A 135,000-nucleotide genomic window follows, 5' to 3' on the forward strand; every position below is an offset into this window, starting at 1 on the left:
CTCTGTTTTGGTAAATGCTTTTTTTGGCAGGGTTCCTATTGCAGGCTGAACTCCCCATTGAGAAAATATGCAGGCTCCTCCGTCGTCAAGCATGGCACTCATCTTTCTGCTTGACTAACAGCAAGTGCTAAGATGCCTCGGTTGCCTTGGTTTTAGGTCCTGTTTTTCTTCAGGAAAGTAGTCTTAAATATATTTTTCAGGCCTGGTCATTTGTCTTGTTGTGTTCAAAAGGAAACTTGTCCATGGAGTGCAAACACAAATGAATGAATCCACATTGATTGAGGTTCTTTTAGGCTTTCCCCTCAGGTTGATGGATACTGTGAAGTAAGTTGTAATAGCTGTTTACAACACATTTTATGGTTAAATCAATGGTTGTTTTATTATTTATTTGTATAAGCAAAGACATTTTATTGTGGGGAAATGAATGCCGGTCTGAATGTTTGGGGTGTACCACTTCCTGTTTCAACTGTTGTTGAGTATTATTATTTGTTTTGAAAAGATATGTCAACTCTATTTGAGGGTAAACAGAAAAGATCAATGTCCGACTGAAGATTAATTCCATGAACACACAAACCTCTTATCAGTCTGACCGTGTACTTTTTAAGACTCAACAATTACTTTATGCACATAAACCCTTGACAAAAAGGAGTTAGCATGACTAGCCACAGTCCAGGGCCACGACATCTTGGCACATTTTGACATTAGCTGTCTGTCATCAGCGGCAACATTACACATGACAAAGTGCTGAGCCACCCGGCTGGCAGCCTTAGCTAGCATACATCCCCTCTACAATACATGTCATAATTATCCCCTTCATACTCATCTCCCCTGGCAACAGCTAATTCATTACTCGCGGAGGAAGTTGGCTGTGAGTAATGACACCTAAATGCTGTAATAAGACCTCTCAGTACACTAGTGAGGAAATGGCTGCAATTGAAGCTCTTCCACTTCCTCTCAACCGGGGCTTGGGCATACAAATTGGGGCAAATGCTTTACATTACCTGTACCCTACAGCCTGAAGACTAGCCTAATGAAGGCAAAATTATACGAATTAAGCGAACGAGAGGCCGCACGGAAAGTGGAAGCATGTGTGTCAAATGGGTTTCTTGTTAATTTGGGTCCGGGAATGGGCTAGATTAGAATGAGACCGGAATTTGCATTGGTCGTGCAATCAGGAAAGACCCAGGGGAAACGAATACAAACTGTCCATTCAGTCAACTGGCAAGAAACATGTTTCTGCTGCTGCTCCATTAGACATTATAGTATAGTTAGTATAACTAACACACAAACTATCTAGCATATATGCACCTCTATGTAAGTATAGTATAATTGGTATGCAACTCATGTCAAAATGATTATACAGATCAACGTATTTGGCAATAGTAGGAATAGCAATAGTCTATTTGGCCATAGTGTGAATATTTTGATAGGACAGTTTCACAAAATAATAATGATTTGAAAATCTTTGAGAAGGTTACGTGATGTTCAGGCTGTCCAAGGGCCAGTAGAATGAATAATGGCAATATCCCCCTCCAAGCAACCACTCAAACAGCACAGCCCTAGGTTAGCCCACCACAGGATTGGATCATCTCTATGACTTTTGATTGGTTGGCTTTTAATAAAAGCAATCTCTCCTCCAGCAGCCTCTTGGAAAGCCCACCTGTGGGATGAGGTAGGGATCCAAGCCTTTGATTAGTCAGCAGATAATGTTATCTGGCTGATCTTCAATCAGAAAGGACAGGGCCAAAAGCACGATGGAGCCAGATATTTTTTCTACAAGTGGACTGGTGTGCAGATGTAGCCTAGCTGTGTACAGTGCATTCGGAAAGTATTCAGACCTCTTGACTTTTCCCACATTTTGTTATGTTACAGCCTTATTCTAAAATGGATTCAATAAATAAAAATCCTTATCAATCTACACATAATACCCCCATAATGATAAAATAATGACAAAAAAAATTAAATACCTTATTTACATAAGTTTTCAGACCCATTGCTATGAGATTCGAAATTGAGGTCAGGTGCATGCTTGAGAAGTTTCTGCAACTTGATTGGAGTCCACCTGTGGAAAATTCAATTGATTGGACATGATTTGGAAAGGCACACACCTGTCTGTATGATGTCCAACAGTACATGAGGTCAAAGGAATTGTGTCAAAGCACAGATCTGGGGATGGGTACCAAAACCTTTCTGCAGCATTGAAGGTCCCAAAGAACACAGTAGCCTCCATCATTCTTCAATTGAAGACTCTGGCTACCCGCACAAACTGAGCAATCGGGGAGAAGGGCCTTGGTCAGGGAGGTGACCAAGAACCCAATGGTCTCTCTGACAGAGCTCCAGAGTTCCTCTGTGTAGATGGGAGAACCTTCCAGAAAGACACCATCCCTATGGTGAAGCATGGTGGTGGCAGCATCATGCTGTGGGGATGTTTTTCACCAGCAGGGACTGGGAGACTAGTCAGGATCGAGGGAAAGATGAACGGAGCAAAGTACAGAGAGATCCTTGATGAAAACCTACTCCAGAGTGCTCAGGACCTCAGACTGGGGCGAAGGTTAACCTTGCAACAGGACAACAACCCTTAGTACACAGCCAAGACAACGCTGGAGTGGCTTCGGGACAAGTCTCTGAATGTCCTTGAGTGGCCCAGCTAGAACCCGGACTTGAACCCGATCAAACATCTCTGGAGAGACCTGAAAATAGCTGTCCAGCAACACTCCCCATCCAACCTGACAGAGCTTGAGAGGAATGGGATAAACTGGGGCGGCAGGTAGCCTAGTGGTTAGAGCATTGGGCCAGTAACTGAAAGGTTAGATCGAATCCCGAGCTGGCAAGGTAAAAAATAGTTTGTTCTGCCCCTGAACAAGGCAGTTAACCCACTGTTCCTAGGCCATCATTGAAAATAAGAATTTGTTCTTAACTGACTTCTCCTAGTTAAATAAAGGTAAAAAAATAAATAAATAAATAAAACTCCTCAAATACAGGTGTGCCAAGCTTGTAGCGTCATACCAAAGAAGAATCGAGGCTGTAATCGCTGCCAAATGTGTTTCAACAAAGTACTGAGTACTTTGGGTATGAATACTTATGAATACTTATTGTGATATTCATGTTTTTATATACATTTGCAAAAAAATTACTAATAAACTGTTTTTGCTTTGTCATTATGGGGTATTGTGTGTAGATTGCTGAGGGGGAAAAACTATTTAATCCATTTTAGAATATGGCTTTAACGTACATTTTTGCCGAAAAAGTCAAGGGGTCTGAATACTTTCCGAATGTATTGTAAGTCTACAACCCCTCTGTCATCCAGAAATACACGTGGACTGTCTAAACAAATCACGTCAAACCAGATCACTGAGAATATGTTGGAAATGTTCAATTCACTTACAACGAGTTGCATTTGCTCTAGTGCAATCCATCTGTTAACCTGTTATTTCCCAGAGAGATTAAAACCTAGGAGTCTGTCTAATAAACAAAATGTGATGCATTTTGTATTCTAAACGGCATTATGAAAGAATCCCAGAGACCACATCCCTCTCCAGCCTGAGAACGTCATCTGCCTTCATCTGCCTCTGAGAAGTGGGTCATTCCTGAAGAGGACCCCACCGGTCCGAAATGGTCATTTTGGCTGCTCAAGCCATGTCACCTAAACAATGGCACTTAGGGGAAAGTTTTTTCTCCCTTCCTTCCTTTCTTCATTCATTCCTTCCTGTCGAGCATTCTGCCTGACTTAGCAAACTCAATGTGTCCCAGCCAATCCCCTCCCCTCCCTCCCCTTCTACTCTTCTCCCCCAAGCAAGGGCCCCCCTCCTGAAAGAGCCTAGCTGACTTGATCAGAACTGAGGAGGGGAGGAAAACAAATGAAAACAAGAAAGCTTACACTCTTATACCCAGGGGCCTCCACGGTGGTGGAATATAACAAGTCAACGAGCAGGTTCCATTCACATGTAGATGGTGGTGGGGGGGGATACTCATCAGCACCTACAGGGCTCTAAACTATCAACTCCACCCATGACCTCCAGGCTTTACAACAGATTGACGAGTGCAGTGCACTTCCTTGGCAAAAGGATGGAGGAAGTACTCATCAGCATCTGCAGGGCTCTAAACTTTCAACCCCACCCATGACCTCCAGGCTTTATACCAGATTGAGGATTGCAGTGCACTTCCTTGGCAAAAGTATGAACTTTGGCTAAATGAAAGTTGACTGATTGTCATTCAATTTTACTCATTAACACATAAGGATTACCCACAGTTTGGATTTTGGCTCCAGATAAGCAAAGACAACTTTGATGAGCCTGTAAGCAGGAAATTACCTTTAGCACGAATGCAAATCATTTTCCATAATCAGGAAGCCGATTTATTGCCATTTAACAGGTCTTGACAGCTTTTCTTATCTATACGACTTACATAATTACCTTTGGAAGGTAGTCAGAAAGTCCAAAGAATTTTGCCCCATGTGTACCTAACTTTTAAGACACACTTATACATTTCTCCACACAGTATGTCTTCAAGAAGTTGTAACAGAAAGTCACCTTTTAGCAGTGCAACAATACTTTCTGAGCCCCATGATCACTTGTTCCACATGTTCCAGGGAAAGCTTAGTGCCATGGATAGAGAGTAAAGGAAAGGCCTGTGGTGAGCGAACACTGTTTTGAACCTATAGCCAGAATTCTAAACCTCCCAATCCCAAAGCCCATCCATCCAAACACCACCAGTGTTGATGTGGGGGCTATTTTAGTACAGGCCCGGCTTGGGGCTCGCCCACCAAAGGCCTTTTTAAGTGTGCACCTGCGTAGCATGGCAGAGCGGAGCAGACTGGAGGCTTGATGTGGGCCCAGCTTATAGTATTCCCTCGGGGAGGAAAACATTAGAGAACCCTTTGTTGTCTAGAGCTAAAGCTTCACTACCTACACACCATATATATTGGAGGGTGTAAATACACGACACTCCCCCCCAATACCCCCGAGAAAGACCACCGCATAACATCTCTAATATTCCTGTAAAGGCAAATGGACCGTTTGATTGTGGCAAAACTTGGACTCGGTTATGAGCCCGCGTCGCTGCAACGTCGTAAAGACAAGGCACTTCCGAACAGCTGGTTTCACTTGTTTTCCTCTCGTTCTCTCCCTCCCTGTCTCTTTCATTCTCTCTCTATATTTTTCCTTTTGTTTCTCCAAAGCGTTCCCATTCCATTCATCCTGAGTGGTGGTGTGAGATTCGCAGGCTAGGGTGGCGGGAGTTGCCTTTCAACTTCTCACCCACACATAACCCTCCCAGCTGTGCTCCTCAAGAGCACCACAGATGCAGATCAACAGGCCCGTCTGGGAAAGCCTTTTGCTCTCTGCTAGATTTGAAGCCTGTTGGATTTGAAGCCTGTTAGATTTGAAGCCTGTTAGATTTGAAGCCTGTTTGATTTGAAGCCTGTTAGATTTGAAGCCTGTCTGATTTGAAGCCTGTTTGATTTGAAGCCTGTTAGATTTGAAGCCTGTTAGATTTGAAGCCTGTTTGATTTGAAGCCTGTTTGATTTGAAGCCTGTTAGATTTGAAGCCTGTTTGATTTGAAGCCTGTTTGATTTGAAGCCTGTTAGATTTGAAGCCTGTTTGATTTGAAGCCTGTTTGATTTGAAGCCTGTTTGATTTGAAGCCTGTTAGATTTGAAGCCTGTTAGATTTGAAGCCTGTTTGATTTGAAGCATGTTTGATTTGAAGCCTGTTTGTTTTGAAGCCTGTTAGATTTGAAGCCTGTTTGATTTGAAGCCTGTTTGATTTGAAACCTGTTAGATTTGAAGCCTGTTTGATTTGAAGCCTGTTTGATTTGAAGCCTGTTAGATTTGAAGCCTGTTTGATTTGAAGCCTGTTTGATTTGAAGCCTGTTTGATTTGAAGCCTGTTAGATTTGAAGCCTGTTTGATTTGAAGCCTGTTAGATTTGAAGCCTGTTTGATTTGAAGCCTTTTAGATTTGAAGCCTGTTAGATTTGAAGCCTGTTTGATTTGAAGCATGTTTGATTTGAAGCCTGTTTGATTTGAAGCATGTTAGATTTGAAGCCTGTTTGATTTGAAGCCTTTTAGATTTGAAGCCTGTTTGATTTGAAGCATGTTAGATTTGAAGCCTGTTTGATTTGAAGCATGTTAGATTTGAAGCCTAGGCATAACAGCCACAGAAACCATATTGTGTTGAACTCACCCCCATAAACTACTGGAACCTCGTTATAACTCTGTTCTAAAATTATAACAAGCATTTTGAAATAAGCATGAAGTCAAACTGACTCTTGCTCAAAGAAAAGGGCTAAAGCAATATTCCTTGAGATACACTATATATACAAGAGTATGTGGACACCCCTTCAAATTAGTGGATTTGGATATTTCTGCCACACCCATTGCTGACAGGTGTAATAGATCGAGCACACAGCCATGCAATCTCCATAGACAAACAGTGGCAGTAGAATGGCCTTACTGAAAGCTCAGTGACTTTCAACATAGCACCATAATAGGATGCCACCTTTCCAAGAAGTCAGATTTCTGCCTTGCTAGAGCTGCCCTGGTCAACTTTAAGTGCTGTTATTGTGAAGTGGACACGTCGAGGAGCAACAACGTCTCAGCCGCGAAGTGGTAGGCCACACAAGCTCACAGAATCGTCTGTCCTTGGTTGCAACACTCACCCCCAGTTCAAAACTGCCTCTGGAAGCAATGTCAGCACAAGAACTGTTCATCGGGACGTTCATGAAATGGGTTTATGAGTAGCCGAACTCAAGCCTACTATCACCATACGCAATGCAAAGCGTCAGCTGGAGTGGTGTAAAGCTCAATGCCATTTGACTTTGGAGTAGGGAAAACCCGTTCTCTGGAGCGATGAATCACTCTTCACCATCTGGCAGTCCGATGGATGAATATGGATTCGCCGGATGCCCGGAGAACACTACCTGCCCGAATGCATAGCGCCAATTGTAATGTTTGGTGGCGGAGGAATAATGGGGCTGTTTTTCATGGTTTGGGCTCGGCCCCTTAGTTCCAGTGAAGGAAAATCTTAACGCTACAGCATACAATGACATTATAGATGATTCTGTGCTTCCGACTTTGTGGCAACAGTTTGGGGAAGGCCCTTTCCTGTTTCAGCATGAAAATGCCCCCATGCACAAAGCAAGGTCCACACAGAAATGGTTTGTTGAAATCGATGTGGAGAACTTGACTGGCCTGCACAGAGCCCTGACCTCAACCACATCGAACACCTTTGGGATGAATTGGAACACCGACTGCGAGCCGGGCCTAATCGCCCAACATCAGTATCCGACCACACTAATGCTCTTGTGGCTGAAAGGAAGCAAGTCCCACAGCAATGTTCCAACATCTAGTGGAAAGCCTTCCCAGACGAGTGGAGGCTGTTATAGCAGCAAAGGGAGGACCAACTCCATATTAATGCCCATGATTTTGGATTGAGATGTTCGATGAGCAGGTGTCCACATACTTTTGGTTGTGTAGTATATTATTATTTTAAATAATGATATCTCTACACAACAAAGATGTAAGTATTTAACTGGAAAATCAAAATCTTAGGTTAGTTATTCAACGTGTCACATGTTCGTTCTACCTGCAAATTTCAGGATCTCCAATTTAGATAAACAAACCACACAGGTAAAGAATTTGCCCTGCTGGTGGGCTAACTACAGGGTCTATAGGCTCTCCCACTATAGAAGTCCACACACATAATCTAAGGCGTCAATCATCCGGCAGTGTACTTTGACCAAGCGGAGCCCTGGCTATGATTGACATGGCTGTTTCTATGAAGGGGATGTGGTCTCTACATGTCAAGCTGGGGCGTATTATAGAGGGGGCGAAGTTACTACGAATTTACAGCAGGGAGAAAGGCTGTCGTCCAGGTTCTGTTACCCCTCCAATATAACGCAACTATTGAACGCAATAGAGATCGAACCGAGCTTCTTGCAGAGTTTGAAATTGAAAACTTAATTCAACTCTTCTATGAGGGGAGAGATATGGAACTGGACCCTGCTGCACCTAGCCTACACACCAGCCACCATATGAACTGTGCTCAGTATTGAGGAATTCCAGAAAAAAACTCCATTGAAATGCCTCTTGGTTGTCATTATTCATTTAACTTTTCTACAGTCCGGGAAATTCGTTTTTGGTGAAGCCACTTCCTCGTTGCCTGTGAAGGCGTTTTACTTATCGTCTTCTCTCTGTCATTTTTGAACGTACACTTAAGGGAGTGAATGTTATTTATATATAATAAGGGTTACATGAAGAAAATCAGACCCCTCTGAAATGAAAATGGTGACCCTCCCCTTCACCAAAAAATAATCCTTCAAACAAAGTGTATGCCAGACATGTCTGCCGTTTACCCTGACTTCTTGGCCAAACAAGAGCCTTATATATATCCAGTTTTAGAGACTGTTCTTCATCCTAAAAGCATTGCACGGCAATGCAGGAATTTTGATAGGGCACAGGGCCAGAAGGTTGTGGGTTCGCAGACCACCGTAGACAAGAGTAGGGGTGGAAAGATCTGCTTTATAGTAAAAACATTGCATGAATCTGTCATCGTATTTGCAGGTGCCAGAAAAATTGCCTTTAATAAACATTCCATGCAATTCTTCGTAATTTTACATATTAACAAATCTTTCTTTCATACCACAGAAATTACCGAAATTACAGGCTAAGAATGGAAAGACAGATAGACCTATGTGTTCATCTTATCATATTTCTCCAATGCCAAATCAGTGTGTCTTGTTTGCAAAGAAACTGTCCGTCTTTGCAAATAGTTCTGAGCATAGCACTTCACTGGCTGACTTTCAAAAGTTAGGCCTACCTTTCCAACCCAGACAGAGTAGGCCTAGCAACTGCAGAAAAATGTAACCATTAACAGCTGCCTACTCGTCTTCCATAGCTTAACCCAACGAGAGAAGGCCACAGCTGTTTCCGTAAAAGCTGTCTGGGTTTAAACATCTTCTATTGTACAGATAGGGAATTGCTTAATCAATTGACAGTGAAATAATTAGATAAGGCCTACTTCCCAAGCCAAGTCAGTCTCTGAATGTCAAAGAAAGGAAACAATGACATCCCAATGCCTCGGAGTGATGTCTTTTCCAGGTTGTTTTTACAGCTTGTTTCCAGCATAGAGAATCGCAGACCAAAGGGATGTTATATATAACTTTATATAATCGGATCCGTTTTATTGTCTTCATAGTATTAAGCTAAGAAGGGGTAGGCCTGTGCTTTTTGCCATTTTCTTTAATATTAGGTCGACATATGGCATACCCTCAATTCGAGTCTTGGTTTTAACTTAACACCCCTTCACTGACATGGCGGTAAACTACTTAAAGAGTGCATGGTGGGTGGAGGAATTGACCAACACATTTATGGATATAGCAGCCTATAGCCTAATTGTGTCTGTCAAACAGGTAGACCAACCTCTTATTTCTTCATTAGGAAGAAATAGGCTCCAACAGAAAGCCCTCTTGTTTTTAGTAAAGTGTCATTAAAATGAATAAGGTTTAAATGAATTATGCCTACTTGAAAGTGTCCACTTTCAGCACCATGAGCTGTCCATTCTGATTGATTGTGCCACAGCTGCTGCTTCAAGTTTCAACACCACAATGTAAGTTATTAGCATCTGGTTTATTGTAAGGTCACTAACTAAAAATAAATATATTGTTTTAATCAAATCAATTATAGTACTAGGAAACTATCAAAGCTATCAAATTTTAAAAATGGGAAGAAACCTTTGACTACTGAACTGCCACCGTAAGCCTACACAGCACAGCCATTGGTTAGGCAGGACACACACACAAAAAAAAATGTTTTTGATCAGCAAATGCAGAGCAGGCTGGGGCTCAGGGTTGGAATACCCATTGCAGGGTGTAATGCAGCCAAGTTTTATTTACACCATCCCAGCAGCTATCTTAGAAATATAACTTTGCTTTGTGCTTCTCGAGCCTACACTTCGTAGCCTACAGGCTATGGATCATTTGATCGAGACCACACTAAATAGCCAATAGGCGTACTTGATATTGCGCTCCCAGAGGAGAATGAGAGATGAGGGGCTGCATCGGGCACACATCGATATATAACCTAATAAGCAACTAATTCAAAAAACACTGAGAAATATTGACATTTCATCACTTACAAATTACATGACCCTCCTCTGGACTATATATTTATTTTAAATACTAAACCCTCCTCTTGACTGAAATTGAAAAAGCATGACCCTCCCCTATTTTACTTCAGGTAACCATTCTGTACATTTCCATCTGTTCCTAAAGGCGTCAAAAAGTGAGCGGAGACCCTTTTCAAAGCACTCGAAGAACAGAAGCATAACAAGATGAAAAGAGGGATTCTATGATCTGGCCCTGTAATTACACATTTCTAGAACCCTGTGCTTCACTATCAACAACAGATAAGGCTTTTCTGTGTTCCTCGCCTTTGATCTGGGGGTCCCTTCAATCACTTAGGGAAGAGGGGGACTCAGTGCTTCCTGTTCGGGACCCCCCTGCAAACCACTCTCTAACTTACCAGTAGGTCGACTTCAGACATTTTGTCTACATTGCATTTTAAGAAATAGCTAGCTAGTTAGCCTAGCAAATGTAGCTATGTAGTTTTAATTTTACATTCGGTAGGGTCTATTGTCAACTATTTTGTTCTGGGTTTATAGTACCCATAAGAGAAGGAGACAAACAAGGGAGACAAAAAGAGTCCTGTCTGCTTGACTCATGCCTCAAATGTTAAACTACCAAGTAGTACATTTTCTAACAGCCAAATGCTATTTTTTTGTGTCTAACTAATAGAACTAGAAAACACTAAATTCCACCAAACCTATTTTGTAGAACTTTGTCAGGGTTCGTAGCACTGTTGTTTTTTTGCAATGCGTCCTGGTTGGTACAATAGGAGTCATGGATAGTCTCAGGAGTCATAGATCACTTGGTGGTTATCCATAAAAGATGTACCTTTGTCATTTGAGAAACTCGCTTTGTACTGGTTTTAGAAGGAACCCAATCAACTAATTTTGAGCAAGAATTTAGTGACTAACTCACTGTTTAAACCTCTTTCTTGATCCTCTAAAGAAGTGTTTTGGTATTTGGAATTCCACTCCTGACAGAGCAGTGATGTGGAATCCCTGTGATCAATGCTGAAGGAAATAGGAGTTCTTAACAAGGTGCTAACGCAGATCAGTTAAACTAAGTAACCCGATAGGGACCCATGAAAGGCCCTGAGCAGCCATCACTGAACTGTTGCTCACCTGTTGACTACTCAGTTGACTCAAGGATCCACTGATAGTAGAGATTAAAGGGAACCTTTAAAGGCCCCTATTGAGGGTCAACCGGAAGGAGGGAGGAAATGAAGGGAGGAGGGGCAAACAGCAATGGAGAGGTTAACTAAAGCAGGGCCCTTCCATCTCCCTCCCTCCCACCACTCCACCCCCCACCAACAACAAAAAACTCTCTGACATGACCCCCAGCCGAGAGCCGGACGGACTAAAGCCTCCCATTGTTGTCCCTTATACAGGATCACCGAGCCTGCCAGTGAAAAAGGGGGAGGAGAGGTGGGGTGGATGGGGGGGGGGACTGCCAGCTCAAACACAATCGTGTGATAGGACTTGGCCCTATCTAATCAAGGGCAGGAGGTCACTTCCGAACAACCGGGCTATAAAAGATTATTTCCTGCCGCATAACAGAGGAGCCGTTGGGGAGGGTGGGAGGAGAGGAAGAAGGGAGGGTAGGGGGAGGAGAGAGATGGGAAAATGGGGGAGGGGTGCACGCTGTCTGTGAGGAGAGGAAGTGAATTGAAAAAAAGCCAGCAGACGGGAACCATCTGGCTAGATGGTAGAATAATCTTTAAAAAGAGACTGGGAGGGGTGAGGTACCCCACCCTCCACCCACCCCCACCCACCAAACACACACCCTCCGAGAGGGCCCACTGCGTCCAAGGAATGATTTAAGCTCTTTTTTTTTAAATAACGTTTTGGGAGTAATTTTTTTCCCTTGGTTGAGATATCAAGGAAAAAGGGAAGCAGCGAGGGGGGGCATATTGAACATCGCTCATACAGACCTCTCCCTGGGGGCTGTTAAGATAGGACATGATCTTATCAATGTGGGCCCGTCCGACCAGAAGGGAGAGCAGTATAGCTAATATGAAGTATACTTTACTGTATTTCTTTAGCCTGCAACATTTGAGAGAATAGCACTTCAGCCATCAGCATCGTGTCAATGTAACGTTCTACCTGCTACACCCGAAACCAACCAAAATCAACTTTACTTCTCAGTATTTCAATTCACACAAGATGGAATGAACGCGAGCGGCAGCCATCGAGAATTGAACCTCAGCAATTCTTGAGCTTGGACGCTGCCATTGGACTTGACGCAACGTGGACAGTATAGCAGCTTACATTGATTTCCAAGGAAGTATTTCCTACATGGCTGATGGCAATGCCGGACAACCGATGGCTGTAGTGTAGCAGGGCCTTAAGGTGGAGTTTTTGTTGGTGTACTTTTTCAGAACACTGTCATCCAACTGTTGTTTTAAATTATCTAAATTTAATTATATTTCCTTAAGTTCCCAGATGAGCAATTCTTGACAGCTCCCTCTGATCAAGCCATCTTCACCTCTAGTTACATTTCTTTTATTTTTTATTTAACCTTTATTTAACTAGGAAAGTCATTTTCATTTACAATGACGGCCTACTCCGGCCAACGCTGGGCCAATTGTGGGCATTGGCCACTTCCCTTTGATTGATATTTTCAGTTAGTAGAACACATAATCACCGACATCCATTGGCTATGAGCAAAAGCGCAAAGATCATCTCTCAAACAAGCCTGGCCATTAATTACAATAGGATCCCCCTGAATGATTGCCAGGGTTTGGGTATTGGTCCTCTCACTCAGGCCCCGCCTTCTCTTCCCCATCCCCTACTGGCCTTTGTCCATAAAATGCCTGACAAAGACAGGAAGAGGGGCTTGGGGAAAAATGTGTGGTATTAGATGGCAGTAACGCCGCATAGACGCATGGCACTTGGGGACGATGTGAGAAGGGTTTACACCCTGGCCCTCTGTGTGTGAAACCATGGAGCAAATGCAGAGGCTTGGTTCCAATGGAACACCTCTGCCAAAGTAGTCCCAGCACCTGATAAAATATTGTTTATTACTCATGTGAATTATAAAAGGTCACTAAAGTAAATGAGTGTTTACCTCGTCGCCAACCAGCCTGAGATAGAAACCTGGATGTAGCAGGAGTTATATGTTGTTATTTTTTTTAAACTTTTGCTCTGTTTAGATGATTTTATAGCAACTTTTCTGTATTCACCATCAGATGGTTCTCTCTATTTCTCAGAAACAGTTTCGCACATCAAAGAGCAAAAACATGTTCAACATAACGAAAGCAAACCAAACCAACTTCAGTGAGAGGCATAGAAACCCCTCATCCTGTCCCTCAAACCCATCTCTGCAGTCCCTCATAGCGAATTTCCATTTAGATGGTATTAGGAAAATAAGGGAAATTCGCTGAGGTTAGGCAAACTGAAAGCGGAGCTTTGCCTTTGGTGACAAATCCTCCGGGGAGGGTTTATAGAAGACCTTCAGCGTCAGCAGCAGTGCCCTAGCTAAGGACAGCCCTGGCCGGCAGCAGAGCTTGTGGGTTGGAGGTTCCACCATGGTGACTCACAGGGTAATCATGCGTGTTTGCACTCGCAAGGCCCCAATGCTGTCAGAGGGCCCCGGGAGTAGGGCCGCCAAGCTTTACACACTCCAAAATAGCACCCCGTGGGCGTGTGGCGCTGCTAAATTTACTCTGCAACAAGTGCGAGGGAGCCAGTTCGCTTTGCTGCCACTTGTGCCATGGAATTACTTAATAGTGACTCAGGTTGACTTTGAACCATTTCTTTTATTTACTGAGATGCAGTGCCTTAGACTGCTGCACTTGACACAATGATGATGAATATGGAAGCTTGTAGGGCGATGACAAATCATTTCATGGAGCGGAATCTGATATATATAAAAAAAGGAAACTAGTATTCAGACACTTGAAACTTATTTAGGTATTTAATCTAATTTGGGGGGGAAAACAAGGCTTTTAAGGGACTCCTGTTAAAACCTGAGACCTGGAAATAGCAAGCAAATATATATTTCCTTATTTGGGTCAGACTGGAAAATATGAAGTAAACATTTGCTTCCTGTTAGCCGCCTCCTGAATAACATTTTAGCTCTGTCCTGTGTCAGGGATCTAAAGTGAAACCTGAAAAAAAGAGGCCTCCCATTGTTTGCGATTGTCCAGAAGCAAATGGGTCTCGAATTTCAGCTCTGAAAGGTAACAGGAAATTGACAAATCGCTAACCCACTCAACCACTCAGAGGAACAAACGGTACATTCCAGCAAAAAATGGAAACGCACGTTAAAATGGAGCCATGTTCTGTTCATGCAAACTGTTGAACCACAGTGACAGGAAATCCTACAGGTTGTTCCCTGCAAGAGCTTAACCAGATAAATCACAAAATGCCACTTCTTTGGTTTTCTACGAAAATACCACTCAATGTTTACCACCCAGCCTAGTTATATTATCCACATTAGCCTTTACCTCCCTGAACAACTGTGCTTGTTTTATTCCCGAGGTCAAGTTTCCAACTCCCTCAAAACGGAGATTGTCTGAAATACTAATTGCCCCCTCAAAGTTAAACCCTGGTATTTTAGTGCATTTCCTGTTGCCGCTCTGTTATTTCAGACTCACTAACCTTTAGAAGTGAAGACTCATCCCCTGGGGGGTCAGCAAACTTCAAGAGTGATAAATTCACTGACAAAAAAAGGCAGGCAAATGGGGGCTGTATCTGCCCCATCTTTACCTTTAGTGAAGGACCCGTGCCATAAAAGCTTGGCATTGATAGCAGTTTATTATCTTTGAACAGGTGGACCTGGGTAGTTGTAAAGGTGGCTCTCATTTCTCAGACACATACTGTGGCCTCACACTATGGAGACCATTTGAGAGTTGGGAAGATTCTGATATACTGTAGCAACTTTTAAAACCAGGGATTAAAGCTATTGCTTAGTTTGTGGGTGACCGCTTGCCTGGAATGAAGTTCATCAAGTGTTGGAACTTCCAGTTAGTACCATTGCTGGCCATTTTGCATTCAGATGTAGGCTTATTTTACATGATCAGTTTAAAGACTAATCAAGCCAATAAATAGAATCCCGAAATAACGGGCTTGAAACATTCAGGTTAAAAGTGGTTCTGACTCACTTCAAGTTCATTTTTTAACCAGAATTCCACACATGAACAAATGACTGTACAGCAAAGTGGTGTTGACCAAACTATTCCACGTTACACAAAGAAATGATGCAAGAACTAAACTTGGACCCAATCACTGCTTATGAAATGCCTTATTACCCAGAAAGCTTTCAAACCAGAGTTAAACACTCCCAAGGGTCAATGTAACAAGGATAATCAAGACACAAGACATTGATTTTAATTAATTAATATATTTTCTGCATTAAAGTTAACATAGTTTATTCTTTTGTGCCACCCTTTCATTTTTCAGTAAGTATTGATATTGTTATATTCAGACATGAGTAAATGTAAGACTGTCTTTTGCAATAAATATCATAAAATAATAGAGCTTCACATAATAAATATTTTTACAAAAAAAAATAAAAAATACATTTTCCTTTAAAAAAAAAAGCCAGATCGCTCTTATGGATTTGAGAATACAATTTACAAAACAAAAGAAAGAATGCCACAGAATGTGTGTGAATGATGAGTGGGGAAGGGAGAGAAACATATCCAACAGAATACTATGAGATGGATGTGCTTTCCACAATGCAACTCGAGCACAGAAACCCAGCTATCCATGGTCTGAGTGTGGTAGCAACTGGGAATTCTAACAATCCTTGTTTGCTATGAACATGTGGTAACAGCTACATATTGCCTAGCTAGATAGTCCTTCACAGATTTGGTAAGAGGCTGCTCTCACTTGAAGCTTAAAGCACCAGGTAAACACTGCCTAGCTAACAGAAAATTATTTATAAAAAAGTGTTAATGAGTAGCTGAAGAGAGACAAAAAACAACAACCATTGAAGACAAACACTGGTCTGTAAAAACATGGTCCTGTTGCAAAAAGGAAGGAGAAGAAAAAAAGAAGTGAGTGGTTTTCATATTCCGTGTTTTACTCCTATCAGGAGAAAAGGAAGTGGGTGGGAGGTGCTTAAAATGTTTGATAAACATCAATAGTAATAGTGACTATTATGGTTATCATCATTATCATTGTCAAAACCACACGGGAACGACTGTCCGCCCCTCTACCCACACACACACACAAGATCAGGAAGGCTTTTCCTGGGCCTGGTGGGACCAGCGCTCCAGTTTGCAATAGACAGTGTTAGAGTTCTTGCAGCGGCAGCCGGGCCTGTTGACTTGGTCGTAGCAGCCCTGGCACGCCTTCAGACACCCCTTGACGGGCGGGTAGCACAGCAAACAGGGGAACAGTACCGACAGTAATCCCATGCAGAGGAAGCGTGAGCAGCAGTGGGAGCGTGACAGCGAGCAGGGGTGGTCGGCACACGAGTCTCCCTCGTCGTCGTTGGAACAGTGGTAGAAGATGCCCTTGACCAGGCACATGCACGTGCCATGCTCCAGGGCGCTATCCGCCGAGCACAGACACTGGCCGTTGCAGGCCAGGCACGAGGGTAGGGTTCTTGGGGCTGTGCAGTCTCCGCACTTGCACTTCCCGCAGCATTCGCAGATGAACTGGTGGCCAGAGGTCATGTCCCCTTTCCCTGAGGGCTTGAGCGGTGCCTCCAGTGGCGGCAGCGGGTGCGAGCCCTGCTGGGAGGCTAGCAGCGCCTTGGGCTGAGTCCGAACAGGCTGAGCACGCTCGGCTCTGTGGTGGTGCTGGTGGAGGGCCACCATCCCTGGCCTAGAGGTAGGCGAGCGGGCCAGGAGTCCCTGCTCAGAGGATACACTGCTGTTGCTCCCTGAGCTAGCCGCACTGCCTGTACTGGTGGAGCGATTAAGGCCCGGGGCCCTGGTGCTACACTGCTGGCCCCCGGCCACTACTACAACCCCACCATGGTGGCCGTGCCCTACCGGCCGGTGCTCGTAGTTGTTGTTCACATTGACGAGAATCACCTCGTGAGTCCTCTCCTGCTGCTTGTCGGGTCTGGGCACCATGCGGGGCGCAGGGGGCCTCCGGACCACCGAGGGGCCTTCTGTGTACTCGTTGCTGGAGCGGATGGCCTTGATTTGGTCCAGGGAAAGGATAGCGGCATGTTGGAGCTCCCGCTCGTAATCCGACCTCTGCCGGTCCTCCAGGGAAGGCTGCTGAATCACCACTAATGAACCGCCAGGGCCATGTTGACTTTGGAGCGCCATCTGGGGTGATCACCACTTCCGACATTCACCATGGACTTGGCATGCATCGGAAAACCTGCAAGGGACAGCAAGAGAGACACGGGAAAGGGCCATCAGTAAAGACAAGGATGTCATTTGCAAATGAGAAATATAGGGTGGTGGCGTTTTGGAAAACTGTTCCCTGTTAATTTAGATTCAACTTTTGATTGGAAAAGCTAAAGAGCTGAAAAGGTAGAACCATCAATAGATCCTTGGATGGTCTCATTTTATCGATCAAACATGGTTAATTGAAGATCATATTTCATCAAAGTTATGAAACGGGTTAAGAGCACAGTCTATTGACAGTTGAGTATGTTATTTTGGGCTTACATTCCGATTTTAGTATTAGACGCTTTTTATCCAGTCAGTCAATTCATCTTAAAATAGCTAGGTTAGACAACCACATCAGTCGTAATATGTACACTTTTCTTCAAATAAGTTAAGTTATCAGCAAAGTCAGTGCTAGTAGGAAAAGCCAAGTGCAATAATATTTTTAACTAATTAAGAACATGTTCACATAGCCCTGCTAGTTTTTTATGTAAGCCGTGAGAAAAAAAAAGTATACTATTATTGTTACTTTTCATACCATCCTCAATATGCACACATCCAAACTTCAGTACAAATAGGCTACTTCCCGTGTATGACTGGTGAACATTTAAAATATGCCAAGGTGACGGAACGAGGTCACGATCCAATAGGACAAAATGATCTGCCTCGCGTATTATTCGATTACTAAATGAAAGACGGTTAGAAGGAAATGTGGTGACAAAACTAAGGTCACGACAGAACCCGACAATAGTGTCAACTTTATGTCCATATAATTTCAAGCACACAACTGAATTAAAGCCAATACCATTACTGGTTTAAAATATCAGAAGCCAGTCGTATCTCTTGAAACTATAACACAAACGGGACCCTACTCAATAGGCATAAACACATTCGGTCAGTCTAATCAACATGACGCAAGCATACAAACAAGTTTAAAAACGGATACAACATGCAGATAGGCATATGCGCGAAGACAGCTTGCTTACAAGCAGAGCCCTATAATTGATTGACTTCATGAAACCCCGCAGTAGTTTACACCGAGCACAGTAAATAGGTTAAGCCAGTAGATAGACGGGCGGCCTAATTGTTGTATTGTAAAAGGACAAATACACCGACAGTCCTCTTGTAGGCTATGCCCTAGGGTTTAGTTGACCGAGAGACGTCCCATGTGATAGAAACCACAGAGGATCAAATCAACGGATCTAGAGATGAATAGCAAAACAAGGGGGAAAAAGCTTATGAATGAAAACTAGGCTACGGTGGGGGTGGGGTGTTTGTTTGCGCGTCGGAGTGATCGCGCTCCCCTCTGAACCAAACTATGACCGTTTTGATTCCCTTCGGGAGTCGAATTGTCTGTGTTAAATAGGCATTCCGAGTAGAGGACACAAACAAGCATGTACAATTTGAAGCGAACTCTCCACAGATTCAAGCACCAGATGGATGATGCGTGTTCCCAAGGCCATCTATCTCGACATATACTAACGAAAAGCATAGTCCATGCAACTGGCAACAATGTTTCCAGAGCCGGAGTTCTGAACCCTATGCGTATATTAGCCCACTTAACCGAGGAAGGTTAGTTGTGAAATATTCGTTGTATCCAGGCTACATTTTAGCAACAAAGAATCTATGAACAAACCAGACATTTCCAACATGTTTCATTGAGGGGAGATACGCACCCATCTGTAACCATCCATAACGTCGAATCCATCAACCAATATACCAAAACTCCATCCAAGGAAATAGTCCAAGCGTATTTTAATTAGCTCTTAAAATTCGTGACCACGGCTTTAAATCCAAATACGGATGTTGTATCTTCTTTCGTTATTCCTTCTCAAAATATGGTACATTACACCAATGTGCTCCAGAAACGGTAAATCAACGTTTCTTTATGGAATAGGTACCAAATAGCCTAAAAGTTGCGCACTTGAGAACGATCTGGTCAGACAACACTGTTTATTAGTCCTAGAGCAGAATAACAATTGCAGGGAAAAGCTTTAGAATTTTTAAAAGCACAATAATTCACGATTTGAAGACAAATAATTATATATCCAATGGTTTTCAGCCTTCAAATTCTGCTTGGAGAATAGTAAAAGTAGGTTTTTGTTGTGCGGAATGCTCAAAAGCAAGCGCTAGTCGAAGACGTGCTCTCATCAACACTGCAGGACTGTCGAGCACTGAATGAATGAGAATGTAGGGCTCAGTGTTTGCTCGACAAGCCAACTCCCATTGGCCATTCACGCCACTGAAAAAGGATACATCGCATCCGCTCTTAATTCATTGGGCAGATGTGTAAGGCCGGGCGATAGAGATTTGTGCAGCAGTTAAGGTGGAACGGTTTAGAATAGCCGATAAACTCATTTCCGTTCTTGTGGTTGCAAAACTATTGAACAGTGGCAACAAAATTATCCCCTTTGAATCGATAACGTTGTTTTATTTTATGCATTCCACGGTATCTCACCATTCCATTTACGTATGGCAGAGTTAGAAATACACAAATGCGCATAAAACTCTGGGCAGAAAATAATGTAGCCTAAGTATGTAATAGTGTTGGCCTAAAGTCTATATCTAAAATACCATAATAAAATGGCCGATATAGAAAATGAAATGGAAATCCATCCACTACTCATTTGTTTTATTTTCCCAGTGGCTCAGTAAACTTAACTTCGGAGCCCCCTTAAGAAAAAGGCACCCCACAAGCAAGGAAAAGATTCCCCCCACCCACCGCCTCCCCTCTGTTCTTGACTGTCTGGTTTGATTGGTGTCGCGGATGCGCTACATCCGGAACCACGAGAAAAGGAAGTTCAATACAGAGTCAATTTATCCTCTTCAAATGGAAAAATCAATAGATGAATGACCTCAATACAATCTCGGGTCAGCAAATTCTGCAAAACTTTTACATTTAACGGACTGATAAATGCATCTGTAGGCCTATATGCCTCTGGTGTTTGGGTGGATATATATACAAACAAATAGTTTGGAAGCTTAAGGCTTGATGATAAAGCAATTCCTGCTGGATTCCCAAACGACAGATGGGAACCTCTTCATAGTGTTCAGAAATGCGGAGAGAAGTCAGACATTTTACGGTTACCCTACAGCAATTAACAGATTTCCATGGATGAAATGATTAATATACCACCCGTGCTTGTTTTCACCCTGGATATATCCAATAAGCAAATGCAAAGCAAATGGAAAGTGCACATTATTAAAGATGAATGCAAACGTTTCCTTCAAACTTCTCACCCCATTCAATAATCTGTGTTGCGTTCGTTATATATAACTCGTGCTTTGAAAATAGCCAACGAAAGACCCTTGGTTAAATTAATTGATGTTGGCTATGTTTCTGCATTGTAATCTTCTTCTTTCTTTTTTTTTACCATGCCTAATATAATCGATTTCTCTTATGAAGATAACATTTTAAAAAGCATTAACAGGGGTATAGAGAAACGATGAATTTATTACATTGTAGCCTAATATTGCATTTTAGGTAGAACAGGTTTCGAAGCAACACTTTTGCAGAGAATTGTGCGATAAGATTGGTTATTTAGGGAGACTAACAATTAGGCCTACTGAGCACATTCAAAATTAGCCTATTGATTGAATCACATGGGCTATTCTAGTCTATTATTTCTCGCTATTCACTGATGTAATGTCCATTAGGAAACCCTTGCGACTCCAGTGGATAACTGCATTTATGGGTAACATTTGCAGTCGGTCCGCAAAGAGTCTCGCAACGTTGCCATTTTTTCCACTGTGACGTCAGAAAAAGCTCACGCCGCGTTGCTGTTGATAGTTGATATAGCACTGGACGAGAGAGTCTGGAACGCGAGGCTTCACGGCGTTTTCAGTCTTCCCATGAAGAGCTGTGCTTTTATGTCCTCTTGCAGGGCCAGCAGGGCAGCCTCTCTGCATACTACCGCTATCTGCAACAGATAGGACTGTCAGACAGCCAGATCTCGACCACCTTGCGTTATGTGAGCATCCACAGCCACTAGGGATGTGGTGAGTAGGTCAACAATGAACTTCTATAAAAAGCAGTGGTGCAAAAAGTACTCAATTGTTTTACTTGAGTAAAAGTAAATGTACCTTAATAGAAAATGACTCAAGTAAAAGTGAAAGTCACCGAGTACAATACAACTTGAAAATGGTCTGAAAGTGTCTGGTTTAAAATGTACTGAAGTACAATGGTGGGAACAGTACTCAAATTGTCATACTTGAGTAAAACTAAAAAGTACAAGTAAATGCTATACATCAAATTCCTTATATTAAGCAGACCAGATGCCAAAATGTTCTTGTTTATTTATTTATGGACAGACAGGGGCACTCGCCCCGACTCAGACATAATTTACAAATGCAGTAGTTGTGTTTAGTGAGTCTGCTCGATCAGAGGCAGTAAGGATGACAACACATTATATTGATAGGTGTGTGTATTGGTCCATATTGCTGTCCTGCCTGGGCATTCAAAATTATGTAACAAGTACTTTTGGGTGTCAAGGAAAATGTATGGGAGTAAATGTAAATATTTTCTTTAGGAATGTAGTGGAGTAAAATCTAATCAAATGTTATTGGTCCATACAGGTTTAGCAGATGTTATTGTGGGTGTAGCGAAATGCTTGTGTTCCTAGCTCCAACATTGCAGAAGTATCTAAAAACAATTCCCAACAATACACACACATATAAAAGTATACGAATGGAATTAGGAAAAATTGAAATATTAGGATGAGCAATGTCAGAGACATTTGAAGTGGGAAGTTTACATACACTTAGGTTGGAGTCATTAAAACTAGTTTTTCAACCACTCTACAAATTTCAAACTAAAGTTTTGGCAAGTCGGTTAGGACATCTACTGTGTGCATGGCACAAGTAATTGTTCCAACAATTGTTTACAGACAGATTATTTCACTTATAATTCACTGCATCACAATTCCAGTGGGTCAGAAGTTTACATACAGTAAGTTGACTGTGCCTTTAAACAGCTTGGAAAATTCCAGAAAATTATGTCATGGCTTTAGAAGCTTCTGATAAGCTAATTGACATCATTTGAGTCAATTGGAGGTGTACCTGTGGATGTATTTGAAGGCTTACCTTCAAACTCAGTGTCTCTTTGCTTGACATCATGGGAAAATCAAAAGAAATCAGCCAACGCCTCAGAATAAAAATTGTAGACATCCACAAGTCTGGTTCGTCCTTGGGAGCAATTTCCAAACACCTGAAGGTACCACATTCATCTATACAAACAGTAGTATGCAATTATAAACAACATGGGACCACGCAGTTGTCATACCACTCAGGAAGGAGATGTGTTCTGTCTCCTAGAGATGAACGTACTTTGGTGCGAAAAGTGCAAATCAATCCCAGAACAACAAGGACCTTGTGAAGATGCTGGAGGAAACAGGTACAAAAGTATCTATATCCACAGTAAAACAAGTCCTATATCGACATAACCTGAAAGGCCGCTCAGCAAGGAAGAAGCCACTGCTCCAAAACAGCCATAAAAAAAGCCAGAATACGATTTGCAACTGCACATGGGGACAAAGATTTTACTTTTTGGAGAAATGTCCTCTGGTCTGATGTTATGTTTGGAGAACAAGGGAGCCTTGCAAGCCGAAGAACACCATCCCAGCCGTGAAGCAGGGGGGTGGCAGCATCATGTTGTGGGGGTGCTTTGCTGCAGGAGGGACTGGTGCACTTCACAAAATAGATTGCATCATGAGGGTGGAAAATTATGTTAAAATGTTGAAGCAACATCTCAAGACATAGTCAGGAAGTTAAATGACCCCAAGCTAAATGAAGCTAAATGACCCCAAGCATACTTCTACAGTTGTGGCAAAATGGCTTAAGGACAACAAAGTCAAGGTATTGGAGTGGCCATCACAAAGCCCTGACCTCAATCTCATAGAAAATTTGGGAACTGAAAAAGCGTGTGCGAGCAAGGAGGCCTACAAACCTGACTCAGTTACACCAGCTCTGTCAGGAGGAATGGGCCAAAATTCACCCAACTTATTGTGGGAAACTTGTGGAAGGCTACTCGAAACGTTTGACCCAAGTTAAACAATTTAAAGTCAATGCTACCAAATACTAATTGAGTGTAACTTCTGACCTACTGTGAATGTGATGAAAGAAATAAAAGCTGAAATAAATCATTCTCTCTACTATTATTCTGAAATTTCACATTCTTAAAATAAAGTGGTGATCCTAACTGACCTAAGACAGGGAATTTTTACTCGGATTAAAGTTCAGGAATTGTGAAAAACCGAGTTTAAATGTATTTGGTAAGGTATATGTAAACGTCCGACTTCAACTGTATATGTATGTGTGTGTGTGTGATGGAATATATAGACATTATGGACAGTATGTGGATAGAATGTGAAGTATATCTGAGGAATCCTATATGTACAGCCTTTGTTGAATATGATGGACTTGACTAGAATACAGTCTATACATAAGAAATGGGTAAAACAACATGTGAACATTACTAAAGTGACCAGTGGATGATAGCGGGGTGAACAGGCTGTGGCTCAGGTGGCTGAGGTCCTTGATGATCTTCTATGCCTTCCTGTGACACCGGGTGTTGTAGATGTCCTGAAGGGCAGGCAGTGTGCTCCTGGTGTTGTGTTCGGCTGAGGAGAGCCCTGCCGTTGCGGATGATGCAGTTGCCATCATACCAGGTGGTGACATAGACCGACAGGATGCTCTCAATGGTGCATTTGTAAAAGTTTGTGAGGGTCTTAGGGGCCAAGCCAAATTTCTTCAGCCTCCTGAGTTTGAAGAGGCGCTGTTGCACCTTCTTCACCACACTGTCTGTGTGGGTGGACCATTTCAGTTGTGTACGCTAAGGAACTTGAAGCTTTTCACCTGTGGATGGAGGCGTGCTCCCTCTGCTGTCTCCCGAAGTCCACGATCAGCTCCTTCGTTTTGTTGACGTTGAGGGAAAAGTAAAAGTTTACACATTTGTAACCGTTTGTATTAAGTCATGTATAATACTAAACAATAAATATTATAATACATACAGCCTATAGTTATTACAAGGTTATACACACACACACACACACACACACACACACACACACACACACACACACACACACACACACACACACACACAGTAGAAAAAAGTATCTGATTTGGATAACACACACACACACACACACACACACACACACACACACACACACACACACACACACACAGTAGAAAAAAGTATCTGATTTGGATAACACACACAACAGATCATTATGTTGAATGAATTCAGATTGCACATTTGATTTCAAGGGAAATAAATGACAACACTTGTGAGGGCCATGCATTCTGTTTAATCTCAACCAACATGCAATATTCCCAATCCTGCACTTCCATCCTTTTCCATCACAGCAGTTGACATTTTTACATTGCTTAGGGTTCAGGTCGTTCCGTGGAGTGACCTGACGGAGCATGTCCTGCAAATCTCAACACACAGGGCTATCAGTCACTGGAAAATACTGATCGGTTCAGTTGGAGATTTTAGGGGAGCGGATTGCATAAGTCGCCGTCGGCAAGTCATGCCTTAGAACAGAATGATAGTTCTGGAGGAGGTGGTGACGTGGCTGGGAAAAAGGCATCTGGCGTTCATCAGCCATCGCTGGCCAATCTCCCCCAAAAGTTGCCGGGCCGTAGGCATGTCACTGTTGCATAATTCAGGGAGAAATTGTAAAACAGGGTCTGCTGACACCATCACCTCCCGTCACACCAGGGGAATCCACAAAGGCCTCAATGTGTTTAGAAAACGAGACCTATATAGGGAAATCTCAATGGAGGTGAGTTAGTGCGGGGTTGGAATAAAAGCCTGCGCAAACTGTGGCCCTCCAGGACTGGAGATGCCCATCCCGTTTCTAAACCGAGGCCCACACGCAGTCCTGGTCTACTCCACAAATCATCTGGGCCAGAGTATGCATGGTGATCTAGGATCAGCTTAGCCTTTTTAATCACCATTAATACAAATCTATGGACAGGGGGGTCCTGATCCTAGCTCAGCACTCCTACTCTGCGAATGTATTACATTTATTTTAAGCAGAGATAACTGAACCATTTGGAAGGTGACCTCACAAATTCCCTTGGCATATTTACATGACATAACATATGCCATTTAGCAGACGCTTTTATCCAAAGCGGCTTAGAGTCATGCGTGCATACACTTACTTATGGGTGGTCCCAGGAATCGAACCCGCTACCCTCCCGTTAGAACTGCAATGCTCTACCAACTGAGCTACAAAGGAGTATATTTCTCCCTATTCCAAGAAGGGCACAGAACAAATGTGTACCCTACAATTAAGGAGTCTAGGGAGATATAAAAATATATATTCCTGGAAGGAATAACCACCTTATTGCAATGGGAAGGTCGAAGGGGGAGAAAATAAAAATGGTGGTTCCTTTTGAGCTCATCCATGGTACAGAGGTTGCCAACAAGATGGCAGACTATTGCCATTGCCAGACATTACCAGGTAATGGTAGACGAAAGGTACAGATCTCAGATCCTAAATCCTAATCTTTTAACCATTATGGAGAAAATACAGTCACATGTTGTTTTTCATTAAAAAAACGGCCAACTAGAAAAAATGACATAATTGTAGCTAAAGAGAATTTCGTACCAAAATAATTCCATAACTGCTTAACCACTTTGCCTGTGTGTGTGTGTGTGTGTGTGTGTGTGTGTGTGTGTGTGTGTGTGTGTGTGTGTGTGTGCGTGCGCGTGCGCGTGTGCGTGCGCGTGTGCGTGTGTGTGTGTGTAAGAGAGAGAGTACTGTAAGAGTGTTTCTGCTTGTTTTGACAGATTAGTTGTAGTACCAGAATCCACCAGGGCAATTACCAATAAGTATCCATTTTGGCTACCAGCCGACCACTCAGATGACTCACAAAACGTCTGTTTCTGCACTGTTTGCCTATTTTTGCTAGATCAACTTCACAGTTGAGTTGAAAGAGGAGCCAATTCTTAAGTCGCACACAGAGACACATTTAATATCTCCTGAGAGGTTTAACAGAATTAACCGAAATGTTACAGTAGCTAGTACTTCCTATCATACATAAGGAGTGACAGGACATATTTGGCGGGGATGGGATGGTTGGAAATCTGACAACAGGAAGAGGAGTTTAAGATGAGTATGTACAATGAGGTATGTAGGTTGTGTAAGGCAGGGATGGCTTGGCTAAGGCAGGTGCTAGGCAGATGTTAGAAAGTAAGCTATTTCTTCATTCGGCCGAACAACATGATTTAGACACTGTAAACAGAGGCCAGGGATAATTGTCTTTGAGGGTTTCCTATCATTCAAATAATTTAACTTGTTGTCATTGGTGATGTGAAACAATGAAGGCATGCAACACAGGCCTCAATTAAGGAGAGAGAATGTTGAAAGAGAGAGAGGGGAAGTGGGGGGGGGGTGCATGTTACTTCAACAACATGATTGAGGGCCGTTTCCATGCAACAAGTACACAAAAAAACACAATCGTCTTCGATTTCTCTATTTACTTTGTTCCAATGTAAGGGGACATGTTAAGGGCCTCATGTCTCAATCTCATGACTCAACATCAAATCATTTGGTTGTTTACACCCTGTCATGCCCTGGTCGAAGTATTTTGTGTTTTTCTTTATGTATTTGGTCAGGCCAGGGTGTGACATGGGTTTTTTGTATGTGGTGTGTAGATAGTGGGATTGTAGCTTAGTGGGGTGTTCTAGGTTAGTCTATGGCTGTCTGAAGTGGTTCTCAATCAGAGGCAGGTGTTTATCGTTGTCTCTGATTGGGAACCATATTTAGGCAGCCATATTCTTTGGTTGTATTGTGGGTGATTGTCCTGAGTGTCTTAATGTCCTTAGTCTGTGTTAGTTTGCACCAGTTAAGGCTGTTTCGGTTTTCACTACGTTTATTGTTTTGTAGAGTTTGTGTTTTGGATTCGTGTTACGTTGTGTGATTAAACATGGATCGCAATATACACGCTGCAGTTTGGTCCGACTCTCCTTCACCATTAGAAAACCGTGACACCCCCCTAGTTCGACAAACCAAAAGAGCTGCTCCTTCAAAAGAGCTGCTCCTTCAAAAGAGCTGCTCCTTCAAAAGAGCTGCTCCTTCAAAAGAGCTGCTCCTTCAGAAGAGCTGCTCCTTCAGAAGAGCTGCTCCTTCAGAAGAGCTGCTCCTTCAGAAAGTATTTGAACCCCTTTACTTTTTCCATATTTTGGTGTGTTACATAAAATACTCTTTAATGTCTAACATTTCTAAAACATTTATGAAATATAAAACGAGTATTCAGTCAATCTATACTGGACAATAAGTATTCAATCCGCTGAGTGTTAGAATCACCTTTGGCAGCGATTACAGCTGTGAGTCTTTCTGGGTAAGTCTCTAAGAGCTTTCCACACCTGGATTGTGCAACATTTGCCCAATATTCTTTTCAAAATTCTTCAAGCTCTGTCAAATTGGTTGTTGATCATTGCTAGACAACCATTTTCAGGTCTTGGCATAGAATTTCAAGCAGCTTTAAGTCAAAACAGTAACTCAGCCACTCGGGAACATTCACTGTCTTCTTGTTTTAGGTTATTGTCCTGCTGAAAGGTGAATTAATACCCCAATTTCTAGTGGAAAGCAGACTGAACCAGGTTTTCCTCTAGGATTTTGCCTGTATTTAGCTCCATTACGTTTATTTTTTATCCTGAAAAACTCCACAGTCCTTAATGATTAAAAGCATACCATGATGCAGCCACCATTAAGCTTTAAAAATATGGAGAGTGGTACAATACTGTGTTGATTTGGATTTGCCCCAAACATAACACTTTGTGTTCCGGACAACAACAAAAAAATGTTTGGATGTATTACTTTAGTGCCTTGTCGCAAACAGAATGCATGTATTACTTTAGTGCCTTGTCGCAAACAGAATGCATGTATTACTTTAGTGCCTTGTCGCAAACAGAATGCATGTATTACTTTAGTGCCTTGTCGCAAACAGAATGCATGTATTACTTTAGTGCCTTGTCGCAAACAGAATGCATGTATTACTTTAGTGCCTTGTCGCAAACAGAATGCCTGTATTACTTTAGTGCCTTGTCGCAAACAGAATGCCTGTATTACTTTAGTGCCTTGTCGCAAACAGAATGCATGTATTACTTTAGTGCCTTGTCGCAAACAGAATGCATGTATTACTTTAGTGCCTTGTCGCAAACAGAATGCATGTATTACTTTAGTGCCTTGTCGCAAACAGAATGCATGTATTACTTTAGTGCCTTGTCGCAAACAGAATGCATGTATTACTTTAGTGCCTTGTCGCAAACAGAATGCATGTATTACTTTAGTGCCTTGTCGCAAACAGAATGCATGTTTTCAAATATGTTTATTCTGTGCCTTGTCGCAAACAGAATGCATGTTTTCAAATATGTTTATTCTGTGCAGGCTTCTTTCTTTTATTCTGTGCTTCTAGGTTAGTATTGTGGAGTAACTACAATGTAACTACAATATTGTTGATCCATCCTCAGCTTATCACGGCCATTAAACTCTGTAACGGTTTTAAAGTCACAATTGGCCTCATGGTGAAATCCCTCAGTGGTATCCTTCCTCTTTGGTAACTGAATTAGGAAGGACACCTGTGTCTTTGTCGTGACTGGGTGTATTGATACACCATCCAAAGTGTAATGACTAACTTCACCATGCTCAAAGGGATATTTCATGTCTGCATTTTTTTTTTTTTTGCCATCTACCAATAGGTGCATTTCTTTGCCAGGCATTTGAAAACCTCCCTGGTCCCTGGTTGAAATTTTGTTTGAAATTCACTGATCGACTGCTTACAGATAATTGTATGTGTAGGGAACAGAGATGGTGAAGTCATTCAAAACATAAACACAGAATGTGTGCAATAATATTCAACGTATTATGTGACTTGTTAAGCATAATTTTATTCCTTAACTTATGAGGGTTACCATGACAAAGGGGTTGAAAACTTGACTCAAGACAGCTTTTCATTTTGAATTAATTTGTAAAAATTTCTCAAAATAATTATTCCACTAATTTCTCTATTTTGTTTTGCACAAATCTGTTTACATCCCTGTTAGTAAGCATTTTTCATTACACAGGTGCTCCTCGTGCTGGGGAAAATAAAAGGCCACTCTAAAATGTGCAATTGTGTCACACCACAATGCCACAGATGTCTCAAATTGAGGCAGCGTGCAATTGGCATGCTGACTGCAGGAATGTCCACCAGAGTTGTTGCCAGAGAATTTAATGTTAATTTCTCTACCATAAGCTGCCTCCAACATCATTTTAGAGAATTTCGCAGTACGTCCAACTGGCCTCACAACCGCAGACCACGTGTAACTACGCCAGCACAGGACATCGACATCCGGCACCTTCACCTGCGGGATCATCTGAGACCAGTCACCCGGACAGCTGATGAGGAATATTTATGTCTGTAGGGGAAAAACTAATTCTGATTGACTGGGCCTGGCTCCCAAGTGGGTGGGCCTATGCTCTCCCAGGCCCACCCATGTGTCACGCCCTGGCCATAGAGGCTTTTATTCTTTATTTTGGTTAGTACAGGGTGTGACTAGGGTGGACATTCTATGTTCCTTTTTCAATGTTTTTGTATTTCTTTGTTTTTGGCCGGGTGTGGTTCTCAATCAGGGGCAGCTGTCTATCGTTGTCTCTGATTGAGAACCATACTTAGGTAGCTCTTGCCCACAAGGGTTTTGTGGGTAGTTGCTTTCTGTTTTTGTGTCTGCACCAGACAGAACTGTTTCGGGTGTTCTCTTTGTTGTTTTGTCATTCAGTGTTCTGTTCTATTAAATAATGATGAACATGTACCACGCTGCACCTTGGTCCTCACCTTCTTCCACCAACAGCCGTTACACCATGGCTGCACCCCTGCCCAGTCATGTGAAATCCATAGATTAGGGCTTAATTTATTTATTTAAATTGACTGATTTCCTTATATGAACTGTAAATCAGTAGAATCATTGAAATTGTTGCATGTTGCGTTTATATTTTTGTTCAGTATAATAATAGAACAATTTAAGATGTTCGGTTGAAGTTTTAAAAAAAAAAGTCAGATTTTGGGACCGCCACCTCTCAATAGAAATAGGTGTGTCACGAGTCCGACCGAGGGTGGCTTCCCTTCCCGGTCGGGTGGCGCTCGTCGTCACCGGCCTATTAGCTGCCACTGATTGTCTTTCCTCCCCCTCCTTGTATGTTTATTGTTAGCACCTGTTCGTGAATGAATAGTTGGGCTCTATTAGACAGCCGGCCCGCCTGTTTCTTTGTGTGGGATTAATTATTGTGACCTTCGGTTCTGTAGTAGAGGAACGTGTTTGTTCCTGGTCGTGTATTTCGTTTGTACTATTTTCGTCCCCCGTGTTTGGGGCAGTTTGGTTGTGAGCACCCTGTGTTGCGTTTTGTGCATTACAGAGCACAGCATTGCACTCTCAATCAGTGTTGCTTCCTAAGTGGACAGTTTGATTTCACAGAAGTGTGATTGACTTGGAGTTACATTGTGTTGTTTAAGTGTTCCCTTTATTTTTTTCACTGATATAACAATTGCCGACAGACATATTCATCTTTCTCATTTAGGAGGGGTCTTTATACAGCACGCTGCTGAATACACCAGTGTTTTTTGTGTGTTTACCTTGTGCGATTCGAAAAGCCACAAAGGAAAACAGGTTAAGCAAAAGGCAGTTTGTTTGGTAACGTGAAGGCATTCCAGGCCCCGAGCCAACACAACCCCCTAAAGCTGGGCCCCCAGCCAACACAACCCCCTAAAGCTGGGCCCCCTGCTTGAGAGAGAGGGGCGAAAAAACTGCAAATGCACAGAAATGAAATGAAGGGGGCCGTCACTGTGGCAGCCCAGGCTAAATTACGGATCAAGGGTTTTATTGCAATGCAGACTTTATCTTTCATTCCCTTCATAAATTATGTCAGCAATCACTTAAATATATGGAGGGACTAAACTGATGCATTGCAACAGCCGTTAGCTGGAGATGTGGGCCAGTAGTTTTGGAGACCTGGCTGCCTGGCAGTGCAGCCATAGAGTTAAACTAAATGAAGAAAACAGCAGTGTTTCACTTTGCTGATGAGGTGTAAAGCTCAGATTTATGACAACTTAGAACCAGTTCTATCAAAAACGTCAACTGTAAAGAGTAGTTGATACAGAGTAAGCCTGGGCATTAGTTCTAAATCTAGCTTAAAAAATGTATCTGTCCAATCACAAGTTCTTGTTCACAAATTATGTTAATATCACTTTCTTTTTTTACCGCTTTTTCTCCCCAATTTTGTGGTGTCCAATTGTTTTTAGTAGCTACTATCTTGTCTCATCACTACAACTCCCGTACGGGCTCGGGAGAGATGAAGGTTGAAAGTCATACGTCCTCCGAAACACAACCCAACCTCGTCGCACTGCTTCTTAACACAGCACGCATCCAACCCGGAAGCCAGCCGCACCAATGTGTCAGAGGAAACACCGTGCACCTGGCAACCTTGGTTAGCGCGCACTGCACCCGGCCCACCACAGGAGTCGCTGGTGCGCAATGAGACAAGGACATCCCTACTGACCTCCCTATCCCGGACCAGGCCAATTGTGCGTCGCCCCATGGACCTCCCGGTCGCGGCCGGTTACGACAGAGCCTGGGCGCGAATCCAGAGTCTCTGATGGCACAGCAGTACAGCGCCCTTAACCACTGTGCCACCCGGGAGGCCCAGTTAATATCACTTTCACAGAATCTGGGTTTCCATACACATATTCATTTCTGATTAAAGATATTTTTTTTGAGTAGCCGCCACGGCTCACAGCACACACCTTATGAATGCAACACCCACCTTTCGAATGCAACACGCATCTTATGAATGCCACACACTCATGCACATACACACTCACAGCAGCCATGTTTGAATACCACCCATAAAGCTCTTCTCCTTATGGAGTGTTCCAGAGCTTCCCTGTCAGTCAACGTGGTGAAATAAGATGTCATTAGAGCAGCCTAGCCCACAGTGATCTACACTGGACAACTGATAGACACACAATTGCCTGGCTGAACTCCGACCACATCCTTGTTTCCACTGGTTCCACTGCTTTTTTTCGTTGCTCCCAAAACTCCAGCTTAAGGGCAGAGGGCTAAGCTTGGTCTTTCCAGCCCAGTGCGGCGAGAGAGGCCCTCTGTGCTGTTGTGAGGAGCTGTTTAACGCCATGAGATGAGCACTGGCACGTGCACAGACATTTTCCCTCCAGCTTCTTGCTTCCCATGCTCGGAGTCAATAGAGGGCCACAACACGAGCCCCAGAAACGTCAGTGCCATCTGGACATGCTCCTGTAACCACTTCCTCCACTGGCTGTTGCCTGTGTGTGCTGTGCCCATCCCATTCCTTGCCTTGTAATGGAAGTCACACCTGCCTAACACTCAATACGCACTCACAGACCTTCAGACCCTCCCCCCGGACACACACACACACACACACACACACACACACACACACACACACACACACACACACACACACTAATACAGTTTATTCACTGGGATTCTGTCTGTTCCGATACATATAAATGTATCTTCACAGATTCTCAAATCTGTCAAGTGTCAGTTGAACGACAAAACTCTCTCTTTTTCTCTCCCTAACATTCAATAATATTCTATTTTCCATTTTAGTTTTGGTCAATAAGGGTGCTCAAAAATGTTTTCAAGATCGGATGAAAAAGTTAGCAATTGCGCTAGCTAACTGGCAGCGCATACCAAAGGGCTCAAGCCAAATCCACCTAGTATGCCGCCGCTTCCTACTTCAACAAAGCCAATCAGTCGCAGTATCAAAAAGCCTTAATGAGGGACTTTTTGGGTGGCTACCTGCTCTTGCAGCAGATCAATGAGCCTAGACGGGGTGTTTACTATCAATCCTTCCCTGTGTCCTCAGCAGCCTGCATCCAGTCTGCCCACACAAACGGCTACATTTACAGGAACAGCGCTGGGCTAAGCTCCCTGGCACTCTGCATTACGCCAACACCAGCCCCACACAGGGGTACACACGCACACACACACTTTGCCTGTGTGTGTCTTCTAATCAGGCTGACATCTAGTGCCAGTGATGATATTGGCTCTTGAAGACGTTCTTAGGCCAACACCAAAAATATTGACTTTAAGAAAATATAGGCCCCACTGCATCCGACTTTAAATACTATAGAAATGAAACGGCCCGAGCACAGACCAGAAATAAAATGTTTCATCCTCCAAGAAGGCAAAGAGGAAGTGTCTGCAGTGACAGCAGACTGCCAAGAGAAATAAGGCCTGACCACAGCCCCATGTGAAACCTATTTAAGATGACAAGGCAAGAGGGGGGCAGCTGGTTAAGTTGAGGATAGGGGGCAGGAGAATGGCGGGGAGTGTGTGTGTGTTGGGGGGTTTTGAAGTCATGTGGGGGAATGGAAACATCACACATGACCATAAAGAGAATGGGTAGGGTCTCTTGGCATGCAGTGATTGAGTCAAGGAATTCAGATTCCATTAAAAACATGGCTGAAAGGTGGGACGTGTGCTCGTTTCACCTGCGCGTGCTAACGTTGCCAAGACAAGACAGTGTTAGTTTCTCTCTATCGCCCCCAGAGTAACTTTCAAATCAGTGGTAACTGGGCTTCTGTGGACCACATTAAGAACAACTGTGCTTATCCAGAACCGATACAAACGCTGTCATAGCTAACCCATGATGCGGACCAATCAGTTGAGATGACGAAACTCTTTCAGAAGGTTCACCCCCCTCCTCACCTCCCTGCTGTTTTGGAAAGGTCCGTGTGGGATAGCACCTGTGTCGCGACTCTGGGACGAGGCAGCCGTGGCATGTTAGAGGGAAAACAGGGCCTCGCTTTTAAAGGGCATATTTGTCCTCGCCCGTTAATCAGGGGAATGAAAGCGGCACATTCTTCCCAGCCCTGGGAAGGAAGAGATGGCATATTTACTAAACATGCCCGCACTGGAGCAACCCGGAGACCGCTTTCTATCGCTCTGTGTGTGTGTGTGTATTCTCGTGTACTACTCTGAGTGTGTGTGAGTGTGTGCTCATATGTGTGTACAGTCATGCTCACAAGGTAAGCAAGGTTCAGGACATCTGTGTCCCTCCTCTATTCTAAAATTGCTTTAAGTTGTATGGGCAACATCGGTAACGTCTACTACCAATGTGTGGCACAAACCTCAGGATGATGCACCGGAGTCACGGAAACCTTGATATTGGTTGACATTGGTTGTGGTTTTGTCTAGGAATAGGGGGAATGGTGCAATCCCAATATATACACACCTAATATACACACCTAAACAAAGTGCCACGGGAACCTTCCCCCCAAACAGTGGGCTACTGGTTTACAGTTGCACCATACATACATCCATATAGCAAGAGTTCAAGGTGGAGAGGGAAATGACGCCGCAAGACAAAGGAGTGGCCAATCCACAGTCGTTTGCAAGGTGTTAAACGAGAGACTGGCCTTCCTGTTTGGCTGCTTGTTTAACAAAAGGGCCCTCGGTGCAGTGTTTAACTGCATACCCCTGTCCTGAAGGACCCTGTGGGCCCCCAAAACAGGCACACCTCCTCCTGACAGCAGCCTATGGTGCCTAAGGCCAGGGTTAGGAGATGAAGATCCGGGAGCCAACCCTATAACCTTATTTACTAGTTCCTGGAGTTCTTTGTTGTTGGTTCTCTTTCCTTTTTTTCTCTCTTTCTCAATCTCTCTTTTCTCCTCTTCCAGGCAAAGGGTCCTAGGATGTTTTTTCGCTGGTTCCTTAATGCTGGGGGAGTAAACCACCCTCTCTCTCCCTCTCGCTCACCCTCCCTCCCTCCTGCCTCTACTCCAAGCCAAGAGAAACACTACAATGGGTACACATGAGTGGTTCATATTTCCCAGGAAAAATTCAATTTGCTCCACACGTGTACTTGGACCGAGACCACAGCAAGGTCTTTATATGGGGCGGCTGGTAGCCTAGTGGTTAGAGCGTTGGACTAGTAACCGAAAGGTTGCAAGATTGAATCCCAGAGAAGAGAAGGTAAAAACCTGTCATTCTGCCCCTGAACAAGGCAGTTAACCCACTGTTCCTAGGCCGTGATTGAAAATAAGAATTTGTTCTTAACTTACTTGCCTAATTAAATAAAGGTCACATAAAAAATGTAAATGCAAAAAGGGAGAGCTGGAAGTCTTTCCTTTTCATACATCTCTCATTTTGACAGCCAGGACTCTGAAATGCTTCTCACATGAAAAGGATAAAGAAAAGTTCATGAGGAAAATTAGTGAGGTAAATTCCTTCCAGAGACAATTAGTGAGATAAACGGCTATTCCTTCCAGAGACAATTAGTGAGGTGTTTAAATAGCTATCCCTTCAAGAGACAATTGGTGATGTAAGTAGATATTCTTTCCAGAGACAATTAGTGAGGTAAACGGCTATTCCTTCCAGAGACAATTGCAAATCTGACATACAGTACTATTTTTCCTATGGTCAGAAAATGTAAAAACAATAGTGGCTCACTATGGCAAAATTATACTGTTCGTTTAAAACAAGCTCACAGATTTACAGCTCTCACCTATATTTTGGCCTCGAACAACCACAACATTTGCCTGATGTAGGCCAGACGTACACTTGCGTCATTGAGTCTTAACATTGAATCTTACTGTTATTCAAATAGCAACAGCTGTGTTGATGCATTTTTGCTGGGTGTCCAAGGTGATAACACTCTTTGCAACAACAAATATGGGGTCATAAATCTTTGGCGGGGAACATGGCCAGAGGAACAACCACAACAGGTCTTAAAAGGAAGCCATTTGTCTTCCTGCTCAGAAAAAAAAGAACATGGTAGTTTTGTGCTTTTCTTCCTCCCCCTCCATATCATCTCAATGTTATTATTTCAAATACTTTTCACCTACAGATTGAAAGAGTATACGAGGCCTTTTGATATTTCGGAGCCAAACATCGGTTTTGGTTGGCTGGTTATGTCAAGCAATCTTTACATTTCGTCTGGATACAACACATGGGGGTGGATATTTTGACAGCAAGAGATTTCTTGGAGAAATTAACTTCCATATACATGAAATCCATTTAATCAAGCACAATGAAACCCTAAATGATATCCCCACAATGCACCTCTCCCCATTTACAAGTAAACTAAGTTTCCAGACTCCTTTTTGACGGGCACCCTGTGCATCCCTCTGCAGGCTAACAGTGAAAACAATGTTGACTGCTAGTAAAGACGCCTGCTCTATGAAAGCTAATGGGCCAACAGGTTTCCACTGGGCTGGAGGAGCTGGCCTCCCTCTGACTCGGAACCTGTGATGGGGTACATAAATCCTCAGGTCCTTCCTGTCAGGGCTTGATCATTAAAAAAAAGAGACGCGTCACCCTTCCCTCTGCACTAGCAGCAAACCCTATTTATGACAACACAATGCAACTACGGTATCCAACCAATGTTACTTCGTTGGATGGCTGAAGGTGGGTGGGGGAGGCAAGAGCAGTGGTGATAGACAGGGGTGGTGGGGTGTAAACTAGCGGAAACCAGATGTCACTCGGGGCAGGAACCTGCTGGGTGGAAGTGGAAGCTTCTGGCTCGGAGATGACACAACTGCAGCTCCCCTGAACAAGTCTCAATTCCTACAAATGCAATTAAAATCAGTGCTGCAGATAGACAGACCAACCGCCATGACTAAGGAGTCATCTGACCCCAGACCTACCAGTCTGTCACTCCCAATCCATTCAACCCTAAGCATTTCAAGAGACTAGGGATGAAACAGGGACTTAGACAACACTTTACATTAATTTAATGACACTGTTGCAACTTAATGTAAAGTGTAAGCCAAAATCATATTCTCTCCTCACAAAGTCTGATTACTAATGTGAGACTCACTGTTAAGTAATGTCCATGCTCATTTTCTCAAGGGTTCCTTTCTAGTACTTCAGTTGTACTGAAATGAGAGAGAGAGAGAGAAATCTGACTCGGCAGACCGGCCTCTAATTTCAATAAGAGCCTGGACGATTTACGAGGGCTCCTCATCGAGCTTGCTCCCTGGAAGCGTGGGCTTGATACACGACCGATGCCCATCCACCATGGCACGCCTCACCGCCCTCTGCAGAAACGCAGCCCTGCCAAGATAAATACCCCCGCTCAGCAGCATTTACAGACAGACGCATAGCACTCCAGCAGACTTTAATGACCGGGCCAGGATTATTCACATACCCTCAGGAGAGCTATAATACAGTATTGTATAGACTAGATGTCTTTAAGCACTCCATTCCACCTATACATCCCACCTTATGGCCACCAAGAGACACTGGACCACAAGAGCTATTTACAAGCTGTTTCAACCAATTGCTATATCTTACTGTGTATATATGACTGTTTATCAGGCTTATTTATAAGTTGGAGCCTTGAGGGGCATGAAAATGGCTTCGGAATATGCCCTGACATACAGGTACTACAAAAGCCCTGGAAACAACTAAGTGTGTATCTCTCACAGAGAGATTTTTTTTTTGTGGGTTACAGAGAGTGAACGGCAACAGAGATAGCAAGCGTTCCACTGGTCGGTGAAAGCTCTATCCCACACACCCCGATGTAAAAGGAGTCGGTTTCCAGCGCAGACCATCTCCAGGTGTATGCCTGCTCTAAGCGGCTTTTGGGTGGGGGGTTTATGGAAAGAAAGAAAGAAAGAAAGAAAGAAAGAAAGAAAGAAAGAAAGAAAGAAAGAAAGAAAGAAAGAAAGAAAGAAAGAAAGAAAGAAAGAAAGAAAGGGAGGGAGGTAGGGTGGGAGGTAGGGTGGGAGGTAGGGAGGGAGGAGGGAGGTAGGGTGGGAGGAAGGAGGTAGGTAGGGTGGGAGGAGGGAGGGAGGTAGGGTGGGAGGAAGGGAGATAGGGGGTAAATGTTTTCACAATATCAAATCCCCAAAAGTTCATGTAGACAAGCAAATCCCTCGAAACCTCTTTCCCTCTGATCAGATCTCCCTTAGAAAAGCCAGAGAGAAGTTAGTGGCTGAAAGGTCAGACACAGTATTGACAAATCCTCTTCATTAAACCCATGCAGACTTGCAGCCCTATTTTCTAGCCCCTGAAGGCTGTAAAGTGTCATCATTAAACCACCAAAATCATGAAAAATATCTCACCACATAGGGCTTGTCAGGGCTTCAACCGCACCGCGCTGTTTCTCTGTCAAGACAACGTGATTCACATCCCAGCCCAATGCCAAGGGACAAGTTTGTCACACAATGGAGTGTTTGTGCACCCGCTGTGAGTCCGCCGGCCATGAGATCACGAGGGCTTTGACATAGCACAGACATTATACTGACACAACGGAAGGCGAATAACATCTCCTTGCGAACGCTGGCCACCTCTCTCGTATTTCCTGTAACGATTAAAAGGTGAGTTTAAGACCATAACAATGAGAAGAGAGAGAGAGCTGAGAGAGAGAGAATTACACTATGCAAGAACTATACAGACTTACGGGCAATTTTCTTTCCCAAAATTGAAAAACAATCATTTTGAAACCAAAACAACAAAGGAGAAAATCCAGTATCTATTGGGAGAAAAACCCCTTTGTGCCATATTAGCTGCAAAATATGTAGCTTCTTGCCACACCCATAGGGACAGCCAGTGGAACGGCCATCCAGAGCAATAACATTGCTGCCTGTGTCTTTCTCACTATTTCTTACTGTAGTGTCCTGTTAATTGTTACTACTCATTGAGTATTAATATTTTTCCTATTATTATCTATCTGCATCATCATAGATTTGATAGAGAGCTGAGAGAGACACAGCTGTGAGAGAGCTGAGAGATATTTAATTTTCCATGTTGAACTTGACTTTCCAGGTCTCCGCATTGAGATCGCCGATCCTTCTTTTGACTGTCCGGGTTTTGCCAGGGTGGCCAATCGTGAATCCCGTAGCATGCTTTCGATCAATCTCACTTGAAGGAATTAATTCAGTCTGGACTCAATTGCTCAATCATTTGGTTACACCTTGTTATCCAATAAAAAACATTGTTGCAGCCAACTATGACCAAATGGTAGAGTTTTTCCTGGACTTTATTTTAACATTGTCAATACTAATCACAATGGCTTAAACCCTAACTTGAGATCTGCATATGTGCCCTGATTCAGGAAACAAGGCGTATGTCGCAAGTCTTGTCTTCACAGGAGAGCTATTTGAACGTAAAACATATTTTTTAATCAAAATGATTTTTTTTTGGCAGAAATGCCCTCTCGAACATGTGAACTTTCATGTGCCTTAATATCAAACTTGTATGCCATCTGTAAATAGTAATACAATTATTAAAAACTATCTGAAACTATCTGCCGCCATTGTCGCAACCCCTATTACCAGCCTGTTCAACCTCTCTTTCATATCGTCTGAGATCCCCAAGGATTGGAAAGCTGCCGCAGTCATCCCCCTCTTCAAAGGGGGAGACACCCTGGACCCAAACTGCTATAGACCTATATCCATCCTGCCCTGCCTATCTAAGGTCTTGAAAGCCAAGTCAACAAACAGGTCACTGACCATCTCGAATCCCACCGTACCTTCTCCGCTGTGCAATCTGGTTTCCGAGCCGGTCACGGGTGCACCTCAGCCACACTCAAGGTACTAAATGATATCATAACCGCCATCGATAAAAGACAGTACTGTGCAGCCGTCTTCATCGACCTCGCCAAGGCTTTCGACTCTGTCAATCACCAAATTCTTATCGGCAGACTCAACAGCCTCGGTTTTTCGGATGACTGCCTTGCCTGGTTCACCAATTACTTTGCAGACAGAGTTCAGTGTGTCAAATCAGAGGGCATGCTGTCCGGTCCTCTGGCAGTCTCTATGGGGTGCCACAGGGTTCAATTCTCGGGCCGACTCTTTTCTCTGTATATATCAATGATGTTGCTCTTGCTGCGGGCGATTCCCTGATCCACCTCTACGCAGACGACACCATTCTATATACTTTAGGCCCGTCATTGGACACTGTGCTATCAAACCTCCAAACGAGCTTCAATGCCATACAGCACTCCTTCCGTGGCCTCCAACTGCTCTTAAACGCGAGTAAAACCAAATGCATGCTTTTCAACCGATCGCTGCCTGCACCCGCATGCCCGACTAGCATCACCACCCTGGATGGTTCCAACCTTGAATATGTGGACATCTATAAGTACCTAGGTGTCTGGCTAGACTGCAAACTCTCCTTCCAGACTCACATCAAACATCTCCAATCAAAAATCAAATCCAGAGTCGGCTTTCTATTCCGCAACAAAGCCTCCTTCACTCACGCTGCCAAGCTTACCCTAGTAAAACTGACTATCCTACCGATCCTCGACTTCGGCGATGTCATCTACAAAATGGCTTCCAACACTCTACTCAGCAAACTGGATGCAGTCTATCACAGTGCCATCCGTTTTGTCACTAAAGCACCTTATACCACCCACCACTGCGACTTGTATGCTCTAGTCGGCTGGCCCTCACTACATATTCGTCGCCAGACCCACTGGCTCCAGTTCATCTACAAGTCCATGCTAGGTAAAGCTCCGCCTTATCTCAGTTCACTGGTCACGATGGCAACACCCATCCGTAGCACGCGCTCCAGCAGGTGTATCTCACTGATCATCCCTAAAGCCAACACCTCATTTGGCCGCCTTTCGTTCCAGTACTCTGCTGCCTGTGACTGGAACGAATTGCAAAAATCGCTGAAGTTGGAGACTTTTATCTCCCTCACCAACTTCAAACATCAGCTATCCGAGCAGCTAACCGATCGCTGCAGCTGTACATAGTCTATAGGTAAATAGCTCACCCATTTTCACCTACCTCATTCCCATACTGTTTTTATACTGTTTTTATTTATTTACTTCTCTGCTCTTTTGCACACCAATATCTCTACCTGTACATGACCATCTGATCATTTATCACTCCAGTGTTAATCTGCAAAATTGTATTATTCGCCTACCTCCTCATGCCTTTTGCACACATTGTATATAGACTGCCCATGTTTTTCTACTGTGTTATTGACTTGCTAATTGTTTACTCCATGTGTAACTCTGTGTTGTCTGTTCACACTGCTATGCTTTATCTTGGCCAGGTCGCAGTTGCAAATGAGAACTTCTTCTCAACTAGCCTACCTGGTTAAATAAAGGTGAAATAAAAAATAAAATAAAATAAAAAATTAACTTACGAGCCGAGTTGGTTTAGCCACAGAAAAAGTGAGCAACCTTCCCACTAGCCATGATTTGCTGAGATAATGAGTGGGCTGGACATACCGAGAGATGAGTTTGGATTGGTCTACCATATAGCACAAGGCTGTCTATTGGAGCTGGTCAGTATGTTTAGGTAATCGCATTGAACGTGGCTTTAAAAAATGTTTTTATCGCGTAGTAAAACCGCATAAACCTAATGTCAAGTTAAAGTGTACTGTTAGCTAGTTAACGTTAGCTGGTTGGCTCGCTAGCTAACGCTATGTGTATGCTCTCCACTTTCTGGAGGAACGAGTTTTGAAATCAGTGGGATTCGAGTATGATAGCTAAGAAGATGGTGAAAACACCGGTCTGAATTACATTGTCAAACTAAGGCAACCATGCCTGTCATCAGACAGGAGACGCTGTAGCTCCCTCCGGTAACCACGAGCACAACTGTTCCTTGATTTTAACTGGAGGTTTTATTCTGTAGTTTTAGTCAGAATTATCACCTCCTGTGAGAACTATAAAGTAAATGAAAATACAGTTGCAGCACACTCTACAACTTTTTTGTCTTATGAGTGACTTATTAGCTTGATATAACTCTGAAGTGCTTACATACATAAAAACAGTTTAGCCGGATATATAACAGTATCAGATTAAACACATGAATAAAGGAAAAATACCTCATTGGCTGCTTATTACAGAAGGGAGGAAATCCAAAACTTCACTCTTCTTATTCCTGGCATAAAATCACACTTCATCCTTAATTATTATAACGTTACCATCCTAACATACACACTTTAACCTTTACGAACTACACCCGAAGACATGAAAAACCTAGCTAACACAGTGTGGGATTGCCTTCCCTCCAAAAGTGTGTTGCTATGATAATAATCCCTATTACAACAGTTCTTAGTCACGTAGTTCCGCTTGTTTTACCACATCCCCCACATAGCGAACACGTAAACAATTCAAACAAAAAACAACAACATAGACTGACAGGTTAATTGTCAGTTACAGATGCGTCCAACCATGATGTATACTGGTAAGATTTTCAGATATTAGCTAACGTTATGTGTATGATCTTATTCTTCGTATCTCAGACACATTTGCTTGACTAGTTATAGCCATAGAACCTGTTTGGTTAGCTACCTGCAGATTCATGAGTTGTGATTATGGTCCATTGTTTAGCTAGCTAGCTACATGTCTTAACAAAAGACTCCACTCTAATACCATTTGTCCCGCATAGCGAACAGGTAAACAATTCAAACAAAAAACAACAACATAGACTGACAGGTTAATTGTCAGTTACAGACACGTCTAATCATGATGTAGACTGGTAAGATTTTCAGATATTGCACGTTTCTAATTTTGACAAACGTATTTTCATTTCAAGTTAAAGTGTACTGTTAGCTAGCTAGCTATTGTTAGCTGGCTCGCTAACTAATGTTACGTCTTGCATTGGGATTCATTGTTTACCTAGCTAGCTATCTAGCTACATTTCTGAACAAAAGACTCTCGTCTTCGTGTGCCAGAGCGCAGAATAACTGATGCATTTTTGAACACTCAACACCCGTTGAATATGTCTCGTATCAGTAAATGTCGGCAACAAAGTGTAATTCAATTGTTGCCAGCAGCACAGTTACAGTCATCAACGCTCTGGATAACATGAAAAAAGTCTAACCAGCTCTGCTAGGATGAGTAAAAGGGTCAGAGTGGGGTGTTCTCTCATTATGTGTCTGGAAGTAGCTAGCCAATGTCAGCCAGTTAGCTTGGGAGCTTGACTGTTGTTGTGAGGTCAGAGCTTTCGGAACAACCCTACTTATTGGACAGAGCGTCCAGTGTGCACTCTGAACGAGAAACCACAGATAAAGCTATAGAGCGAGTAATGTTCAGTGAGCTGCTCTCTCTCTCTCTCTCTTAGATGTCTGGAAGTAGCTGGCAAGTTAGTACAGAACGTTTGGATCAACCCTTAAAGAGATGGGTGGGGCTAAGGCTTAAGAGGGTGTGAACAATGCCAAATGGGTGTAGACAAAGAAGGGCTCTCCAATAGTAGTACCAAAACATTGAAAGACGGTTTTCTCAAAAGTGAGTTTAGAAGTTGATCAACTTTCAAAGCAGAATTACTTTCCCATTGTTTCCTTAAATGCAGTGTATGATGTCATTTTGTACCTCTGAGTCTCTACTTTTATCCATTGTAAAAAACAGAACTTAAAATGTTGCTACATAAGACCAAATCCAGCTGGTGCATTGATGTCAATGGGAGATTGGCCGCAAAATTCAATTACACTCCAGGATCTCACATTAGGATTCAAATCAACATGTGTATTAAATCCTACAAAGTCTATGTATTCTACCCTACAATTATTATTATAGTCTACTTGTTGTTGCAACAATATTCGGTACGGTTTGTCTCACCTCTACTCCAAAGTACTTTTCTGTTGAAGTCACAGTTTATCTAGACACACGTCCTGGCCCACTGGCATGCTGTGTAGCTACAGTGTGAAGATCTCCTGTTGTGTGGTGCCATCATAGAGGGACATACACTATCCGGTCATCCGGTAGAGGGACTTACACTATCTGGTCCAGTGAACTAGGCCCCATCAGAGCCTGGGAAACGGGAAACAGAAGAGAGGGGGATGGGCTGTTAGTCATGTCTGTGTTCTTGTCTCTGCTGCTCTGGGACAAACATCCCCTCAAAGATATAGTCTTCATCAATCAATCAATCAATACATCTTTCCACCTAACCTTCTCTCGTACCCTTTCCCTCCTTCTCTCTTGTTAGGAAAATGAGACTAGAAAAGTTTAATGCATTAATTGCAGATGGGGTAAACTAGCCCTGAAGCAAGGCCTGATTTACACGATTTACATCAGTTCATATCAAGCGTGAAGATTATTATTCCAAATGGAGGCTGTGTGCTATCTCAGGACAATATTCAATCAGTCCACACCATCCAAGATATAGCAAAACCCCACTGGATGAATGAATGCACAATTGAACTATTGTTTACCATGTGAAACAGAAAGAATTTCAACTGAATATCCGTCCTGAATACACGTTGTCTTGCAGTAGAGGTACTGTAAGAATATTGTTGTTGTTTTTTCTCAGAGAAAGAAAGAGTGAAGGGGCCTGCTGTCCTACTCTGAACTAGTTGATTAGGATGGCATGTAGTCCCTCAATATTGATTTTTGGACAGGATGTAAACATGGTTACTAAACACAACGGTATCATCAGGGTCAAACAGAATAGCCTCCCTCACCACAACACTAATGAATCCCTTCCTTGATGTCATAAAGGGACGGTTGGCTGCTTAGCACAGGCAGACAGAATGGCCAGCAGAGGTGAAATTCATGTCTGGCCTTCTGGTAAGCAGCGGCCTAGCCCATCGCCTTTCAACGTTTTGTTTACATCCCCAGCTGAAACGCTCTGGGTATGCAAAGGACTTTCAAGCCCAGAGATTTGTACATATATGAACATATTTGAAATCTGTCTGTGCTTCCCCAAAGCGGAGCATTTGCCAATGGAATGAAATCGACCTATGCAGGTATCCTGAGTAACCACAACAGTCTGGATAACAAAATAATGATGTATCACGAGGGTAGGGGGGTGTCATCCAGATTCTTAAACTTGGTGCTGCCCTGCTATGAGCTAACAGTGAGTAGGAGGACATGCTTGCAGGGGAACGGAGTAGCTTGACAACATGTGTCTGGAACAAAAACACGAGAGGCTCTCTCTTCTTTGTCATCACCCTTCCCATGAGGGGTGCAGAGGAGCGGGGCCTGTGGTTGTTTGTCGCCGGAGTGCATATTCCGCTCCACTGTGGACGTGCCAGGGACACTTCCTGAGTTTCTCTCCCTGGAAGTATGTGGCGGCCGCATGCCAGCGCAAACTTGCCGACCCCTCACGCACACACACACACACACACACACACACACACACACACACACACACACACACACACACACACACACACACACACACACACACACACACACACACACACACACACACACACAGGGCCTCCGGAATACAAATACTTTAACAGGACAAACCAGGAAGAACCGAGAGCGTTGCTCAACATGAGATCCATTTACGTTTGTTAACCCTAGATGTTGCTCAAAACTAATTATCTGGGTATTTCCCACAAGCAAAGTTGCAAACAATTTTTACTATAAAACCACACACATACACATTCCCAGACGTACAAAAAGCTGCACATGCAAGCTCCCAAGTATCCAGGCGCTCACACAAACAGATCCACTTTGGGCTTTGAGACTAATAAACTCATTTGACTGTCCTGGAGGCAAAGAACCATCTTTTCTTCTGATCCTCTCAGCGAGAGCAGAGGGCCCATCCATCACTTAACAAGATACACTTCCTGTTTTCAAGGATCCTGGGGGGAGGGGAGGGGCGGAACCCCAAAAGGCAAATACTTGGCTTGGCATGTTGGGCAGGCGTTGACGGGCTCTTTCGTAACGCCATTGTTCTACCTGAAGTCTTAGATTGATGGCAGAAAGACAGAGAGGGAGGGGGAGAGAAGGAGGGATGAAGGGAGGTATAAAAACAGCTGGAGCAGAGGACACTGACAAAATCCACTATAACCTCCTGCTGACATCTCTCAAACGTTTATAAAACATCACAGAACAGAAACACTGCAGTTATTGGGGAATCAGGTTCCTATATTCAAGTTATGAGGTTATAACAGCAGTCTAAATTGCTCTCAGGAGAAAACTATTGTGAGAAACTCACACTGATCACACATTTTTGCATCTCAACACGTTACATCTATGCATGTTTTTCAAATTTAGACGAAGAATCAGGATACAGTATCGTAATAAAGTACATCAGTTCCGCCTGATCAAAACAGGGTGGGAAAAAAGCCTGATCCGCTCTCCGCCAGCCAAGTTACACTGCCGATAACAACAGGAATCATTCCAGGCATAGCGATCCTCCACAAGAAGTGATTATGCTCCAATGACAGATGACTTCCTATCTCCGAAGGCCAGTACAACTCTGTAACCGGATAAAAATGCTGGGAATCAAACCTCAGAATGTTTCTTCATACATACTTGGACGCATTCAATCAAACCTGCTTTCAACTACGTTTGTTCACGGTCATTGTATACAAAATACCCCCTCGCACACATGGCTCTAATTCTGAGGACTGGAGGTGTAGGATTATACCTGTGGAGAGTAAAAATTGTGTTTTGGTCAACACTAAATGCATTCTGAAAATTCATTTGTTTAAAACTGTGTGTGTAAATGCTACAAAGTGAGTTAGAAGGAAGAGTGCACATCAAGTCACAGTCACAAATAAAAGACCATACAAGAGTTCACATATAATTCAGTAGGCCAATATGCCATCTAAAGCAAGAATCAAACTCTGGTGTAACAAGCACCATGCTCCAACTATCAGAACCACACCATGCTCCAACTATCAGAACCAAACCATGATCCAACTATCAGAACTATACCATGCTCCAACTATCAGAACCATACCATGATCCAACTATCAGAACTATACCATGCTCCAACTATAAGAATGATACCATGATCCAACTATCAGAACCACACCATGCTCCAACTATCAGAACCACACCATGCTCCAACCATCAGAACCACACCATGCTCCAACAATCAGAACCACACCATGCTCCAACAATCAGAACCACACCACACTGCAACTATCAGAACCACACCATACTCCAACTATCAGAACCACACCATGCTCCAACAATCAGAACCACACCATGCTCCAACAATCAGAACCACACCATGCTCCAACTATCAGAACCACACTTTGCTCCAACTAACAGAACCACACCATGCTCCAACTATCAGAACCATACCATGCTCCAACTATAAGAACCACATCATGCTCCAACTATCAGAACCACACCATGCTCCAACTATCAGAACCACACCATGCTCCAACCATCAGAACCACACCATGCTCCAACAATCAGAACCACACCATGCTCCAACAATCAGAACCACACCATGCTCCAACTAACAGAACCACACCACACTCCAACTATCAGAACTATACCATGCTCCAACCATCAGAACCACACCATGCTCCAACAATCAGAACCACACCATGCTCCAACAATCAGAACCACACCATGCTCCAACTATCAGAACCACACTTTGCTCCAACTAACAGAACCACACCACACTCCAACTATCAGAACCATACCATGCTCCAACTATAAGAACCACATCATGCTCCAACTATCAGAACCACACCATGCTCCAACTATCAGAACCACACTTTTCTCCAACTAACAGAACCACACCATGCTCCAACTATCAGAACTATACCATGGTCCAACTATCAGAACCACACCATGCTCCAACCATCAGAACCACACCATGCTCCAACAATCAGAACCACACCATGCTCCAACAATCAGAACCACACCATGCTCCAACTAACAGAACCACACCACACTCCAACTATCAGAACTATACCATGCTCCAACCATCAGAACCACACCATGCTCCAACAATCAGAACCACACCATGCTCCAACAATCAGAACCACACCATGCTCCAACTATCAGAACCACACTTTTCTCCAACTAACAGAACCACACCATGCTCCAACTATCAGAACTATACCATGGTCCAACTATAAGAACCACACCATGCTCCAACCATCAGAACCACACCATGCTCCAACAATCAGAACCACACCATGCTCCAACAATCAGAACCACACCATGCTCCAACTATCAGAACCACACCATGCTCCAACTATCAGAACCACACTTTGCTCCAACTAACAGAACCACACCATGCTCCAACTATCAGAACTATAACATGGTCCAACTAACAGAACCACACCATGCTCCAACTATCAGAACTACACCATGCTCCAACTATCAGAACCACACAATGATCCAACTATAAGAACCACACCATGCTTCAACTATCAGAACCACACAATGATCCAACTATAAGAACCACACCATGCTCCAATTATCAGAACCAAACCATGCTCCAACTAATAGAACTATGCCATGCTCCAACTATCAGAACCAAACCATGCTCCAACCATCAGAACTATACCATGCTCCAACTATCAGAACCACACCATGCTCCAACTATCAGAACTATACCATGGTCCAACTATAAGAACCACACCATGCTCCAACTATGAGAACCACACCATGCTCCAACTATCAGAACCACACCATGCTCCAACTATAAGAACCACACCATGCTCCAACTATAAGAACCACACCATGCTCCAACTATCAGAACTATACCATGATCCAACTATCAGAACCACACCATGCTCCAACAATAAGAACATCACCATTCTCCAACAATCAGAACCACACCATACTCCAACTATCAGAACCACACCATACTCCAACTATCAGAACCACACCATGCTCCAACAATCAGAAACTCACCATGCTCCAACTATCAGAACTATACCATGCTCCAACTATAAGAACCATACCATGCTCCAACTATGAGAACCACACCATGCTCCAACTATCAGAACCACACCATGCTCCAACTATCAGAACCACACCATGCTCCAACTATCAGATCCACACCATGCTCCAACTATCAGAACCACACCATGCTCCAACTATAAGAACCTCACCATGCTCCAACTATTAGAACCTCACCATGCTCCAACTATCAGAACCACACCATGCTCCAACTATCAGAACCACACCATGCTCCAACAATCAGAACCACACCATACTCCAACTATCAGAACCACACCATACTCCAACTATCAGAACCACACCATGCTCCAACTATAAGAACCACACCATGCTCCAACTATCAGAACCAAACCATGCTCCAACTATCAGAACCACACCATGCTCCAACTATCAGAACCACACCATGCTCCAACCATCAGAACAACACCATGCTCCAACGATCAGAACCACACCATGCTCCAACAATCAGAACCACACCATGCTCCAACTATCAGAACCACACCATGCGCCAACAATCAGAACCACACCATAATCGAACTATCAGAACCACACCATGCTCCAACAATCAGAACCACACCATGCTCCAACTATCAGAACCACACCATGCGCCAACTATCAGAACCACACCATGCTCCAACTATAAGAACCACACAATGATCCAACTATAAGAACCACACCATGCTCCAACTATAAGAACCTCACCATGCTATAACTATACGAAACTCACCATGCTCCAACTATTAGAACCAAACCATGATCCAACTATCAGAACTATACCATGCTCCAACTATAAGAATGATACCATGATCCAACTATCAGAACCACACCATGCTCCAACTATAAGAACTATACCATGCTCCAACTATAAGAACAACACCTTGATCCAACTATCAGAACCACACCATGCTCCAACTATCAGAACCACACCATGCTCCAACTATCAGAACCACACAATGATCCAACTATAAGAACCACACCATGCTCCAACTATCAGAACCACACCATGCTCCAACAATCAGAACCACACCATGCTCCAACTATCAGAACCACACCATGCTCCAACTATCAGAACCACACTTTGCTCCAACTAACAGAACCACACCATGCTCCAACTATCAGAACTATAACATGGTCCAACTAACAGAACCACACCATGCTCCAACTATCAGAACTATACCATGCTCCAACTATCAGAACCACACCATGCTCCAACAATCAGAACCACACCATGCTCCAACAATCAGAACCACACCATGCTCCAACTATCAGAACCACACCATGCTCCAACTATCAGAACCACACTTTGCTCCAACTAACAGAACCACACCATGCTCCAACTATCAGAACTATAACATGGTCCAACTAACAGAACCACACCATGCTCCAACTATAAGAACCACATCATGCTCCAACTATCAGAACCACACCATGCTCCAACTATCAGAACCACACTTTGCTCCAACGAACAGAGCCACACCATGCTCCAACTATCAGAACTATACCATGGTCCAACTATAAGAACCACACCATGCTCCAATTATCAGAACCAAACCATGCTCCAACTAACAGAACTATGCCATGCTCCAACTGTCAGAACCACACCACGCTCCAACTATTAGAACCAAACCATGCTCCAACTATCAGAACTATACCATGGTCCAACTATAAGAACCAAACCATGCTCCAACTATCAGAACTATACCATGATCCAACTATCAGAACCACACCATGCTCCAACAATAAGAACATCACCATTCTCCAACAATCAGAACCACACCATACTCCAACTATCAGAACCACACCATACTCCAACTATCAGAACCACACCATGCTCCAACAATCAGAAACTCACCATGCTCCAACTATCAGAACCACACCATGCTCCAACTATAAGAACGATACCATGCTCCAACTATCAGAACCACACCATGCTCCAACTATCAGAACCACACCATGATCCAACTATCAGAACCACACCATGCTCCAACTATCAGAACCTCACCATGATCCAACTATAAGAACCACACCATGCTCCAACTATAAGAACCACACCATGCTCCAACTATCAGAACCACACCACACTGCAACTATCAGAACCACACCATACTCCAACTATCAGAACCACACCATGCTCCAACAATCAGAACCTCACCATGCTCCAACTATCAGAACCACACCATACTCCAACTATCAGAACTATACCATGCTCCAACTATAAGAACCACACCATGCTCCAACTATAAGAACCACACCATGCTCCAACTATCAGAACCACACCATGCTCCAACAATCAGAACCACACCATGCTCCAACAATCAGAACCACACCATGCTCCAACTATCAGAACCACACCATGCTCCAACAATCAGAACCACACAATGCTCCAACTATCAGAACCACACAATGATCCAACTATAAGAACCTCACCATGCTCCAACTATAAGAACCACACCATGCTCCAACTATAAGAACCACACCATGATCCAACTATCAGAACCACACCATGCTCCAACTATAAGAGCGATACCATGATCCAACTATCAGAACCACACCATGCTCCAACTATCAGAACCACACAATGATCCAACTATAAGAACCACACCATGCTCCAACTATCAGAACAACACCATGCTCCAACTATCAGTACCACACAATGCTCCAACTATCAGAACCATACCATGCTCCAACTATAAGAACCACACGATGCTCCAACTATAAGAACCACACCATGCTCTAACTATCAGAACCACACCATGCTCCAACTATCAGAACCACACAATGCTCCAACTATCAGAACCATACCATGCTCCAACTATAAGAACCAAACCATGATCCAACTATAAGAACCACACCATGCTCCAACAATCAGAACCACACAATGCTCCAACTATAAGAACTATACCATGCTCCACTATCAGAACCACACCATGCTCCAACTATCAGAACCAAACAATGCTCCAACTATCAGAACCATACCATGCTCCAACTATAAGAACCACACCATGCTCCAACTATAAGAACCACACCATGCTCCAACTATAAGAACCTCACCATTCTCCAACTATAAGAACCTCACCATGCAATAACTATACGAACCTCACCATGCTCCAACTATCAGAACCATACCATGCTCCACCTATCAGACCCACACCATTTTCCAACTATCAGAACCACACAATGCTCCAACTATCGGAACTATACCATGCTCCAACTATCGGAACTATACCATGCTCCAACAATCAGAACCACACCATGCTCCAACTATCAGAACCACACCATGCTCCAACTATCAGAACCATACCATGCTCCAACTATAAGAACCACACCATGCTCCAACTATCAGAACCACACCATGATCCAACTATAAGAACCACACCATGCTCCAACTATAAGAACCACACCATGCTCCAACTATCAGAACCAAACCATGCTCCAACTATCAGAACTATGCCATGCTCCAACTATCAGAACCACACCATGCTCCAACTATTAGAACCAAACCATGCTCCAACTATCAGAACTATACCATGCTCCAACTATCGGAACCACACCATGCTCCAACTATCGGAACTATACCATGCTCCAACTATCAGAACTATACCATGCTCCAACTATCAGAACCATACCATGCTCCAACTATAAGAACCACACGATGCTCCAACTATAAGAACCACACCATGCTCTAACTATCAGAACCACACCATGCTCCAACTATCAGAACCACACAATGCTCCAACTATCAGAACCATACCATGCTCCAACTATAAGAACCAAACCATGATCCAACTATAAGAACCACACCATGCTCCAACAATCAGAACCACACAATGCTCCAACTATAAGAACTATACCATGCTCCACTATCAGAACCACACCATGCTCCAACTATCAGAACCAAACAATGCTCCAACTATCAGAACCATACCATGCTCCAACTATAAGAACCACACCATGCTCCAACTATAAGAACCACACCATGCTCCAACTATAAGAACCTCACCATTCTCCAACTATAAGAACCTCACCATGCAATAACTATACGAACCTCACCATGCTCCAACTATCAGAACCATACCATGCTCCACCTATCAGACCCACACCATTTTCCAACTATCAGAACCACACAATGCTCCAACTATCGGAACTATACCATGCTCCAACTATCGGAACTATACCATGCTCCAACAATCAGAAACACACCATGCTCCAACTATAAGAACCACACCATGATCCAACTATCAGAACCACACCATGCTCCAACAATCTGAACCACACAATACTCCAACTATCAGAACCACACAATGATCCAACTATAAGAACCTCACCATGCTCCAACTATAAGAACCACACCATGCTCCAATTATCAGAACCAAACCATGCTCCAACTAATAGAACTATGCCATGCTCCAACTATCAGAACCACACCATGCTCCAACTATTAGAACCAAACCATGCTCCAACTATCAGAACTATACCATGCTCCAACTATCAGAACCACACCATGCTCCAACTATTAGAACTATACCATGCTCCAACTATAAGAACCATACCATGCTCCAACTATCAGAACCACACCATGCTCCAACTATCAGAACCACACCATGCTCCAACTATCAGAACCACACCATGCTCCAACTATCGGAACTATACCATGCTCCAACTATCAGAACCATACCATGCTCCAACTATCAGAACCACACCATGCTCCAACTATCAGAACCACACCATGCTCCAACTATCAGAACCATACCATGCTCCAACTATAAGAACCACACCATGCTCCAACTATCAGAACCACACCATGCTCCAACTATCAGAACCACACCATGCTCCAACTATCAGAACCACACAATGCTCCAACTATCAGAACCACACCATGCTCCAACTATCAGAACCACACCATGCTCCAACTATAAGAACCACACCATGCTCCAACTATAAGAACCACACCATGCTCCAACTATCAGAACCACACCATGCTCCAACTATCAGAACCACACCATGCTCCAACTATAAGAACCACACCATGCTCCAACTATCAGAACCACACCATGCTCCAACTATCAGAACCACACCATGCTCCAACAATCAGAACCACAAAATGCTCCAACTATAAGAACTATACCATGCTCCACTATCAGAACAACACCATGCTCCAACTATCAGTACCACACAATGCTCCAACTACCAGAACCATACCATGCTCCACTATCAGAACCACACCATGCTCCAACTATCAGAACCATACCATGCTCCAACTATAAGAACCACACCATGCTCTAACTATCAGAACCACACCATGCTCCAACTATCAGAACCACACAATGCTCCAACTATCAGAACCATACCATGCTCCAACTATAAGAACCAAACCATGATCCAACTATAAGAACCACACCCTGCTCCAACAATCAGAACCACACAATGCTCCAACTATAAGAACTATACCATGCTCCACTATCAGAACCACACCATGCTCCAACTATCAGAACCAAACAATGCTCCAACTATCAGAACCATACCATGCTCCAACAATAAGAACCACACCATGCTCCAACTATAAGAACCACACCATGCTCTAACTATCAGAACCACACCATGCTCCAACTATCAGAACCATACCATGCTCCAACTATAAGAACCACACCATGCTCCAACTATCAGAACCACACAATGCTCCAACTGTCAGAACCTCACAATGCTCCAACTATAAGAACCTCACCATGCTATAACTATAAGAACCTCACCATGCTCCAACTATCAGAACTATACTATGCTCCAACTAATAGAACTATATCATGCTCCAACTATCAGAACCACACCATGCTCCAACTATTAGAACCAAACCATGCTCCAACTATCAGAACTATATCATGCTCAACTATAAGAACCACACCATGCTCCAACTATCAGAACGACACCATGCTCCAACTATCAGAACGACACCATGCTCCAACTATCAGAACCACACCATGCTCCAACTATCAGAAGCACACCATGCTCCAACTATTAGAACCAAACCATGCTCCAACTATCAGAATTATACCATGCTCCAACTATCAGAACCACACCATGCTCCAACTATTAGAACCAAACCATGCTCCAACTATCAGAACTATAACATGCTCCAACTATCAGAACCACACCATGCTCCAACTATTAGAACCAAACCATGCTCCAACTATCAGAACTATACCATGCTCCAACTATCAGAACCACACCATGCTCCAACTATAAGAACCTCATCATTCTCCAACTATAAGAACCTCACCATGCAATAACTATACGAACCTCACCATGCTCCAACTATTAGAACCACACCATGCTCCAACTATAAGAACCTCACCATTCTCCAACTATAAGAACCTCACCATTCTCCAACTATAAGAACCTCACCATTCTCCAACTATACGAACCTCACCATGCTCCAACTATCAGAACCATACCATGCTCCAACTATCAGACCCACACCATTTTCCAACTATCAGAACCACACAATGCTCCAACTGTCAGAACCTCACCATGCTCCAATTATCAGAACTATACTATGCTGCAACTAATAGAACTATACCATGCTCCAACTATCAGAACCACACCATGCTCCAACAATTAAAACCACACCACGCTCCAACTATCAGAACCATACCATGCTCCAACACACAATGCTCCAACTATCAGAACCACACCATGCTCCAACTATCAGAACGATACCATGCTCCAACTATAAAAACCACACCATGATCCAACTATCAGAACCACACCATGATCCAACTATAAGAACCTCACCATGCTATAACTATAAGAACCTCACCATGCTCCAACTATCAGAACTATACTATGCTCCAACTAATAGAACTATATCATGCTCCAACTATCAGAACCACACCATGCTCCAACTATTAGAACCAAACCATGCTCCAACTATCAGAACTATATCATGCTACAACTATCAGAACCACACCATGCTCCAACTATCAGAACTATACCATGCTCCAACTATCAGAACCACACCATGCTCCAACTATCAGAACCACACCATGCTCCAACTATCAGAACCACACCATGCTCCAACTATTAGAACCATACCATGCTCCAACTATCAGAACTATACCATGCTCCAACTATCAGAACCACACCATGCTCCAACTATTAGAACCAAACCATGCTCCAACTATCAGAACTATAACATGCTCCAACTATCAGAACCACACAATGCTCCAACTGTCAGAACCTCACAATGCTCCAACTATAAGAACCTCACCATGCTATAACTATAAGAACCTCACCATGCTCCAACTATCAGAACTATACTATGCTCCAACTAATAGAACTATATCATGCTCCAACTATCAGAACCACACCATGCTCCAACTATTAGAACCAAACCATGCTCCAACTATCAGAACTATATCATGCTCCAACTATAAGAACCACACCATGCTCCAACTATCAGAACGACACCATGCTCCAACTATCAGAACGACACCATGCTCCAACTATCAGAACCACACCATGCTCCAACTATCAGAAGCACACCATGCTCCAACTATTAGAACCAAACCATGCTCCAACTATCAGAATTATACCATGCTCCAACTATCAGAACCACACCATGCTCCAACTATTAGAACCAAACCATGCTCCAACTATCAGAACTATAACATGCTCCAACTATCAGAACCACACCATGCTCCAACTATTAGAACCAAACCATGCTCCAACTATCAGAACTATACCATGCTCCAACTATCAGAACCACACCATGCTCCAACTATAAGAACCTCATCATTCTCCAACTATAAGAACCTCACCATGCAATAACTATACGAACCTCACCATGCTCCAACTATTAGAACCACACCATGCTCCAACTATAAGAACCTCACCATTCTCCAACTATAAGAACCTCACCATTCTCCAACTATAAGAACCTCACCATTCTCCAACTATACGAACCTCACCATGCTCCAACTATCAGAACCATACCATGCTCCAACTATCAGACCCACACCATTTTCCAACTATCAGAACCACACAATGCTCCAACTGTCAGAACCTCACCATGCTCCAATTATCAGAACTATACTATGCTGCAACTAATAGAACTATACCATGCTCCAACTATCAGAACCACACCATGCTCCAACAATTAAAACCACACCACGCTCCAACTATCAGAACCATACCATGCTCCAACACACAATGCTCCAACTATCAGAACCACACCATGCTCCAACTATCAGAACGATACCATGCTCCAACTATAAAAACCACACCATGATCCAACTATCAGAACCACACCATGATCCAACTATAAGAACCTCACCATGCTATAACTATAAGAACCTCACCATGCTCCAACTATCAGAACTATACTATGCTCCAACTAATAGAACTATACCATGCTCCAACTATCAGAACCACACCATGCTCCAACTATTAGAACCAAACCATGCTCCAACTATCAGAACTATACCATGCTCCAACTATTAGAACCAAACCATGCTCCAACTATCAGAACTATACCATGCTCCAACTATCAGAACTATACCATGCTCCAACTATCAGAACCACACCATGCTCCAACTATCAGAACCACACCATGCTCCAACTATTAGAACCAAACCATGCTCCAACTATCAGAACTATACCATGCTCCAACTATCAGAACCACACCATGCTCCAACTATTAGAACCAAACCATGCTCCAACTATCAGAACTATACCATGCTCCAACTATCAGAACCACACCATGCTCCAACTATTAGAACCAAACCATGCTCCAACTATCAGAACTATACCATTCTCCAACTATCAGAACCACACCATGCTCCAACTATAAGAACCTCACCATTCTCCAACTATAAGAACCTCACCATGCTATAACTATACGAACCTCACCATGCTCCAACTATTAGAACCACACCATGCTCCAACTATAAGAACCTCACCATTCTCCAACTATAAGAACCTCACCATTCTCCAACTATACGAACCTCACCATGCTCCAACTATCAGAACCATACCATGCTCCAACTATCAGACCCACACCATTTTCCAACTATCAGAACCACACAATGCTCCAACTGTCAGAACCTCACCATGCTCCAATTATCAGAACTATACTATGCTGCAACTAATAGAACTATACCATGCTCCAACTATCAGAACCACACCATGCTCCAACAATTAAAACCACACCACGCTCCAACTATCAGAACCATACCATGCTCCAACACACAATGCTCCAACTATCAGAACCACACCATGCTCCAACTATCAGAACGATACCATGCTCCAACTATAAAAACCACACCATGATCCAACTATCAGAACCACACCATGATCCAACTATAAGAACCTCAGCATTCTCCAACTATAAGAACCTCACCATGCTATAACTATCAGAACCACACCATGCTCCAACTATTAGAACAAAACCATGCTCCAACCATCAGAACTATACCATGCTTCAACTATGAAAAACACACCATGATCCAACTATGAGAACCACGCCATGCTCCAACTATCAGAACCACACCATGCTCCAACTATCAGAACTGTAACATGCTCCAACTATCAGAACCACACCATGCTCCAACTATCAGAACCACACCATGCTCCAACTATCAGAACCACACCATGCTCCAACTATCAGAACCAAACCATGCTCCAACTATCAGAACTATACCATGCTCCAACTATCAGAACCACACAATGCTCCAACTATCAGAACCACACCATGCTCCAACTATAAGAACTTCACCATTCTCCAACTATAAGAACCTCACCATGCTATAACTATACGAACCTCACCATGCTCCAACTATTAGAACAAAACCATGCTCCAACTATCAGAACTATACCATGCTCCAACTATAAAAACAACACCTTGATCCAACTATCAGAACCACGCCATGGTCCAACTATCAGAACCACACCATGCTCCAACTATCAGAACTATAACATGTTCCAACTATAAGAACTATACCATGCTCCAACTATCAGAACCACACCATGCTCCAACTATTAGAACCACACCATGCTCCAACTATCAGAACCACACCATGCTCCAACTAATAGAACTATACCATGCTCCAACTATCAGAACCACACCATGCTCCAACTATTAGAACCAAACCATGCTCCAACTATCAGAACTATACCATGCTCCAACTAATAGAACTATACCATGCTCCAACTATCAGAACCACACCATGCTCCAACTAATAGAACTATATCATGCTCCAACTATCAGAACCACACCATGCTCCAACTATTAGAACCAAACCATGCTCCAACTATCAGAACTATATCATGCTCCAACTATAAGAACCACACCATGCTCCAACTATCAGAACGACACCATGCTCCAACTATCAGAACCACACCATGCTCCAACTATCAGAACCACACCATGCTCCAACTATTAGAACCAAACCATGCTCCAACTATCAGAACTATAACATGCTCCAACTATCAGAACCACACCATGCTCCAACTATAAGAACCTCACCATGCTCCAACTAATAGAACTATATCATGCTCCAACTATCAGAACCACACCATGCTCCAACTATTAGAACCAAACCATGCTCCAACTATCAGAACTATACCATGCTCCAACTATAAGAACGATACCATGCTCCAACTATCAGAACCACACCATGCTCCAACTATCAGAACCACACCATGCTCCAACTATCAGAACCACACCATGCTCCAACTATCAGAACCATACCATGCTCCAACTATCAGAACTATACCATGCTCCAACTATCAGAACCACACCATGCTCCAACTATTAGAACCAAACCATGCTCCAACTATCAGAACTATACCATGCTCCAACTATCAGAACCACACCATGCTCCAACTATTAGAACCAAACCATGCTCCAACTATCAGAACCACACCATGCTCCAACTATAAGAACTTCACCATTCTCCAACTATAAGAACCTCACCATGCTATAACTATACGAACCTCACCATGCTCCAACTATTAGAACCACACCATGCTCCAACTATAAGAACCTCACCATTCTCCAACTATAAGAACCTCACCATTCTCCAACTATACGAACCTCACCATGCTCCAACTATCAGAACCATACCATGCTCCAACTATCAGACCCACACCATTTTCCAACTATCAGAACCACACAATGCTCCAACTGTCAGAACCTCACCGTGCTCCAATTATCAGAACTATACTATGCTGCAACTAATATAACTATACCATGCTCCAACTATCAGAACCACACCATGCTCCAACAATTAAAACCACACCACGCTCCAACTATCAGAACCATACTATGCTCCAACACACAATGCTCAACTATCAGAACCACACCATGCTCCAACTATCAGAACCATACCATGCTCCAACTATAAAAACCACACCATGATCCAACTATCAGAACCACACCATGATCCAACTATAAGAACCTCAGCATTCTCCAACTATAAGAACCTCACCATGCTATAACTATCAGAACCACACCATGCTCCAACTATTAGAACAAAACCATGCTCCAACCATTAGAACTATACCATGCTTCAACTATAAAAAACACACCATGATCCAACTATGAGAACCACGCCATGCTCCAACTATCAGAACCACACCATGCTCCAACTATCAGAACTGTAACATGCTCCAACTATCAGAACCACACCATGCTCCAACTATCAGAACCACACCATGCTCCAACTATCAGAATCACACCATGATCCAACTATCAGAACCACACCATGCTCCAACTATCAGAACTATACCATGCTCCAACTATAAAAACTGCACCATGATCCAACTATCAGAACCACACCATGATCCAACTATAAGAACCTCACCATTCTCCAACTATAAGAACCTCACCATGCTATAACTATCAGAACCACACCATTCTCCAACTATTAGAACAAAACCATGCTCCAACCATCAGAACTATACCATGCTTCAACTATAAAAACCACACCATGATCCAACTATCAGAACCACGCCATGCTCCAACAATCAGAACCACACCATGCTCCACCTATCAGAACTATAACATGCTCCAACTTATAGAACTATACCTTGCTCCAACTATCAGAACCACACCATGCTCCAACTATCAGAACCACACCATGCTCCAACTATCAGAACCACACCATGCTCCAACAATCAGAACCACACCATGCTCCACCTATCAGAACTATAACATGCTCCAACTTATAGAACTATACCTTGCTCCAACTATCAGAACCACGCCATGCTCCAACTATCAGAACCACACCATGCTCCAACTATCAGAACCATACCATGTTCCAACTATAAGAACCACACCATGCTCCAACTATAAGAACCACACCATGCTCCACCTATCAGAACTATAACATGCTCCAACTTATAGAACTATACCTTGCTCCAACTATCAGAACTACACCATGCTCCAACTATCAGAACCACACCATGCTCCAACTATCAGAACCATACCATGCTCCAACTATAAGAACCACACCATGCTCCAACTATAAGAACCACACCATGCTCCAACTATCAGAACCACACCATGCTCCAACTATCAGAACCACACCATGCTCCAACAATCAGAACCACACAATGCTCCAACTATAAGAACTATACCATGCTCCACTATCAGAACCACACAATGCTCCAATTATAAGAACCTCACCATGTTCCAACTATAATAACCTCACCATGCTATAACTATAAGAACCTCACCATGCTCCAACTATCAGAACTATACTATGCTCCAACTAATAGAACTATACCATGCTCCAACTATCAGAACCACACTATGCTCCAACAATCAGAACCACACAATGCTCCAACTATAAGAACTATACCATGCTCCACTATCAGAACCACACAGTGCTCCAACTATAAGAACCTCACCATGTTCCAACTATAATAACCTCACCATGCTATAACTATAAGAACCTCACAATGCTCCAACTATCAGAACTACACCATGCTCCAACTAATAGAACTATACCATGCTCCAACTATCAGAACCACACCATGCTCCAACAATTAAAACCACACCACGCTCCAACTATCAGAACCATACCATGCTCCAACTATAAAAACCACACCATGATCCAACTATCAGAACCACACCATGAGCCAACTATAAGAACCTCACCATTCTCCAACTATAAGAACCTCACCATGCTATAACTATCAGAACCACACCATGATCCAACTATGAGAACCACGCCATGCTCCAACTATCAGAAACACACCATGCTCCAACTATCAGAACCACACCATGCTCCAACTATGAGAACCACACCATGATCCAACTATGAGAACCACGCAATGCTCCAACTATCAGAACCACACCATGCTCCAACTATCAGAACCACACCATGCTCCAACTATCAGAATCACACCATGATTCAACTATCAGAACCACACCATGCTCCAACTATCAGAACTATACCATGCTCCAACTATAAAAACCGCACCATGATCCAACTATCAGAACCACGCCATGCTCCAACTATAAAAACCACACCATGATCCAACTATCAGAACCACACCATGATCCAACTATAAGAACCTCACCATTTTCTAACTATAAGAACCTCACCATGCTATAACTATCAGAACCACACCATGCTCCAACTATTAGAACAAAACCATGCTCCAACCATCAGAACTATACCATGCTTCAACTATAAAAACCACACCATGATCCAACTATCAGAACCACGCCATGCTCCAACAATCAGAACCACACCATGCTCCACCTATCAGAACTATAACATGCTCCAACTTATAGAACTATACCTGGCTCCAACTATCAGAACCACACCATGCTCCAACAATCAGAACCACACAATGCTCCAACTATAAGAACTATACCATGCTCCACTATCAGAACCACACCATGCTCCAACTATCAGAACCACACCATGCTCCAACTATAAGAACCACACCATGCTCCAACTATAAGAACCACACCATGCTCCAACAATCAGAACCACACAATGCTCCAACTATAAGAACTATACCATGCTCCACTATCAGAACCACACCATGCTCCAACAATCAGAACCACACAATGCTCCAACTATAAGAACTATACCATGCTCCAACTATCAGAACCACACCATGCTCCAACAATCAGAACCACACAATGCTCCAACTATAAGAACTATACCATGCTCCAACTATCAGAACCACACAATGCTCCAACTATCAGAACCATACCATGCTCCAACTATAAGAACTATACCATGCTCCAACTATCAGAACCACACAATGCTCCAACTATCAGAACCACACCATGCTCCAACTATCAGAACTATACCATGCTCCAACAATCAGAACCACACCATGCTCAAACTATAAGAACCTCACCATGCTATAACTATAAGAACCTCACCATGCTCCAACTATCAGAACTATACTATGCTCCAACTATCAGAACCACACAATGCTCCAACTATCAGAACCACACAATGCTACAACTATAAGAACGATATCATGCTTCAACTATCAGAACCACACCATGCTCCAACTATAAGAACCACACCATGCTCCAACTATAAGAACCACACTACGCTCCAACTATCAGAACCACATCATGCTCCAACTATCAGAACCACACCATGCATTTCTCTGTGGTTTTCTAAACCTGTCAGTGTGCAATCTGCTTAGCGCCAGGTGACTCACTCACTAACTGGCTATGGAGATACATGGGCCACCATGTAACCATGCTGGGGACTCTACAGAGAGTCCCCAGTGGGACCAGACACACCGCGCAGGGGTCCACACCATCAGCCCAAGGGGTCAGGTGGAGGGCAGGGAGTAGGAGTTGGTGCCACACATAACATTGTGGAGAGAGATACCAAAAAGGAGAGAGGAAAGGCAGATGAGAGCTATCTGAGATTTGGCGTCAGATCAAAATATGACAGGCTTTCACTTTGATTTTGCCATTGAGTCAAACTTGCTTGGGACATGCGAGGCCAAGGTATCCAAGAAGGAATTACTCTGGTCCCTGTTAACCCCTTTACCGTCCACTGCTGCCTCAAATAAGCCTCAGATCAGATCTAACAACAGTCTGTTGCAAAATGTTTACATCCAGTCATTGTGATTAGATCTTGCAGAACCACAGGACCAGAACCATAGGACCAGGACCACAGGACCAGGACCACAGGACCAGAACCACAGGACCAGGACCACAGGACCAGGACCACAGGACCAGGACCACAGGACCAGGACCACAGCACGCATGTTAAAACCAGGTGTACTGTAAACAGTATTGGGTTCACAGCTGACCAAAAATGTAACCTGTCGTGTTACTAGGTCTGTCTTGTCTTAAAGAGTGTTTGGGAATTAACAGAGGCCCCACACAAACATAGATCCCTCTTTTATGTGTGTGTGTTTGTGTATGTGACAGATGGGGTTCACGGTCACATACCAGGTGCAGACCAGGTCAGAGGGTGGGCTGGTAGGATGGTAGCAGCTGCATCCCACTGTAAAAGGGATGCCTCCTAGGGGGGGCCACAGCTGCTGGGGTATAGTAAAAAACCCAGCCTTCCCCCAGTCAAAACAAACCCCTGATCACCTCATATCCCACACACAAAATGGCCACTGACAAAAAGTTTCACATTTTATTTAGATAGGACAAAAAATAGCCTAAATAAACATTAAACACACAAAGAAAGGGATATGTGGGTTAAGTGGGAGTGGGGGAGGAAATGAGTGGGGGAGTGAAGGAGTGGGGGAGTGAAAGGAGTGGGGGAGTGAAGGAGTGGGGGAGGAAAGGAGTGGGGGAGTGAAGGAGTGGGCCTCCAAAATAAAGCAGAGGAAATTAGGCAGATCCATGTTGAAATGTCAGGTCATTGGAGCCCAGAATAAAATAGCAGTAAAACGGCTGCCATAAAATACATGTATGTTTGCTTTACAGAGAGGCGTTTCCTGTGAGCTGTCCACAGTTCACAGTTTAATTCTACAGGGCTTGCGTTCAGTGTAAACTCTCAACGTCTGGTTCCCATAATCCGTACGAGTCCGTATGTGGCCGGGCTTGACGTGGTGTCTCCGCGCCGGACAGCTTGTTACCAGCCGTGACCGGCCTCCCCTCCGAAAATGCCAGAAATGTCTGTCTTGTCTTTCACCATTCTGGTTTACTTCTTTCTCTTTTCACCCGTCTCTCCCTCTCCGTCTATCTTGGACTTGCTTTCAGTGCTGTCCCCCACTTGTGACTGTCCCTCTCTTTTTTTTTTACAGAGGACAACTGAAAGGGCCTACAAATTTAATTTAACAAGCGGAAGCTCAGCAACAACAAAGAGAGGGGATCTGGGAGGGTTTGGGTTGGGAAGAACTGGGGATGGAAGAAATGTCTTCACAGCTGTGCATAGTTTACAGCTCCCTTCACCCCCCCATTCTTCCTCCTTCCCTCACTCCCTCTCTCCCTCACTTTCTCCCCTCCTTCCCTTCACATTGAGTAATCATGTACTTGGCCCTCTGCCTGTGGCTCTCCCCTCATGATAAACAAATGTAAAAAATACATTTAGTCCAATGGCTAACAAAAGAATGCTGCAGGTTGCACGTCACCTTCTACTCAGCTATTGACCCCCTGACAAAAACATGCCCCCTCCTCCCCCTTACAAGTTCTAATTAAAGGGTTGACAGGCCCCTATGGTGAGTGCAGAAGTGCCACTCCAGCCAGACCTGTCACATAACCATGCAGACAGACGGATAACCCTGCAGACAGACTTCACCCTCCATCTCCCCCTTATGTTCTTCATAACTTCTGTCACACTGCGATGTCCCATTGTATGCCTCTGGCTTGCAGTCTAGTGTGTGTGTGTGTGTGTGTGTGTGTGTGTGTGTGTGTGTGGGGGGGGAGTAATGAAACAAAACTATTCATAAAACCGACTGCAGAAAGAAATGAATTAAGACTGATTCTTGAAAGTCCTCTGCAAAAAGCCAAGATATACAAATATCATGGGAAAGCTCTCGAAATGATCAGCTACAGAAAATGTAAAATTTGGTTGTCAAGATTTGGCATCGCAACTCAACAATATGTAGCAACGCCTAACTGCCAAGCAGAGTCAAAAGCATGATGGGTAGAGATCTAACGAGGGGGAGAGACGGGTTGTTCTCTGGTGTGGCCACCCCGCCAAGACTGCTAATGGGGCATGAGAAGAAGGAGGAAGTGTGGCTGTGGGGGACAGAGACCCGGGGCCTGGGTACAAGGGGGTGGCCCAGCCCTCCCTGCTCCCTCTTCCCCTCCAGCCAGACTGCAGGTGCCAGCCCACCTCAGGGTCCCAGCTGGGCTCTCATTAAGCCCGGTGCCATTCAGCTGGCTCCTAACACGCAACCCTGAGTGTATTATGTTTCTCCGGCGGCCCTTGTCGTCCTCCTCCTTCTCTCAGTCACATGTAAGTAATGGAAAAAGAGCACTTTAAAGTAGTGTTTCAAGGGATTTCCCTTTCTCTTAAAGTTGGTGTTTTAATATGAAGACTGTTGTCATGGTAGCTATCACCTGAATCACCACCTGCTATGGTTTGCATTGTTTTTCCAAAAGGCTACCAGAAATGGTGTGTGTTCTCCCTCGTCCCTCCCAAGCACCACTATCATCACAGTCATCACCTGCATCAGACACAGGTCAGTCTGCTGGCAGGGTGCTGATTCACCTCTGCTACCTGCATACACACACACACACACACACACACACACACACACACACACACACACACACACACACACACACACACACACACACACACACACACACACACACACACACACACACACACACACACACACACACACACACACACACACACACACACACACACACACACACACACACACACACGCAGCGTCTCACCCTCACACACATGCTCTCACTCAGATCCAAGACTACTTACGTGCATACACACAGAGAGACAAACATAAACACATACATCGCTGAGTGACGAGGCTGACTCGGTCGGATAGGTTTCCACTTCCGTGAAATCTAAACATTAGCTTGTTTACCTTCACCCCAAGCTGAGTGTGTGTGTGTGTGTGTGTGTGTGTGTGTGTGTGTGTGTGTGTGTGTGTGTGTGTGTGTGTGTGTGTGTGTGTGTGTGTGTGTGTGTGTGTGTGTGTGTGTGTGTGTGTGTGCACGTGAGACAGACAGAGAGAGAGAGGGATAATGATACAAGAGGGAGAGAGAGAGAAAAAGAAAAGAAAGAGATGACAAAAAGAGTCTGCTCTTTCTCCCTCTCCATAATCCTTCCATCCTGTCCCCTTCCTTTGGTCTGGCAGTTCTAGAGCAGCAAGTGAGTCTGCCAGGCTGGGGGGTGGGGGGACAGGGATATCACACAGAGGGGTTGGAGGGGGACATGGTGATCACATAGAGGGGGGGGCAGGGAGCTCACACAGAGGGGGGAGATCACACAGAGTGGGTGGATGGGGGACAGGGAGATCACCCAGCAGGGTGTGGAGGGGGACAGGGAGATCACACAGAGGGGGGACAGGGAGATCACACAGAGTGGGTGGATGGGGGGACAGGTAGATCACCCAGCGGGGTGTGGAGGGGGGGACAGGGAGATCACACAGAGGGGGTGGATGGGGGACAGGGAGATCACCCAGCGGGGTGTGGAGTGAGGGACAGGGAGATCACACAGAGAGGGGTGGGGGGCATGGAGATCACACAGAGGGCGGGGCAGGGAGCTCACACAGAGGGGGTGGAGGGGGGGACAGGGAGATCACACAGAGAGGGGTGGAGGGGGGGACAGGGAGATCACCCGGAGGGTGTGGAGGGGGGACAGGGAGATCACACAGAGGAGGGGGACAGGGAGATCTCACAGAGGGGGGGAAGGGATCTCACATAGAGGGGGTGGATGGGGGGACAGAGAGATCACCCAGAGGGTGTGGAGGGGTGGACAGGGAGATCACACAGAGGGGGTGGATGGGGGGAAAGGGAGATCACCCAGCGGGGTGTGGAGTGAGGGACAGGGAGATCACACAGAGAGGGGTGGGGGGCATGGAGATCACACAGAGGGCGGGGCAGGGAGTTCACACAGAGGGGGTGGAGAGGGGACAGGGAGATCACACAGAGACGGGTGGAGGGGGGACAGGGAGATCACACAGAGGGGGGCATGGAGATCACACAGAGGAGGGGGACAGGAAGATCTCACAGAGGGGGGGAAGGGAGCTCACACAGAGGGTGTGGAGGGGGGACAGGGAGCTCACACAGAGGGGGTGGAGAGGGGGACAGGGAGATCACACAGAGACAGGTGGAGGGGGGACAGCGAGATCACCCGGAGGGTGTGGAGGGGGACAGGGAGATCACACAGAGGGGGTGGGGGGTGGGGGTCACACAGAGGGGGGGGGGGATCACACAGAGGGGGTGGATGGGGGACAGGGAGATCACCCAGAGGGGGTGGAGGGGGACAGGGAGATCACACAGATTGGGGTGGGGGAGAGATCACCCAGAGGGGGTGGAGGGGGGGACAGGGAGATCACCCAAAGGGGGGTGGGGGGGAGATCACCCAGAGGGGGTGGAGGGGGACAGGGGGATCACACAGAGTGGATGGAGTTGGGACTAGACTGGGGAAACCCTGTCAACAGACTTAATTAAGAAAAAAATACCTGGGCTATATCTGGCTCTCAAAATAGCAATTAGCGGCCCAAGTGTTTGAACAAGAGAGAGAGACAGAGACAGAGAGAGGGAGAAAGAATGAAAGAAAGAGATTGAGAGAGAATGAAAGAGAACCTGCATGTGAAGACCTGTGTCGGATTTCGAGGTAGACAAGGCCACCCTCTCCCAACCCTGTTTCGATGGATTTGCCCCGTAACCAGACCCAGTTCGGGACGGCGACAAAACCTGTTTTTGTCACAATGGAGTACCCACTTGGTTTGCATGCCTATTGTGTACACAACACCACCCCAGCTCCTCCCAACCACACCCCACACTTCCACTAGACACCCCCTGTACCGCCCACTTACCTGTCTAGCTATCCACCGCACGCCATCCCACCCCACCAACCAGAGGACCTGCCCCACCTTCCAAAGTTGAGCGTTATCATTGGCAGGGAGTCGCTCCGTACAGCCAAGGTAACATTCAGTATGTTTGTAATTGTATGACATATCAAACTGGCTGGTAATCCCTACCAGCTGCCTGCCTCCTTACCTTTCTCTCCCATACAGCAGCGAAACTTGTACCTCTACTCTGAGTGTGTTCCCTGGGTCCAGGTGGATACACCCTTTTGACAGCGCCAAGCCTTTTATGCACTGAAAACACAGTATTCCCTTTCAGACACAGAGAGGATGGGGAGGAGGAGGAAATGAGGACGGGGGGTGCTTTGGGGTGGGATCAAGGACAACACCTTGACAGACTCCAAACTTAAAAATCTCTTTCTTCATTTCTTGAAGGAGAGAGTAAGAAGGATAGAGAGGGAAGAGAGAAAGAAAGAGAAAGAGAGAAAAACAAGAGCACAAAAGAGTACGTAATTAAGACAGGAAATGGTAGAAGGAGCTCTGGGGTTTAAAAAAAGGCAGACTGGCTGGGGTCGCTTTACCAGAGAGCGAAGCCGCGATACCCGAGCCATTTGAATAGAAACCAGATCATCTGTTAACACAAGGAATGCCCCAGATCCTGCCTGCAGACTGACATGGATAGGTTAGTTCCTGTTCCAATCCGCAGTGGTAGCATTGTGTGCTTGTAGTGTCACCGGGGCAACCGGGTGTTCCGGCCAAACTCAGCTCCCCACAGATGGAGGGCAGGAGGCGTAAAACAACAGGTGGCACAGTAGGGGCACCTCGCAAACCCAACACGGTAGTGGTGGAGCAAAACACACAGCAGGCGGTGCGTCCTGCACAGTCCTCTACTTGCCATTTTCCTCCTGTACTCTCATCAAGTATGAACTACCCAAATTGATATCAATATTGGTATTGATATGTGCTAGACCTCTACTCCATTGCTATTACACTGAACAAAAATATAAACACAACATGCTACAATTTCAAAGATTTTACAGTCTTTACAGATTTTACAGTTACAGTCAATTTAAATAAATTCATTAGGCCCTAATCTATGTATTTCCCATGACTGGGAATACAGATATGCAACTGTTGGTCACAGATACCTTTAAAAAAAGTGAGGGGCGTGGATCAGAAAACCAGTCCGTATCTGCTGTGACCACCATTTGCCTCATGCAGCGCAACATATCTCCTTCGCATAGAGTTGATCAGGCTGTTGATCGTGGCCTGTGGAATGTTGTTTCACTCCTCTTCAACTTCAATGGATGTGTGAAGCTGCTGAATATTGGCGAGAACTGGAACACACTGTCGTACATGTCGATCCAGAACATCCCAAACAAGCTCAGTGGGTAACATGGCTGGTGAGTATGGAAGAACTGGGACCTTTCCAGATTCAAGCAAATAGTGTAAGGAACCGTCGCGACATGGGTCTGTGCATTATCATGCTGAAACATGAGGTGATGGCGGCGGACGAATGGCATGACAATGGGCCTCAGGATCTCGTCACGGCATCTCTATGCATTCAAATTGCCATCGATAAAATGCAATTGTATTCGTTGTCCATGTCTTATTCATGCCCACACCATAACCCCACCGCCACCATGGGGCACTCCGTTCACAACGTTGATGTCAGCAAACCACTCGCCCACATCACGCCATACTGTCTGCCGTCTGTCCGGTACAGTTGAAACAGGGATTCATCCGTAAAAAGCACACTTCTCGTGCCAGTGGCCATTGAAGATGAGCATTTGTCCACTGAAGTCAGTTAAGACGCTGAACTGCAGTCAGTTCAAGACCCTGATGAGGACGACGAACATACAGATGAGCTTCCCTGAGATGGTTTTTGACAGTTTGTGCTGAAATTCTTTGGTTGTGCAAACCCACAGATTCATCAGCTGACCGGGTGGCTGGCCTCAGACGATCATGCAAGTGATGAAGGATGCGGAGGTACAAAATGTGTTGTTTTTACAACTAAACTTGAAGTAGGGCACCAATTACTGAGGTGAACAGGGAGGGACAATAGTGAGTTACTGGCGTAGTTACATGTGGTCTGCGGTAGTGAGGCAGGTTGGATGTACAGCCAAATTCTCTAAAACAACATTGGAGGGGGCTTATGGTAGGGAAAATAACATTATATTCTCTGGCAACAGCTCTGGTGGACATTCCTGCAGTCAGCATGCCAATTGAACACTCCTTAAATCTTGAGACATCTGTGGCATTGTGTTGTGTGACAGAACTGCACATTTTAGAGTGGCCTTTTATTGTCCCCAGCACAAGGTGCCCCTGTGTAATGATCATGATGTTTAATCAGCTTTTTGATATGCCACACCAGCCAGGTGGACAGACTAATTTGGCAAAGGAGAAATGCTCACTAAAAGGGATGTAAACAAATGTGTGCTCAACATTTTTGAAAAATAAGCTTTTTGTGCATATGGAACATTTCTGGGATCTTTTATTTCAGCTCATGAAACATGGGACCAACACTTTACATGTATATTTTTATTCAGTATAGTTTCTACAAAATAATTGGTTAATAGTTGGTTAAATTATGTTAAGTTGTTTAAGCTTGCAATCATCTGTTCATGCATTCAGCACCTCAACCCTTTCCACATAATGACACGTTAACTGAAAAAGCAGAGTAGTAGGTTTGTCAATTTGCCTACAGTGTTGGTGGGGTAGCATCCGAATGTCACGGCACTCATAACGTATCAGGATCAAGCTTGGTTGGTCTCCGTTGAGCGGCCCGTGGTGCCATAAAGCTGTTATTTCCAATGGCCTTAACAACTTCCCCCAGAGGGGGAAATTAGGCCTTTCAAAGTTAGCTATTTCAGCCTCTCTCTCCCAACCACATTCATATTTTAAGAGCTGTGACTTCACAACGAGGAGGAAGAAATCTTGGGCAATAAAGGCCCAACACTTTACCCTCGTTGTTTCTCAGCCTCTCTGTGATATTCAGATATCTGAGCATGTGAAAAAAAAACATCTTACAAAGCCCTTTTCCCTGCTTCCACCTCCTCCACCCCCTCCACCTCCGCTCCCCTGCTTCCACCTCCTCCACCCCCTCCACCTCCGCTCCCCTGCTTCAAGAGTGAGGCGGCGCAACATTCTGCACCGTACAGGTTCAAAAATCCCCCTTTTCTCCAAAGGGGAAGCACTTTTATTGTGTTCTCTGAGATAATTGCCAATCCTTTAAATGAAAGGGTTTTCTTGGTGCTGTGGTAATTACTAGATGCACAGCAAGGGTCTGGTGAAGGGAAGAAAACATGACAGGCAGGTATTAAAATTCAGAGGGCGGGACAGGAAGGAAGTTGAGAGAGGGACGTGTTGAAACAGAAAGAGAGAGAGGGAGGGAGGGGGAGGCATGCTGTGCACCAGGGCTGGTCCTGTGTAGCCACCGTTTGGGGTTGAGGGAGGACATGTTTATGGTCGGAGGGTTGGGCCTTTTTTGATCCGGGTAGGCAACCCTGTGCCAAGTGCAAAAGACACATCTGCTCCCAAGCCCTCCTTTGCAGTGGAACGTTATTTATGTGGTGATCATTGACCTCTTTCCTAAATCATTGATCTTTTTTAGGAACTTCCTATCAAATTCAATGCAACCAAGCTGAGTTGAGATACTCAGCTATTCTTTTAGAGAGCAGAAGAGATGACAAAGAGCACACAAAGATAATTCCTTATTAATAGTTTGACTTCCACAATAGCAGTTTACTGGATGTGGAGAGAGTTTCTCCGTTGCCATTAGTACATCTCTACACTACAGACTTCATGGTCTTGAAATAAAACTGCAGCTCAAGTCCTGCCCAAAAAGTTTTGATGTAGGGATAAAAACAGAAGAGGTCCTGGAACAGAGCCCTGTGAAACACCTTGGGGAAAAAAGGTCTGGGATTGGCGTGACAGATTACACAGGTGGGAATGGAGACCGCAGGGAGGAGAATGGAGACCACAGGGAGGAGAATGGAGACCACAGGGAGGAGAATGGGGATAGGAACAGGAATCGGGAAGGTTCCAGGAAAAGGGTGCATTGAGGATAGGACATGGATGTTGAGCATGGAGATGTCACTACAGGTGAGGGGATCAGGATTTACATCTGAGTGGAGGAGGGCACTAAAGGGCATCACTGGGTGTGCAGCACCAGCTATTGTCTAATTGAGTCCTGTCATTCAGAGGGATTTGCCCCACCTCAGCCTCTATTTCATTAGTACTCCCTCACTCTCTACTTCCCCTCACACTTCTCCTCTTTTCTTCCCCTTGTGTCTATCTCTACCTCCCATTCTGTCTGACTTAAACCAACCATCCCCAAGGTTTATTTTCATCAAGGACCACTAAGTAGCAGTAGATATAACTTTTCCTAATAACGTGGCTAGCCTGAATAGCATATTCAGATACATAGGCTACAAGGTCATTGCAAAAGCTATCAGGAGTTGTTCTCTTAAAAACCATAGGTTGTTGATCAAAAGTTACGAGATGAACAAACGCAGTAACATCCTTCATATGTGGGTGAATGTGAAGACAAATAATCAAGGTGAAGAAAACATGTGCATCTCGTTAGTGGCAGTACAGACCACATCATTCCATCTAATGAAAGAACAATTAAATCAATGTTTTTCATTTCACATAGCACATTTCCCTTTAATCTATACCTCTGTCTAGACCCACTGAGACAAAGCACTTCTGCAGTGCTGCCAGGGAGTTACCTGTCCAACGTCTCTGGCTTGGAAGGATAGACGGCACAGGGAGGAGGGAAGGGGTCAAGGCGTGAAACAATAGACCCACTCACTTAAGAAGGAGGGCGCCCATCAGTGAAGAGTTTTCCTGCAATTTGAGAAAGTGGAATTTTGTCGAATTGGTGTTCTTCCGAGTTCCAATTGCATGAGTTATGTGAAGGGAGGGGGGGTGGAGGGTCGCCCTAATTGATACTTTCAGCTTCAGGGGTGGGGGGAGGGTGGTGGTAGCAAAGCCTCGCTAGTGCGAAGCAACATTCCAGGTCAGACTGGCTGTCGCCATGGTGATGACTGAGGGGGCAAGCATGGACAGCGGAGGAGAGAGATGACCCACCAACAGATATAGAGACAGTCAGCGCCATGAGCTACAAAATAGACTCCAGCCGCAAGGTCACTTGTCTGAGCTAGCATTCTTTACGTCAGACATGGGAGACAGCTGATATTGGATTACGAGAGAGAAGAATTCCTAGTGGAAATAGTGCATATCTAATATACAACTCTACCAAAACACTGTGTTGTGTTATCGACCATAAACCAGCAACCCTCTAGTCTATTTTCATTAACTTTCATATTAATGACAATCAATGTGCGTTTGTGGCAGATCTCCCTTTCAGTGGTGATCAAAGAACCAAATGGAATACTACCATTGTGAACATGAATGCTGTGTGGATAACCTGACTCTGCATGACACTATGGCCTTTCTCCTAAATAAACTCTGACCACTAGACTCAAATCAGCAATAGTGCACGTCCTGTTTGCAGAGACAAACATCCTGTATTTTACAAGAGGATATTAGTTTATGCTTTCCTGACCTTGGGCACTGCGAGGGAAATACAACAGCATGCACCAGCCTCTTTCTAACAGTAAGCTCCTGGCGATGGAATCATACACTCCTGGACTGTGACATATATAGTGGTCACTGGCGTACCCCGTCAAGCCCTGCCAGGCGTCCCCAACCCAGATAACATATGAACATGTCATAAGCCATGGCAAAAGAATATGTTGAATGACAGGTAATTAGCTGTAAAACTGAAAAATGCTTTCTCTGCCCCATGGCAATGTGTAGAATTGCAGGACATTAGCTTTAAAAATGCTAAATTCTCTCAGCCTTACTGCAAAATATGTAGTACAGCATGTGATTAGCCATAAAACGGCACCTTCTTCCCCCCTGAGACCTTGCAGGGGGCCCCACGAAACTGCGGTACGCCACTGATAGTGGTGTATGTAGACACACAAGTAGATGCTTATTAAAGACATTTAGTGATTCAATGTCTTATATAAATTAAATATATTCAGGTTAAAGTGATTGACTGGGAGCCGATCGAAATGCACAAGAAGGACGTGGCATATAAACAATTTGGACGAATAGTGTCTAGTTAAAAGCTAAAGGCTAGCTAAAAGCTAAAGGCTAGTTAAAAGCTAAAGGCTAGTTAAAAGCTAAAGGCTAGTTAAAAGCTAAAGGCTAGCTAAAAGCTACAGGCTAACTGTTTTTCTGTCTGGTAGCTAATGGGTGGGTTAATGTACAAGTGCTGCAGCGCTTGCCGTGTGATATTGTCCTGTACGCTCATTTAAAACTCTGCCAATGAACCGCGCCTCCAGTTGTGTAACACTCTAGGTGATCTAGGTGATTCCCGGGCGGAAAAAAAACACCCTGCGTTTCTAAAGATAGACAAACTGGTCTATTCCGCATGCTGTTAAAATCGTTAATCACCAAACTAACAAACCCAAAACCAAACGTCGGTACCTATACAAAACAGTCCTCTTCCTACTTCTTTGAATCTCTCTTGATGTACAGTACAGAGATAGTGTGAGCAACATTATGTTACGGTATACTAAATGCAAAAGAAACTTGTGCACACAATCACACTTCGTTTGATTTATTTACAAAGTGAAAAAATAGGATATAGTCTACACTCCTTGCAGGGAGGTCTGCTATAGTGTGGAATGATGACTGATAATGCAGCGTTGATAATGCACAATTTTATCAAAGTCATCACCTGACCATAACAGCAGAAACATAATCCATGAACCTGCACAGAATAAACTGATAGAGACCCAGTACACACCCTTAGATGAACACAGACACGAGCAAGCAAGCACACGCACACACACACATATAAAGATGCATGCGAACACACACATGCACGCACGCACGCACGCAATCTCCTTTCATAACCCTCACAGCACCTTTCCTGCTCCAGCAGCAGATTACCTTATTAGAAGAATAGCCGGATCTTTTTCCCTCTCTCCCCCAACCTACCCTACCCTCACCCCTCTCCCCCTTACCTACCCTACCCTCAGCCCTCTCTCCCCCCACCTACCCTACCCTCACCCTCTCTCTCTCTCCCCCTTACCTACCCTACCCTCACCCTCTCTCTCTCCCCCCCACCTACCCTACCCTCACCCTCTCTCTCTCTCCCCCACCTACCCTACCCTCACCCTCTCTCTCTCTCTCCCCCCCCACCTACCCTACCCTCACCCTCTCTCTCTCTCTCTCCCCCCACCTACCCTACCCTCACCCTCTCTCTCTCCCCCCACCTACCCTACCCTCACCCTCTCTCTCCCCCACCTACCCTACCCTCACCCTCTCTCTCCCCCACCTACCCTACCCCTCTCACCCTCTCTCCCTCCCCCTCTCCCTAACCCTCTCTCTCTCCTCTCTCTCTCTCTCCTCCCTCTCTCTCTCTCCTCCTCTCTCCTCTCTCTCCTCTCTCTCCTCTCTCTCTCTCTCTCTCTCTCTCTCTCTCTCTCTCTCTCTCTCTCTCTCTCTCTCTCTCTCTCTCTCTCTCTCTCTCTCTCTCTCTCTCTCTCTCTCTCTCTCTCTCTCTCTCTCTCCACCTACCCTACCCTCACCCCTCTCTCCCCACCTGCCCCCAAGGACCCTACCCAACTCTCTCTCTCTCTCCCCCCACCTACCCTACCCAACTCTCTCTCTCCCCCCACCTACCCTACCCAACTCTCTCCCTCTCTCCCCCACCTACCCTACCCTCCTCCCAACTACCCCCTCTCTCCCCCACCTTACCTCCCTCCCTCCCCCTCACCTACCCTACCCCCTACTCCCCCACCCCTCCTCTCTCCCCCTCCCTCCCTCCCCTCACCTACCCTACCCCTACTCCCCCCACCCCTCCTCTCTCCATGCCTCAACGCAAGGTGAGGAGCACAAAAGGAACACCTGGCAACACGGATGTGGCCCTCCTTGTCTCATTGTCCCCCGGCCCCCCGGCCCCCCTTCCCCAGACTCCCTTTTCAGAGGCGCTCGGCCACACAGCCACAGGAATGGCAAACAAGGCTTTCAGGAGGGCTCTGGCTACCCGGCTCACCTTTCACACGCCAGGAAGTGGCATTCAGACCCAGGAGCTGCATCTACATGTCCCACTCACTCCTCCAGAAACACCTCTGTCTGGATACATGAGTCAGTGAGTAAGTGAGAGAGTGTGAGCGAGAGAGAGAGTTTGTGAGAGAGTACGGCAAGCTGTAGGCAAAATAGTTAGCTATAGTTAGTCTTGAATAAGAGGACCTTCGCACAGTGAGTGCACTCTTCAATATCGCAATTGAAAAAGGCACAATTGAAAAAACAAACACGCATCTCCATGAAACATTGTTGATTCACCAACTCCTCACACACAGCATTCTAAGGACCACATGTACTATTCCTTAAATGAAAATGTGCAAGAGCTTAGAAAATCCCTCCGGGTCAAGAAAGGCATGTCTAAGAGACACTTGATGCAAACTCGCAAAATACAGCAAATAAAAATTGCATCTTGACTTTTCAAAGCATTCTACATCACAACAGATTCAAAAATAACAACCTAGAATCTCCCTCTGTCCCTTTGATCGAAACCACCTCAGCCATTGTTATAGTGAGCTAAAATGGTGAGGTAAAATTCAAGAGTCAGTGACACCAAACAGAGCGGTAAGCCTTTCTTCTTTCAGCTTTTGAATTTATATTCATAAAAGAAAGAAAACGGCTAAACAGAAAGGCCTTTTGTTCCAGTGCTTTCTAAAGAGGAGGAAAGGACCAGAACATCAGAACACGGTGAGAATTGAAGATGAAGCTCCTTTCACACACCAATACAGGTACCTGTACGTCCCTCCTCTCTAATCTTTTGTAAAATCCAGGAAGTTGATGTAAGCCGATGCCCCCAGACCCATTGATATTAAAGCTATCAACGTGGCACATCAAACTGCACACAGCCTGCATCTGATGACCCCCATGCAGGTCTGCTGGTCTGATGCGCACGTTTGTGTGTGTGTGTGTGTGTGTGTGTGTGTGTGTGTGTGTGTGTGTGTGTGTGTGTGTGTGTGTGTGTGTGTGTGTGTGTGTGTGTGTGTGTGTGTGTGTGTGTGTGTGTGTCACGATGACACGCATAGGCACTTCTGTCTGTCTGAGCATCAGTGCACACACATGCACATGCACATGCACAAACACGAACACCGCTGAGGAGAACAGACTGACATCTGACTGCTGCGGGACGCCCAGGGCTCCAGCCTCCACCATCAAACTTCCTGTTTACCCAGTAGGCAAACTGCTGCTAGGACAGAGAGAGGGCAGAGAGGGAAACGGGGGAGAGGGAGAGGGGGATGAGTACGAGGAAGGATGGGAGAGAAACAGGAGGATGTCGCAGTGGATGGGCCCTCTTCAAGGCCAGGCGTTTTGTGCTTCAGGAAGGATGTGACAGCTTTACTACCCCGTAGAGTATTTATAACCTACAACCTTTATAGAGCAACTGCCCGGACCCAACCTGCACTCTGGGCTCTTTCCGCGCCAGGCCTCGCTGTACTGTAATTCTAAAGCACTTCTGGGCTTGTAAATCTCTCAGGGCTTCCTACGCCTGCTCAAACAACAGAGGAGCCAATACACTTTGACAGTGGCTATTTGCCTGTCAGAAATCATTTTGGGTATCTGCTTTGACTTGAGGTGGCTTTTGATGTGTCTAAAAAAAAGGGATGAGTGCGGTACATAGTTCTACTTTCACGGCTAACGATAGAATTTTCTGTGTGAGGCACAAAGTATGGAAACAGCAAGGCTATAGGAGCACCACAAACAAGTCATTTGAGGTCTTATTGCTAGCTGACTGTATTTCTGATGGCCTCTCAATGGCAGACAGATCTACAATACTCACATCCAACAAATCACCAACACATCACAAAAACTCCCCCATTTCATTGTTTTGTAGTTTAAGTACCAGTCAAAAGTTTGGACACACCTACTCATGCAAGGGTTTTTCTATATTTGTACTATTTTCTACATTATAGAATAATAGTGAAGACATCAAAACTATGAAATAACACATATGGAATGATGTTGTAACCAAAAAAAGTCAAACAAACAAATCAAAATATATTTTAGATTTTAGATTCTTCAAAGTAGCCACCCTTTGCCTTGAAGACATCTTTGCACACTCTTGGCATTCTCTCAACTAGCTTCACCTGGAATGCTTATCCAACTGTCTTGAAGGAGTTCCCACATGTGCTGAGCACTTGTTGGCTGCTTTTCCTTCACTCTACGGTCCAACTCATCCCAAACCATCTCAATTGGGTTGTGGTCGGGTGATTGTGGAGGCCAGGTCATCTGATGCAGCACTCCATCACTCTCCTTCTTGGTTGAATAGCCCTTACACAGCCTGGAGGAGTGTTGGGTCATTGTCCTGTTGAAAAACAAATGATAGTCCCACTCAGCGCTAATAAGATGGGATGGCGTATCGCTGCAGAATGCTGTGGTAGCCATGCTGGTTAAGTGTAAATAAATCACAGACAGTGTCACCAGCAAAGCACCCCCACACCATCACACCTCCTCCTCAATGCTTCATGGTGGGAACTACACATGCGGAGATCATCCGTTCACCTACTCTTCGTCTCACAAAGACATGGCGGTTGGAACCAAAAATCTTAGTTTGGACTCATCAGACAAGAATATTGCAGTAACTCCTCGCGCCTTCCAATGGTGGCTCCTTGGAAGGAGATGGCGCTGCGGAGCTGCGGGACAAATGTGAGACACCTAGTGGGGAGGGGGGAGCACAAGACAGGTGAAACAGATCAGGGTGGGACAGGTACTGTCCGTGCGTAAGGAAAAATGTAACCATTTCCTATTTTGTCATCGCAAAGTCAATGTTCACTCTCCACATCTAACATCAACTACTCTGATTAGTAAGTTAATTATTTCATGACACACTAGCTACCTATGATTTTCATGAGAAACTCCATGATCGGTTGCTGTTAGACTAAGACATTTTATCACCATATCTATGTAGCAGATCTCGGGTGGACATTTCCATTCTCCCACAAAACAAACTCAAATAACTAATTTCCCTTATTTCACTGTTCAGCTAAACATTCCTCAATCAAAGGTCGCCTCCGAAAAAAGGAAGGGCCAAGAGCAAACTGCTTTTCCAGTTGTCTGTGTGCATCTCTATACTTCTCTGTGGGACCTCATGCAGTAACTCATGCACATTGACAACCATATGGAATAGTGCTCTCTCTTGCTTTGCTCGGCAAAACACCCCTCAAACACAACCCTGTCGTGAGCCTTTCTTCTGGTACCTCAATAAAATGCAAACATTTTGAGAAATGTTGGAAAACGAAATAAACAGATATTGACCAGAAGTTTGAAAATTAGGTTTCTACACAGTCGCCCCACGGAATTGGAAGCAGTGGAAAGCGCTTTTAATTTAAACCTATCGGGTATTTGTTTGTCTAACTCTCAATTTTGGCATTGTTTAGGGATAGGCAGAGAATAATTGTACTGTGGAATGTAGAGTAAATTTATCATGTTGCTGCTTATATAACTGGGGAAAAACAAGGGGCCTGAATGTTTGAATATGTAGTACGTTTTTTATTTGACAACATGCAGATAAGAGATGGATCGATATGAACCAAATTTTTACCTGAAGGAAAATGGGGGAGGGTCATGCTTTTTCAGTTTCAGTCAAGGGGAGGATTAAGGTTTTTTTTTTCTTTATGGAATTTAGAATGTTTCTTATTAAGCTACAGTTGAACTAGGAAGTTTACATACACCTTAAACTCAGTTTTTTTTTTTTTCAATTCCTGACATTTAATCTGAGTAACAATTCCCTGTCTTAGGTCAGTTAGGATCACCACTTTATTTTAAGAATGTGAAATGTCAGAATAATAGTAGAGAGAATGATTTATGTCAGCTTTTATTTATTTCATCACATTCCCAGTGGGTCAGAAGTTTACATACACTCAATTAGTATTTGGTAGCATTGCCTTCAAATTGTTTAACTTGGGTTAAACCTTTCGGGTAGCCTTCCACAATAAGTTGGGTGAATTTTGGCCCATTCCTCCTGACAGAGCTGGTACAACTGAATCAGGTTTGTAGGCCTCCTTGCTTGCACATGCTTTTTCAGTTCTGCCCAGATTTTTTCTATAGGCTTGAGGTCAGGTCTTTGATGGCCACTCCAATACATTGACTTTGTTGTCCTTAAGCCATTTTGCCACAATTTTAGAAGTATGCATGGGGTCATTGTCCATTCGGAAGACCCATTTGCGACCAAGCTGTAACTTCCTGACTGATGTCTTGAGATGTTGCTTCAATATATCCACTTAATTTTTCTTCCCGATGAAGTGCACCAGTCCCTCCTGCAGCAAAGCACCCCCACAACTTGATGCTTCACCCCATGCTTCATGGTTGGGATGGTGTTCTTCAGCTTGCAAGCATCCCCCTTTTTCCTCCAAACATAACGATGGTCATTATGGTCAAACAGTTCTATTTTTATTTCATCAGACCAGAGGACGAAAAGTATGATCTTTGTCCCCATGTGCAGTTGCAAACCATAGTCTGGCTTTTTTATGGCTGTTTTGGAACAGTGGCTTCTTCCTTGCTGAGCAGCCTTTCAGGTTATGTCGATATAGGACTTGTTTTACTGTGGATATAGATACTTTTGTACCCATTTCCTCCGGCATCTTCACAAGGTCCTTTGCTGTTGTTCTGGGATTGAACGTGGTACCTTCAGGCGTTTGGAAATAGCTCCCAAGGATGAACCAGACTTGTGGAAGTCTACATTTTTTTTCTGAGGACTTGACTGATTTCTTTTGATTTTCCCATGATGTCAAGCAAAAGAGACACTGAGTTTGAAGGTAAGCCTTGAAATACATCCACAGGTACACCTCCAATTGACTGAAATTATGTCAAGTAGTCTATCAGAAGCTTTTAAAGCCATGACATAATTTTCTGGAATTTTCCAAGCTGTTTAAAGGCACAGTCAACTTGTATGTGTATGTAAACGTCTGACCCACTGGAATTGTGATACAGTGAATTATAAGTGAAATAATCTGTCTGTAAACAATTATTGGAAAAATGACTTATGTCATGCACAAAGTAGATGTCCTAATCGACTTGCCAAAACTATAGTTTGTTAACAAGATATTTGTGGATTGGTTGAAAAACAAGTTTTAATGACCTCAACCTAAGTGTATGTAAACTTCCGACTTCAACTGTATATATCGATGTGTGCCCGATGCCGCCCCTCATCTCTGCTTCTCTGGCCTGCTCTGCTCTTGCTGATCAAAAACTTGTTTGTGCTGCCTAACCAATGACTGTGCTGTGCAGGCCTATGGTAGCAGTTTAGGAGGAGAGTCAAAGGCTTCCTCCCAAATAAATGTTTGATTAGGCCTAGTGCAAAAAAATGCATCTTGCACACAGACTAACCTACAGCCTATGTTTTGTTTAGTTTGAGAAGGAGAGCGAAGATTTATTTTAAAGGTTTTATTTAACCATTATTTACCTGGGCAAGTGACTTAAGAACACATTTTTATTTACAATGACGGCCTACCAAAAGGCCTCCTGCTGGGACGGGGGATAGGATTAAAAAATATATATATATATAGGACAAAACACAACGAGAGACACCACAACACTACATAAAGAGAGACCTAAGACAACAACATAGCATGACAGCAACACATGATGACAACACAGCATGGTAGCAACAACACATGACAACAACACAACATGGCAGCAGCAAAACATGGTAGCAGCACAAAATATGGTGCAAACATTATTGGGCACAGACAACAGCACAAAGGCAAGAAGTTGATGAGATGAGGAGGATGGAGGTCAACTTTGATAGCTTGCTACTAATATAATTGATTTGAATAAAAACAATATGTTTCTTGCCCACGATGCATTTATCAAAGTTCTTGACCTCACAATAAGCTGGATTCGAGTAACTTACATTGTAGAGCTGAAACTTGAAGCAGCATCCATGGCACAATCAATCAGAATGGACAGCTCATGGTGCTGAAACTAGACAAATTCGAGTAGGCATAATTCATTTCAACCTTCATTTTAGTTACCCTTTACTAACAAAAAGAGCGCTTTGTGTTGGAGCCTATTTCTTCCTATTTAAGAAATAATAGGTAGGTAGGTCTACCTGTATGACAGACAAAATTAGGCTATAGGGTGCAACAGTGCCTACGGAAAGTATTCAGACTCCTTGACTTTTTCCACATTTTGTTAGGATACAGCTTTGTACTAACATGGACTAAATAAGTGTTTTCCTCATCAATCTACACACAATACCCCATAATGGCAAAGCGGAACAAGTTTTTTAAATGTTTACAAATGTGTATTAAAAAAACAGAAATAACTTATTTACATAAATATTCAGACCCTTTGCTATGAGACTCGAAATTGAGCTCAGGTACATCCTGTTCCAATGATCATCCTTGAGATGTTTCTACAACTTCATTGAAGTCCACCTGTGGTCAATTCAATTGATTGGACATGATTTGGAAAGGCAAACACCTGTCTATATAACATCCCCTAAGCCATGAGGTCAAATGAATTGTCCATAGAGCTCCGAGGCAGGACTGTGTTGAGGCACAGATCTGGGGAAGGGTACAAAAACATTTCTGCAGCATTGAAGGTCCCCAAGAACACAGTGACCTCCATCATTCTTATATGGAAGAAGTTAGACCACCATGACTCTTCCTTAAACTGTCCGCCCGGCCAAACTGAGCAATCGTGGGGAGAAGGGCCTTGGTCAGGGAGGTGACCAAGAAACCGATGGTCACTCTGACAGAGATCCAGAGTTCCTCTGTGGAAATGGAAGAAACTTCCAGAAGGACAACCATCTCTGCAGCACTCCAACAATCAGGCCTTTATGCTAGAGGGGCCAGACAGAAGTCACATGACAGCTCACTTGGAGTTTGCCAAAAGGAACCTAAAGACTCAGGACCTCAGACTGAGGCGAAGGTTTACCTTCCAACAGGACCTACGACCCAAAGCACATAGCCAAGAAAACGCAGGAGTGGCTTCGGGAGACCTGAAAATAGCTGTGCAGCAACATACCCCATCCAACCTGACAGTCTTGAGAGAATCTGCAGAGAAGAATGGGAGAAACTCCACAAATACAGGTGTGACCAAGCTTGTAGCGTCATATCCAAGACGACTCAAGGCTGTAATCACTGCCAAAGGTGCTTCAAAGTACTGAGTAAAGGGCCTGAATACTTAGTGTGTAAATGTGATATTGCAGTTACATTTTTGGGAAATTTGCAAAAATGTCTAAATAACTGTTTTTGCTATGTCATTATGGGGTATTGTGTGAAGTGTGATGAGGGGGGAAAAACAATTTAATCTATTTTATAGAGCTGCCGTCCAGTGACCTTGCATCCATGGGGGCAGAGAGAAGTTGAGGGGGAATACCTCATTCAGAATCCATGGTAGAATACATAAAACTTTCATCAGCCTCAGAGTCAATGAGCACCCGGAGAGACTTTGACTGGTCTCCCTATAGCAGAATCACAAAAAAAGGTGTGGATGATGGAAATTATGGGACTCCCAGTCTGGCTCACCAGAGTACTTATACCCACTAACGGAAATGGTTTCTTAACAGGGCAAGTGGCTATATAATGTCCAGCCCCTCCACAGTACAGACAACAGTTAAAATTCAGCCTAATTCAGCCTTCCCCAACCGATAATCTAGCTATTCCCAATTGCATGGGCTCAGGAGTATCCAACTCACCCGTCGCCAATGATTCTCGGGGAATCTCAACTGTTTTCGGCTCTCCTCAGAAACACACACTTCGGGATTTCCAGATTCCTTAGGACATGTGCCAGCATCAGCAGACGAATGAGTGCTCCCGAGACCCGACCTCACGCCTCACACACTGGAGTTCTCGTAGGCGCCCAGGAATCTTAATCACCAGGGAGATGAGGGAATCGAGGTCCTGTCCTTTATCCCCTACAACAGTCTGTGGAGGAAGGTGTCAAGCAGAGCCTCCGGATTCCAGGAACTCTCGGTGGCCAATGTGCGAATATCTACTGCGTAGTTTGCCAAACTACGTGAATTCTGATGTACCTGCAGTAGTTGTTGAGCCACCTCCCTCCCGGGGACTGAGAATCAAAAACCTTCCTCACATCTGCCATGATTTCCTCCAGGCTATGGCACACAGCGGATTGCTGCTCCCACACGGCCGTTGCCCAGGAGAACGCCCTTCCGGACATTAGCGTGATTAAATACGCTATCTTCGATCGGTCCGACGGGAATGAAGAGGGCTGGAGTTCAAAAATGAGGGAGCACTGGGAAAGGAACGCCCAGCAGGTACCAGGATTGCCTGCATAACGCTCCGGACGTGGTAAGCGGGGTTCTCGGGGAGCCGGGTTAATCCACCAGTAGTAGAAAGATTACTGGGTGGTTGGGAGGTCTCAGATGTGACGTGCTGCCTATGAGCTAATTCACAGATTTACTCCATTATAGCCTTGAACCCTTGGTCGTGGTGTTCCTTCAGGGAACGAAGCACTTCCAAAAGGTCTCGCAGTAGCGCGGCATACTGTACCTCCCAATGGTGGCTCCCTGCAGGGAGACAATGTGACGGAGCTGGTCCAAGTCTGTTGGGTCTGTCATGGCCATTTCGTACTATAAGGGCACAAGGTGAGACCCAGATGCAGACACAGGAGGCAGATGGTTGAGCTCCGATATTTATTATAACTAAAGGGGTAGGCAGAAGGCAGGTCGGGGACAGGACAGGCAGTGGTTCAGTGATCAGGTCCGAGTCCAAACAGTACAAGGGGATAGGCAGTCAGTTCGGCGTCAGGACAGGCAAGGGTCAAAACCAGGAGGTCTAGGCAAAAACAGAGACTGGGGAAAAATAGGAGCTAAGATAACCGCTGGTTGACATGGCAAAACAAGACGAACTGGCACAGAGAGACAGGAAACACAGGGATAAATACACCGGGGATAATAAGCAACACCTGGAGGGGGTGGAGACAATCACAAGGACAGGTGAAACAGATCAGGGCGTGACACACCACTTTGGTCCGCTATGCTTTATGCTAGAAATAAACTGTAAAATAATTGGGAAAGAGGTGACGCCAATGCATATGTGGATATCATTGTTTCCTTTCTTTGACATTCAGAGGCTGAGCTGCAACCTTCTATAGTCGAGAAGACAAAAATAGACTTGGCTTGGGAAGTATCCTAATTCTTTCACTATCAATTCATTAAGCTATTCACTTTCTGTACAATAGATGTTTAAACCCAGACAGCTTTTAGGGAAGCACTTGTGATCATCTCTCATTGGGTTAAGTCATGGAAGAAGAGTAGCCAGCACTTAAAACTTACATATTTCTGCATAGGTAGGCCTACTCTGTCGGTGGTGGAAAAGTAGGCCTACCTTTTGAAAGTACAGTACCCTGCTCAGATTCCTAAAACACCTCAGATGTAATTATTTGCAAACAGGGGCAGTTTCATTGCAAACAAGACACACTGATTTGGCATTTGAGAAATATGATAAGATGACCATATAGGTCTAGCTGTCTTTCCATTCTTAGCCTGTAATTTCAGTAATTTGTTAGGTATTAAAAATGTTCTGCTAATATGTCAAATGACATATAAAAAGTCATTTTTTCCCCCCGGACCTGCAAATACAATGATAGATTCATGCAATGCTTTTACTAATAAGGAGATATTTTCACTCCTATTCTGGTCTACACTGGTCTGTAAACCCACAACCTTCCGGCTCATAGCCATGTGTACTATCAAAATTCTTGCGTTGCCGTGTAATGCTTCCAGGACGAAGAACAGTTTATAAAACTGCACATCTAAGACTCTGGTCTGTTAAAGAAGTGAGGGTAAATGTTAGACATTTTCTATTTTATCCACTTTGTTTTAATTATTATTTTGGGTATAGGGGAAGGTACTTGTTTCTTTTCAAGCATTCAGGGAGGGTTTAGGGCAGGGATCTCCAACATGTCGATCGCGAGCTACCAGTACATCGCAACCCAAACAATTCTGAAAGTACATGCAATTTTTATGTGTTCCATTATGCCACCTCTGGTTAGTCACTATTGGCTTAAAAACCAAACCTATCACAATATCTGACAATTAATGTCTGTTTGTGTGGTCGGCGCATTTGTGGGTTGACAAATATTTTCCCCAAAACCTTCTCAATTAAATATTAACTACAAATTAGACTTATCTGGCAGAAGTATATCATGAGTCAGTATACCATTTGTATCTATTATTTGTTATTTGCAAACTTTGCCATGAAATGAGCAGAAGCAGTAAAGAACCATCACTAGACAGGCACATTAGACAGCACATTCCTCACTCTGCGCAATTAAAGGGCCAAATGCGCAATTAAAGGGGAATTACACTAGAAAACTCTTCCAGACCTGCAAAAATGGTCTTCGGTTGTGATTTAAGCATCGACTCAAAACATCAAAACATGTTGTTTCTCTATGAACAATTGTCATTTTGAGAGTGAAAACCCAAATAAATCTAAAACGAGGAAAACTAAAACGTAGGAAAAAAATCTCAGATTTTTTAGGGCCCCCTTGTGTTGTGTTTTAACTGTTATTTTGCCTGTATAATGACAGAAAACATAGTGTACTACTCTTGTTTACATGAAGGACTTGGGAAGAGTTGCAGGGGAGAGGAGAAGAAAATAATGTACCTATTTGAAAGCTAGGGGGAAAAATGGTATCTCGTGACAAGTTTTTTTTTTAAGTAGCTCTAATGCTAGAAAAGGTTGGAAACCCCTGGTTTAGGTCAACTATATTTTGCAGAAGAGAGGACCATCCATTTTCATTTCAGAAAGGTCAGTTTCTCCATATTACCCTTATTATAAATAAAGTTCACTCCTAATTAGTATTGACCAAATAGGGCCCAAGGCCATCTATTTTTAAGAATGAAATCATTAGACTTTGGGATTTCTTTCTATCAAACACATCCTGAGTACAAATCATCCTTTTCAACCTCATCTCATGTCTATAAGGTAGCCTGGTGGGTAGGAGCATTGGGCCAGTAACCAAAAGGTTGCTGGATCGAATCTGTTGTTCTGCCCCTGAGCAAGGCAGTTAACCCATTGTTCCCCAGGTTTTGAAGATGTTGATTAAGGCAGCCCTCCACACCTCTCTAATTCAGAGGGGTTGGGCTAAATGCGCAAGATACATTTTAGTTGAATGCATTCAGTTGTACAACTGACTAGGTATCCCCCTTTCTATATATAATGACTTGTCTGACCCAAAGTCAGCCATTTCCCATTAGTGACTAACCTAACTCGTTGTTATGTTTGTCCCCTACCACTATGTCCATGCTCAGCCGATTAAAATGGTTTCTACCTGAGGTCACTTGAGTGTCATATCTCACCCAGGTGTCAGCCACCCAGGTGTCAGCCACCCAGGTGTCAGCCACCCAGGTGTCAGCCACCCAGGTGTCAGCTATAGAACCTAGAAGTGTTTCCTGGAGTTGGCCGAGTGCAAACACCAGGGGTGTTACCTGTAAGTCACACCTCACTAAATACCAATGCGACCTATTAAAGCCTTGGGGGGGAGCAGTAGGACACATGCCTCTTTAATGACCTCCCTCACACCAACCATTCAATGCAAGGGCATTGTTCATGGTCATTTTACTGAGATGTACCAGTCAAAGGCTTGAGTTTAGGAGAAAAATTACCCCCCCCATTGTGTCATCATCACAGTATAAGGAGCATTTTTCCATTTTTCTATTCTGACTCGTTTTTTATTTGTTTTCATTATGTTGAGCAACATGGTCAATGCTTTATCTTGTGCTATGAGTCCAAACATTCTGGCTGCATAAGGGATACGTGTCTTAGCCAAGAAAGCCGGTGACCAGGTTTGATTAAATAGCACCCCAGTGGATACATAGGCTTACTTAGTTAAATCTGGTGTTCTTAGCCTGGATTTCATCATGGGATGAAACCTTCAACCACACAACCGTCTGCTAGAACACTGATAGCACCACATAATCCACACCAATAAAATAATGACAAGGCTAAGAGCTGGGGAGACAAATTGTACAGCGGAAATCCACAGTTATCCTTTCACTTACTCATTTTCACACAAATTCTCCATTGACAGGAGGGTGTGATATGATTTAAAGTTTCAGTTGGAGCTCCACGCATGCATCTTGAATCAGAATTTGGGCCTGAGTGAATCATATCCCCAAAGTCAAAGCCTAGCATAAATCTTATTGAGTACCCATTCTTAGTTTCCCAGAAGTGGATACAGTCTGGGGAGTTTTGAAGAACTGTAAATGCAACAGGCAATATATTTGTCAACGTTTAACTTTTGAAATTGCATTTTGTCACATTGTGATGTATTGCAGATACTTTTGAACTACAATACTGACTGCTATTACCTAGCTGTATAACTAGTAGTTACTTGTATGTTTTGGAACACATGCATGTCACCAGTGTGACCGTGCCTTGTGGGCTACATTAAACAAGTTAGTAAAGTGGGAATACACGGTACAGTATCAAACTGGTTACCGTAGCCACATCCCACAACAACCCAGCCGTTTTATTTTTCTTTCTTTCATGTGAGACCTCCACGTTAGCCTTGATTGCTAATTCATTAGCATTCTGGCCTACTATACTGTATACAAGTGACCTTCAAGAACGCAGCCGAGCATCGCGAGCATCATAGGTCCATTGTACTTTGACATTTTAATTATTTGTTTATTTGTTTGCCTTCCACTCCCCCCCCCCCCTCATCTTCTTCCCCTTAGCAGGGCCTGTGAGGGGGTCTGCACAGCACAGTTGTGGGTCTGACGGACAGAGCCCAAACAGCACTAATTGGTGCTCCCCCCCCTCCATGGTGTTTATGCACTAATTGGGCCACTTCCTGAAGCGGGGGCCAAACAGGGAAGGGAGGAATGCATGGCAAAAGGCCACTCAGACAGGCTAGCGTCAGGGGAGAGGGAAAGGGAGGGAGAGGAGGGGAGGGAGAGGAGGAGAGGGAGAGAGCGGGAGGGAGAGAGAGGGAGGGAGAGAATAAATGTCCCTGATTATCTTCAGAGCAAGGAATGTTCAAGACATACCATTTCATATCTCCCAGGTTTCCACAGAGTACTTCAGCTATTCTCAACAACCCAACATGCCAGCAAAAGCACTGTACTCTCTCCATCTTCACTCTAAACAACCGTTTCACCAAAAAATCAACTAGCACGCAATTACAAAATCCTTGTGTTATCCCTGACCTCTGCAATACCCAACCAAACACAATGCCTTTTTTTCCCCTACCCATGCAAATAAATCATGGTACTGACAAATTGGGGGGGGGGGTTCATGTTGGTTTTATCCTGAATGACCATCTATGTGCTGGGTTGTGTTTGATGTCCAGGTCCTTTGATGTCAGCCTAGGGTCTATTGGTATTTTCCTGGGGTTAGAAGTTGAGCCCACAGCATTTATAACTTTTGCAAGGCTGGTAAAGGATGCCAGATGAGTATCCAGCAGTCTCCAAACAAGAGAGGTGCGTGCCTACAGTATGTGAGTCCCTCTATAACTAGACCTGCAGGAATTCCATGTTTGATTTGACTGGCAAGCATTGCTTTCTATTTCTGTACGGAGATATGAAGTCTCTCATGAACTTATCCAGGTCTTCCTTCTGGACAATAATCCCAATCACTGGCCGAGGAGTTTCATAAACAAACCTCTGAATGCAAACTGAAGCATCGTCAAAGCACTTCTTCATGAGCAATAACAATGGCCTGGCCACCATTTGGAGCCTGCATTACCAGGCATCAACAAGTTTCAAAAGTGCTGTAATCAATATCAAAATAGTTTAAATAATAAAATCAAACAACACCACAAGACATTACAACAAGACAACAATGACAAGACATTACTGTACGTCTGCTATCAGTCAGAGTAAGTGGTGTAGTAGCTATTGTGGTGTCATTGTTGAATAATTGTGATAAAATGCAATCCTGCACAATTGAAAGGAAACTCCCCTGGAAAAAGTAGCTGTGATGTCCAGAGAAACTAATGCAGAGTGACTGATGTCCAGAGAAACTAATGCAGAGTGACTGATGTCCAGAGAAACTAATGCAGAGTGACTGATGTCCAGAGAAACTAATGCAGAGTGACTGATGTCCAGAGAAACTAATTCAGAGTCTGATGTCCAGAGAAACTAATGCAGAGTGACTGATGTCCAGAGAAACTCATTCAGAGTCTGATGTCCAGAGAAACTAATGCAGAGTGACTGATGCCCAGAGAAACTAATTCAGAGTCTGATGTCCAGAGAAACTAATTCAGAGTCTGATGTCCAGAGAAACTAATGCAGAGTGACTGATGCCCAGAGAAACTAATTCAGAGTCTGATGTCCAGAGAAACTCATTCAGAGTCTGACGTCCAGAGAAACTAATTCAGAGTGACTGATGTCCAGAGAAACTCATTCAGAGTCTGATGTCCAGAGAAACTAATGCAGAGTGACTGATGTCCAGAGAAACTCATTCAGAGTCTGATGTCCAGAGAAACTAATGCAGAGTGACTGATGTCCAGAGAAACTCATTCAGAGTCTGATGTCCAGAGAAACTAATGCAGAGTGACTGATGTCCAGAGAAACTCATTCAGAGTCTGATGTCCAGAGAAACTCATTCAGAGTGACTGATGTCCAGAGAAACTAATGCAGAGTGACTGATGTCCAGAGAAACTAATGCAGAGTGACTGATGTCCAGAGAAACTCATTCAGAGTCTGATGTCCAGAGAAACTCATTCAGAGTGACTGATGTCCAGAGAAACTAATGCAGAGTGACTGATGTCCAGAGAAACTAATGCAGAGTGACTGATGTCCAGAGCAACTCATTCAGAGTCTGATGTCCAGAGAAACTCATTCAGAGTCTGATGTCCAGAGAAACTCATTCAGAGTCTGATGTCCAGAGAAACTAATGCAGAGTGACTGATGTCCAGAGAAACTAATGCAGAGTGACTGATGTCCAGAGAAACTAATGCAGAGTGACTGATGTCCAGAGAAACTAATGCAGAGTGACTGATGTCCAGAGAAACTCATTCAGAGTCTGATGTCCAGAGAAACTCATTCAGAGTCTGATGTCCAGAGAAACTAATGCAGAGTGACTGATGTCCAGAGAAACTAATGCAGAGTGACTGATGTCCAGAGAAACTAATGCAGAGTGACTGATGTCCAGAGAAACTAATGCAGAGTGACTGATGTCCAGAGAAACTAATGCAGAGTGACTGATGTCCAGAGAAACTAATGCAGAGTGACTGATGTCCAGAGAAACTAATGCAGAGTGACTGATGTCCAGAGAAACTAATGCAGAGTGACGGATGTCCAGAGAAACTCATTCAGAGTCTGATGTCCAGAGAAACTCATTCAGAGTCTGACGTCCAGAGAAACTCATTCAGAGTCTGATGTCCAGAGAAACTCATTCAGAGTCTGATGTCCAGAGAAACTAATGCAGAGTCTGATGTCCAGAGAAACTAATGCAGAGTCTGATGTCCAGAGAAACTCATTCAGAGTCTGATGTCCAGAGAAACTCATTCAGAGTCTGACGTCCAGAGAAACTAATGCAGAGTGACTGATGTCCAGAGAAACTCATTCAGAGTCTGATGTCCAGAGAAACTAATATAGAGTGACTGATGCCCAGAGAAACTATTTCAGAGTGACTGATGTCCAGAGAAACTCATTCAGAGTCTGATGTCCAGAGGAACTCATTCAGAGTCTGATGTCCAGAGAAACTAATTCAGAGTCTGATGTCCAGAGAAACTAATTTAGAGTGACTGATGTCCTGAGAAACTAATTCAGAGTGACTGATGTCCAGAGAAACTAATTCAGAGTCTGATGTCCAGAGAAACTAATTCAGAGTGACTGATGTCCAGAGAAACTAATGCAGAGTGACTGATGTCCAGAGCAACTCATTCAGAGTCTAATGTCCAGAGAAACTCATTCAGAGTCTGATGTCCAGAGAAACTCATTCAGAGTCTGATGTCCAGAGAAACTAATGCAGAGTCTGATGTCCAGAGAAACTCATTCAGAGTGACTGATGTCCAGAGAAACTAATGTAGAGTGACTGATGTCCAGAGAAACTAATGCAGAGTGACTGATGTCCAGAGAAACTAATGCAGAGTGACTGATGTCCAGAGAAACTAATGCAGAGTGACTGATGTCCAGAGAAACTCATTCAGAGTCTGATGTCCAGAGAAACTCATTCAGAGTCTGATGTCCAGAGAAACTAATGCAGAGTGACTGATGTCCAGAGAAACTAATGCAGAGTGACTGATGTCCAGAGAAACTCATTCAGAGTCTGATGTCCAGAGAAACTCATTCAGAGTGACTGATGTCCAGAGAAACTAATGCAGAGTGACTGATGTCCAGAGAAACTAATGCAGAGTGACTGATGTCCAGAGCAACTCATTCAGAGTCTGATGTCCAGAGAAACTCATTCAGAGTCTGATGTCCAGAGAAACTCATTCAGAGTCTGATGTCCAGAGAAACTAATGCAGAGTCTGATGTCCAGAGAAACTCATTCAGAGTGACTGATGTCCAGAGAAACTAATGCAGAGTGACTGATGTCCAGAGAAACTAATGCAGAGTGACTGATGTCCAGAGAAACTAATGCAGAGTGACTGATGTCCAGAGAAACTAATGCAGAGTGACTGATGTCCAGAGAAACTCATTCAGAGTCTGATGTCCAGAGAAACTCATTCAGAGTCTGATGTCCAGAGAAACTAATGCAGAGTGACTGATGTCCAGAGAAACTAATGCAGAGTGACTGATGTCCAGAGAAACTAATGCAGAGTGACTGATGTCCAGAGAAACTAATGCAGAGTGACTGATGTCCAGAGAAACTAATGCAGAGTGACTGATGTCCAGAGAAACTAATGCAGAGTGACTGATGTCCAGAGAAACTAATGCAGAGTGACTGATGTCCAGAGAAACTAATGCAGAGTGACGGATGTCCAGAGAAACTCATTCAGAGTCTGATGTCCAGAGAAACTCATTCAGAGTCTGACGTCCAGAGAAACTCATTCAGAGTCTGACGTCCAGAGAAACTCATTCAGAGTCTGATGTCCAGAGAAACTAATGCAGAGTCTGATGTCCAGAGAAACTAATGCAGAGTCTGATGTCCAGAGAAACTCATTCAGAGTCTGATGTCCAGAGAAACTCATTCAGAGTCTGACGTCCAGAGAAACTAATGCAGAGTGACTGATGTCCAGAGAAACTCATTCAGAGTCTGATGTCCAGAGAAACTAATATAGAGTGACTGATGCCCAGAGAAACTATTTCAGAGTGACTGATGTCCAGAGAAACTCATTCAGAGTCTGATGTCCAGAGGAACTCATTCAGAGTCTGATGTCCAGAGAAACTAATTCAGAGTCTGATGTCCAGAGAAACTAATTTAGAGTGACTGATGTCCTGAGAAACTAATTCAGAGTGACTGATGTCCAGAGAAACTAATTCAGAGTCTGATGTCCAGAGAAACTAATTCAGAGTGACTGATGTCCAGAGAAACTAATGCAGAGTGACTGATGTCCAGAGCAACTCATTCAGAGTCTGATGTCCAGAGAAACTCATTCAGAGTCTGATGTCCAGAGAAACTCATTCAGAGTCTGATGTCCAGAGAAACTAATGCAGAGTCTGATGTCCAGAGAAACTCATTCAGAGTGACTGATGTCCAGAGAAACTAATGCAGAGTGACTTATGTCCAGAGAAACTAATGCAGAGTGACTGATGTCCAGAGAAACTAATGCAGAGTGACTGATGTCCAGAGAAACTAATGCAGAGTGACTGATGTCCAGAGAAACTAATTCAGAGTCTGATGTCCAGAGAAACTCATACAGAGTCTGATGTCCAGAGAAACTAATGCAGAGTGACTGATGTCCAGAGAAACTAATGCAGAGTGACTGATGTCCAGAGAAACTAATGCAGAGTGACTGATGTCCAGAGAAACTAATTCAGAGTGACTGATGTCCAGAGAAACTAATGCAGAGTGACTGATGTCCAGAGAAACTAATTCAGAGTCTGATGTCCAGAGAAACTAATTCAGAGTCTGACATCCAGAGAAACTAATGCAGAGTGACTGATGTCCAGAGAAACTAATGCAGAGTGACTGATTCCCAGAGAAACTAATGCAGAGTAACTGATGTCCAGAGAAACTAATTCAGAGTCTGATGTCCAGAGAAACTAATTCAGAGTCTGATGTCCAGAGAAACTAATTCAGAGTCTGATGTCCAGAGAAACGAATGCAGAGTGACTGATGTCCAGAGAAACTAATTCAGAGTCTGATGTCCAGAGAAACTAATGCAGTGACTGATGTCCAGAGAAACTAATTCAGAGTGACTGATGTCCAGAGAAACTAATTCAGAGTCTGGTGTTCAGAGAAACTAATGCAGAGTGACTGATGTCCAGAGAAACTAATTCAGAGTCTGATGTCCAGAGAAACGAATGCAGAGTGACTGATGTCCAGAGAAACTAATTCAGAGTCTAATGTCCAGAGAAACTAATGCAGAGTGACTGATGCCCAGAGAAACTAATGCAGAGTGACTGATGTCCAGAGAAACTATTTCAGAGTGACTGATATCCAGAGAAACTAATTCAGTCTGATGTCCAGAAAAAATAATGCAGAGTGACTGATGCCAAGAGAAACTAATTCAGAGTGACTGATGCCCAGAGAAACTAATGCAGAGTGACTGATGTCCAGAGAAACTAATGCAGAGTGACTGATGTCCAGAGAAACTCATTCAGAGTCTGATGTCCAGAGAAACTCATTCAGAGTGACTGATGTCCAGAGAAACTCATTCAGAGTCGCTACGGTCCAGCGAGAGGCACGGTGACAGTGTGCTGACTCCAGGGTTCACGCGGTGCTCATTTGGACAACAGAACAGGCCACTCCACAAGGCTGCTTGGTGAGAACAGAAACAGACTGGGAAATCCGGAGGGGGTTGTGCAGACACAGGCTCCTTCCATTTGTCCTAAATAGCTTCCTGCCATCCATGACCTATATAGTAGGTGGTGTCAGAGGAAAGCCCATAAAATTGTCAGAGACTCCAGTCACCCAAGATATAGACTGTTTTTTCTGCTACCGCACGGCAAGCGGTACCGGGGCACCTGAAGTCTAGGACCAAAAGGCTCCTCAACAGCTTCTACCCCCAAGCCATAAGACTGCTGAACAATTCATATCACCACAGGACAATTTACATTGACCCCCCCTCCCCCTTTTGTACACTATCTGTTTGTTTGTTACCTATGCATAGTCACTTAGCCCCCACCTACATGTACAGATTACCTCAACTAGCCTGCACACTGATTCGGTACCGGTGCCCCCTGTATATTGCCTCATTATTGTTATTCTTATTGTGTTACTTTTATTATTACTTTTTACTTTAGTCTACTTGGTCAATATTTCTTCTCCTTGAACTGCACTGTTGGTTAAGGGCTTGTAAGTAAGCATTTCACGGTAAAGTCTACACTTGTTGTATTTGGCGCACTTGACAAATACAATTTGATATGATTCGATTTGACAGCAACAAACAAGGGAGCACCACCTCCCCAAGTGTCCCGTTATATCAGCTCCTCAAGACTCTGAGAAAGGGAACATCTGACTAGCGAAGAAATGCACAGCACAGAATGTCACTGGCAAGACTTTGGACAATAGTTAAGAATTATGATCGCTGAATGTCTGAGCACAATGGCTATATTGATGTGTGCATTGGTGCATATTTGAGCCAGTACTTATCAAATCTCTAGATGGCTAAGAGTGAAGGGATAAAGATATTGTACAACAAAATTTGTATTGAAAAAATCCTTCTCAGATCCTTCCCTTTTTTCATACACTTGTTTTCAGAGACTGCAAGTTCTCTGTTGCTCCGTAGGGGTGTTGAGGAGCCAATGCAACTGGGGAAGAGAGAGAGAGGCCAGCCAAGCCAAAACACTGGAGGTCCCTGACGCTGCAGGCAGATGTGATGGCGTCGTCCACAGGTGTCGTGCAATGGCCGGGCCAGTGGCTGTGCCAAAACAGGATGTCTGGAGCTCGCTAGGCTTGGGACTTCCTCCTGGAGCGCAGTGGTCCAAGGGTTCTGCACGCTCCCAGAGCGGAGGAACACATTACAGATTTGGCAACGTGAAACTGTATGCCGCTAAGTCCCCCGCCCCATTCCATCTTTAAAATGTAAAACAACAGACATAGTCCCCTGGTGCTTTTCCAGAGGAAAGCGGCCTTATTTTCCCTTCTCGGTTTTGCGCCAGAGAGGGCATGGAGAGTGCACCCACCGTTAATGAAAACTGGGCCTCGGCAGCCAACAACCCAAAACAAATCCAACACTGCCGTTCCAAAAGTTGCAGCCTTGACATAAACTACAACCGTGATAAAATTCACAGCATGATGTGTATGTTTGGGGGTTTCAGATTGTACATGAAGTAACAGACTTTCACGATGACAGAAATGTCAACACGTTTGAAGGAGCATACACAAGATGGACAATCCAGTCTATGCAAGGCAGGCAGTATGTCTAAAGATAAAGCCTATCTTGCTTTGTTTGGGAGATTTAAGGATGCCCAATGATTAATGCTTGATTATTTCCGCCTTTCCCCTATCACTATGCAGGTGACTCCCCACCCCCCAAGCACTATTGCCACGCCCATGAAGAAATGGCCTTGAGTTGGTTTCAATTGGGAACATTACAACAACATCAGAAAAGTGGACCTTTCTGGTAGTACTTCTCCTCTCAACTGTTTAAGGGCTAGCAGCTGTACGGACCGTGTTCACAAGCTTTAGCAGTGATAACTACCATTAGCGAAGATAAATGAAAGATGAAGCTGTTGGGGGGGGGTGGAATAAAAGTGGCCATATTAGAGCTGTGGAGTCTGGGGGAGGGCAGTGTGAAGGGTTTAGAGGGGTTACTGTCCGTTGGCCCTGCGGGGGCTGCTTTTCGCATTACCCACCTGGCCGGATCACAGTGACTTCGTTAGGATGGCGCGCTGTTGCCAATGTGGTTCTAATCGGGGTAAACTGTAAATAAACTCTGCAGGAAATGCAGCTGGGTGACAGACTGTTCAAAAATAAAGAAGGGGGGGTGGCAAGGAAAACAAAACACATGTGAGGCGATGCTAAATGGAAGGGGGGCCACTCATGATTAACGATGCAGACACTTTGAAGACAGGAAGACACCTGGCGACCATCTTGTCTCTGGGGTGGACGGACGATAATGCTTCAGCGTGTAGGAATTAGGGGCTACGCATCTCCAGGCTTTAGTACGGATCCACTGCCCAGATGGAGGCTAAGCCAAGGATTGTGGAGGACTCAAAGAATGAGCTTCGGCTGGAGCTAGTGAACAGCCTCAGTGTAGTCTCCTTGACTGCGTTGGCAGAGTGCTTTAGAGAGTGATAGAATACTACCCAAATACTTTCCTGATTCACTATGAATGTGTGTAATCCCACCCACACTGCCTGCTAGCCTTGGGAAGACCAGTGAGTTGGTTGTGTGTGTGTATTAAGCAAAGACAATAAAATGTGTATTCTACCTTCACAGATCCAGAATAACTGTGTCGTGGTTTAACAGTTACAAAACTGTTATTTTCAGGTATTGAAAATGAGAGCCATCAACTATGCTGAACTGCTTTTAGTGGTAAACATCCTTATTTACGGAGGTAACTCCTATCGGTTAAGGAAAATGCATGATGGATGTTTAATTTAATAAACCATATCTGGTCTGTAAAAGTAAAAGCCTCGTCCAGACCTTGTACACCGTATGGGAAACATACAATGTTTTTTCTCACAAATCGATGTCAAACTTCCAAAAATAAACATGGTCAAAAATCCATTTTCCCAACCCAATGATGGCTGGAATAGCCAAGACAGGAAGAGAGTTGTGGGAATCTGGATTTAGGGTTGGGAATAGCCCAGAGGCGACTGCTGCAGTGGATCAGGCATTGGGGTTGGAGCCACTCCACACAAAGACTGGAATCCCTGTTTGCGTGATGTCGGAGTCGAGTGTCTAGTCCCGGGATCATCTTTCTCAGGCGTGGGCTGGTAGTTAGGTAGTTGTTAGCTGACAGCTGTCTCTAGTGACCATAACGACGAGGGAGCAACAAGCTTAGTGCTGTCATTACAACACTTTCTTTGAAGCACTTAACTCCAGTCCCACTTTCTCCTTCCCACTTCTTTGTTATTGGTAAAGGCCAATCGATATACTATCGATATCTCTAGCTAGTTAGCGTGTCTGATCCAATTAGATCTGATCTGATCAAAATCAAAACCAGTTCCTTAGATAAGTCGAAAACAATATCATTATTGCACAGCAAGACAGCATGTTGTGACTGTGTTTGTTTCACACTGTAAAATATGTTTTATTGACTAGATGGATCCAGGAGCACATTCTTGCACAGAAGAAAAATGTTGGTACTGAATGTAGTTTGATTTACTAATAGGACTCTAATGGTACAGTGGTAAGATGTGTACACAATACAACATCCCCAAAAGTACTGTGTTCAGACATTAAACATGTTATAGCGTGGTCTTGCCGTTTCCTAACCCGAGAACAGCCAGTATCTGTGTAGTTTGTGCCTGGACTCTATATATACACACATTCAGTCCAATGGCCACAGAACATGCCACATGAAGGAGTGGCCTTATAGAGGTCTTGTAAAGACAGGGCCTGCAGCTCCACTCAGAGCAGGTTTCTAATCAGTGCTCCGGGAGAGTAAAACATACTGTATGTTAGTTGTGTTATGGTTAGAATTATCATCTCTGGTTTTTAACTGATGTGGGTTTGATTCCGTTAATTGTCATTTTTTTGTCAATGATCTACACAAAATACTATGTAATGTCAAAGTGGAAAATAAAACACAAATATATCTTGATTAGATAAGTATTCAACCCCGAGTCAATACATGTTAGGATCACCATTAGCACCGATTACAGCTGTGAGTCTTTATTTGTCCAAATATTTGTCCATTATTCTTTAACAAATTCATCAACAAGCATTGCTAGAAAGCCATTTTCATGTCTTGCCATAGATTTTCAAGCGGATTTAAGTCAAAACTGTACCTTGGCCGCTCAGGAACATTCAATGTTGCCTTGGAAGCAACACCAGTGTATATTTGGCCTTGTGTTTTAGGTTATTGTCCTGCTGAAAGGTGAATTTGTCTCCCAGTGTCTGTTGGAAAGCAGCATTAACCAGGTGTTTCTCTAGGACTTTGCCTGTGCTTAGCTCTATTCCATTTTCTATCCCCCCCAAAAAACTCCCTAGTTCATACCGATGACAAGCATACCCAGAACACCACCATGCTTGAAAATATGAAGAGTGGTACTCAGTAGTGCGTTGTATTGTATTTGCCCCAAATACTTTGTAAAAGTTCATTTCTTTGCCACATTCTTTGCAGTATTACTTCAGTGCCTTGTTGCAAACAGGATGCATGTTCAGGAATATTTTATTCTCTCCAGGCTTCCTTTTTTTACTCTGTCATTTAGCTTAGTATTGTGGAGTAAATACAATGTTGTTAATCCATCCTCAGTTTTCTCATATCACAACCATTCAACTTTGTAACTGTTTTAAAAATCACCATGCGCTTCATGTTGAAATCTCTGAGCAGTTTCTTTCCTCTCCGGCAACTGAGTTAGGAAGGACGCCTGTATCTTTGTAGTGACTACATGTATTGATACACCATCCAAAGTGAAATAATTCATTTCACCATGCTCACAGGGATATTCAATGTCTGCTTTTTTACCCCTCTACCAATAGGTACCCTTCTTTGTGAGGCACTGAAAAACCTCCCTCTTCTTCGTGGTTGAATCTGTTCTTGAAATTCACTGCTCGACTGAGCATTACGTGTGGGGTAAAGAGATGGGGTAGTCATTTAAAAATCATGTTAAACACTATTCTTGCACATAGAGTGAGTCCATACAACTTATTTAGTGACTTTTAACATTCAATTTTTAATACATTTATAAACATTTCTAAAAACATAAATCCACTTTGACATGATGGGGTATTGTGTGTAGATCAGTGACACAACATCTCAATTGAATCCATTTTAAATTCAGGCTGTAACACAACATGTAGAAAGAATCAAGGGGTGTGAATACTTTCTGAAGGTACTGTACTTCGGCACTGCACTGTACTTCGTCGCCATAGAAACACTAAATGGGCTGTATTAAATGTGAAATGTAGTGTTCTCCTCACACATGACAAGTACAGTCCTGAATAGGCCACAATGCAAAAATTAACAAATAATATGCAGAAAATGTGATCTGCTCCTAACTGCTGGCCTTGGTTTTGAAAATGTATGATTTCCAAAAATGGGCTCTTTCAACCAGGGGAAAAAGAGAAGAAAACATAATTAAGACCAAGTCAAAAAAAGATATGCAAACAAAATTTGGCAGGATGGACAATGGAGAACATTGAACGCAGACTGATCAGAAGCTCAATAGGCGCCAGTGACTGAGACAGGAACAGAGTCACCTCAGTCTCCGGCTTCCATGGTTCTCTTCCACAACAATGTGTCTGGCCTGCAGGGCAAACAAATCCTAGGCTAAAGTTGTGAGTGGGCCTTTTCTGCATGCACTTCACATCAAAAGGTGTCGAGTTAGTTATAGTATGTCTGCTTCTATTTTAAGTAACAGACTCATACATACAGTAACAAACAAATCCGCAAGTGATCACACAGACATTTAAACAGAGAAGACGAGGGGAAATCACAATTCTTCACTAAACAGACAACTTCGCTGGATTATCGGAGCGCCCTGGTCCCTCCAGGTGCTTCAAAAATTACGGTATTTTCTTGGACAGGGAAGAAAAAAAAAAGAACAGCCTCAAGAAATATGTCATGCTGTGCTATCCTGTTTTGTACATTTCCTGAAACCCAAGGTGTACGGTACAGGAAGAATCCAGCAGGAGTGGGATGGATGGCCTTCAGTCTGGAAAAAACATTAGGTGAAATGAAAGGGAAAAGTCAAAGTCAAGGTCAAAGTTATTTCCTCTCTTTTTCTTTTCTCTCCATCATTTGCAGGGTAAAAACATAATTTTTCTTCCTTGGAGCGTGGCTACTACCATTCCTGAAGCATTGACATGGGTTGAGGACACACTGGTGTGCCATGCAAGACCGCAAGGCTATGTGCAGCTGGCTCCAAGGCCAGAGAGCAGAGGTGGATGTGTGTCTGTGTGTGTTTTAGTTTTAAAGTTAAGAAAAATCGTATTGTCACATACACAGGACATAGCAGGTGTAAAACATTACAGTGAAAAGCTTAACTTGTGAGCTCTTTCCTGAGAATGCAGAATAAAGTAATGATATAGAAAAGAGAAGAAGAAGAAAAATAACAAGTAATCATATAGAGAAGAAAAGAGAAGAAGAAAAAATAAAAGAAAGGAAAAAACAAAGTTGGGTCAGAGCAAGACTGCAGCCATTCAGTACGGCGCCATCTTGTGTGTGTGTATTTGTGTGTCTGTGTGTGTGTGTGTGTCCCATAACTAATCTTCAAAAAACTTGATTTCATTGCTTGAGCGTTGGCGTGAGTGATAACATACAGACAACACGATGTCGTCAAAACAGAACATCCTAAGCATTCATTGGAAATATGTCAATCCAAGAATAAATAAAACACACTAATCCACAACAGATGAGGTTTTAGTTCACAGGCAACCTTTCAGTGACGGCAGGAATCAGACCCCTTGACGGGTGCCTTGACTTGCATTACGACAAAACAAAAAATGACAATGTCAGTCACACATTACTGGATGATGACATTCATCCTGCACTCGACTGTTTTGGCTGGTGACCCAGAGTCTGACTGTATGACAGCTTGACGCAAAAGGTTATTTGTGTGTTGTCAAGAGGTTAGGTAACCACTTGTGAGGCAAAGAACAACAAGCTTGATCCGGAAATTGGACCATAAAAAAGGCCCCAATCCTCAAGTTGGCCCGGCAACCTGTGGCTCAGCATACCCTGTGAGCTCTCCGAAGCAACTGTTTTGGTTAACCACCTAACCACTTGAGCATAATGCAATCTCCTATTCATCACACTCCCAACCTATTGGCAGCTGTCCACAACACATATCCAAGTCGGAGAACTAAATACTTCTGTACAACAGGAATGTGGATATATGGTCTCTAGTCGATTCAAAATGCTGCATGTTCTCTGAGATTCATAAAATTGTTCATTCTGTATGAGGAGAGACTTTTTAAAGTAGTGCTGGTACGCTGTTAGAGACTTTTTCAGTAGCGCTGGTCTGCTGTTAGAGACTTTCCAAACACAGAGGCAGTAGCTGTCTTGGAATGTCCATTGGTGTACAACCCAAGCTCTGAAATTATGGCCCTTGCCGTCTCGAAGTAAATAAAACTGATGCAGTCTGTAGACCATGAAGCTCTTAATTAGTGGCTTCCGCCTCCTAATTGGTTTCTCTCCATTTCCCCCGCCCTAATTCAGGATCCGACCAATTGGCCGTGTCGTACTTAGTGGGCTTTGTTTGTCTGAAGAGAAACCGTACACCGTAATCAAGGCCCGAAATGAAAGTTTTAAGGGCAACAAAAGCAATCTGTGGAAGCACAGACAACTTCAGTCAAAGTTATTTTTATTTTTTTTCGCCAAGAGGAAAACGAAGCTAAATTTGTAAGGGATACAAATGTGGGGTTGCTCAGAGAAATAGCCTTGTGGTGCGCGGATTTACTGTTGTTTGCTGCCGTTTGGTTGTTCGATGTGCCTAAGAATGCCAATGATTTAACCCAGACTGTGCAGCCTGATGGAGAACAGTTTGGCTACAGCACCTCTGTTTTAAAATCCACTTTTATGCTGTAGAAAATGTAACGGATAAAATACACTTCATTCAAAGCTGATGTATTTAATGTTTACAGTCCACCTCACAACTCAGCCATGTTCTTTGCATACAACAACCTTAACAAACAAATGAAAACACAGGATGGAATTAGGCTAAAGCTCACTACTGCATGTTTACAACTGCATGTACAACGTCTTTAGTGGTTTTTCTCATTGGAAACACGGCAAGTAAACACTCCCATGTTCCTGTTCTGTTGGCACTGCTGTTTCTCAATTACACAGGATGTGAGCAAACTAATGGTATACTTCTCCAGCTCTTTCCCACCACTATTATTTGTGATCCCTTGCTGAGGAAATAAAAACAGACCCAGAACTCATCTCCCCCAGCCTTATTGATGCTGACAAGGGGAGATACACTATTGGTTGTGGACATGGCCAGTTAATAACTCCAATCAAATCTGTTTCTAAACAACGTCCGGAGAGCCCAGAGCTCTCTGCACCAAACATTATGGGAAAGCAAAAGTGAGAGACAGAAACAGATACAGAGGAGGAAAGCTGAGCAGAGAGGGAGGAAGAGGGAGATAAAAGGAGAGGGAATGAACCAAAGTGTTATTGCATATGAAGGTTGAATAAATACATCAAGTGGCAGATATATACAGTGCATTTGGAAATTATTCAGACCCCTTGACTTTTTCCACATTTTGTTATGTTACTAAAAGGGATTAAGTTCATTTGTCCCCTCATCAATCTACACACAATACCCCTTAATGACAAAGCGAAAACAGGTTTTTAGACATTTTTGCAAATAACACAAAAACACAAAAACAGGTATATTACATTTACATAAGTACTCAGACCCTTTGCTACGAGATTCGACATTGAGCTCAGGTACATCCTGTTTCCATTGATCATCCTTGAGATGTTTCTACACCTTGATTGGAGTGCACCTGTGGTAAATTCAATTGATTGGACATGATTTGGACACCTGTCTATTTAAGGTCCCACAGTTGACAGCGCATGTCAGAGAAAAAACCAAGCCATGAGGTCAAAGGTATTGTCTGTAGAGTTCCGAAACAGGATTGTGTCAATGCACAGATCTGTGGAAGGATACCAAAACATTTCTGCATCATTGAAGGTCCCCAAGAACACAGTGACCTCCATCATTCTTAAATGGAAGTAGTTTGGAACCACCAAGACTGTTCCTAGAGCTGACCACCCCTGGACAAACTGAGCAATCGGGGAAGAAGGGCCTTGGTCAGGGAGGTGACCAGGAACCCCTCCAGAGTTCCTGGTCACCTCCCTGATGGGAGAACCTTCCAGAAGGACAACCATTTCTGCAGCACTCCACCAATCAGTCCTTTATGGTAGAGTGGTGAGATGGAAGCCACTCCTCAGTAAAAGGCACATGACAGTCTGCTTGGAGTTTGCCAAAAGGCACCTAAAGACTCTCAGACCATGAGAAACCAGATTCTCTGGTCTGAAACCAAGATTGAACTCATTGTCCTGAATGCCAAGCGTCATATCTGAGGGAAACCTGACACCATCCCATTCCTAAGAAGCATGGTGGTGGCAGCATCATGCTGTGGGGAGGTTTTCAGCATCAGGGACTGGGAAACTAGTCAGGATCTAGGGAAAGATGAACAGTGCAATGCACAGAGAGATCCTTGATGAATGCCTGCTCCAGAGTGCTCAGGACAACAACCCCAAGCACACAGTCTAGAGAACGCCCGGACTTGAACCTGATCGAACATCTCTGGAGAGACCTGAAAATAGCTGTGTAGCGACGCTTCCCATCCAACCTGACAGAGCTTGAGAGGATCTGCAGAGAAGAATGTGAGAAACTCCCGAAATACAGGTGTGCCAAGCTTGTAGCGTCATACCCAAGAAGACTCAAGGCTGTAATCGCTGCTAAAGTTACTTTAACAAAGTACTGAGTAAAGGGCCTGAATACTTATGTAAATGTGATATTTCATATATATTTTATATATATACATATATATACATTTGCAAAAATTTCTAAAATCCTGTTTTTGCTTTGTCATGTGTAGATTGCTGATAATTTTTTATTTATTTTTTGATATCTTGGGCCTTTTTTTACCCCCTTCTTTCTCCCCAATTTCTATCTTGCGCCCTCCGAAACATGACCTACCAAACCGCGCATCTTAACACTGGAAGCCAGCCGCACCAATGTGTCGGAGGAAACACCATTCACCTGATGTCCGAGGTCAACCTGCAAGGCGCCCATCCCACAAAAAGGAGTCGCTAGAGTGCGATGAGTCAAGTAAAGCCTAGTCGCCCTAAGTAAAGTCGCCCTATGGTTCTCCCGATCACGGCCGGTTGTGATACAGCCCGGGAATGAACCAGTGCCATAGACCGCTGTGCCACTCGGGAGCCCGGAAAATAAATATTTCATCCATTTTGGATAATAAATACTACATTTGGTCACTTTGAGTATTTGAAGAGATGGCATCTATTTTGACAACAGGGTGGTGTCAAACTGTCACGAGAGAGGAGGAAAGAGAGAGGATCTCAAGGAAGCAAGCTAGCATGCCTTTGTAGTGAGGGTTTGTGTTGACTGCAGCCTGGTTTGTGACCATCATAAAATGCACAATCCTTTGAGGTCAGAGACATGTCTGGTTGCCCAGTGCTGCTGGGTAACACTGCAACGTGACACCCCCACCTCCCCTCTCCCTTGTCTCCCCTGTGCTATCCCTCCCAGCCCACCATATTTGCTGTAACTCCTAATCAACGACACATTTTCCAGTTGCCAGGGTAACTTTCGATAAATGTGGGCAAAGACAGATCAAAAAGAAAAAACAAACATTTAAATTCTATTAACCACCAATACTTGTCATCTGTTGCTTGACATTAAACGCAACGGTGATTGTTCAATTTAAGCAATCTAAGCATATTGTACAAGTTCGTTAAATTCATTTGAGGATACATTCAACAAAGTGATATGCTACTCCTATGCAAATGTACACAGAGCTAACAGCAAATCTAAGAGCGCACAAGCGCATCTGTGGCATTGTACCATTTCAGGAAAGTAAAACTTATGATGCATACGTGTGTGTACCAAAGCAAAGCTGCAGCAAATACTGTGGGGAAGGCTCAAACAGAATCAGACCTAATTAGCATGCCTATAATGATATGTCTAGCTTTAGCCATTAGCCTCAAGGTACATCCGAGGGCTCTCCACTGCGGTAAGGGTCCTCTGATGTCAGCACTGGCTTAGTAACTCTAGAGGGAGTGTCTTTTGTCCACCATTGAAGCTCTGGATTGAATTAATGTGTGTGTGATCCCTGCAGCTACAAAGAAGGGTGGGGGGGCATATAGGGTTTTTTGTTTAGTTTTTTACTTTCCTAAGAAAGAGAGCAACTTTACACAGGCAATTTGAAACCTTTACCTAAAAATTCAGTAACATAACCATATAGCAGAACTGAATTAAATATTTGACTGCATAGCGTAATTTACATTTATCAATAAAACATGACAGAAATCGTCATGAGAGAGGGATGAATTATTAAGCCAGAAAATAAGAGGGGGTTAAAGAAAATAAGGGAAGAGGGAGAGAGGGAGACATACAGAAAGAGAGAGGGAGGAAAGATAGAGGCTCTCTGTATTCCTCCTTGCGCCTGCTGTCTGCGACCACTTTGCCCTGGGCGTGAACGCCAACGTGAGCGTGCCTCTCCTCTTAGTCTGTTTACAATTACTGCTCCACGAATGAATCTTCTACGAATGACCGCTTAACTGGCAGCCCTGACTCCTCAGGAACAAGGGAGCTATTAGTGGAGGAATTGAGGAAGGAAGGAAAAGGGGAAAGCCAAAGGGAAGGCAGCCCAGCTCAGAGGCCCAGGGAGGGAGGGAAATGGAGGGTAAGAGGGAGGAGGGCTCGCTCAGCTGCATCCCCCCGAGGTGATCTCTTTAACAGAGGAGAGATCCTAGAGGAGGGGAGTGCGCTCTCCACTTTCTCCCCTCCAGCAACCGGAGATGAACGAGATTAGTTCTGGGTCTGGCCCGGAGGACAGTGGACCGGGGAACATCTGAAATGCGTCCATTTCTCAGGCAACAGGATTTAGGATGGGACCCCGTGCCCTTTAAAGCCGATAAATACATGAGAATATTTTGCGGGGCGCAGTCCAAGTCAGAGGTTTAGTGCATGAGAGCGCTTCTGGTGGTTCCTGTCAAGAGTAAATTACTTTGACTCAGAGGTGACATGTGTTTTGGAAAGAACTCTATCCTCACCCAGTCGATATGAACACGTGTGCACACGCCGTCGTTGCAGATTTGTACGAAGATGTGTGAAAAAATGGATTAACATTTCAGTACTGACTGAAGGAGCTTCTCAAACTAAACTGTTAGCCATCTTGTCCCGAAGTCTGACACAGCCTGTTTGTGACAGCTAGGCAAAACCTGCAACAGTTTAGATTAAACCTCTTTGAGAAATAAGCTGTTGGGGCCAAACTAAACCAACTACTTAAGATCCAGGCATATTTCACAGGATCATTTATCAAGTTAAGAGAGGAAATGCGTTGACATGTCGTTGTCCTCTTTCCAGTGTGGCTGCCAAGTCCCAGCAACAGGATTTGGGAAAGATGTTTGTTCCGTGGTTTATCCCAGGCTTTCCACTACCGGCCCTTGCCTTGCCTGACCCCAGGGTTCCCAGTTTGAAGGTTTTAAGGATGATTCCAATTTCGCAAGCCACTGCCAGATAAGAATAGCACCGAACTGAGACATTTCATGGAAAGAAATGTTTCTTTCAAGGAAAGTGGTTACTTAACTGAAGTGTCACACCCTAGGATAGTCTGTTGTTTTAACATTCAAGGACATTAGCTTCATAAGCACCTTGCATTTAATTGTAAAAAAGTCATTCAAGGAATGTGTTTCTTTCTTGACTTGCAGAGCCTTAACCAGAATATTAAAACTACCAGTAAACAATCTATGACCACAGCCCACAATCTCAAATTGATGTCAAATTGCAACCCCCCCCCCCCTGAAAAAGTCACAACCCATATCAGAACATGGATTTAACCTCACTTTCAGTTCAGAAAACCCTGACAACTGTCCCCATTTCCTCTCAATCAAGTTAAAACACATAGAACCCCAATAGAAGTTGCTTAAACACAAAAATAACCAGCAGTTTGATATACACTCAGTGGCCAGTTGATTACACCCACCCATCTCGTACCAGGTCGGACCCCCCTTTTTCTTACAGAACAGCCTGAATTCTCCTGGGCATTGAAACGTTGCTCAATTGGTATCATGGGACCTAAACTGTGCCAGGAAAACATTCCCCACATCATTGCACCACCAGCCTGTACTGTTGACAGCAGGCAGGATGGGGCCATGGACTCATGCTGCTTATGCCAAATCCTGACTCTGCCATCAGCATGATGCAACAGGAACAGGGATTCGTCGGACCAGGCAATGTTTTTCCTCTCCTCAATTGTCCAGTGTTGGTAATCGCGTGCCCACTGAAGCTGCTGCTTCTTCTTGTTGTTTTTAGCTGATAGGAGTGGAACCAGGTGTGGTCGTCTGCTGTGATAGTGAAGAACAAGAACGCCTGCACACTGTTAATAAAGCTCCCAATTCACCTCTTTATTGACAACGTTTCAATCTGAAATGGATCCTCGTCAGGTCAAACAAACAAACTGAGTGCTCACATCCCAAAATATACACATTTCACCTCACATGACCATTGTGGACATGATGCATGGTGGGTGCAAAAACTATTTGTGTATCTCTAATCATTTTATAACAATGAGATGGGTACATGCAATAGTTCCAGAAAATAATATATTTACAAAATGACCAAGTAGTAGCACGTCCGTGACAAGGACCAAGGAGTTGTGCGTTCGGAGATGGCGTTATGCGCACCGTTGTACTGCGTCGTTATTTGCAATACAGTATTTCCATGTCCTTACATTTGAGTCATTTAGCGGACACTCTTATCCAGGGAGACTTACAGTAGTGTCCGTCTATTTCCTTGTTGAGGAACTGTGCATAATGCAATGCAATTTAAATTCATGAGTACTTCGTCAACTGCACTAAATAGTGATGAGACGATCGTGGTGACACCGATCTACTGTTTTTCAGGAGGGTTGACTGAAGACTCATGTCCCCATGCTTCAGGTTTGGACGGCAGAGAAGCCACACCCACAAGAGGAGGTAAGTTGTGTTATGTGTTGTTTTTATTTGTCTGATCAAGTATTGATTCAGTTCTTTTAAGATTCTGGATGTTCTATTTCTTACCTTTGAACACTGCATTGTTGAGGAAGAGCTTGTAAGTAAGCATTTTGCTGTAACACTTACACCTGTTCTATCCTGTGCAAGCAGACAAATACACTTTGATATACGAGATACCAGTGTTGATAAGTGTTATATTCCTGTGTCATAACCATTATAACCACAACCCTCAGAACCATCACCACCACCTCAGTGTATACAGGTCTAGAACATGGAAACGTTACTCCTGCTCTGACAGCCAAATGGGCCCCACTGAAGGTGCTAGGATTGATTGCATTTCACTTACAATGGGTAACTTAAATCTTGATGGAGATGACTGGGCTGATTGAGGATATACATTGGGATACCATTACCGTCTGTCCGGCAGCGCCTCTGAATCATCGCTCAGATAATAGCTCATTTGTTAGCCGCCCAAACAGCACTGGTCCTTGTTGAATCAAAAACCCCTGACCTGTTTATGACTGGACAGCCATACACTCCGTTGCATGTTACCATACCCTTCTCCCATTTAAATCCCCCCAAATGTGCACATAATCCACTTGTAAGATCATCTTAATGTGGTGTCAGGATCCCCCGGTCAGGGTGCTCTTCTCAGGGGGGCTTTGGGAACAACACAAAGGGGGTATTATTAGGTGACCCCTCCCAGATCCCCTGTTTGGCTCCTGTGGGCCTGGCTGTATGCTGCAGGTGAGGACTGATGACTCATCCAGGTCCCTGGCTGTTATTGTGTGGTGAACACTGAAGTAGGGAAAAGTGGGTAATGTAGGTGTTTTTGTCTGAGCACATCTTGTCAAATGTGCAGTCAAATAGGGTCCCGGACCTCTTGAAAATATCAAGCCCCCCTCTGAAAGGCCAAACTTCCACTGCAATACTGAGGCTTAAGCTGAAGTGAATTAATGGGACAAAAAAAACGATTTCTCGTCTCTGCACAAATATAGAAAATGCAAGAAACGGTTAGCTCCATGTTACCACAGTCCTAGCAGTAAATACTACACCATCCTACCGTGCTCTCCACTCCTCATATTTTACCGTTACAATGACCACATTTAGCAGGCGCTCTGACCCAGAGCGACTTACAGTAAAGTGACTGCATACATTTTCATATTTTCCTTTGCTCTAGCAACTGAGCTACACGGGACTACTCAAGACATTATGCCAAAAGACTTACATCTACACATCAACATGTACAGTGGTACATGCACTTGAGACATAAAAAACACACATCAACGTGTACAATGATTAATACATTTGCCATTAGACCTGTTAATGTTACCAAGAATGCCATTCCTAGGTCTTGAGGCACAACTAAGCCCCAATGAGAGAGAGGGGAAGAGAAGAGCAGCTCTCCAGTGGGATTGTGGAGGGGTTTAGGCACAGCAGTTATGAGAATAAATGAGATTTCCTGAACTGAAAGCATTCCAAGGCCCTGGTGGTCTCTGCTCGCCAAGAGGCAAGACGACACACGCTGGAGAGGTCTGCCAGGTATCAGTGCACAAAGAGCCCTCATTTCCTGCCTCTTTTCTCGCTCTTTCTCTCACCCTCCCTCCCTCCCTCCCTCTCTCTCGCTCACCAAAACAGAGGAGCAGCCGGTGGAAGTGGATTGTGTGTATTGTTTCACCGTCGTTTTTTGGCTTTTGTATTATCTACGTCTGCTCTGCTAATCCCAATGTGGAGCACATTGTCAACGTCCTTTCAAGTTGAAAGGAAGCATGCCACAACCAGGACTATGTCTAATTAAAAACAAATGTTTTAAGTGAGAAGTAGGCATTGGTCTGAAGCTGAAAAATGAAAGGAAATTCACGAGCACAATGCCTATTCCACCCATGCTCTACCACGTTTTCCAGCACACAGCTTTGACCTACTACAGTAGCTATGTTGGTCTAATGTACTTCAAACAATGTGTATGCAGGTTACTTAGGATATAACCCTTCTCAAACAGCCTAATCCATACTCTTAGAGGAGCTCCCACAGTAATGTGATTTATACAGCATACAAGTTAAAGTATTGGATTCTTCACACACAACACTAATCCCATTCCACTACCAATCCAAGTTATTTTTTTTGTTATATGAAAATAAGCTTTGCTGTTATATTTACAAGACATTCATGCTTGATAGAGATAGCTGTTTTGTCTTGTAGTAATGTGTTGCCTGCCTGTACTTCCTTAAACCTTTTAATTTAGAAATACACTTCATAAAATATTTTCTTGGTCAGTAGCTGCCCAACACACTGTGCTGGACACAGTCACTGATATATAGAGGTCTATAGAGCCTGTCTGCATTCTTGATTTCTGTAATCATTAGTTTACCTGTGTAATATTGACATAAGCTCATTAACACTTGTTTCGCAAACATGGTCCTGTTCTATCAATTGCTGTCAAATTAATATGTAGCTTAAAGTTGTCTATTTGTATATATTCTTGCAATAAAAATGACCCTACAATAATGCACATTTACAATAGGCCTACATCTAAAAAAAATACATACAGCCTAATGATATACAGTGTACAAAACAAGGTACTGGAAAACCTTGGTACAGCATGGGGGGGGGCGTAGGCATTGTGGGGCTCATGTGAATTTCCTTTCTTTTTCAGCTTCAGACCAATGCCTACTTCTCACTGAAAACATAGTTTTGTGTTTTTAATTTCCATGGTTTTTACACCAGAAGGTGGAGGGGTTTAGGTACAGCAGTTATGAGGTTAGCAACATTATTATACAACATTATAATACAGCATGACATAGCCATTCAAGTCAAGTACAAATACACAATAATGACAAATGGCAACAGAAATTATGTAGTTATTAGTATTTATTTAATATTAACTGATTTTCCAGAGTAAAGCAAAAAAAACAGAAAGCTAAAAAGCCAATATGGAACAAAATAGAACACATTTCCGTGATATCTTTTAACAAGACAATTGAGCAAGCTCCTGTATAATACACAAATAATAAACATGTAGCCTGCCCATTAACACCGTACAAATATTATTGACTGTCACATTAAGTGGCTTGGAGAGCAAGGCATGAACATAATAAAAATCCCCATCAAAAATTTGTGAGTTGAAGATAGAGTTATCAGTTGTTTTTTTTCATGGGCTGTGTCTCAATCCACCACATCCGCCTGTGGGCTGCGTCTCAATGCACCGCATCCGCCTGTGGGCTGCGTCTCAATGCACCGCATCCGCCTGTGGGCTGCGTCTCAATGCACCGCATCCGCCTGTGGGCTGCGTCTCAATGCACCGCATCCGCCTGTGGGCTGCGTCTCAATGCACCGCATCCGCCTGTGGGCTGCGTCTCAATGCACCGCATCCGCCTGTGGGCTGCGTCTCAATGCACCGCATCCGCCTGTGGGCTGCGTCTCAATGCACCGCATCCGCCTGTGGGCTGCGTCTCAATGCACCGCATCCGCCTGTGGGCTGCGTCTCAATGCACCGCATCCGCCTGTGGGCTGCGTCTCAATGCACCGCATCCGCCTGTGGGCTGCGTCTCAATGCACCGCATCCGCCTGTGGGCTGCGTCTCAATGCACCGCATCCGCCTGTGGGCTGCGTCTCAATGCACCGCATCCGCCTGTGGGCTGCGTCTCAATGCACCGCATCCGCCTGTGGGCTGCGTCTCAATGCACCGCATCCGCCTGTGGGCTGCGTCTCAATGCACCGCATCCGCCTGTGGGCTGCGTCTCAATGCACCGCATCCGCCTGTGGGCTGCGTCTCAATGCACCGCATCCGCCTGTGGGCTGCGTCTCAATGCACCGCATCCGCCTGTGGGCTGCGTCTCAATGCACCGCATCCGCCTGTGGGCTGCGTCTCAATGCACCGCATCCGCCTGTGGCAGCCCTCCACATCTGCAGTGGAAAGTGGCGGAGCTACATCGGTCAGACCATGAGACATCCCGAAAATCGTCCTTCTCATAAAACATCTGTAGCATCCAAACAGTTTGGCCTAAAAACTATTATGATCACTCTTTGGAAAGGGACTCTCATGAACACGATGGTGTTCTCCGTTTTAATCTACAACCCCAACAAGTGTTACAGGACTCATCTGAAGTCAGTAACGCTGATGTGCCAACTTCAGTCCGTAGCGTCCGAACCGTTTGAGCTATGAACTCTCCATTTTGTTTTACAACCCGCACAAGTAACCCATACAAGGTAACCCATACAAACAAATGGAGGTAGTTTTGTGCCAACAAAATAAAGGGGATATGTGTCAACAACAACAAAAAATCCATAGCTTTTTTTTTTTACATAAAAAATATATATATATATACTACCCCTCCACCACCCCCCTTCTTCGAAGGACAAATATCTTTGTTTTTTTACAGCTTTTTTGCTACATATACATGCATTTTACATATACACGTTGCATACATGGTACTTTTATATTAAACAGCTGCATAATAATACATGAACAAATATAAATTCTTTAATCCCACCCCTCAGCTACTCTCAGCCCATCCCACCTATCACCATAAACCTCAGCTCTTTAATCCCACCCCTCAGCTACTCTCAGCCCATCCCACCTATCACCATAAACCTCAGCTCTTTAATCCCACCCCTCAGCTACTCTCAGCCCATCCCACCTATCACCATAAACCTCAGCTCTTTAATCCCACCCTCAGCTACTCTCAGCCCATCCCACCTATCACCATAAACCTCAGCTCTTTAATCACACCCCTCAGCTACTCTCAGCCCATCCCACCTATCACCATAAACCTCAGCTCTTTAATCACACCCTCAGCTACTCTCAGCCCATCCCACCTATCACCATAGACCTCAGCTCTTTAATCCCACCCCTCAGCTACTCTCAGCCCATCCCACCTATCACCATAGACCTCAGCTCTTTAATCCCACCCTCAGCTACTCTCAGCCCATCCCACCTATCACCATAAACCTCAGCTCTTTAATCCCACCCCTCAGCTACTCTCAGCCCATCCCACCTATCACCATAAACCTCAGCTCTTTAATCACACCCCTCAGCTACTCTCAGCCCATCCCACCTATCACCATAAACCTCAGCTCTTTAATCCCACCCCTCAGCTACTCTCAGCCCATCCCACCTATCACCATAGACCTCAGCTCTTTAATCCCACCCCTCAGCTACTCTCAGCCCATCCCACCTATCATCATAGACCTCAGCTCTTTAATCACACCCCTCAGCTACTCTCAGCCCATCCCACCTATCACCATAAACCTCAGCTCTTTAATCCCACCCCTCAGCTACTCTCAGCCCATCCCACCTATCACCATAAACCTCAGCTCTTTAATCACACCCTCAGCTACTCTCAGCCCATCCCACCTATCACCATAAACCTCAGCTCTTTAATCCCACCCCTCAGCTACTCTCAGCCCATCCCACCTATCACCATAAACCTCAGCTCTTTAATCCCACCCTCAGCTACTCTCAGCCCATCCCACCTATCACCATAAACCTCAGCTCTTTAATCCCACCCCTCAGCTACTCTCAGCCCATCCCACCTATCACATTAAACCTCAGCTCTTTAATCCCACCCTCAGCTACTCTCAGCCCATCCCACCTATCACCATAAACCTCAGCTCTTTAATCACACCCCTCAGCTACTCTCAGCCCATCCCACCTATCACCATAGACCTCAGCTCTTTAATCCCACCCCTCAGCTACTCTCAGCCCATCCCACCTATCACCATAGACCTCAGCTCTTTAATCCCACCCCTCAGCTACTCTCAGCCCATCCCACCTATCACCATAAACCTCAGCTCTTTAATCCCACCCCAGCTACTCTCAGCCCATCCCACCTATCACCATAAACCTCAGCTCTTTAATCACACCCCTCAGCTACTCTCAGCCCATCCCACCTATCACCATAAACCTCAGCTCTTTAATCCCACCCCTCAGCAACTCTCAGCCCATCCCACCTATCACCATAGACCTCAGCTCTTTAATCCCACCCCTCAGCTACTCTCAGCCCATCCCACCTATCATCATAGACCTCAGCTCTTTAATCACACCCCTCAGCTACTCTCAGCCCATCCCACCTATCACCATAGACCTCAGCTCTTTAATCCCACCCTTCAGCCACTCTCAGCCCATCCCACCTATCACCATAGACCTCAGCTCTTTAATCTCACCCCTCAGCCCATCCCACCCCTCAGATACTCTCAGCCCATCCCACCCCTCAGATACTCTCAGCCCATCCCACCTATCACCATAGACCTCAGCTCTTTAATCCCACCCCTCAGCCACTCTCAGCCCAACCCACCCATCAGCTACTCTCATCCCATCCCATCTATCACCATAGACCTCAGCTCTTTAATCCCACCCCTCAGCCCATCCCAACCCTCAGCCACTCTCAGCCTATCCCACCTATCACCATAGACCTCAGCTCTTTAATCCCACCCCTCAGCCACTCTCTGCCCATCCCACCTATCACCATTGACCACCCTCGTTTGGTTTCCATGTGCCATATATTTTTCAATTGTGCTGTGATGTTTTACATAATTTTTTAACCTTTCGAATCGTATAGTATCCACAGTTTGTGAGCTAAAGATGAAAACCTTTCCTACAAGTATGATTATATTATTTATTGACAGACTATGGCTTTCCAACACTGCTATTTGCAAGGTTCATTTTAAGTGCATGTTTTGATTTTTGAACCATTCCTGAACCTGTGACCAGAAACTACATGGGGCAATACCAGAATAAATTATCTTTGCAGCAAAATCTACAGGGCTGAGATTGTTGTATGACCCCTATATATAGCATTCTGTTGATGGTAAAAATGTTATATAATCATTTAAATTGAAAAACTCTGTGTTGAATCATGTGTAGTTTTTTGTACCAGTAAACCATTGGCCATGGAATCGGTACATCGAAAATCTCTTCCCATTTATTTTGCAACCTGTATGGCACAGCTGTCAACATTTTTGTTATATTTTTCTATTTGTGGCAGTTCCTTTAGCCAATTTGTATCTTTAAAATATGTCAGGAAAACAAGTTCCCGACCTTTTCCCTTTTCCACTTGCCTCCTCCATTTTTGTGGTAGTTGCAATCAGTTGGTTGTGAATTTGGAGCAGATATTCCCATATATTTTCGATAACTGTATATGTGACATAACTCCTCCATTTCTATTCATAAAATTATTAACAAATAAAATACAATATTTAAATACTTTTTCCATTAATCTTTTTATTAAATCAGTATATTTGAATTTAACCATGACATTTGTTATAATATTTGTTCCATCTTTTCTGGAGGATAAAACTGAAATTGTAACCAGCTTTGTATTGCTTGTTTAAGAAAGGCCGATACTTCAAACAAGATTTCATTTTCAATTAGTCAGAAATGGCAAGTTGTAATCTGTATCAAGGCAAAAATGCAATTTTTGAACAAAGGATGAGCCTTTCTTAACAATCTACAGGAGAAACATTTTGGGTTTAAGTACAACTTATGAGTGAAGCTTTTAGTGAGAGGTTTAAAGCTTTAATATTGAATTAATTATATAAATAGGCAGGTTTAATTTTGTCTGGCTTAGCATTCCAAATCAAATGAAATATTGTTTTCTCATACGATTTAAAAAACAAGTCATCTGGAGTAGGCAGTGCCATTAGTACGTAAGTAAACTGTGACAGGACCAAAGAGTTAATCAATGTGATTTTCCCATAAATAGACAAGTACTTACCTCTCCATTGTTGCAGACTCAACTATTTTTGCAAACTTTCTATTGAAATGAATTGTGGTAACTACATATTTTTTAGAGATGTGAATACCAAGTACTATGTCTACTTCACCATCCGCCCATTTTATTGATAAACTACAAGGTAGTGTAAACACTATTTTTTAACGATCTAATATGTAATATGGTACACTCAAGATCTTCAATGAGACTGTGCAGGGAACCAGATTGCGGACTGAAGAAAAAACGAGTCATCGGCATACATTGACACTTGATTTTATGCCTAGGTTATCTAACCCCTTAATGTTCTTGATGGATCTAATATTAATAGCTAGCATTTCAAATGGCCATAATAAATAGATACAGTTGAAGTCAGAAGTTTACATACACTAGGTTGGAGTCATTTAAAGTTGTTTTTCAACCACCCCAATACATTTCTTGGTAACAAACTATAGTTTTGGGAAGTCGATTAGGACACCCACTTTGTGCATGACACAAGTCATTTCTCCAGCAATTGTTTACAGACAGATTATTTGACTTGTAATTCACTGTATCACAATTCCAGTGGGTCAGAAGTTTACATACACTAAGTTGACTGTGCCTTTAAACAGCTTGGAAAATTCCAGAAAATTATGTCATGGCTTTAGAAGCTTCTGATAGGCTCATTGACATCATTTTAGTCAATTGGAAGTGTACCTGTGGATGTATTTCAATGCCTACCTTCAAACGCAATGACTCTTTGCTTGACATCATGGGAAAATCAAAAGAAATCAGTCAAGACCTCAGAAAGAAATTGTAGACCTCCACAAGTCTGGTTCATCCTTGGGAGCAATTTCCAAACACCTGAAGGTACCACGTTCATCTGTACAAACAATAGTACGCAAGTATAAACATAATGGGACCATGCAGCCGTCATACTGCTCAGGAAGGAGATGCGTTCTGTCTCCTAGAGATGAACGTACTTTGGTGCGAAAAGTGCAAATCAATCCCAGAACAGCAGCAAAGGACCTTGTGAAGATGCTGGAGGAAACAGGTACAAAATATCTATATCCACAGTAAAACGAGTCCTATATCGACATAACCTGAAAGGACACTAAGCAAGGAAGAAGCCACGGCTCCAAAACCGCCATAAAAAAGCCAGACTACGGTTTGCAACTGCACATGGGGACAAAGATCGTACTTTTTGTCCTCTGGTCTGATGATACAAAATAAAACTGTTAGCGCATAACGAACATCGTTATGTTTGGAGGAAAAAGGGGGATCCTTGCAAGCCGAAGAACACCATCCCAACCGTGAAGCACGGGGGTGGCAGCATCATGTTGTGGGGGTGCTTTGCTGCAGGAGGGACTGGTGCACTTCACAAAATAGATGGCATCACCAAGAAGAAAAATGATGTGGATATATTGAAGCAACATCTCAAGACATCAGTCAGGAAGTTAAAGCTTTGTCGCAAATGGGTCTTCCAAATGGAAAATGTCCCCAACCACACTTTCAAAGTTGTGGCAAAAAGGCTTAAGGACAACAAAGTCAAGCTATTCGAGTGGCCATCACAAAGCCCTGACCTCAATCCCATAGAAAATATGTGGGCAGAACTGAAAAAGCATGTGCGAGCAAGGAGGCCTACAAACCTGACTCAGTTACACCAGCTCTGTCAGAAGGAATGGGCCAAAATTCACCCAACTTATTGTGGGAAGCTTGTGGAAGGCTACCCGAAATGTTTGACCCACGTTAAACTATTTAAAGGCAATGCTACCAAATACTAATTGAGTGTATGTAAACTTCTGACCCACTGGGAATGTGATGAAAGAAATAGCTGAAATAAATCACCCTCTACTAATTATTCTGACATTTCACATTCCTAAAATGAAGTGGTGATCCTAACGGACCTAAGACAGGGAATTTTTACTTAGATTAAATGTCAGGAATTGTGAAAAGAGATTCACCAAAATTACAGTAATCCAGGCATTTAAATATAAATTGTAGCTGTACTTTATCAAATGTCTTTTCAAAATCTGCTATGAAGACCAAGCCTGGTATATTTCATGTTTCATAATGTTCAATTGTTTCAAGTAATTGTTGTATATTATCTCCAATATATCGTCAATGTAAAAAACGTGTCTGATCAGGATGACCAATATCTGGTAAAACCTATTTTATTCTATGTGCTATGTTAGAGGCCTCCATTTTTTTTATTTACATGGACTGGATCTTTATACTTACCACTTGGGTCCTGTTTTAGTAGTAATGAAATCAGACCTTCTTGTTGAGTACCTGAAAGTCTACAATTCGTATATGAGTAATTAAAACATGCTAATAATGGATCTTTGAGCACATCAAAAAAAGGTCTGATAGACCTCTACTGTCAGACCTATACTATCAAGGCATGGTGTTTTTCCAGACTGAAAATATTTTATAGCCTCAAAAAGTTCATCTTTCGTAAGTTGGCTTCACACAGGCCTTTCTGTAAATTTGTTCATTTTACATTATTATTAGGAAAGGAATCCTTAGTTAACATGTGGAAATTGAGGAGCCTGAAAAGAAAACATATGCTTAAAATAATTTAGCTTCCTCTTTCAAAATTGTATTTAGTGAATCATGGATAACTCCATCATTTGTAACAAATTGCTGTAAATTCTTTTTGGTAGAATTTTCATGTTTAAGATGCAAGAAACATTGTGCATTTTTCACAATTTTCCATCCAATTCACTTTATTTTTGTAATACATTACACTTGATGGTTCTTGAATAAGTACCTCCATTTATTTCGTTTTTCCTCTAACCTATTTTGTGCCTCTATAGTACAGTTTCCGTTACCATCTACCTGCTCTGGTATTTCCTTTATTAGTCTAATCTCTTCTGACCTAAACTGATTTTGTTTTAATGATGAGTATTGTATTGGATGGCCTCTAAAAGTACATTTGAAAGTGTCCCATAGAATAATGTTGTGCAAAAAAAAAGTAAATTATGAATTATTTTTGTCTTAGTTAAGACCTTTCTTAGATGTCTTAGATATGTTATTTATGAATGTGTAATTACAATGCATTACTATGTGCTACAATAGTAGATGCCAAACTCTATATTTTACAAAAACCATTTCTAAAGGGGTCCTAAAATCATAAATCAAATAACTAAATGATCCATGGTATGGCCATCTTAAAACAATTCCATATGTTAGTTTAGTACCATGTTACATTGGCAGCCTGGCAGTTTCCCAAAGTTTGGTGTTGACTATGAACTTTTCTTAGCTAGATAGCTGTGCTTTGTGGAAGAATGTGATAGATATTGTCAACATTGAGTTGTGCAGGTGCATTGTGATCTGTCCATACAGTTAATGTTACACCCTTGTAGCTAGCTAGCTAACATGACTACCTTACGTTAGTTGGCTAACTAATTGGCAATAGCAGCCAAGGACGTTTGCAATTTTATTTGTGCTTGTTTGTTTGTGCTCTGATTACACGCAAGTGTCAAGGCCAAGTATACACAGATGACTTCAGCCATGAGAAAAACCATCCTTAGCTAGCTTCGTTTGTTTGTAGCTTGCCTCTCATCCGACTTGTGTTAGCATCCGACTGGTGCTTTGGTCCGCTACCTGTTAGAACGCTGAGATTTGGCTGAAAAGATGTTAGCATTGTCAGAAATTCTACAAAAAAGGTAGCACATGGTTCATTCTTAATGGACAGAAATGATCAATTATAAATGTAATCAAAACTGTTGCCCCTACAAACATATTCAGTCCGAAATGTGCAAAGTCTAATAATGACTTCATGGACCTGTAGCCTCGGTTCTTCTCTGACGCCTAGATATTGAGCTAGGTCGGGGCAATAATTATTTTTATTTTCCTAATGCTAATCCAATAAGTGGTTCTCGGTAACGGCCAGACGACTCATAACGAGAGGCGGGGAGTGTGTTGTGTACCTTCAATCAAGTTGATTTGTTCATTTTCATCGACATTGTTGTCATATTGGCTTAGATATGATGGTAGGGAGATTTAAATTTAACATTGATCTTTAATAAATGCATAAACTCTACTATACTTGTGGGGGCGATAATACAAAGCCACTGTTTGAAAAGCAACAAAAATATGACATTTAAAAAATAAACTGTCATCTTAAGTATTTATTTAAAACCAGTATACTTGTGTGCATGGTGTGATCAGAGGTTTTGATATCCTGATCAATTGGGGGGGCACTCGTGTTATTTGACTCTAATACAGCCCTTGAAGCTTGATACCAGTCTGGGGATCCTAACCCCCTGCCCCCACCCTCGAACACACACACACACACCCCTCCCAGAGCTCATCCATCCCCTGCTGGTATCCCATTACCTGGGCACACAAACACACACAAAGTCTTGGGAATTAAATCCACCATTTGTTTTCGTTTGCCACTGTGGTTTTTCTAATCCACAAAGCCAAATCATCTTGGTTTCTCGGAGTACAACTGTACAAAACTACTTCAGACACATACTGCATGAATGCACGAATACTTAGAGCTTAGTGTCTTTTTACGTAACTGATTTCGACGGGCGAAACGAGGCGAAGAAGTGAGAACTGGGGTAAACTGCTGTATCATTTACCAGTAAACAGAGATACTAATACCTTGAGATAACACTGCCAGCCAAGCTTTCAGAGAGACATCCTGTGCTGTGCACCACCACCCTGTTGAGAAGTGTAGAGTCAGGAAAACAGTGAATGAACTTTAATCCTTCAAAAACAGCCCAAAGAGAGAGAGAGAGATATAGAACAAGACAGATAATGAAAAAGAGAAACAGAGAGAAAAGCTGGGATATGATAACCAGCACAACAAATATGACCTGTTTTGACTGGTGGGCTTATTACCACACTCTTTTAGCGAAGATTAAGTTCCTGCCAGGTCAAGGTTGGACCCAAGTAGCCTTCTGTTGGATGAGTGGGAACACAGGAGGTGTGTGTGATTCAAACTGTGAGAGTCACCCATGACCAGTGTCTGCTAGGTGGATAGTTGATAGTTCCCCAGGCTGGGGTGAAGAGCCAAAGGAGATTTATAAAACATGACAAAGTTTACGTCTGGCTAAAGGTCAATGGAGAGTTGAAGACACATTTTAAAACAGACTAAATGCACTGCTGTCACCAAAAACAATGGCACAAAGTCTATAATGGATGCCTGGGAATGCCATCTAGATGAATGGTGATTGGCTGTGGTCAGGTCTACTAGGCAAAACAACATTGACATCATCAGGCAACGCTGTGATACAATACATTTCACAAATACACCAAAGACTACACTGAACTTTACAAAAGGTCAAGGCAAATTCTTTGTAACCTGAAGCTATAAGGCTACAGTAGACTGGTATTCATATATTTACAAACTGACCCACAAATTATAGTCTAGGACAATTACACTTTGATTACAATTAGAAATGTCCAACGTTAACCATTGGCTTGAAAGATACTGACAGATGTTCAGTGACCTATGTTTATTTGCATATACAGCTAAAGTCCAGTTTATGTACAGCGTATGCAAACACAAGGCATGACTAACGTTGTGATCCGGTGGTGGAGTTTTAAACTTAGTTAAACCAGAACAGTATCCGATGTGGCGCCATCTCCTGTTCAGAAGAGAAACTACACAAGCCAAATTTAGAGTATTGGGAGGGGATTCTTTTTTTTCCTTCTTTTTTTTTAAAAGTGCATGCCACACCACACATCTGTTTTCCACAGATCTGATAAGAGCCCATTTTGTAACTTCTGGTTCCAAAAAAACTCCATCTGGCAGTAATCACATATACTGTAACTTTCTCCTGACAGAACGGAGGGAGCTCAACACATATTAGGGTAAACAAACAGGCTATTCAGTAGAATAACAAACCAACATTATCCTTCCTCAATGCTCCAGAGTGCCGCAGCGGTCTAAGGCACTGCATCTCAGTGCAAGAGGCATCCCTACAGTCCCTGGTTCGAATCCAGGCTGTATAACATCCGGCCGTGATTGGGAGTCCCATAGGGCGGCACACAATTTAGCCGGGGTAGGCCGTCATTGTAAATAATAATTTGTTCTTAACTGACTTGCCTAGTTAAATAAATAAAATTTTAAAAAATGAACAAGTGGCCTATGGATATGCTATGTAAACATTTTGCATACAACTTCAATTAGGGTGGGTGCCCAAAATCTTAATGAAGTGACTTTCTTCACAATGTTGAGGTGAAACATGAGGTGTGTTTGTGTGTGTGTCTTGTGTGTGAGACAAGGCTAGGGGGGTCTTCCCCAAATCAGGCTGGGTAAATATCCTGGTGCCACTAATCAATCATCACAGGAAACTCAAAATGGGTCAAAGGTGGGACAGGATGATTGGTGCAATACAAAGGCCTGTTGAACTGTGGACATTTTGGGAGCAAAAAGCACCAGACAAAGGGGAATGAATGAAGTAACTTGTCTGATTAAATTCCGGTATGAAAGTAACAGTAGTTTAATACTAACAGGTTGTGTAAATAGTCTAAGCTGTATGCATTATTTGAGGGAGAAACTTCATGCATTTTATTGGTGAAAATACAAATCAAGTGTTGATGTCAATAATTCCATGCTATCACAAGAGATTTGCAGTCATTTAATTAATATCCTAACAAATGCCACATAGACCAAATGGAGTGCTTCCTTTGCACAGCAGAGCCCGTTCTAAAAGCTGGCTAAAGGAGGTAGATAAGTAGGAAGTAGACACTTGATACAGCTAGTGGCTGAGAGACCAACAGCAGACCCACCCAAACTATGCCATAAGTACACGCAGACTCCCCGTCTCTCCATGTCATTCCCTCCCTCCCTTTCTCCTTCCCTCTACCACTATGTCCATCAAACCAACAAGTACCCAGAAGTCCCTGTGCTCCATCAGTCTGCCGACAATGTGCCTCATTGACACCCAAACATCCCATTAATCTTCATTTGTCTCATCATTATCATGCCATTCTCATGGAAAGGGCCGCCTTCTCCTGTGTGTTGACAGTTTGTGGGTAGTGGTGGAGGGGTGCAACAGTGGGTGGTTCGGGAGTGGAAGCGGGGTGCCAGCCCAAGGGAGGGGGGTCCCTAAAAATTGCAACTACATTTGGCGGCTTGTATTTCCCATCACGGCTAATGTGATTCACATTCAAATAGCGCCACCCCACTCTGATTTCTCAGCTGCCTAGGACCTCTGCTTCCTGACAGCAGCAGCAGGGTTAGCTTGGTGGGGCTGCTGGAGATGCCTGGGGTTTCTCATGCCCCCCCACCAACCCCAGGGGCTCGACCCCCCACTGCTAACAGTGCTTGGAGTGGCAGGCCAGGCAGTAGCAGGGGAGGAGGAAGGAAGGAAATGGTCTTCAGTTGCTAGGAAGGCCAGGGAAGTGTCAATTCTCCAACAGTGGCCCTGGAGGGGACCTCCAGCTGTTCAACTGTCCATAAGGGAGCACTGTGAGGGTCTTTCCCACCATGGGAGCTCTGTAGCCACCTGTCAGATATTGGAGGAGTCAAACTGTCTACTATAACAGCAGTTTTACGTTTTCCCCCTCCTAATCACTCCACGTTACGATAAGAGCAGACATAATATTATGTTTCAGAAAGCAGAGTATGTTCACATAGAGTTAGTACATAGATGGGGAGAGAGAAGGACAGAAAAGAGGGAGATGAGGGAAGGACACAGAGAATTAAGAGGGAAGGATACAAAGAGAGAATGAAAAGAGGGAAGGATACAGACAGAATGAAATGAGGGAAGAATACAGAGAGAAAAATTAAAGGAAGGATACAGAGAATGAAAACCCTTAAATTAAAGCGCCAGGCCATTTCTTCCTGGGTGTGTTTTGCCAAGGCCCAGGCCCAGGCTCTGTCTTTGATCAGCACTCAGGAAGTTTCTTTTGGAGATAGAGGGAGGATAAGGAAGAGAAGGATGGGAAGCAGAAAGATAGAGAGACAAAGGGAGAGCAGCGCGTTCTATCCTATCTCTCATGTCAGTCCGGTTGGATGTGGCCCGAACGGCGACGTCCCCCAGCTTTCTGTCAGGAGCTGGGCCAGGACCCGGTCCCCAACACCAGCAGACCCCAACAAACTGAGATAGCAAAGAGGAGAGGGCAAGAGGAAGGGGAGAGAGTACAGAATGAGGGGGGGGTGATAGGGGAGGAGTTTTAACCAAAAATGTATCTGTTCAAGTTGTCAGATCCCAGCACCCTGCACTCAGAAATAGTAAGGGGTTTATTTTCCATAGCACAGCGAAGTGTCTCTCCCTCCCGTGCTCCCCATCACTGTCAGACACACACATTTGGTTTATACTTGTGAGGACCAAACAATTGATTCCCATTCAAAATCCTGTTACTTAACCCTAACCTAAGCCTAATCTAACCCTAAACCCAAACCCCTAACCCTAAGCCCTTTTCCTTGTGGGGACCAGTGAAATGTCCCCACTTGCCAGAATTGTCCTTGTTTTATTATTCTTGTAAGGACTTCTGGACCCCACAAGGACAGTAAAACCAAAAACACACACACACACTCTTACTGTCTCTGTTCACAGAGCCAGAGTAAGTGCCACACGTCATTACCACAGAGAAGGCCACAGAGGAACACAAAAGAGGCCTGTCAGTGAGTTATGGTCCTGGGAGGAATAAGGTAAATGCCTCATGACAAAGGGAGAAATCTGCCATGGCTGCTTCTGCCTCTCATCCAAGGCTTGGTTTCTTTCTCTTGCCCTCTCGATCTTTCATTCTCTGGCTCTCGTGCTTTCTCTCTGGACCCGTCATCCCCTTAATCTGTCTCGCTCTCTGTCTTTCTCTCTCACTATCAGATAACTCATTCCAACAGATTTGGGCAGTTATGGCAGGTAGGCTTGAAGATTTACTGGTGCTTCACGTCAAGAAAAGAAAATACAAAATATCACTCTTCCATCTCTAGCCCAGGCCGTGTCAACAGTTAAATTCCAGCTCATGAGCAATGAAGCCACTTCATTGATTAAATGCGGGAAGTTAAGACCAATAAATAACCTTTATAGATCACTGCTGAGTGCATTTTTTAAATGGCCAGTGGCGTGGAGATATGAGCTCTGCTGCAGTGAACTGACTGACTCCCCTGCATCAAGTCCTTATGAAAGGCAACTGCAGAGTCGTGGCCAAATAACTTCTTCAAATCCAGTCAATTCAGTGATATCCATGGAATTCAGATGAGAAAATCGCCACTGGAAGTGGGGCATTTTGTCAGGTCGAACACTATATCCAGTCCATTCCTGAGTTGACTTAAGTCGACCCCCAACTCTGATATGTAGCCTCTCATGCTGTCTCGTCTGTCTGCAGCAGACATACAGTAAGCAATATGTTTAGAACATCACCTCAGAATAAAATCGCGGTCTCAAATCGCAATACATATAGAATCGTGAGAAACACAATACATATCGGCACCTAAGTATCGTGATAATCTCGCATCGTGAGGTCCCTGGCAATTCCCAGTCCTAGTAAACAGATACAAAATGTCACCCTACATGCACTAATGGCAAAATGGTTTTGTTAAGAAAAGACACTGTGACCCATCCCAGGCCCTGGCCAATTAGGCTTGAGGGAACGCCACGTTTGTACCATATCTGGAGGGGACTTTTGTCTGTTCCTTCACCATTGACTTTCACGGGGCTTTACCGGGAAGTACGCCTCATATTTGGCTTCCCCCATCTGCTGTGGCGTACACAATGAAGCGCTTGTTTGTCACGGCCTGTGTCCTCTCTCTGGCCGTTGTGTCTTCTTCCTGAAGCCACAGATGTTCCCAGTGTCATCCCATTGAAGCGCCTCCGGACAGACTGGCTCGTCTGTGTGTCAGTGTATGTGTGCGTGCGTTGATAGCAAAGCACTAGTGGACTGACTCCATGGGAACTCCACAGCCGGCTTTACACTGTACAATAATTACACTGATAATGTAATCATTGTGGTAATGTAGACGTTCAGTCATTCAACAAGTAATTGGGGATAATACATGCCATTCAGCGTATTAAACTAGGCTGATGATTAAAAATGGTACCTATCTTTCCCATTCATTGAGGCTTGATACGTGCTTCCAGTTTTCAGAATAAGATGTGTGCTTGCAAGCAGTTGCCGTGTCGTGGTCATCAAGTCTGCAGTATTATGTTTATCAGGTAGAAAAAGTTTTGAACTTCATTTCTGAGACAAAATATCTACCTTCCTCGATCTCCAGTAAGAGCGACAACCTCATCAAAGAACACAATGGAGGGGGTGACAGCTCTGACCTGGTATCGACATATGCGAGGTATTAATATACAGTAATTGCATATACATTAGAGTGTAGCATATTAAAGCAAATTAAATTTCCTCTCAGCAGAAGTAGTACTTATGTTCCTAGTGTAATGGGTATATGATAGACAATGAAAGTTGGCCTGGTACTCACCTCTCTGACAGCCCTCTCAGACTCCACTACATATTTACTCAGTGACTCTGGACCCTGAAAGACCGAGAGGGAAGTTGGTTCTCCTGTCCAGTGATTCATTATAGGACCAGGAGATTTCCGTACGAGGACCCTAGTTATACAGTAGGCTATAACCATTCATTCACATCAATATAACACTAGTAATACACGCTCAATAACATTTAACCTAGCTAGCCACAAGCTAGACCACTATTTAATATCGGACAGGAACACACCTCAATGAACAAACCACTGAGAACTTTTTGACAACCCGCCAAGAAATCTCTCAGAGATGAAAGGGATAGTTATTTAAGAGGAAGAGGGGAAGAGAGGGAAAAATGATCATTAAGAAGGAAGGCAGAGAGGACAAAGGAGGTAGGGTAAGTAAGGTTGATGGGGCCACTCTGCACTCTCCCTCCCTCCGAGGCGGATAAACATCCACTCAGCCCGTCAGGACGCACTTCCTCCCCTGCAATCCCCCCTCTTCAACACCTCTGGGCTGGCAGGGAGACGACACCTTTTGTCTCCTCAGAACACGACAACGTTGTGGAGACTGACTCATTCATCTGTTGGTTTCTCTAGCCAGCTACTCACTGGGAGGGTTATATTCTATGTAGATACATTTCTATTTGGCTAGAGTAGCAGTCATATTGGCGTGTGAAAATATTTTGATAGAGTGTTAAGAGTTTTACTGTACACGACGCAAGTAGTATGCATCTAAAAGTATAGTGAAGCAAGGGTAATGTGTCGGAGGCAAAGCTAACACACTGGGGAAAAATAATATGATTTTGTCATTGAAAAAGTATTAGCCAACTTCTTACTATTTTATTTTGCTTAAACATCAAGTGTAACATAATACGAACAATTTGGGTTGGACGTTATTCACAAATAGCATCTATGAGAAAAACCTTTAAGAGAATTTTACACTTTAAGCACTCTTTAAAAGGTAAGTCTTTCTTCGTTATATTACAGCCTATCCACTATCTTTTACCACTGCCCCAATCTAATCAGACTGGCTGACAGTTTCTGCCCCATCTTACCCGGCAACCACTTCCAAAAGAATCAATTAACAATCAGTGAAGTGATCAATCAATCTCCATCAAGGGGCCTGAACAGAGCAGGGCGAGGGGTGTAGGGGATAGTTGTGAATTGGGGTGGAGGGAGAGAAGGGAGAAGACGGGATGGGGTGATGAATGAAAAGGACACACATGGGGTCGGAGGGGTCAAGTGAGAAGGCCTGTAGGTCTGCCTCCAAGGAAGCCAAAGATTCTGAGGTCCTTGAGATAATCAGGGGCACATCCCTGTTTTTTAACTGGGGTGAAGCCAAGACAATGGCTGCTGGTGGTAAATCACTGGCCATAGCTAAGTACAGTATGTTTTGGAAAAAGGAAAGAAGCCGTACTAGTTTTACTATCTATAGTTGTAGAATCTCCCTAGTTGTGGAAACGTCAAAGGTCCATGCCATGTCAGCCATAACAAAAGAAACTGTGCTTGAAGGCAATGCACACAATGCAACTGCAAAACTGATGCATTACAAAAGTATGCATTATAGGGGTGGGATTTAGGGAACCCTGTAGGTGTAGAAAAGACTAAAAAGGATTCTTCCCTGCCTGTAAATTGGCCACCTGGTGGAGATAACAGGCAACAATCAAACTTTGAATGATCATCACCTTAAAGGCAAGGAAGTTGTGGCCGTTCTCGTTGGCCAGAACTTTGGTGATCATGAAGCAGCCTGGAGTCCATAGAGGAGTACTCCTTTTGGGGGCTGCATGCCCATGCAGGTGAAGGCCTCGGGGTGCCTGAGAGGCCACTCCACCGCCTGCTTAAGTTTCGGCTTCACCTGCTCCATGCCTCCCACATCCGACCAGCGCACCTGCAAGGGAAACAGACAAGCCATTCGGACACAGCTGTAAACAGAGAAGAATACAGAGGTTTCATACACAATGGAAAGAGAGACGTCCCCAATGGGCTGTACAGGGTGGCAGTTTTAACAGAGCATGGTGTCCAGCAGTGTTATGAAAGCTTCTTTAGAAACCGATTCAAGAAAACTAACACCTTTTCCATGATCAAAAATAACATCCTTACCGTGGGGCAAGGAAGTTGTAGGTGCAGTTTGCCCAGTGTTAATTTCTCTCTACAGCTGTAATAAATCAATTAGCCAATCAAATACATCACTGAAATACTGTTTGTATTTTTGCTCTGTGCAAATTATTTGGAATAATAGGCATACTTTACAAGAAAATGAAAATGTAGTATACGTCAGGAAAAGTATTGGGCCCGATCTGGGCTGAGGGTGAACCAGCAGACATTGAACAGAGCCAGCAGCTGTCCCCGTTGACAGATGACGGGCCGAGGCGTACGACTACAGGAGATAAAACAGATAAGGAATAAGGAAAGCAGGGGTTGGCCAGAGCAATAAGTCCCCCCACCCCTTCATCAGCATTACTCCCCCCCACTCCGTTCCTCCCTTCCTCTGTGGTAACACATCCCAGGCAACCGGCGCCGTCTCCCGGGAACGGAGCACCTAATGGAAACCTGGCATCCGGCCACATACTGTAAATACCACATGCTGAACAATTTATGGGGAGAGAGAGGAGAGAGAGATGATAAAGATGGTGAGAGGGAGATGGGAAGAGAGAGAATGGGCGAGAGCATGGAAGGAGAGAGAGAGAGCGAGAGAGACAGCCTCCTCCTGCCAGAGTCTATGGGGTGTAAATCAAATCAGGCAGCTTCAGGTGCCAGGCTAGCAGCAGATGTGCACAGTAAAGATTTATACATCTTTTCTCCCCCTCTGCCCTATTTAGTTTTGTTTCTGTTCAGGTTTTCTGCAGACAAAAGAACATAGCTCTGGCGTAACAAAAAGGCACCATTAATTCCAAGGTGCTTTTGTCACGAATGTGGCGGATGTGGAATTAGAGGGCGCCGTTTGAGTCACACCTTGCTGTGTTGATTTCATTCCCCCTGCCTCTTTTTCTCTCTCCGAGACCCAGTTATTATCTTTTACTGTTGTTGTCTGAAGTTTACAAGGAGCTTCTCAGGGTCTGGGCTTTGATGGGGTTGCTGGGGAGGTGGGAGAGAAGGAGGGTGGGAGGAGGAGTTGCGGTGGGTACTTCTCCCGACAAGAACTTGGAGGAGAGAAAGATGAGGAAGAAGAACAACGGAACGTCTCTCTCGATCAGATCAAAATATTAAAAGGTCCGGTCGGCCTGAGAGAGAGGCGTGCTCTGCTCTTGCTTTCGCCTCACCCGGGATCCACTGGAAGTTTCTTATATAAATGGATTAGAAACAAATGTTTGCACTCATGTGGATATAATCAAGTCCAAGCTCTGTGGCAGACCCTTCAGCTGCAGTGCACTGGGGGAAGGAAAAAACTAAAGTCCCTATTTTGTTTCCAGGAACTGGCCGCAAGAACTGAACGTCTCGGGGTGAGCTCAGTGCAGAGGAGCATTAGGAGGAAGGAGGAGAAGGGCCTTTTTTTCTCTCTCACTCTCTGGCAGGAACCGACATCGACCCGATCTGCTTTCAATTAGTACTGGAGATGATGATAGCCTCTTCCTGTCCGTTATGTCTTGCACATGCAAAGTCCAAAACATCATGGATGGCTGTCCCCCCACCTCCCCCGAGTGTGTGATTCATCTCCGTTTCAGGGAGGGCAGCAGTATGGCCTGTGGGTCATTTCCATCCGACGCTTCCTCGGTTTAAACCCGTCAACAAAAGTCATTGGGGATCTGAAAGCATCTTGTCTAACGCACAAATTACTTAATGCCTCACTGTACTATTGGTATAATACATTGACTGGTAGTCCAATGAGTAATTAATCAATGTTCGCTGAGAGATGGTGCGGGGCGGCAGGGTATCCTAGTGGTTAGAGCGTTGGACTAGTAACCGAAAGGTTGCAAGATCGAATCCCTGAGCTGACAAGGTACAAATCTGTCGTTCTGCCCCTGAACAAGGCAGTTAACCCACTGTTCCTAGGACGTCATTGATAATAAGAATTTGTTCTTATTCTTAACTGACTTGCCTAGTTAAATAAAGGTTAAAAAAATGATATCTTTCGATCCCTGAGGAAGTTTGTTGACGTTTCTGAACATGACACTAGAAGACACTTTCCGTTGTGCCGGTGACATCAGCAGAGTTGTTGTTCCATATTTGTGTCACTCTGTAAATCGAACGGCGGTTAAAAGGACATTTTAATGCCGACCTTCAAAAGACTAAATGGGTTTCTAAACTAAAAAGGAAACCAAAGGGCCATAATCCAGACATACCTTGGGGACATCGATGGCGACCTGCCTCATGGCACCTGGTTTGACCTCCGACATGGCCCACTGAAGGTCCTGGAAAGTGACCGTCCCTGTCCCCATTAATTGTAGGTCCGATGGCTGGGAGCCACTGCCCGAGAGCATTCCTCAATGCATTCAGTCCTGTAAAAAGATCAGAATGATATCAACATATTTGTTGATGTACCAATGTTTCCAAAACTCTAGGTTTGGGGTGGTATAAAGAGAATAGTGCATGGTGGGTAATAAGAGACAATTCTGATAAAGAACATGATTTTGTTAGAGATGGACATTTTACAAGTCTAAGATGTTGTGATGATGTGTACAGTTACTTGGAGGAAAGATGCCCTAGCTGCAGTAAGTCATGTTTGAAACATTGATAGTTATGGCCTGAGGGGAACATCAAGACTGTTGTTCAGCATTGCCACCTTTCTCTATGTCAACAATAGGCTAAGTCTCCCTTTCCTCCTTTTTCCAACGACAAGCCTTTCAGTGACGGACAGTTTCCCACATAAGTCCTTGGCAGCCGCTCCACGTCTCTAAACACACACTTACGTTCACACAGTAGAACTTTCACCTCACACGCTCCGACATGTCGTGATGACGAATCCCTGACGAGCGCCTAATCTCTAAATGAACGCTATTCTCCTCCACTCTTTCAATTCAACAGGGCACATTGGACACGCATAGCCAAGAAGAAAAGCTGCAGAGGAACTTTAATTGACGCTTTATGTTTGAGATTAACTCTCTCTTGACTCGAGGCAACTCCGTTACCTGCCGAGTAGAAGAAAAGGACACAAAAGGACAACCGTACAAATAAATTCATCTGTGCATCAATATCAGCGCAGGATGTTGAGTTCGTGTTGGGCATTGCAGAGTAGGGTCACAAAACCATGAACCACAGATAGAGTTGGCCCTTGTACAGTCAATCAGCATTCCAAGGGGCCAGGGTGATGATAGCTTATGAATAGGCCACATTGGCACTGGCGACGAAGATAGGGAGCAGGCTAGAAGGAGGAAGGGAGCGAGAATAGGGCTTGACAATCACCTAGGCTACATTAGTGTCATTGACAGGTCAGGATTAGAACAGGGAGAATGCCTGTGGGATTTGAATTCAGGATTGGCTTTTCTTTAAGATGTCAGGAAATCTCTAAGATCCTCACAGTGCGTGTTTAACACAAAGGAGAAAGGGTTCTTCCTGAGGGTTGTGGGTAATTTGTCTTAAACGGTCTATGTTTAAGACTAGACTAGATAAACATGTCACGAGTCCAGCCAATATGAGATAAGTGAAATGATGTGCAAGGATCAAGGGCAAAGCACATTCTGAATAAGGCTGGTGGAACTCTGTGCAATAGATCGTTTTTACAAATATGAATGTGAAAATGCCTAATGAAAAGCTGCTGCTAGGAGTAAATCAGCCTGACTTTTAAAGAACCCTACCCCATAACATTGCAGAAAAACCTGCACTCAACTAGAGTAGCCTCCACTCATAACCATTTGTTGTATAGATTCCGAGACATACAGGTAGGATAGCAGGCATTTGATGAACAAATTACATGGTGGCTGAAGGCATGATTGCAACTGATGCACTGAACCCAAAAATATTTTTTCAGCACTCTACCCATCACCACCCTTCTCCTCCTTCCCGCCCAGTCCAAGCTCTGGTTAAGACGGCCCTAGCTCCAACTCAGCCTGGAGGCTGGGGCAAGGGACTGGGGTGGACTGGGGGCCAGGGCAGACGAGAGAGGACTTACGATCAGACAAGACTACATCCTGTTTATATGTTCCAGGATGCGAGGACTGAAAAAAGGGACAGAGGAAAAAAGAAATACACAATTAATGCGGAGAGAGACAGAGCGACAAAGAGAGGGGGTATGGGAGAGGAGCCAAGCCAAGGTCAGTGTGTTCCAGGTCCCGGGCCCTGGCCTTGCTGCGTACAGTCTCCTCTCCCCTGAGTCCCCCCACATCACATCAACTTAGCCTGACCTGGCCCTGCCCGATGACATGGACGTCTCTTTTCTTCTCTGTTAAAAGCTCCAGGAATCTTCAACTAGCAGCACAAAAACATCTGCCTCAGCCTGGGACCATGCACAGGGTAGAAAGGAGGGGAGGAAAGCACATTTTCTGGGGAGAGGAGGGAATGTGGGCTACCACATCTGCTACCCAGCCGACTCTTCCCCCGTAACTCCCCTCATCGTCTTCTCCTCCACTGCTCAGCCTCCACATCAGGGATAGAGGGATGGTCAAAGGGTAATGGAGGTGAGGCCACATCTATTTGCCTTTGAAAAAGAAGCTCACTTCACAGTGGGGTGACCACGAAAGCATTCGCACCCTCTCACCTTACTGTTCACTGTCAGGTGTGTTCAAGTGTGTAGTACCAAAAAAAAAAATGTTTTTGTCTGTGGTGCTTCAACACAAACTTGTCGACAGTGTGAGATAGAAAGGTCTGCACACATCTTCCTGGATTGACAAACGTTTCGACCAGCTAATGATATTTCTCTCACCAAATCGCTGGACACAACATGCTACAGTGGTTGAGGAATAACCTACTAAACAAATACACCAAAGGAAAGACAAACACATCCCTAGAAAATGCCTAGTGCCTAATGAGGTATCCAGCCTGGAATCTGGATAGCCAAAAGGCTAAATAAATGTAATTCAACAATGTGCCTCAAGCATTTTTCGCTTCAGGGATTCTATCCT

The 135,000-nt window shown here is 43.9% G+C and overlaps 1 protein-coding gene and 2 long non-coding RNA genes across 15 annotated transcripts in view; all 3 read right to left on the reverse strand.

Annotated features, from left to right (window-relative positions):
• Positions 1–15,443: 15,443 nt before the first annotated feature.
• LOC118378929 (protein sprouty homolog 1-like) lies at positions 15,444–85,075 on the reverse strand. 4 transcript variants are annotated; one of them, XM_035765932.2, is made up of 2 exons: positions 84,732–85,075; positions 15,444–17,406 (listed from the first exon to the last, which is right to left on the reverse strand). In XM_035765932.2, the coding sequence occupies exon 2, from the start codon at positions 17,349–17,351 to the stop codon at positions 16,302–16,304; it is 1,050 nt and encodes a 349-aa protein (XP_035621825.1). In that variant the 5' UTR covers positions 17,352–17,406; positions 84,732–85,075; the 3' UTR covers positions 15,444–16,301. The 4 variants fall into 4 exon arrangements, with proteins under 4 accessions (XP_035621825.1, XP_035621817.1, XP_035621832.1 ...); XM_035765924.1 differs by lacking the exon at positions 84,732–85,075 and adding an exon at positions 19,094–19,654; XM_035765939.1 differs by lacking the exon at positions 84,732–85,075 and adding an exon at positions 18,404–19,049.
• A 29,379-nt stretch (positions 85,076–114,454) lies between these two features.
• On the reverse strand, positions 114,455–116,356 carry LOC127925672 (uncharacterized). 7 transcript variants are annotated; one of them, XR_008121922.1, is made up of 6 exons: positions 116,158–116,206; positions 115,874–115,933; positions 115,576–115,695; positions 114,993–115,098; positions 114,740–114,813; positions 114,455–114,501 (listed from the first exon to the last, which is right to left on the reverse strand). It is a non-coding gene; the product is annotated as an uncharacterized LOC127925672 (long non-coding RNA). The 7 variants fall into 7 exon arrangements; XR_008121923.1 differs by lacking the exon at positions 114,455–114,501 and adding an exon at positions 114,515–114,561; XR_008121919.1 differs by lacking the exon at positions 114,455–114,501 and having other exon boundaries at positions 114,714–114,813.
• Positions 116,357–128,847: 12,491 nt separating this feature from the next.
• Positions 128,848–135,000, reverse strand: part of LOC118379003 (uncharacterized) — a 30,575-nt gene continuing 24,422 nt past the window's right edge. For all 4 annotated transcript variants that reach the window (XR_008121975.1, XR_008121962.1, XR_004824519.2 and 1 more), the window contains 2 exons: positions 132,286–132,441; positions 128,848–129,893 (listed from right to left, as the gene is read on the reverse strand). This is a non-coding gene — a long non-coding RNA (uncharacterized LOC118379003). The remainder of the gene's footprint in view (positions 129,894–132,285; positions 132,442–135,000) is intronic.

Source organism: Oncorhynchus keta, chromosome 4 (genome assembly GCF_023373465.1).
Source record: "Oncorhynchus keta strain PuntledgeMale-10-30-2019 chromosome 4, Oket_V2, whole genome shotgun sequence".
Lineage (NCBI taxonomy): Eukaryota > Metazoa > Chordata > Actinopteri > Salmoniformes > Salmonidae > Oncorhynchus > Oncorhynchus keta.

Coding starts and splice junctions, on each gene's coding strand:
- LOC118378929 (XM_035765932.2), bottom strand. CDS start 17,351: ATGGCGCTCCAAAGTCAACATGGCCCTGGCGGTTCATTAGTGGTGATT.